The sequence below is a fragment of the Sinohyriopsis cumingii genome, chromosome 2 (assembly GCF_028554795.1).
Source record: "Sinohyriopsis cumingii isolate HCF-2022 chromosome 2, ASM2855479v2, whole genome shotgun sequence".
NCBI classification, from domain to species: domain Eukaryota; kingdom Metazoa; phylum Mollusca; class Bivalvia; order Unionida; family Unionidae; genus Sinohyriopsis; species Sinohyriopsis cumingii.
Window position 1 is genome coordinate 157,366,855 of NC_142962.1, and position 144,179 is coordinate 157,511,033.

The following is a 144,179-nucleotide window of genomic DNA, read 5'->3' on the forward strand; positions in this document are numbered from 1 at the left end:
AGGAAGGAGAGTAGTCCGTCGGCTGGTCTGAAGAGAATTTTCTAATGACCCCTCGCAAAGCTCTGACGAAACGTTCCATCTGGGTAGTCTCTTCCATCGTTGTGCTCAGCTTGAGAGTTAAATGAATAGTGAAAGGACAAGACACACACCCTTTTTATATACGCTGGTTTGCCAAGACTAGAAATTAGTCTGTGGTGTTTAAACTTGAGTCATTTGACGTTTTGCACTCAAGATGAAACGATCCCATTCATTCGAGAAGAAAGAAGAAGAAGAAAGTAAGAGGCAGAAACTTGATCTATCGCCTCGTACCAGGGCTGAAATCTTGGCACAAATTCATGCCAGTGATTTTGAAGAGGACATGAGTGAACCAGAATCCGAACCCTCTAAACCAAGTTCACCACCCTTAGTCAACCCTGAAAAGTACTATTCCATTCGAGAGACGGAAAAGCGCTCCTCTAGAAAATTTAGAACCACGGCTTACACCTACACGGTGAAGTTTAAAGATTTCAAGGCTGACGTACCCTTGGAGAAAGCAGAAGGGTTTATCACCGAGATGTGGGATTCTTTGCTCACCTCACTCAAGCGACAATGTCAACCCAAAGAAGACGATCGCTTGACACTATCCATAGATCACGACGGTTTGAAATCCCCTGTTTGGATCGAGTTTAGCAGACCTGCAGAACTAACCCCTTCCAAAGTCATGGACAAGATTCAACACGTACAACAATCTAATGACCAGTTTGACATCACCGATGGTAAAGCCACACTGAAAATGGTTCACGTCTCTCTTCCTCAAGGGACAGGACGCAAAAAGATGTTATTGGTGGACGACCTTCGCAACATTAAGCGTAGTCTTGTCCGAATTAACAACCCTCAAGACCAGATGTGCTTAGCCCGTGCCATCGTGGTGGGACGAACCTATGCCAACAAGAACGACACGGTAGAATGGAAAAGAACCTGGGAGAACATTCGAAAATCGAACCGAACCAAACAACGAAACGAAGCAGAACTCCTGTTGCAACAAGCTGGCCTGTCCAAAGACACACCCTGTGGCATTCCTGAGATGCAAAAATTGCAAGATGCCCTAGCTCCACGCTACACCTTGAAAGTGCACCCTCAAGAAATGCGCGGGTCTCTGTTGTTTCGAGGCCAAGACTTTAAGGACGGAAAATACATTCATGTCTATCATCACGATGACCATTTCGATACCATTACCAGTATCACTGGATTCCTGGGATACGGTTATTATTGTGAGAAATGTGATTATGGTTATAACAATCGAGAGCAACACAAGCATTGTGGATTGAAATGCCCAGGATGTTTGGCCTCTCCACCCTGTCTGAGCGAAGAACCAGTGCCTTGTTCAACTTGTCTGCGTACGTTTGTCAGCCCTGCCTGTTACCAGCAACATCTGAAGACGCAAGGTTCACAGCAGAAATGTGCTTGTCAACTCTTGAGATTGTGCCCTACCTGTGGACAAGGCATACTTACCAACAATGCCAAGGCACACGTATGTCGAGGAAAGAAAAAATGTCACATTTGTCACCACATCGTGGACTTGGAACACCAATGCTACGTGCAAAAATACCAACCCCCACCAGAGAAAGAGGACGGTCACAAGAAGAAAGGCAATTTCATCTTTTTCGATTTCGAATGCATGCAAGAGACTGGCATTCACATCCCTAATTTCTGCGTGGCTCATCGAGCGTGCGAGAAGTGCATTCAAGAACCTATCTTCAGTCATTGCCCTCACTGCAGCAAGATTCCTGGAGGGCGTGAAAAAATCTTTCGGGGACCAAACACGTTAGCCGATTTTGCCCAATGGGTCTTAGACCCCATCGACAAGACGTGGAGCCAAGAGGACATCGAACGTTACGGAGATTGTCATCGTCATGCCACGGTGATGGCTCACAATTTCTCCGGATACGATGGACAGTTTCTTTTGAGGTACTATACGGAACATGGCACCGAACGTCCTAAAGTGACTTTGAACGGAGCCAAAATCATTTTCATGCAAGTGGGACAAGTACAGTTTAAAGATTCGATGAGTTACTTGGCCATGCCTTTGAGCCGAATGCCTAAAACGTTTGGAATGACAGAAATGGCTAAAGGGTATTTTCCACACTTTTTCAATACGGAAGCCAATCAACATGCTGTTCTACCCCATTTGCCTGAAGCTCACTATTACGACCCCGACAACATGCGTACCGAACAACGAGAAGCTTTCTACGCTTGGTACCAGGCTCACGCCTCGGACCCTTTCGACTTTCAGGAAGAAATGTTAAAGTATTGTCGTTCCGACGTGGACATTTTACGGCGTTGCTGTGGAAAATTTCGAGAACTGTTCATGGAAGACGGAGGGGTCGATCCTTTGAAAGAAGCTTGCACCATTGCCAAAGCGTGTTCCTTAGTGTACCGCCAACGATTCATGCCTCAAAACACCGTGGCTGTCATCAGTCCTCAAACGACCCACTATGTCAAGCGTCAATACTCGGTCAAAGCCCTACGTTGGTTACATTACTTGTGCGACAAGGAAGACAAATGGATTCAGCATGCCCGCAACGGAGGAGGCGAAAAGACCATCGGAACGTATTCGGTAGATGGCTGGGACTTAGAAAACCCCAAGATCGTGTACGAGTTTAACGGTTGCTTATTTCACGGATGTCCCGTCTGTTACCCTGACCGTGGCACTAAAAATCAGTTTTTGCAACGAACCATGGAAGACTTGTACCAGGACACTTGTCAGCGACGCCTAAAGTTAGAACAGCAAGGATACCAAGTGGTGGAAATGTGGGAACACGAGTACGATCACCGTTTGAAAACCGATCCCGAGTTTAAACGCCTCGTGGAAAGTTACCAGTTCATGGACCCGCTGAACCCGAGGGATAGTTTGTACGGAGGAAGGACCAATGCCACCTGTTTGCTGTACCAAGCCGACGAAGAGAAAGGAGAAGAAATCAAATACTTGGACGTGTGTTCGCTGTATCCCTACGTGTGCAAATATTGTCGCTTTCCTGTAGGGCACCCGCAATTGTTCACGGAACACATCGACCTGAAAAACATTCGACAATACGAAGGCTTGATCAAGTGTAAAGTTTTGCCTCCCACGAACCTATACCATCCCGTCTTACCTCACCATTGTCAAGGCAAACTGATGTTTCCCTTGTGCCCTACTTGTGCCGAAACGTGCAACCAGGACCAACCTTGCCATCACAGCCAGGAAGAACGTGCCTTGAAGGGAACCTGGGTCAGCGTGGAATTGTTCAAAGCTCTGGACATGGGATACCAACTGTTAGAAGTGTACGAAATTTGCCACTTTCCCAAGACACAACAGTACCACAAGGGTGACCCTACTCAGAAAGGCATTTTCGCTGACTACGTGGATGCCTTTTTGAAACTGAAACAAGAAGCCAGCGGCTATCCTTCCTGGTGTCACACTCCCGAAGACCAAATACAATTCAAAGAGAAATACTACGCACAAGAAGGCATCTCCTTAGACCACATCGAAAAAAACGAAGGTAGGCGATCGTTTGCCAAAGTGATGTTAAATTGCTTGTGGGGTAAAATGGCACAACGACCGTGTTTACCCAAGACGGAATATTTGACAGAACCTTCCCGCTACTTCCAGATGATTCACGACAAAACCAAATACATGAAACACGTGGACGTCGTTCGAGAGGATTTGATCTTGGTCAATTACGAAGAAGATCTGGACTTTGTACAAGACGACCCTTTTGGAAACGTCATCATTGCGGCTTACGTGACAGCTCATGCTCGCTTAAAATTGTACGAAGCTTTAGAACTGTTAGAAGAACGCGTCCTGTACTTTGACACGGACAGTTGCATTTACATCCATCACCCGATTCAACAGCACCCAGACATCGAAGGAGACCGTTTAGGAGCCTGGACAGACGAGCATCCCGACGACAAGATTCTATGTTTCGTCAGTGGTGGTCCCAAAAATTACGGCTACGAATACCGGGACAAACAAGGAGAAGTGCACACGACGTGCAAAGTGAAAGGACTGACTCTGAATCATCGTACCAGTCGAGTGGTCAACTTTGGGGTATTGAAAGAAGCCTTGCAATCGGGAGAGGATGGAAACTTTAAAGTGACCACCTATCAACCGAACAAGATTGTACGTTTACCCACTCACCACATCGTCAGTCGGCCCTTGGAAAAAGTCTATCAAATTGTATACCAGAAGCGAGTGCGACTTCCCAATCACTTCACCTTACCGTACGGTCACGTTGGTATTGGTATGTATATGAAAAGGAACCCTAGGCAAGATCGATAGTTCATTGTTCATTGAAGTAACTTACCATGTCGTTGACGAAGAAGAAACCAGACTGGTTAGGAGTCAAATGTTGGACATCACCGAGACCAGGGTTTTGAGGCTTGGACACAAGAGGTGGCCCAGTATGCACGAGAGTTATTCAAGGAAAAAAGTTACTTTTCAACCTGTGTTAGTGACGGTGCCAGAAGAACCCGTCACCCAGGACAGGACTGTCGTGGACAGGCCTGAAAGACCCTTTCGGGAGGACACTTGTGTGACCTTACCCCTACTATAGAACTGGTTAGAACTTTACCCAAAACATGTTGTACAGACACTTGTGTTTATTCCACGTTCATGGTTATCATGTGCCTTTTATTCTTGAACTTAAGCCTTTGGCTTTTATGCATTTTTGTCTTTCGTATTCATGTTTGAAACATTCAATCAACGTGTTCTGAAAAAGTATATAAACTCTTGTCTTGTTTGTTTTTCGTGTCACAAGTGACATTTCTCACACCATGGCTACCTCTGCTGTCTCTGCTCCCTCTTCCTCTACTGTCAAAGTCATCGACGAACACTTAGATCGTGCCAGTTGGGAGGCTTTGTATCTTCGCCATCCCTTTAACATGCTCATTGCTGGACCTAGCGGTTCAGGCAAAACCGAATTCGTCAAACGTTTGATCGAACATAAACATCATTTGATCGATCGACCCCCTCAACGAATCGTGTGGTGTTACAAAGAGTGGCAATCGGCGTACAGCCTCTTGCGAGAAAGTCAAGGCGATTCCATCGTGTTTGTGGAAGGCATTCCTAAAGAAGACGATGGCATCGTCTCTGACTCCCGTCTAACCCATTTGGTCATTTTCGACGACATGTTAGGAAAAGACGAAGAAGAAATTAAACTGTGGTTCACGCGCAAAGGGCATCACCGTGATGCCAGTGTCGTTTACATCACCCAAAATTTGTTTCAACAAAGTAAAGCCCATCGCACCATCAGTCTCAATGCGCATTACGTGGTCTTGTTTAAAAGCCCTCGAGATAAATCGCAAGTGCAAGTCTTAGCCAAACAGTTAGGAACGCCTTGGCTGGCTCAGGCGTACGACGATGCCACTCAAACGCCACACGCCTATTTACTCGTCGATTTGAAACCTACGACTCCCGAGGATTTGCGATTTCGTACCCACTTGTTTCACCACTGGTGCCAAGACGGAGGGCCTGTCCTGTACACGTCTCCGTCCTCGACTTCATTTCACTCCCCATAAAAAAATCTATAAAAACCTCAGACCCTTTTTCGTCTCTCACTCTCAGTGCGAACATGACGTCCCTTCGGTCGCATCTTCCCGTCAAATTGATTCGTGCCTTGTATGGCATCAGTCGAGAAAAAGATCCACAAACATGAGCTCGTGTCTTAGAAGCTAGTCTCAAAGAAGTCTTACGATGGTTCACGGTGACGGCACGTCAATTACTCCAAGGAATCATTCAGATTCCTCATCAAACCAAACGCTTTTTCGATCGAAACAAAGTCGCTTTGGTCCAACTGGCCGATCCCCGCATCGACACTCAAACCAAAAAACAAATCATTTTGAAACCTGGAGGGAGCGGTACTCTAGGAGGGGTCATCATTCGCTCACTCTTAAGATGGGATCCTAATGCCCCCAAAGTTATCCCCAAGACAAAAGTCCAACGAAGCCCCAAGAAGGAAAAGACCAGGTCCCCAAGGAGAACTTCTCCAGTGGCAGGACCCTCCTCTGACCAGACACCACCACCACCCCGGAAAAAGAAAAGAAGCCCCCAGAAAAAGAAAAGTCCACAGAAAACTAGTCGCAAGAGAGGCACTTCGGCCAGGACGCAACCTTACACTCGCAAACCACGACCTGCCACAGCGGTGACTGCGTCTCCGGCAGTTTCACGTTTGTCCACTTCTCCGTTAATGACACCCAGAACTGAAGAGTACTTGGAGACGTTGATCACACCAAGAACATCTCCGTTGATGACTCCCAAAAGAACTTCCCCAGTGGCAGGACCTTCCAATTTAGTGGCAGTGGCTGCTGGTCACAAAGTACCTTCTCCCAAAATCAAAGTTCAAGAAAGATCGGGCATGTTACAAAGTTTACTGGATTTGTCCAAGCAAGAACTGGCTCGATTTAGTCCGTTACGTACCCCTGCACGACGTGTCATGCCTGTCCTCAAACTGATACGACGTAAAGACAATCAGTGGCGACGCGTTCCAGTATAAAAAAGGCCTGTGACCAAGTCGGGTATCAGTGTTTTTTTGGTGCTCCTGAAGACTCAAAGATGTCACCCTCCAGAAAACCCCAAGGAAAGAAAAGGAAAGGACTGCCACCACGTTTAGCCAAACATGGGGACATGTTATCTGTCCTGTCCAAAGCTTCTCCACCCCTACGAAAAAAACTCATTCAAACAGCCTCCAAAGAGGTCATCGATACCGTGTGCGAATGTTGTTTGAACGTTTTGAAAGGTACGATCCCTTTGTCCAAACACCAGAAACAATGCTTAGGCAAACATCGTCACGTTCTTCGCCAAATGGTTCAAAAGAAAATTCCCATTCGTCAAAAAAGGAAGATGTTAGTGCAACGTGGAGGTATTTTACCTCTCTTGTTAGGCCCCATGCTGAAAGGAGTCTTGGGAACCATGTTGGGAGGACTGGTGGGAGCAAGATAAAAAGGCCTCGGAAGTTCCAAGATCTCAGAATCGACCCCTGACAACCCCATGGAAGGACGAAAACTAGCTTTAGTGCCTTACAAACGATGGATGGAATACCATCGGTGGCAAGAACAACACACCCCGCATTTACCTCCCAATCCCCATTTGAGCGAGATGTCCCAGTTACAACACGAATTGCAGTCCTTGATGGATCGCCAAGATTTGTCCGAAACAGAAAAATCGCAAAAGTACGGTCAACTCTTGCAACGACTGCAACTCTTTCACCAGAAAGCTTTAGACGAAACAGCTCTACCCACTCTGAAAGATTTTAAGACCTTGATGAAAAGTCCAGCACCATCACCAGTACCAGTACCAGTACCAGTACCATAAGTACCCGTGACCAAGACAGAAAAAGGAGAAGAAGAAGAAGGGTTTCAAACTCCACCAGAAAAAGTACGCAAGTTAACAACACCACCTACCTCCAGAATTGGATGGATTAAAAAGATGATGGTCACCCCTTCTTCATCACAAGAGAAAAAGAAAGTGAAGACAGAAGTGAAGACAGAAGTGAAACAAGAACCGATATCCCCCGCTCAGACATCCTTCTCCTCTTCGACACCTATTGCTGGCCGCACACGCAAAGCATTGCAATCCAAGAAAATACCCCAAGAGAAAAAGAGTAGCATCCTCCAAGAGTGGGTGTCTTATTAACACACCAACCAACACAAAAAATGGAAAAAGTCTTAGCCAGCATTTACTACGATCCCTCCCATCCTGCAGGTTACGCAGGAGTTCAAAAATTGTATCGTGCTGCCAAAACGCGACTGAAAAGTCTCCGTTTACCTCAAGTGCAACGATGGTTACAAGAACAAGCTACCTACACTTTACACAAACCCATTCGACGCAAGTTTGCCAGAAGTCGCACCCGAGTGGAAGGCATCGATCATCAATGGCAAGCCGATTTAGCCGATGTCTCTCATTTGGTCAGCTACAAACGTGGCTACAAATATTTGTTTTGTGTCATCGACGTCTTTTCCAAATTTGCCTGGGTCGTACCCTTGACTTCCAAATCGAGCAGCGAGTTAGTGCGAGCCCTGCAACGGGTGTTGAAACAAAGCGGTCGTCACCCTCTTCGATGGCAAACGGACAAAGGCACCGAATTTCTGAACCAAGCTTTCCAAAAAGCATTAAAGAAACGTGACATTCATAATTTTTACCACCGAGAATCCCGAAACCAAAGCCAGCATCGTGGAACGTTTTCAACGCACTTTGAAAGAACGCATGTGGAAATATTTTACGCATCACCACACTCTGAAGTACATCGACATCTTACCGCACCTGGTGCAAGCGTACAACCAATCTTACCATCGAAGCATCGGACGTGCCCCGCAAGACGTGACTCCCGACAACGAAGTGTTGGTGTTTGAGCGCCTGTTTGGTACGTCCCCGACGAGGGCTGTCCCCGAGAAAAGTGGAATGTTGGCCGTATGAGATTGGGTGCGCATTGGCAAAACCAAACGCACTTTCGACAAAGGTTACTTACCTAACTGGACGACCGAATTGTTTCGTGTCACTGGACGAGTGCATGGCCGTCATCCTGCTGTCTATAAATTGGAAGACATGAACGGAGAAGTGCTCAAAGGAACGTTTTATTTGCCCGAGTTACAACGTGTCACCAAAAAAGAAGACGACGTGTACGACATCGAAAGCATTCTCGAACGCAGAACCCGTGAAGTGGGCAAACGACGTGTCAAAGAAGTCAAAGTACGTTGGAAAGGATATCCCCCCAGTTTCGATTCTTGGATGACGCTTCGCAAGTCATCGACTATAAAAAGAAGTGACCATCATGCCCTTTCACACAGCAGACGCAGCTACGTCGACCACTCCTCCTTCACCTAGTTCTTCTGTGCAAGATTTACATAAACAACCCTTGTGGGTGTGGTGTGGAGAACGTGTGCCTAAAACGCAAATCGTCTTTTTCTGCCAAATCTTCGTGGTGTACTGTGTCATCGGGGCAGCCATCGCCAATTTGAGTTTGCAAAAAGGAGACAAACAATTGTGGACCATTTTATTGAGCAGTTGCATCGGTTACCTGCTTCCTAATCCCTCCCTGAAATTCACCTCGAACGGGATCCCCGGGAACCTTGTGTCCAGTGCCAGTGCCAGTGCCAGTCACCACTTCAATCACAACCAGAACCCCATTTTAGACGGAGACACACCTCTGACGTCCAGTAACCCCTCGGACAGCCACAGAACTCTGGAATTATGAGTCACCAAAACCAATTTTACTTAACTTTACCCAGTGACAGTTCCATGGAGGTGTTTCCCAAGAACACGTTGTGCTGTTACACGGCCAAATTACCTCAGGCCATCCAGTTAGATCACGAAGCCCATTGGGATGTGGCTTTAGTAGAAATGATTCACCCGACCCAAGTCCTCAATGTCCTTCCCAATCAAAATTTTTTTGATGTGGAAGTTCATGACGAGCAAATGCAACAGTGGATGGATAGCAATGTCAAATATGACAAGAAAACCCGTACACAAAAGTACACCACCTATCACTTGTTCATTCCCCCAGGCTATTATTTTAGTGGTCAACATTTGGTCAGCACCATAACCTCCAGGTTTAATGTCGTGTTTCTGAAAGCTTTGGAGCATGTCAACAAAAATGTCACCATGGATTACCACAAAGCAGCTCGTCGCTTCTTGATGAAATTTGAACGGAGTAAAATCCTGTCCATTTTATTTTGTCCTGAATTGTATAACATGTTGGGCGGAGACATGGACATGAGAAAGACCATGATCAAGAAAAACGAATTACCCATCGTTTACGACAACGAGTCTTTTAGCAAGTTATTTCGTGCCCCGGTAGAACTGAACCAAGGACTGAATTTGATGTTCGTGTATTCCGATGTGGTGGAGTACAACGTGGTGGGACACACCTCCGTACCGTTACTGCGTGTCATTCCTTTCAAAGTGGATTCTGCCACAGATGCTGACGAGGAAGGTGGAAACACTTACCACGTCCACCGCTAATTTGTCCATCCTCACTATTTGCCTGTCAGCAAGTCGTATTTGGACACGGTCAACATTGCTATAAAAGGAGATCTGGGACAAAATATTCCATTCACCAAAGGAAAAGTCACGGTGAAACTCCATTTTCGAAAACGGTTCTTTCACGACTCTTAAGTCATGTATCCAGTGTACCGAGGGGTTGCTCGACAGCGAGGACACGGCTTAGGAGACATGTTAAAATCGGCCTTTCGTTCGGTGGCCCCGGTGTTGAAACCGATGGTGACACGCGGATTGCACGCGTTGAAAGATGCGGCACTGACACAAGGCAAAGAATTTCTCCAAAATGTCATCATCGACAAACAAAACCCCAAAGAAGCCTTCATGAGGGCAGGCAAAAATGTCTTGCTACAAACGGGCAAAGACATTTTAGGCCAACGAGAAACACCTATAAATGCCCTGCACGCTACCGAGTCAGGCATTCAGCAAGGACAAGGCAGAAAGAGACGACGAAGAAAACACCCTTTCACCAGACTTCAAGCGAGAAAGGTCAAGAAAAGAAGAACCGTTCGAGACTTAGACGTTTTCGATTATTGAGAAAAGAGACAAAAAAATGATGCACCGAGAATCTTGCGCTTGTTCCAAGACGGAACTGGATCTGTTTGCCATGCCCCCCACCATGATGACCATGCAAGAATCCCAGTGGGTGGAATTTCACCCCGTCTCCTCACTGACCGATTCCGCTCCCATCGAGTTTGAAATCAAAGGACAGCCCGAAGATTACATCGATCTGAATAGCAGTTACTTGTACCTGAAAGTCAAAATTCTAGATAAGACTGGAGGTGCTATAGACGATGAAGCAGTAGCTCCCGTCAACAATTTCATGCATTCCTTGTTCAGTGGAGTGGACTTGTACTTGAAGAACAAACTGGTCAGTAGCAGCATGGATACTTACCCTTCTCGTGCCTACCTGGAAAATCTCTTGACGTACGGAATAGATGCCAAGAACACTCATCTCAATGCCTGTGTGGTATGGGAAGCTGACGAACCTACCAAGTTTGAAATATTGGAAACTGATGAAAAAAAAGACAACAATGATGGATTTGTAGAACGAAGAAAGAGAATCACGGGAGCCAACACAAGTTTAGAACTGATGGATCGTTTGCATTTGGACATGTGGTTGCAAGAAAAGTATTTGCTGAACGGGGTGGATGTCCGCCTGAGACTGAATCGTAGCAGTGCCGCTTTCCATTTGATGGCTGATAGTGACGGTTACAAAACCAAAATCCTAGAAGCCAGACTCTACGTACGCCGTGTGGAAGTGTTACCTAAAGTGGGAAACGACATCAGTCAGACGTTGAGCAGAACGACCGCCAAGTATCCCATACGACGCGTGGAAGTGAAAACCTTCACCATTCCCAAGGGACAGCGATCCATGATCGAAGATCATCTGTTCCAAGGACAGTTACCCAAACGTTTGATCGTTGGTATCGTCGAGAATACAGCCTTCAACGGAGCTGCCGAAAAAAATCCTTTCTACTTTCAACACTTTGGCGTGTCCAAAATCGAAGTCAGTCGCGATGGCAAGACCTTGTGTACCCGACCTTTCGAACCTGACTTTACCAAGAAGAATTACTTGAGATCGTACTTGTCCCTGTACGAAGCCACCGGACAGTTAGGAACCAATACCAGTCACGGCATTACGTACGAGGATTATGCAGGAGGCTACGCTTTGTGGGCTTTCGATTTCACTGCAGACCAAGGCAGCGACGAGGGACATTTCCACCCTATAAAATCCGGCCAGATTCGTGTGGAAATTCAGTTTAAAGACCGAGACCCTGATGAAACGGTGAACGTCATCCTGTATGCAGAATTCGATAATACCATAGAAATCAACAGTTTGAGAGAAGTCATCCTAGATTACTAGAAACCATGGAAGACTGTTATCCCTCTTTACCTAGTGGAGAAACTTTAAAGATGGAATGTGATGAGACTGTAAAAAAAATGTTGTGTTTTGAAAAAAATTGTTTGATGTTATGATGTTGGATTATTGTTAAAAATGTTAGAGTTGTTGTTTAGTGTTAAGTGATTTTTGAATAAAAAATGTTGTGTTTTGAAAAAAATGCCTTTGTCTTTTGTTTAGCTATAAGAATGTTGGATTGATGCTCTTTCATTTCTTACTATCCCTCTCATGACACTCACTAAACGTTGCGACTCAAAAATCGTGTGGGGGATGTTTTCCTTCACGTCCGCGCTTTGACTTTAAGAACCGGGTTGTTTCCAGTCTAACCATCCATTGTCGACTCATCCTCCTAAGAAGATGTGCTCCAAACTAGGTAAACTCAACGAAGCCTACGTGAATTTGCATAGGGTCAGACACAGTCTGATACCGAAGCCGAAGAAATAGAGAATGTGAGAATGTTAAAAGTCACTGAAGACCTGATAGAAGAGCTCTTCAGAGAAGAAATGAACAGGGAGAAAGAAGAATGGACAGAGAAGTACAGACTTCAGAGACAGCAGCAACAGCAGCAACAACAACAACAACAGCAGCAGCAGCAGCAGCAGCAACCTGAACCTGACAGAGGCTTTGTCGATTGCCGTATCGACACCAAAGAGTTCTTCTTTTCTTTCCGAAGAAGCAGACCTATCGCCAGAAAGTCTATAATCAGAGGACATCGCATTCTTAGAAACTAAAAAAGAATGCCATAGCAAACAAAAAAACAGCCCTTTTCAGGGCTATCCCAATACTGTAGAAAAGAAATAACGATCGATTTGCCAATGTGTGTAGGTAGAGTAGTGTGAAAATAAACACTAACTCTTTTTTAAAAAATGTGAGGGTATGTGTTTGTTTGTTAGTAAGTGCTTAAGTAAGTTGGTATGAATAGTATATTAAAATCATGTTTTTTTGGTGTTTGAGGTGTATATTTGGAGTTAGATTGGATTGCTTTGCGTATGTGGATAGTCTAATGAAGTGATTTATAAAAAATTTTAAAATAGTGATGGGTAGCATAAAAAAGTGAGTGAGTGTTTCTTTTAGGTCCGCGCGTTGTTGTTTTTGGTCATGATGTAGGTAACATCAATTTTATGTTTTTTTAGGGGGATGTTTTCCTTCACGTCCGCGCTTTCACTATAAATTGAAACTCGCTGGGCAGTCTAGCTACCCTTGTTGATTGATCAACACCAAAAATGAACACGAGACTGTCTAAACTGTTGGAACTTCATGTGCATCTGGAATATGCCAGGCGCCTGTTGAATGAACTGGCCGCGGAAGCCATTGTGGAGGAGGGAAGGATAAGAGAGGAGGAGGAAAGAAGAAAAAAGAAGAGGAGGAGAGAAGATATAAAGAAGAAGAAGAGGAAAGAAGATACAAAGAGGGGGAGAGAAGAAACAAAGAAGAGGAGGAGGAGAAGGAAAAGAAGAGAAGAAGAATAAATTTCAGAATCCCAGAGAGCGAAAATTGGGATTCTGAAGCGACATATCCTGCCTCTGCTCTCTCCCCCAAAAAAGTAAAAAGTAACTGGCGGATAAGATGTGTATGTGGCGCCAGACCTGGAAGGTGCCACCATTAACCAGGTGTCCATGAAGTTCCAAAAACAACAGCCCTTTTCAGGGCTACCCAATACTCTAGAAAAGAAATAACCATCAATTTGCCAATGTGTAGGTAGAGTAGTGTGAATATAAACACTAACTCTTTTTTAAGATAGTGTGAGGGTATGTGTTTGTGTGTTTGCGTTTGTGTGTTTGTGTTTGTACCCGCTCACGTACGATTGTGTGGATAATAGATTATGGATTTGTTTATCGTTTCTTAGCGTATGTGTTTGTGTGTTTGTGTTTGTGTGTTTGTGTTTGTACCCGCTCACGTAAGATTGTGTGGATAGTAGATTATGGATTTGTTTATCGTTTCTTAGCGTATGTGTTTGTGTGTTTGTGTTTGTGTGTTTGTGTTTGTACCCGCTCACGTAAGATCGTGTGGATAGTAGATTATGGATTTGTTTATTGTTTCTTAGCGTATGTGTTTGTGTATTTGTGTTTATGTGTTTGTGTTTGTGTGTTTGTGTTTGTACCCGCTCACGTACAATTGTGTGGATAGTAGATTATGGATTTGTTTATTGTTTCTTAGCGTATGTGTTTGTGTATTTGTGTTTGTGTGTTTGTGTTTGTGTGTTTGTGTTTGTACCCGCTCACGTACGATTGTGTGGATAGTAGATTATGGATTTGTTTATTGTTTCTTAGCGTATGTGTTTGTGTATTTGTGTTTGTGTGTTTGTGTTTGTGTGTTTGTGTTTGTACCCGCTCATTGAGTCATCCACCCTTGTGTCTTCCATGATGTTTAGGATGGACATGCTCATGTATGTCAGGTCCAAGTGGATTGTTGTTGATAGGACAGATACTAGTCAATGGATGAGGAGAGTTTACATAGAAAGACAAGGATGTCTCAAGAGGGTACTTGTGTATGGACCGGTAGTTAGAAGGAGTTTAAGAAGAAGAAGAAGAAGAAGATGTGACAGATGCCATCTATGTTAATATTAATATTAACATAAACCCAAAGGCCCTTTTCAGGGCCAGCCATATTTCTCGAAAAGAGACAGCCTTTCCATTGCTTACCCCTTTTCTAAATTTAAATTTAAATTTAAATTTTAAAAAAACTTTAAAAAAAAATTCCATATTCAATTCCCTTTGTCCCTAGACAAACCCAAACTCTATTCCCATGTTAATTTCCCTTGTCCCTAGACAGACCCAAACTCTATGTTAAATTCCCATTGTCCCTAAAGTGACCCACGATTTTTCTCCATGTTAAATTTCCATTGTCCCTAAAGTGTCCCAGGGGTCTTTTTAATGCTAAGTCCCATTGTCCCTATAGTATCCCAATAACTACTATCATGCCCCTAACGTGTAGCATCGTATCCCACCCAGTCTCTTTATCACTACACCTGGCCGACCAGTCCTAACATTAACCCCATAATGCTGAGCGCCAAGCGCCATATAAGTCTTTGGTATGACTCGGCCGGGGTTCGAGGCAGATGCTCTAACCACTAGACAACCGGATCAGTATTAATCGAAATGTTAAAAAATGTTTGATCCTCCGACAGCAATTCCAGATGATTTTTGTAATCTATGAGAATTCTAAGTGAAAATATTGTATTCATGCTTCTCCTCAAGTGTCAGTGTATAGTCATGGCAGTAGTGAATGGGGACACCCTAGGGACAAGGGGACTTTAATGTTAAATAGGTGTATATCCACTCTGGGGACAATGGAAATTTAACATGGGAAGCAATATCCACTCTGGGACTTTTTGCCATATTACCGGTCGCAAGGGACAAATCTACTAATTATAAGACAGTTTTAGAATCTGTGTGCTACCTGTATTAAGTTCAGTCCTCTATAGTTTTTTTAATTTATTTGTCCATTAACACATGCATCACTGCAACAGTTTTGTGAAGAATATGTAGACTAGTTCATCTGAAAACTTTGCACGAATATTTGTGAACTTGGTAACTTTGATACACATATAACCTCAGAAAGAATGCAGTGAGTAATTTAAAACGTAACATTTCACTTAATCGGAATTAATATTATTGTGGTCTGCTGCGTGAAATAAATAATTTACATATACATCGTTATTTCTTGCAAGAGGATAATTGAAGTCCTCGTTGATGTCCCCCTCCTTCCTTTCCTTTTATCTTGGGCACATTAACTTGGAGTCTCAAGCCAAGAAGCAGACTTGTATTGTGCGATTTTATAGCCATCTTTTACTTTGACCAAAACACTAATCAGTTGCAAACAATCAAGCTTTTATTCTTACATTATGAAATATTATTTTAACTGGCTTTGCTCGTGAAAAATGGTACCAGCAAATGTATTATTATATCGGAATGATACTTGCTGTTTGCGTCAAGAACTTTTTTTTATTAGTTCATTTTGATATAGAATAATCAAGATCAGGTCAGGTTGGTTAACATGGTGTGGGCGATTATGGCGCGAATTTGAAGTTTTACACTACATTGTTGTAACCGCGAGGAACTTCTTGCTGTTAGACAAATCAGGAAATCCCATAAGAAATGGCTGACCGCGGTATAGATTTTTTTTCTCACCTGTGGCAGCAAATAATTATTCTTTACTCCAAAATATAATATAATTGGATTCAAACTGCAGTCATACACAATTGAATGTCTTCTTTACTTCTCAAACGAAACAAAGGTTTTGGATGAGTTGAGTACACTTTACTTACTTAATACACACATTCTACACTCTACCTACAAGAAAATTTCAGTGCAAATTTCATAGAGTAAAAGTATTTAAATACATTAAAATGTATTTAGAAATTTCTTTAATTTACAGTACTTTCAAACTTTTTATGTTTTCATTTAATACAAACAATTATTGATGATTGAACTTAAAGATGATAATGTAAGTATTTGTTTTAGGAAAATGAAGATTATGTTTCTTTCTAACATATGCTAGATTTTTAATATTAGGCTGAGTCGAGTATGAGCTTGTTCTCCAAACTCGAGTCTAGACATCATTTTTGAGTTTTTACTTCCTTTGAGATCTCGAAAAATTTGGAGTCAAGATTCTGGCTCAAAACTAGAGTTTGTGATTAAAAAATATCGAGTCTGGTTAGAAGTAAACTCTAGACTGAAACAAATATGGCAGCCATGAGTAGTGAATGGGGACACCCAAGGGACAAGGGGACTTTAATGTTAAATAGGGGTATATCCACTCTGGGGACAATGGAAATTTAACATGGGAAGCAATATCTACTCTGGGAACAATGGAAATTTAACATGGGAAAAAAAAGACATCCCCTCTGGGGACAAGGGAATTTAACATGGGAGAAAGGAAATATCCACTCTAGGGACAAATGCATTGGAACAATGGGAGAAAAAAATATCCATTCTAGGGACAAAGGCAATTGAAGATGGGATTTTTTTTTAAAAAAAAAATTAAAAAATAAAAAATAAAAAAAGGGGTAGGCAATGGAAAGTCAATCTCTTTTCGAGAAATGTGGGTGGCCCTGAAAAGGGCCTTTGGGTTTCTTCTTCTTCTTCTAACTCCTCCACTTCTTCCACCAAGTCCTCACTTTTTCCATTATTCCTTTCTTCTTCTTCTTTTCCTCCTCTGTTATCCAGTCAGGATGGCACGTCTCTCTGAATTTCTGTTGGATCTTCATTCAGTTGTTATTCAATTTTTCAAACTCTAATTTCTTCTTCTTATTCTCTTCTTCCTTTCTCTCTTTGCTCCATTTTTCTTTTATCTTCATCACTTCTACTTTCATTACCTCTCTAATTAGTTCTTCTGCTTTTATCAACTGGTTACAACCCCACTTTACGTACCACCAGTCAGTCCAATGAAAGCTATTTTCTAGGAAGCTCCTGACTTCTGTGATATGATCCAAGGCTTCCTTTAAAGTACCTACTCTCACGTAAAGTGGGTCAATGAATCCTCTGATTCTTTCTACTTCTTCCTCGATCATTCTCCCTATTTGATCTCTTGCTACTCCAAGATTCTTCACATTGTTCAGGCTACCTTCAAATCTTCCTTCCTTATTCAATCTTTCTACTACATAAGTTCCATCCATGATCCAAAAATAGCTATGTCTCAAATCGTTAAATAATTTTGTCACCTCCATCTTCTTTGTTTATTCCTTAGAATGGTTTGAACGAGGAATACTGTGGGTTCTTATAGTGAAAGCGCGGACGTGATGGAAAACATCCCCCTAAGAGATAAAATTGATATTACCTAAATCATCACCAAACAACGCGCGGACGTGAAGGAAAACATCCCCCTACTTTCTCATTTCATATAATATACTATCCACATAAGTGAAGCAACATTTAACAAACCCCAAATCTACTATTTACACACTCAAATCATTAAAACAAAATCTATAATTTACTATCCACACAATTGTACGTGAGCGGTTACAAAACCCAAACTATACTCTCCACATACGCTAAGAAACAATAAACAAACCCATAATCTACTATTCACACAAACGTACGTGAGCGCTTACAAACACAAACACACAAACACACAAACACATACCCTCACACTAGGAAAAAGAGTCAGTGTTTATATTCACACTACTCTACATACACACATTGGCAAATCGATTGTTATTTCTTTTCTAGAGTATTGGGTAGCCCTGAAAAGGGCTGTGTGTTTTTTAACTCCAGATGCACCTATCTAATGCTGGCTCCTTCCTGGTCTGGCGCTACACACACATCTTCTTCCCCAGTCTCCTTTTACCTTTTTTCTTGGGAGTGCAGAGGCGGGATAAGTGGCTTCAGAATCCCAATTTTCTGTCTCTGGGATTCTGAAATTTCTTCTCTCCTTTTTCTCCTCTTCTTTTTTTCTTCTTTCCTCCTCCTCTCTCATCCTTCCCTCTTCGACAATGGCCTCCGCGGCCAGTTCATTTAACAGGCGCCTGGCATATTCCAGGTGCATCTGGAGTTCTAGCAGTTCCACAATTCTGGTGTTCATTCTGGTGGTGTTGATCAATCAACAAGGGTAGCTAGACTGCCGAACGAGTTTCAATTTATAGTAAAAGCGCGGACGTGATGGAAAACATCCCCCTAAAAACATAAAATTGATCTTACCTAGATCATCACCAAACAACGCGCGGACCTAAAAGAAACACTCACTCACTTTTTTATACTACCCATTACTATTTTAAAAAATTTTCATTAATCACTTCAATATACTATTCACATACGCAAAGCAATCAAACCCCAAATATACTCTCCCCACACCTCTAACAGCAAAAAAAGACATGATCTTAATCTACTATCCACACCAACGTACGTGAGCACTTACAAACACACAATCCTATACACAAACACATACCCTCACGCTATAAAAAAGAGTCAGTGTTTATATTCACACTACTCTACATACACACATTGGCAAATCGATTGTTATTTCTTTTCTAGAGTATTGGGTAGCCCTGAAAAGGGCTGTTTTTTTTTTGTTTGCTATGGCAATCTTTTAGTTTCTAAGAATGCGACGTCCTCTGAGGATAGACTTTCTGACGATAGGTCTGCTTCTTCGGAAAGAGAAGAAGAACTCTTTGGTGTCGATACGACAATCGACAAAGCCTCTGTCAGGTTCAGGTTGCTGCTGCTGATGCTGTTGTTGTTGCTCTTGCTGCTGTCTCTGAAGTCTGTACTTCTCTGTCCATTCTTCTTTCTCCCTGTTCACTTCTTCTCTGAAGTGCTCTTCTATCAGGTCTTCAGTGACTTTTAACATTCTCACATTCTCTATCTCTTCAGCTTTCGGTATCAGACTGTGTCTGACCCTATGCAAATTCACGTAGGCTTCGTTTAGCTTAGCTAGTTTGGAGCACATCTTCGTAGGAGGATGAGTCGACAATGGATGGTTTGACTAGAAACTGCCCCGGTTCTTAAAGTCAAAGCGCGGACGTGTAGGAAAACATCCCTCCACGGTTTTCGAGCCGGAACGTTCAATGTATGTCATGAGAGGGATAGTAAGAAGTCAAAGAGCATGAATCAACATTCTTATAGCCAAACAAAAGACAAAGACATTTTTTCAAAACACAACATTTTTTATTCAAAATCACTTAACACTAACCAACAACTCTAACATTTTTAACAATAATCCAACAATATAACATCAAACATTTTTTTCAAATCTCAAACATTTTTTTTCAATTCACACTCTACTTTAAACAGGGCTGACAACGTTGTGAATGAAATTGTGATTTCAACTGTTGGAAGTCATTAGGCCATTGATGGACACTACGTTTCCTAGCTTGAGACAAAAGATAAGCATAATGGTCACAAAACCATCGATCTACTTTCACATCGTTTCTAGAAGAAGAACGAGGATCAAAATGAGTCACTAAATGTTCTAAGGAATAGCCCAGGCTGCGATGATGCAGAAAATACACACAGTACTGTCCACACACCAAGGAATATGTGCCTTGTAATTTCACATTATTGAATCGGGTGGTCTGAGCATTTCTTCTCATAAAGTCAATGATATCGTCTTCCAAAGGGGGCAATCCGTACGAATCGAAATATTCCACACATCCTTCTTGAGGAAAGTAGACGGCTACCCAGTGGGTTCCTGGGAGATGACTGTCGTCCGTGTTGATCACGTAAGCTAGATGGTCTTGAGGTTTGCGATGAGGGAGTTCATCTTTAGCACAGACGACAGGATTCCAAGAAGCCGTATACGAACTGTGGTTCAAAAGGTAATAAAGTTCCCAGGTATCCATTTTTATGTGGTTTTTCTTCTTCACAGGTAATAATAAGTCATCAATTCGATCCTGACTTTTTGCTTGAAAATGTCTGACAAATAACCGTTTCTTCGTTTCGTTTCCTCACTCTGATTCAGAAGAGCTTCGATACGATGGACCTCTTGAGTGGTTAATGGTGGACAAGAATGTTCACGCAAGTCTTTATACCACTGGTGCAACACGACTTCGTCCAAGATGAGACTCCAAGCTTCGTCCAGATACTCGTTAAATTTTTCTTCTTGACTCAGCATTAGGCATTTATCGTGTTGAATTTGACTGGGATGATTGTTTTGATATCCATAGCAATCTTTTTGGATCAATTCCGTCATTTTTTCGACCAAGTGTTTGGCAAAACAGGAGACTAAATGGGCTTCTTGTTCTGGCCATCTTGACTTCATCATAACTTGGTCGTCTTGGGATTCTTCTTCTTCCACGGTCTCCTCACATTCCATCTCCAAAGTTTCTCCACTAGGTAAAGAGGGATAACAGTCTTCCATAGCTTCTAATAGTCTAAAATGACTTCTCTCAAACTGTTGATATCTATGGTATTATCGAATTCTGCATACAGGATGACGTTCACTGTCTCTGGCAGAGGATTTGCAAACTGAAGTTCCACACGAATCTGGCCAGATTTTATAGGGTGGAAATGTCCCTCGTCGCTGCCCTGGTCAGGAGTGAAATCGAAGGCCCACAAAGCATAGCCTCCTGCGTAATCCTCGTACGTAATACCGTGACTGGTGTTGGTCCCTAATTGTCCGGTGGCTTCGTACAGGGACAAGTACGATCTCAAGTAATTCTTCTTGGTAAAGTCAGGTTCGAAAGGTCTGGTACACAAGGTCTTGCCATCGCGACTGACTTCGATTTTCTTCACGTCGAAGTGTTGAAAGTGGAAAGGATTTTCAGTGAAGGCTCCGTTGAAGGCTGAATTCTCGACCATACCAAGGATGAAACGCTTGGGTAACTGTCCTTGAAACAGACGATCTTCGATCATGGAATGATGGCTAGCGGGAATGGTGAACGTTTTCACTTCCACACGTCGTATGGGATACTTGGCGGTCGTTCTGCTCAACGTTTGACTGATGTCGTTACCCACTTTAGGTAACACTTCCACGCGTCGTACGTAGAGATTGGCCTCCTCGAGTTTGCTTTTGGGATTGACGCCAGCACTATTAGCCAACAAATGGAAAGCGGTACTGCTACGATTCAGTCTGAAGCGGACATTTACACCATTCAGCAAATATTTCTCTTGCAACCACATGTCCAAATGCAAACGATCCATCAGTTCCAGACTCTGTCCATTTAATATTTTGTCTCTTCGTTCTACAAATCCCTCATTGTGTGGTGTTTTGGATGCATCCGGTTCGAATTCGTTAAACTCGCCCGCATCGTCAGGTTCCCATAGCACGCAGGGATTGAGATGAATATTCTTGGCGTCTATTCCGTACGTCAAGAGATTTTCCAGGTAGGCACGGTAAGGGTAAGTATCCATGCTGCTGCTGACTAGTTTGTTATTCAAGTACAAGTCCACTGAGCTGAACAAGGAATGGATGAAATTGTTGACGGGAGCTACTTTCTCGTCTACTATAGTATCTCCTCCCTTATCTAGAACTTTGACTTTCAAGTACAAGTAACTGCTATTCAGATCGATGTAATCTTCGGGCTGTCCCTTGATTTCAAACTCGATGGGAGCGGAATCTGTCAATGAGGAGACGGGGTGAAATTCCACCCATTGGGATTCTTGCATCGTCATCATGGTAGGTGGCATGGCAAACAGATCCAGTTCCGACTTGGAACAGACGCAAGACTCTCGGTGCATCATTTTTGTTGTTGCTGTGTCTCAATAATCGAAAACGTCTAAGTCTCGAACGGTTCTTCTTTTCTTTGCCTTTCTAGCTTTAGACGTGTGAAGTCTGGTGAAAGGGTGTTTTCTTAGTCGTCTCTTTCTGCCTTGTCCTTGCTGAATGCCTGACTCGGTAGCGTGCAGGGCATTTATAGGTGTTTCTCGTCGGCCCAAAAGGTCTTTGCCCGTTTGCAGCAAGACATTTTTGCCTGCCCTCATGAAGGCTTCTTTAGGGTTTTGTTTGTCGATGATGACAATTTGGAGAAATTCTTTGCCTTGTGTCAGTGCCGCATCTTTCAAGGCGTGCAATCCGCGTGTCACCATCGGTTTCAACACCGGGGCCACCGAACGAAAGGCCGATTTTAACATATCTCCTAAACCGTGTCCTCGCTGTCGAGCAACCCCTCGGTACACTGGATACATGACTTACGAGTCGTGAGAGAACCGTTTTCGAAAATGGAGTTTCACCGTGACTTTTCCTTTGGTGAATGGAATATTTTGTCCCAAATCTCCTTTTATAGCAATGTTGACCGTGTCCAAATACGACTTGCTGACAGGCAAATAGTGAGGATGTACAAATTCGCGGTGGACGTGGTAAGTGTTTCCACTTTCCTCGTCAGTGGCCGTGGCAGAATTTACTTTGAAATAAATGACACACAGTAACGGCACGGAGGTGTGTCCCACCACGTTGTACTCCACCACATCGGAGTACACAAACATCAAATTCAGTCCCTGGTTCAGTGCTACCGGGAAACGAAAATACCTTGCAAAATGCCCGTTGTTGTCAATCTCTGTTTTCTCAATTTTTTTGGAGTGCTTATCCGTGACCAAATTGAGGTCTCCACCCAAAATGTCATACAATTCATGGCATAATTTAATACGTATACTTTTTTCCTCACTTTCAAATTTGATGAGTAGACGGTGAGACAGTTTGTAGTACTCAATGGTGACACGTTTCTTTAGTCCGGTCAGAACTTTGTCAAATGCTGCATAGAATTTGTCAGCGATGGCCTCCACCAGATGTTGACCACTAAAATAATGGCCTGAGTTAATTTTAAAGTGAGAAATGTAAAAAGGAGGAGAAGTGTCACTGCTGCTGCGGGGTATTGGGGTCTTGGGAAGTGATTTATGTTGAGAAGTGTGCATCATGGTTTGCTGCACTGTTGGGTCCAGAATTTCGACGTCAAAAGTGTTTTGAGTTTCAGTGATGTTTTTGATTTGTGTTGGGTGAATCATTTCTACCAAAGTCACTTCCCATTGGGCTTCGTGATCTAATGGGATGGCCTGAGGTAATTTGGCCGTGTAACAGCACAACGTGTTGTGGGGAAACACCTCCATGGAACTGTCACAGGGTAAGGTTAAGTAAAATTGGTTTTGGTGACTCATAATTCCAGAGTTCTGTGGCTGTCCGAGGGATTACTGGACGTCAGAGGCGTGTCTCCGCCCAAAATGGGGTTGTTGTTGTTGTTATTGGAGTCGTGACTGACACTGGCACTGGACACAAGGTTCCCGTGGTTCCGTTCGAGGAGAATTTCAGGGAGGGATTGGGAAGCAGGTAGCCGATGCAGCTGCTCAATAAAATGGTCCACAATTGTTTGTCTCCTTGTTGCAAACTCAAATTGGCGATGGCTGCCCCGATGACACAATACACCATGAAGATTTGGCAGGAAAAGACGATTTGCGTTTTAGGCACACGTTCTCCACACCACACCCACAAGGGTTGTTTTTGTAAATCTTGCAGAGAAGAACTGGGTGAAGAAGTGGTCGACGTAGCTGCGTCTGTGTGAAAGGGCATGATGGTCACTTCTTTTTATAGTCGATGACTTGCGATGCGTCGATCCAAGAATCAAAACTGGGTGGATATCCTTTCCAACGTACTTTGACTTCTTTGACACGTCGTTTGCCCACTTCACGGGTTCTGCGTTCGAGAATGCTTTTGATGTCGTACACGTCGTCTTCTTTTTTGGTGACACGTTGTAACTCGGGCAAATAAAACGTTCCTTTGAGCACTTCTCCGTTCATGTCTTCCAATTTGTAGACGGCAGGATGACGGCCATGCACTCGTCCAGTGACACGAAACAATTCGGTCGTCCAGTTAGGTAAGTAACCTTTGTCGAAAGTGCGCTTGGTTTTGCCAATGCGCACCCAATCTCCTACGGTCAACTCTCCACTTTTCTTGGGGACAGCCCTCGTCGGGACGTACCAAACAGGCGCTCAAACACCAGCACTTCGTTGTCGGGAGTCACTTCTTGCGGGGCACGTCCGATGCTTCGATGGTAAGATTGGTTGTACGCTTGCACCAGGTGCGGTAAGATGTCGATCTACTTCAGACTGTGGTGATGCGTAAAATATTTCCACATGCGTTCTTTCAAAGTGCGTTGGAAACGTTCCACGATGCTGGCTTTGGTTTCGGGATTCTCGGTGGTAAAAAAATGAATGTCACGTTTCTTTAATTCTTTTTGGAAAGCTTGGTTCAGAAATTCGGTACCTTTGTCCGTTTGCCATCGAAGAGGGTGACGACCGCTTTGTTTCAACACCCGTTGCAGGGCTCGCACTAACTCGCTGCTCGATTTGGAAGTCAAGGGTACGACCCAGGAAAATTTGGAAATGAGGTTGATGACACAAAACAAATATTTGTAGCCACGATTGTAGTTGGCCAAATGAGAGACATCGGCTAAATCGGCTTGCCATTGATGATCGATGCCTTCCACTCGGGTGCAACTTCTGGCAAACTTGCGTCGAATGGGTTTGTGTAAAGTGTAGGTAGCTTGTTCTTGTAACCATCGTTGCACTTGAGGTAAACGGAGACTTTTCAGTCGCGTTTTGGCAGCACGATACAATTTTTGAACTCCTGCGTAACCTGCAGGATGCGAGGGATCGTAGTAAATGCTGGCTAAGACTTTTTCCATTTTTTTGTGTTTGTTTGTGTGTTAATAAGGCACCCACTCTTGGAAGATGCTACTCTTTTTCTCTTGGGGCACTTTCTTGGATTGCAATGCTTTGCGTGTGCGACCGGCAATAGGTGTCGAGGAGGATGTCGGAACAGGGGATATTTTTTCTTGTTTCACTTCTGTCTTCACTTTCTTTTTCTCTTGTGATGAAGAAGGGGTGGTCATCATCTTTTTAATCCATCCAATTCTGGAGGTAGGTGGTGTTGTTAACTTGCGTACTTTTCTGGTGGAGTTTGAAACCCTACTTCTTCTTCTTCTCCTTCTTCTATCTTGGTCACTGGTAGTGGTGGTACTGGTACTGTTGATGGTGCTGGACTTTTCATCAAGGTCTTAAAATCTTTCAGAGTGGGTAGAGCTGTTTCGTCTAAAGCTTTCTGGTGAAAGAGTTGCAGTCGTTGCAAGAGTTGACCGTACTTTTGCGATTTTTCTGTTTCGGACAAATCTTGGCGATCCATCAAGGACTGCAATTCGTGTTGTAACTGGGACGTCTCGCTCAAATGGGGATTGGGAGGTAAATGCGGGGTGCGTTGTTCTTGCCAACGATGGTATTCCATCCATCGTTTGTAAGGCACTAAAGCTAGTTTTCATCCTTCCATGGGGTTGTCAGGGGTCAATTCTGAGATCTTGGGACTTCCGAGGGCCTTTTTATCTTGCTCCCACCAGTCCTCCCAACATGGTTCCGAAGACTCCTTTCAGTAAGGGACCTAACAAGAGGGGTAAAATGCCTCCACGTTGGACCAACATCTTCTTTTGACGAATGGGAATTTTCTTTTGAACCATTTGGCGTAGAACGTGACGATGTTTGCCTAAGCATTGTTTCTGGTTTTTGGACAAAGGGATCGTGCCTTTCAAGACGTTCAAACTTCATTCGCACACGGTATCGATGACCTCTTTGGAGGCTGATTGAATGAGTAATTTTCGTAGGGGTGGAGAAGCTTTGGACAGGACACGTAACATGTCCCCATGTTTGACTAAACGAGGAGGCAGACCTTTTCTTTTCTTTCCTTGGGGCTGTTTAGAAGAGGCATGTTTTCTGGAGGGTGACATCTTTGAGTCTTCAGCACCAAAAACACTGATACACCGACTTGGTCACAGGCCTTTTTTTATACTGGAACGCGTCGCCACTGATTGTCTTTACGTCGTATCAACTTCAGGACAGGCATGACACGTCATGCAGGGGTACGCAACGGACTAAATCGAGCCAGTTCTTGCTTGGACAAATCCAGTAAACTTTGTAACATGCCCGATCTTTCTTGGACTTTGATTTTGGGAGAAGGTACTTTGTGAGCAGCAGCCACTGCCACTAAAATGGAGGGTCCTGCCACTGGGGAAGTTCTTGGGGTCATCAACGGAGAAGTTCTTGGTGTGATCAACGTCTCCAAGTACTCTTCAGTTCTTGGTGTCATCAACGGAGAAGTGGATGAACGTGAGGCTGTCGGAGACGCAGTCACCGTCGTGGCAGGTCGTGGTTTGCGAGTGTGAGGTTGCGTCCTGGTCGAAGTGCCTCTCTTGCGACTAGTTTTCTTCTGTGGACTTTTCTTTTTCTGGGGACTTTTTCTCTTTTTCTTTTTCTGGGGGCTTCTTTTCTTTTTCCGGGTTGGTGTCTGGTAAGAGGAGGGTCCCGCCACTGGAGAAGTTCTCCTTGGGGACCTGGTCTTTTTCTTCTTCTTGGAGCTTCGTTTGACTTTTTTCTTGGGGAGAAGTTTGGGGACATTAGGATCCCATCTTAAGAGAGAGCGAATGATGACCCCTCCTAGAGTACCGCTCCCTCCAGGTTTCAAAATGATTTGTTTTTTGGTTTGAGTGTCGATGCGGGGATCGGCCAGTTGGGTCAAAGCAACTTTATTTCGATCAAAAAAGCGTTTGGTTTGATGAGGAATCTGAATGATTCCTTGGAGTAATCGACGTGCTGTCACCGTGAACCATCGTAAGACTTCTTTGAGACTAGCTTCTAAGACACGAGCTCGTATTTGTGGATTTTTTTCTCGAGTGATGCCATACAAGGCACGAATCAATTTGACGGGAAGATGCGACTGAAGGGACGTCATGTTGAAAATGTGTGTGAGACAGACGAAAAGTGTCTGAGATTTTTATAGATTTTTTTTGTGGAGTGAAATTAAGTCGAGGACGGAGACGTATACAGGACAGGCCCTCCGTCTTGGCACCAGTGGTGAAACAAGTGGGTACGAAATCGCAAATCATCGGGGGTCGTAGGTTTCAAATCGACAAGTAAATAGGCGTGTGGCGTTTGAGTGGCATCGTCGTACGCCTGAGTCAGTCAAGGCATTCCTAACTGTTTGGCTAAGACTTGCACTTGCGATTTATCTCGAGGGCTTTTAAAGACGACCACATAATGCGCATTGAGACTGATGGTGCGATGGGCTTTACTTTGTTGAAACAAATTTTGGGTGATGTAAACGACACTGGCATTACGGTGATGCCCTTTACGCGTGAACCACAGTTTAATTTCTTCTTCGTCTTCTCCTAACATGTCTTCAAAAATGACCAAATGGGTTTGACGGGAGTCAGAGACGATGCCGTCGTCTTCTTTAGGAATGCCTTCCACAAAGACGATGGAATCGCCTTGACTATCTCGCAAGAGGCTGTACGCCGCTTGCCACTCTTTGTAACACCACACGATCCGCTGAGGTGGTCGATCGATCAAATGATGTTTATGTTCGATCAAACGTTTGACGAATTCGGTTTTTCCTGAACCGCTATGTCCAGGAATGAGCATGTTAAAGGGATGGCGAAGATACAAAGCCTCCCAACTGGCACGATCTAAGTGTTCGTCGATGACTTTGACAGTGGAGGAAGAGGGAGCAGAGACAGCAGAGGTAGCCATAGTGTGAGGAATGTCACTTGTGACACGAAAACAAACAAGACAAGAGTTTATATACTTTTTTTTCAGAACACGTTTATTGAATGTTTTCAAACATGAATACGAAAGACAAAAATACATAAAAGCCAAAGGCTTAAGTACAAGGATAAAAGGCACATGATAACCATTAACGTGGAATAAACACAAGTGTCAATACAACATGTTTTGGGTAATGTTCTGACCAGTTCTATAAGGGGTAAGGTCACACAAGTGTCCTCCCGAAAGGGTCTTTCAGGCCTGTCCACGACAGTCCTGTCCTGGGTGACGGGTTCTTCTGGCACTGTCACTAACACAGGTTGAAAAGTAACTTTTTTCCTTGAACAACTCTCGTGCATACTGGGCCACTTCTTGGGTCCAAGCCTCAAAATCCCATTCTTTCCAGGCACGGACATCTGTCCAATGGGAATGTAAGTCACAAGCTACACACACATCGTCATACACGTCTTCGGTAGCTAAAAGTTGACGAATCTTTTTTTCCCGTAGACGTCGAGAAGTATCAGATGAAAACGTAAGGCTTCGAGCAAAAGGAGTCTCTCGTGAACATTTAAAGGCACCACTTTCATGTTGAATGGGTGGTAAATACTGTTCGTAAAGAGTCCACAAGGAATCGGCTGGTAAACGAAATCCTAGAAAACAAGTCACTAAGACACACACTATGCGTCGTCTCAAATAGAATGGATACAGTTCTTGTAATAATCGATGGTAATGATCCACGGTTTGAATATGGTCATTGAGTTCCTTCCACGGAATCTGTTGGATTACATACGACATAAGTCGTGGCATGGCAGCCTGTTTTTATAGTCTCTTTGTTTCGGAAACAATGCACGTACCTTTTAGTCAGACATCTTCGTTCTCCAGTGGGGAATCTAAATGTTGCATACTGTAACCGAAACGTCAGACTTCGTTTAGAAGTTTCCTCTTCCGCTAAGTAGATTCCACGTAAAATATGTCGGTAATCCTTTACCTTGTCTTTCTCAATTTGTTGCACTAGGTGAATCTTGAAGTAACCAAAATGATCAACACGTGGATCATCGGGGGCCTTGAAGTATTGAACAAGGTCTGACCACTGAAACAATTTCTGACGAATCAGTTCTGTTATACCATTCAGGTACCAGTGGTTAAAGATCTGGTGACGTAACGGATGCAATTGTTCTTTACGTTTGACTTGTATTTTGACCAGCTCTCGGTAAATGCGTTCTCTCAATTCCACAGGCAAAGCACGAATGTTCTCTTGTAAAGTATCCATGAATAAGTCAGTCCGTACAATTCACAATCTTCTCCTAGAGCAAAAGTAATCCACATAGTGAGTAATTTCTGACCACTGCCATTCAGGGTAACGTCCAAGAATGTCACTGAACTCTTTTGATGTAAACGGTCCAGAGAAATACAATAGGACGAATGCACACTTGACTCAAAGAAATCTAACACACTGGTTGACTTTTTTCACTTTCCTCTTGTGAATTTCTCGGCACAAACGTTCTACAGTCACCCATTGAGATTTCACTCTGGCAAGTCCCTGCCAAACTTCCTTGTAAATCTTCTCTTGCAGTTCTTTAGGTAATGATTCAATATCGTTTTTGAAATGAAGTTTAAATACTGGTCTCGGTGATGGCCAACATTTGACTCCTAGCCAAACTGGTTTCTTCTTCGTCAACGACATGGTAAGTTACTTTAATGTCTCGGTCCCACTAAGGGGAAGTAATGACAATTCGGTGACCATCGAGCATGTTCTACGTAGGCCGAATCTTGTGGTTCCCAGTGGTGAAGTGACACACCGCAACTAAAGCACTTGCTTTATCTCCTTCGCCCAAGTAGAACAATCCGGCTCTGGCTAATTCTTCGGGGGTCGGTCCTCCCAGATACTTAGGCCATTTTCCTTTGAACGATTGAAGACGATTTTCAAAGTCGCAGTATTCCGACAAACGCACAGGAAACGAATATTCGTTTTTCACAGGTTCGTTTCGATGAGGGTTGGGTGACATGGACAGGAGTTGGTTAGAGCTGGATGACATCCGTAGGGGGGTAGACGCGAAGGTGAACATTCCCCTTTAAAACGAAACCCAGTAAAATGTCCAAGACGACGAGCGGCATCGCTTTCGCATCCCTCAGGTTTGACACGCACAGCATCACTTTCCATGATAGGGGTAGTGAGAACAAAGTTCCCACGATGCTTTACGGCATCACTAAGGTCACAATGTACAGCATCGTACCCATCGCAAGGCTCACAATCGCATTCCACTTCCGAAGCCCCACACTTGAATTGTGCCTGTCTGAACTTGTTTTGTGTTTCTCTGAAAGTATTCATCTTGTTCGCTCGGTCTTGCTAGTCACAATGAACTATCGATCTTGCCTAGGGTTCCTTTTTATATACAGACCAATACCGATGTGACCGTACGGCAACGTAAAGTGATTGGGAAGTCTCACTCGCTTCTGGTACACGATTTGATAGACTTTTTCCAAGGGTCGACTGACGATGTGGTGAGTGGGTAAACGTACAATCTTGTTCGGTTGATAGGTTGTCACTTTAAAGTGTTGATCTTTACCAGACTGCAAGGCATCTTTCAATACCCCAAAGTTGACCACTCGACTGGTACGATAATTCAGAGTCAATCCTTTCACTTTGCACTGCGTGTGCACTTCTCCTTGTTTGTCCCGGTATTCGTAACCGTAATTTTTGGGACCACCACTGACGAAACATAGAATCTTGTCGTCGGGATGTTCGTCTGTCCAGGCTCCTAAACGGTCTCCTTCGATGTCAGGGTGCTGTTGACTCGGGTGATGGATGTAAATGCAACTGTCCGTGTCAAAGTACAGGACGCGTTCCCCTAACAGTTCTAAAGCTTCGTACAATTTTAAGCGAGCATGAGCTGTCACGTAAGCCGCAATGATGACATTTCCAAAAGGGTCGTCTTGTACAAAGTCCAAATCTTCTTCGTAATTGACCAAGATCAAATTCTCTCGAACGACGTCCACGTGTTTCATGTATTTGGTTTTGTCGTGAATCATCTGGAAGTAGCGGGAAGGTTCTGTCAAATATTCCGTCTTGGGTAAACACGGTCGTTGTGCCATTTTACCCCACAAGCAATTTAACATCACTTTGGCAAACGATCGCCTGCCTTCGTTTTTCTCGATATGGTCTAAAGAGATGCCTTCTTGTTCATAGTATTTCTCTTTGAATTGTATTTGGTCCTCGGGAGTGTGACACCAGGACGGATAGCCGCTGGCTTCTTGCTTCAGTTTCAAAAAGGCATCCACGTAGTCGGCGAAAATGCCTTTCTGCGTGGGGTCACCCTTGTGGTATTGTTGTGTCTTGGGAAAGTGGCAAATTTCGTACACTTCTAACAGTTGGTATCCCATGTCCAGAGCTTTGAACAATTCTACGCTGACCCAGGTTCCCGTCAAGGCCCGTTCTTCCTGGGTGTGCTGACAAGGTTGGTCTTGGTTGCACGTTTCGGCACAAGTACGGCACAAAGGAAACATCAGTTTGCCTTGGCAATAGTGAGGTAAGACGGGATGGTATAGGTTCGTGGGAGGCAAATCTTTAGACTTGATCAAACCTTCGTATTGTCGAATGTTTTTCAGGTCGATGTGTTCCGTGAACAATTGTGGGTGCCCTGCAGGAAAGCGACAATATTTGCACACGTAGGGATACAGCGAACACACGTCCAAGTATTTGATTTCTTCTCCTTTCTCTTCGTCGGTTTGGTACAACAAACAGGTGGCATTGGTCCTTCCTCCGTACAAACTATCCCTCGGGTTCAGGGGATCCATCAGCTTGTAACTTTCCACGACACGTTTAAACTCGGGATCGGTTTTCAAACGGTGATCGTACTCGTGTTCCCACATTTCCACCACTTGGTATCCTTGCTGTTCTAACTTTAGGCGCCCTGTCCTGGTACGGGTCTTCCATGGTTCGTTGTAAAAACTGATTTTTAGTGCCACGGTCAGGGTAACAGACCGGGAATCCGTGAAATAAGCAACCGTTAAACTCGTACACGATCTTGGGGTTTTCTAAGTCTCAGCCATCGACCGAATGCGTTCAGATGGTCTTTTCGCCTCCTCCGTTACGGGCATGCTGATTTCATTTGTCTTCCTTGTCGCACAAGTAATGTAACCAGCATAGGGCTTGAACCGAGTATTGACGTTTGACATAGTGGGTCGATTGAGGACTGATGACAGCCACGGTGTTTTCAGGCATGAATCGTTGTCGATACACTAAGGAACACGCTTTGGCAATGGTGCAAGCTTCTTTCAAAGGATCGACCCCTCCGTGTTCCATGAACAGTTTTCGAAATTTTTCACAGCAACGCCGTAAAATGTCCACGTCGGAACGACAATACTTTAACATTTCTTCCTGAAAGTCGAAGGGGTCGGAGGCATGAGCCTGGTACCAAGCGTAGAAAGCTTCTCATTGTTCGGTACGCATGTTGTCGGGGTCGTAATAGTGAGCCTCAGGTAAATGGGGTAGAACGGCGTGTTGATTGGCTTCCGTATTGAAAAAGTGTGGAAAGTACATTTTAGCCATTTCTGTCATTCCAAACATTTTAGGCATTCGACTCAAAGGCATGGCCAAGTAACTCATCGAATCTTTAAACTGCACTTGTCCCATTTGTCCCATTTGCTCCGTTCAAAGTGACTTTAGGACGTTCGGTGCCATGTTCCGTATAGTATCTGAGAAGAAACTGTCCATCGTATCCGGAGAAATTGTGAGCCATCACCGTGGCATGGCGATGACAATCTCCGTAACGTTCGATGTCCTCTTGACTCCACGTCTTGTCGATGGGGTCTAAGACCCATTGGGCAAAATCGGCTAGCGTATTCGGTCCTCGAAAGATTTTTTCACGTCCTCCAGGAATCTTGCTGCAGTGAGGGCAATGACTGAAGATAGGTTCATGAATGCACTTCTCGCACGCTCGATGAGCCACGCAAAAATTAGGAATGTGAATGCTGGTCTCTTGCATGCATTCGAAATCAAAAAAGATGAAATTGCCTTTCTTCTTGTGACCGTCCTCTTTCTCTGGTGGGGATTGGTATTTTTGCACGTAGCATTCGTGTTCCAAGTCCACGATGTGGTGACAAATGTGACATTTTTTCTTTCCTGAACATACGTGTGCCTTGGCACTATTGGTACGTAGGCCGTGTCCACACGTAGGGCACAATCTCAGGAGTTGACAAGCACATTTCTGCTGTGAACCTTGCGTCTTCAGATGTTGTTGGTAACAGGCAGGGCTGACAAACGTACGCAGACAAGCAGGACAATGTACTCTTTCTTGCCCTTCGCTGAGACAGGGTGGAGAGGCCAAACATCCTGGGCATTTCGATCCACAATGTTTGTGTTGCTCTCGATTATTATAACCACGGTCACATTTCTCACAGTAATATTTGTATCCCAGGAATCGAGTGATACTGGTAATGGTATCGAAATGGTCATCGTGATGATAAAGGTGAATGTATTTTCCGTCCTTAAAGTCTTTCCCTCGAAACAACAGAGACCCGCGCACTTCTTGAGGGTACACTTTCAAGGTGTAGCGTGGAGCTAGGGCATCTTGCAATTTTTCCATCTCAGGAATGCCACAGGGTTTGTCTTTGGGCAAGTCGGCTTGTCGTAACATGAGTTCTGCTTCACTTCGTTGTTTGGCTCGGTCCGATTTTCGAATAGCCTCCCAGGCTCTTTTCCATTCTACCGTGTCGTTTTTGTTGGCATAGGTTCGTCCCACCACGATGGCACGGGCTAAACACATCTGGTCTTGAGGGTTGTTAATTCGGACGAGACTTGTTTTGGTGTTGCGAAGGTCGTCCACCAATAAGACCTTTTTGCGTCTAATCCCTTGAGGAGGAGAGACGTGGGCCATTTTCAGTGTGGCTTTTCCATCGGTGATGTCAAACTGGTCATTAGATTGTTGTACGTGTTGAATCTTGTCCATGACTTTGGAAGGGGTTAGTTCTGCGGGTCTGCTAAACTCGATCCAAACGGGATTTCAAGCTGTCGTGATCTATGGATAGTGTCAAGCGATCGTCTTCTTTGGGTTGACATTGTCGCTTGAGTGCGGTGAGCAAAGAATCCCACATCTCGGTGATAAACCCTTCTGCTTTCTCCAATGGTACGTCGGACTTGAAATCTTGAAACTTCAGTGTGTAGGTGTAAGCCGTGGTTCTAAATTTTCTAGAGGAGCGCTTTTCCGTCTCTCGAATGGAATAGTACTTTTCAGGGTTGACTAAGGGTGGTGAACTTTGTTTAGAGGGTTCGGATTCTGGTTCACTCATGTCCTCTTCATAATCACTGTCATGAATTTGTGCCAAGACTTCAGCTCTGGTACGAGGCGATAGATCACGTTTCTGTCTGTTACTTTCTTCGTCTTTCTTCTGGAATGAATAGGATCGTTTCATCTTATGTGCAAAAGGTCAAATGACTCAAGTTTAAACACCATAGACTAATTTATAGTCATGGCAAACCAGAGTATATAAAAGGGTGTGTGTCTTGTCCTTTTACTATTCATTTCACTCTCAAACTGAGCACAACGATGGAAGAGACTAGCCAAATCGAACGTTTCATCAGAGCTTTGCGAGGGGTCATTAGAAAATTCTCTTCAGACCAGCCGACGGACTACTCTCCTTCCTTTCGAGATAAAAGTCAAGATACTTGCTATATCTGTCAGAAGAAAGGGCATTGGTCTTCAGAGTGTCCAGACCGTCAGAAAAGAACAAAAAGGGGCTAGAAAAGACAAAAGTCAAGATACCTGTTATTATTGTCAAGAAAAAGGACATTGGTCTCCAGATTGCCCAAAAAAAGAAACAAAAAGAGTCAGAAGAAGAGAGAGATTCTTCAGAGGAAGAAGAGAGGGATTCTTCAGAGGAAGAAGAGGAAGAAAGAAGACAATTCTATTTACAAGAGGCAAAGAAAAAGAAACAGGAGAAGAAAAGAAGAAGGGAAGAAAGTGAGGAGGAAGAAGAGGAAAAGCGTGTGACGGTGAAGAAATTGAAAAACCAGAGAGACTAAACAATGAGACAGAAGAAGTGTATGAACTTTTTACAATGCTCTGTTGCGAATTGTGAATTGGATTGTAACTATTCATAAAAGAATACATTAATTATATAAGGTAAGTGTCTTTGAGTTTTGATTTGAAATAAGAAGCTACACTCACGCACTCATATACACGTACTATAGGGGTAAAATGTTTTTTTTTTGTTGATTTTTGAGTTATTGGCAAATTGAAAGGCTATCTCTTTTCGAGAGACGTGGGTGGCCCTGAAAAGGGCCTTTTTTGGTGTAGGGGTGAGTTTAAGCAATCAACTTTAACTGCCTTAAGCCTTTGCCACGGCCAAGGCCTACTTCTGGACTGCGTACTGTTGATGATGATGATGATTTGGTTGAAATCACTAAGGGTGGTACGGTAGGCTTAGTCACAGGGTTGACGTGTTTAGCTCGGGAAGGTCGTATTCTCTTCGGTCGTAATAAAGAAGTCTGATACATTTGTTTCAGACTTCTTAACTCCGCTAAAATGTCCAACAGTACCGTGACCGTTTGATTTCACCCTCTTGTTTCTTTGCTGCTACTTCTTCTTCTTGTTGTTTTTTTCTTACCTCTTCTTCTTGCTGCTGTTGCTGTAGGAGAGAAGCTTGTTCCGCTTCCTTTTGTCGTTGTGTAAATTTCTCCAATCTTCTTTCTGTCTCTGTCTAAAATTCTCCAATTGCGTTAATGAAGGTGACGAAGTTTCCGGTACAAAGTCTTGCTAGGTAAGAAAATCCACTAAATCCCAATTTACCTCTTCTGAAAGTAAGTCCGGGTTCCCTTGGGCGGTCTCCCCTGCTGGTGCACCCCAATGAATCGTTTTCTGAGTTTCCGTCATGTTGAATCACTGTCGCATAGATTGACTGCACACAGGCGCTAGCGAATCTATATAGACCACGTGACGTCACAGACTGTTCTCTTCGGATTGAATGCGGACTGACTGAATTTTGTCACGGGTGTTTGGATTGGTGAATGAACTCAATCCATTTCAATCCTTCCTCTACCTATAAATAAGCGCAGTTCACTGCATTGATTCACCTGTTCTCGTCGCCTCAAGATGTGGACCACAGTCGACTCATTCACCCTTGTGTCTTCAGTGATGTTTAGGACGGACATGCTCATGTATGTCCGATCCAAGTGGACCGTTGTCCACAAGTCAGACACCAGTCTGTGGATACAAAGAGTGTACGTGGAGAGACAAGGTTGCCTCAAGAGGATACTGATTTATGGCCCTCGAGTAAGACGCAGCTTGAGGACAAGAAGATGCCGCAAATGCCCTTTATGTTAAGGGCATATTAACATAAATCCAAAGGCCCTTTTCAGGGCCACCCACATTTCTCGAAAAGAGATTGACTTTCCATTGCCTACCCCTTTTTTATTTTTTATTTTTTAATTTAAAAAAAAAAAAAATGCCATGTTCAATTGCCTTTGTCCCTAGAATGGATATTTTTTTCTCCCATTGTTCCAATGCATTTGTCCCTAGAGTGGATATTTCCTTTCTCCCAGGTTAAATTCTCTTGTCCCCAGAGGGGATGTCTTTTTTTTCCCATGTTAAATTTCCATTGTTCCCAGAGTAGATATTGCTTCCCATGTTAAATTTCCATTGTCCCCAGAGTGGATATACCCCTATTTAACATTAAAGTCCCCTTGTCCCTTGGGTGTCCCCATTCACTACTCATGGCTGCCATATTTGCTTCAGTCTAGAGTTTACTTCTAACCAGACTCGATATTTTTTAATCACAAACTCTAGTTTTGAGCCAGAATCTTGACTCCAAATTTTTCGAGATCTCAAAGGAAGTAAAAACTCAAAAATGATGTCTAGACTCGAGTTTGGAGAACAAGCTCATACTCGACTCAGCCTAATATTAAAAATCTAGCATATGTTAGAAAGAAACATAATCTTCATTTTCCTAAAACAAATACTTACATTATCATCTTTAAGTTCAATCATCAATAATTGTTTGCATTAAATGAAAACATAAAAAGTTTGAAAGTACTGTAAATTAAAGAAATTTCTAAATACATTTTAATGTATTTAAATACCTTTACTCTATGAAATTTGCACTGAAATTTTCTTGTAGGTAGAGTGTAGAATGTGTGTATTAAGTAAGTAGAGTGTACTCAACTCATCCAAAACCTTTGTTTCGTTTGAGAAGTAAAGAAGACATTCAATTGTGTATGACTGCAGCTTGAATCCAATTATATTATATTTTGGAGTAAAGAATAATTATTTGCTGCCACAGGTGAGAAAAAAAATCTATACCGCGGTCAGCCATTTCTTATGGGATTTCCTGATTTGTCTAACAGCAAGAAGTTCCTCGCGGTTACAACAATGTAGTGTAAAACTTCAAATTCGCGCCATAATCGCCCACACCATGTTAACCAACCTGACCTGATCTTGATTATTCTATATCAAAATGAACTAATAAAAAAAAGTTCTTGACGCAAACAGCAAGTATCATTCCGATATAATAATACATTTGCTGGTACCATTTTTCACGAGCAAAGCCAGTTAAAATAATATTTCATAATGTAAGAATAAAAGCTTGATTGTTTGCAACTGATTAGTGTTTTGGTCAAAGTAAAAGATGGCTATAAAATCGCACAATACAAGTCTGCTTCTTGGCTTGAGACTCCAAGTTAATGTGCCCAAGATAAAAGGAAAGGAAGGAGGGGGACATCAACGAGGACTTCAATTATCCTCTTGCAAGAAATAACGATGTATATGTAAATTATTTATTTCACGCAGCAGACCACAGTAATTTTAATTCCGATTAAGTGAAATGTTACGTTTTAAATTACTCACTGCATTCTTTCTGAGGTTATATGTGTATCAAAGTTACCAAGTTCACAAATATTCGTGCAAAGTTTTCAGATGAACTAGTCTACATATTCTTCACAAAACTGTTGCAGTGATGCATGTGTTAATGGACAAATAAATTAAAAAAACTATAGAGGACTGAACTTAATACAGGTAGCACAAAGATTCTAAAACTGTCTTATAATAGATAGATTTGTCCCTTGCGACCGGTAATATGGCAAAAAGTCGGAAATCATTGTAAATTCATTATAAAATATTAGCATTTTTTTTTTGCACAGCAAAGCATAGATTGATAGTGTAAAAGACACCAGATACAAACTAGAGGATATATCTTTACTGAACTAAATCTAACATGTTAACATGGTAAAGGCAAATCGTTACTACATTTACCTCCGAAAAGATTGGCTACATTGACTATTTGTCCAAAGTAATAATTTTTTATTAAATTAATAAATCACTTATATTTTAAAAATCATCATGACATGATGTACTCTATATCAGTTAGGATTTTTTTAATACAAAGACGGTCTCCTGTTATCCATCTCTGATCCGAACTGGCAAACAGCAATCTATAAAAACAGAAAATGAAGTGTGAAAATATATGGAATGCTGAAAACTAATGTTCACCATCACTCCTCGATTTAGCTGTGACTGGCTTGATTGATGTATCAGATCCATTCCATTTCTCGAAAGCCCGTCTTTTTTTATCATAACGAAAATATATTATTCAGAAATAGGGAATCCGTAAAAGAATTACAAATCTAAAATGTAGTAAAGCCTGCAAAAAAGTCAGCACAGCAGATCCAAACAGAAGGTAACTGCGGCAAAGATAACACTAATTATATCTACAAAAGGAACATATATTACACTGGTCTATAATTTTTTAGAAGTCGTCTGCTTCAGAGATAAAATGTGCTATTTATTATGGATTTTGGTGTCCTGAATTCAAATATGACAATTCAAACAACTGATTGACTACTCTTTCCAAGATATTTAAGTTTTAACATTTTATGTCTATGTATATTGTGTAGATAGTAGACTTTTAATCATAAATTGTAAACCAAGGTCTTTTCATGTGATCGTGGTTGCTTTACGTCATAATATTTCACTTGTCCTGTTTATGCACAATTTAAAAATCAGCAAAATTGTTATATAAATACAATTTATTATGACACAAACGGCAAAAACCTATTATGTATATATAATTATATAGTTTAGTTCTTATTCAGTTTCTACTGTTTGCTTTTTGGCTTGTCTCTTGAATTCATTAAATGGAACATCTCTTGTCACTGTCCAGCAATAAGCTCCGAGCACTGATGGGCTCCGTTTGCCCTGATAGCGTTTTTCCATTGTTGCAATGCCCTGGTGAAATCGCTCGCCGTGCTCGTCGCTCACTGTTCCCTAGTTCGGTGGAAAAAATTCAGATGAGAGTGCAAACATGTATCTTTAAGGACATGATACAACCAAGGCGTTTGTATGTATTGATGCGTTTTTCGACCAACTCCCTGCATTTGTCTGCCTTATTGTTTCCAAGAAAATGTGTTGCCACTAACTGGAAGGCGTTCTTTCCATGCCGTTTTTTCCTTGCCGTACAGTGCATGGTTCACGAATCTGAGGACCAACAAAGACACCTTCCTTTATCTTAGCTTCACTTAACTTAGGAAATTGACCATGGAGGTAATTGAAAACTGCTTGTGTTTTGTCCATGGCGTGACAAAGTTCTTCATCAGACCCACCTTGATGTGCAAGGGTGGTAACAAAATCTTCCTTGATTCAACAAATGGTGGATGCTGAACACTTTTCTTCCCAGGCTGTAATGACTGCCGGAGGGGCCTATCTCTCTTGATGAAGTGGGAATCTCTCACACGACTATCCAGTTCGCAGAGAAAACAGCAGTACTTTGTCTATCCAGTCTTAAGATCAAGAAAGTGAGCAAGAACCTTCAAATCGTCACAAAGCTGCCACTGATGTTATGGACTGCATGACCAACTGGAATTGATGGCAAAACACTGCCATTATGCAGCAAAACAGATTTAAGACTTGTCTTCGATGAATCAACGAACAGGCGCTACTCATCTGGATCATGAACGATGTTGAGAACTGCCGGCAGACCATCCATGTTGTTGCAGGCTAAAAGATCACCTTCCATGAATTAGAATGTGACAAGATCCTTTTGACGGTAACGGAACGTGGAAACCCCTAACATTACCTGCCAGGAGATTCAACTGATGTAGTCTGGAGCCCAACTGCTCTGCCTTACTCTTGGATAGTTCCAAATTACTGACTAGGTCATTCAGTTCACCTTGTGTTATGAGGTGTGGTTCAGAGGAGGATGGGAGAAAAAGTGGGTCATGTGACATTGATGGTTCAGGACTAGAAGTTTCATCCTCTTCCTCTTCCTCGTCTGACTCAAGCGAGAATGATTCTGGTGCATCAGTAACCGGCAGTCCTTCTCGGTTAGGTACTAAGCGTATAGCTGATGAAATGCTTGAATAATGCACAAAATATAAAATTCCAGGAAACTCAAAAGGAATGTTGTCCTTGCAAAAGCACACCTTTCTGTTCCATAAAGTGCACGTCAAACATTTTGACTGGCAGAGATAATGTAAGTCAAACTTCCAGATTTGAAGAAATGCGGCAGCCGTTTTGTATTCTATAACCTGCACACATGAATAATGTTTATATATTCGAACCACGGTATGTTACCGTAGAAACACATGATTCCATGCAAACATTTATATTAACTAAGACACACAACCAAGGAGAAGAAATATGATGTTTGGAAAATTCCCCTGTACAGACAGGATTAGCTTGATCAAGAAGACTGAAAACGAAGTAATAGAAGACAGTACGAAAGATACAATATTATGGAGCTAGACGCCTCTAATCGTATGGGAATAGACTTTAGGTAAATTGATATGAGAGAATGAACGGTTATTTCAAAAACTATTATACAAACACTGAATTATTATTGCTCTAGATGGTATAATTCCCAATCGATGCTTGCAGCACATTTAAACCACAGTGATAATTTTAATTAGTTGATGAAGGATGGATATGCATTCAATATAATGAAGGTATCGTTACTGGAAATTAACGTGGAGAGTGGAAGCATAAATATACGTTCATCATGGCGATCTTTAATTGAGTGCATGACTGCAATGCATGCTATCTGCATAACCAGAAATCGTTTCTAATGTCACTGATAGTGCTTAATTCAGAGAACTGTTGATATTAATCACAATTCAGTTGGGTCACTCAACATTTCCTTGCTGTGAATTGCATGGACTGCAGATACATTCAGTAGTGTATCATACTTTACCATTTTGTTAGTTTATATTCCTTATTCATTGTCCTTTTTCAGGTATCACATCACATACAGGACTTTTAAAACGATTATTTTAAGGGATTCTATGTATAATTGTATTCTGATTAATCTATACTTTACCTAAAGTGTTTCCTAAAAATGGGTTTAGTGTCTATTCACACAATAAATTGAAATGGATGTTCTTGGAAAGAGAAAGGTGATGTTTTGTATGAATATTTTCATGTAAAACATTGTTGGTGTCGAGTACCATAATACTAATTATATTTCAGTATCTTAAAGTTATCATCTGAAAGGAAGAAATCCAGTTTTCTTGCTTGCTAACATTTTTATATTTAAATGCTTAGTAATCCGATGAACTCTGCTATCCCAAATACCATGGAATAACCCACAGTTTCACACAAAACCACCAAATATAAAAGCCGTCTTTTTCCAATTATAAAAATGGGGGAAATAACAATAATAATACTATTCAGCCGCATCTGCATTGTTTTTTTAAATGTAGTTTACCTTTTCCCATTCACTAATTGTATGTTCCCCACAGCCATTCCTTCTATAGTCGCGACATTTAAATGGAAAATATACATTTTATGAAAACTTGCAAGACAATTGGGACATCTTATAAATAGGGCAGTTGGAAAATAATGTTTTAGCTAGAACTTCTAATGTTCATAGTTGTTATAAAAGCATATTTCGTGTTGATACAGCAATGTGTGTAGTTTTTACTTATATCATTTTATTAAAAAAATATACGTAAATTGGTTCTGTGTTTCTCATTTCTTTGTCGAGAATTACAGATAATTCTCAGTAATTTGAGATTGTTGTAACTCTTTTCATAATTACCACTGAGAGTCATGATATTTCAGTTACAGTAAATAACAGTGACCTTTATCTTGTGGTATTTTTGTAAAACCTCTTCCCACTTATTCTGCTTGGAAGGTTTTCTGAAACTAACCTATTGGCTAGATGATGTTTTGTAAAATTGCACATCCTAACTTGAGAATGTGTTCTTAAAGTTTCAGTTTACAGATTTAGGTTACATTCGATGTGCTCTTTGTAACTCTGAATTCGATTGAAGTAGCGGTATCAAAATTTGATTTCAAATATATGAAAGACAAAGATGTAAATAGGCCACTTTCATTGTTCTCATCTGAAGGTCATATGTGGACATTATTATATTTGATTGGAGATGCAACTGGCAAACCTTTAAACAAAGTAATATACATAAAACTTGGTACAGCTGTACACCATGACTTGTTGTCACTTGTCATTTCTCACTTTTCATGTCGGTATCATTTTTTGAGTTTCCAAACTGTCACCCAGAATAATAAATTGTTTTTCCCTGTAAAATCATAGCTTGATGGTGTATCATGTACCTATCATGTGTATCAATAGCATGGTCCTAAAAACAAGATCAAGGTCATGTGTGAAGTTTACTCATTTTGTATGTTAGGAGTGTAACTCTATAGTCAATCAAGGTAGTTTAATTAGGCTAATGTCTAAATCTGAATGGATCTTTTATTTGCATGGTATTTTCATCAAGGTGGTTTAATTAAGCTAATGTCTAAATCTGAATGGATCTTTTAATTTGCATGGTATTTTCATCAAGGTAGTTTAATTAGGCTAATGTCTAAATCTGAATGGATCTTTTATTTGCATGGTATTTTCATCAAGGTAGTTTAATTAGGCTAATGTCTAAATCTGAATGGATCTTTTATTTGCATGGTATTTTCATCAAGGTGGTTTAATTAAGCTAATGTCTAAATCTGAATGGATCTTTTATTTGCATGGTATTTTCATCAAAGTGGTTTAATTAAGCTAATGTCTAAAACTGAATGGATCTTTTATTTGGTATTTTCATCAAGGTGGTTTAATTTGGCTAATGTCTAAATCTGAATGGATCTTTTATTTGCATGGTATTTTCATCAAGATGGTTTAATTAAGCTAATGTCTAAATCTGAATGAATCTTTTATTTGCATGGTATTTTCATCAAGGTGGTTTAATTAAGCTAATGTCTAAATCTGAATGGATCTTTTATTTTGCATGGTATTTTCATCAAGGTAGTTTAATTAGGCTAATGTCTAAATCTGAATGGATCTTTTATTTGCATGGTATTTTCATCAAGGTAGTTTAATTAGGCTAATGTTTAAATCTGAATGAATCTTTTATTTGCATGGTATTTTCATCAAGGTGGTTTAATTAGGCTAATGTCTAAATCTGAATGGATCTTTTATTTGCATGGTATTTTCATCAAGGTGGTTTAATTAAGCTAATGTCTAAAACTGAATGGATCTTTTATTTGGTATTTTCATCAAGGTGGTTTAATTTGGCTAATGTCTAAATCTGAATGGATCTTTTATTTGCATGGTATTTTCATCAAGGTGGTTTAATTAAGCTAATGTCTAAATCTGAATGAATCTTTTATTTGCATGGTATTTTCATCAAGGTGGTTTAATTAAGCTAATGTCTAAATCTGAATGGATCTTTTATTTTGCATGGTATTTTCATCAAGGTAGTTTAATTAGGCTAATGTCTAAATCTGAATGAATCTTTTATTTGCATGGTATTTTCATCAAGGTGGTTTAATTAAGCTAATGTCTAAATCTGAATGGATCTTTTATTTTGCATGGTATTTTCATCAAGGTGGTTTAATTAGGCTAATGTCTAAATCTGAATGGATCTTTTATTTGCATGGTATTTTCATCAAGGTAGTTTAATTAGGCTAATGTCTAAATCTGAATGAATCTTTTATTTGCATGGTATTTTCATCAAGGTGGTTTAATTAGGCTAATGTCTAAATCTGAATGGATCTTTTATTTGCATGGTATTTTCATCAAGGTAGTTTAATTAAGCTAATGTCTAAATCTGAATGGATCTTTTATTTGCATGGTATTTTCATCAAGGTGGTTTAATTAAGCTAATGTCTTAATCTGAATGGATCTTTTATTTGGTATTTTCATCAAGGTGGTTTAATTTGGCTAATGTCTAAATCTGAATGGATCTTTTATTTGCATGGTATTTTCATCAAGGTGGTTTAATTAAGCTAGTGTCTAAATCTGAATGAATCTTTTATTTGCATGGTATTTTCATCAAGGTAGTTTAATTAGGCTAATGTCTAAATCTGAATGGATCTTTTATTTGCATGGTATTTTTATCAAGGATCAACATTATCTAGTTTTGTGTCAAGCCTTTAACTCGCATATTTCAAGGATAGTAAGATAAAATATTTTGTAGTCATGTTATCATGACCTAAGGTCATGTCACATAACACAGTTCCATGATTTTGACCTAAGGTCATGTCACATAACACAGTTCCATGATTCAAATTTCAGATATCAGTGTTAGTTTTTGTGTGTTGGCTGTAATTCAAAATCAGTTCAAGTAATGGAAAAAAATATTTTGGATGTCGTGTCTTGTATAACTATCAAGAAAATCCCAGTTAAGGTAATAGTCACCTCACAGTTACTTTCTTGCGATGTTTTGTCTGTAACATAAAGCCATTAAAAGTTATATTACCTAATTACTGTACCATTTTTCATATTGACATTTTGCGAAATTTATCATCTTAGCCACAAACGTGTGATCACATGCAAATATTCATGTATTTCTTGCTAAGTCTTGAACTAAAACCCCATATTTAGAAAACTAAAACTTACTATGCTTATATCTATAATAATATGACAAAGTTTTATATACCGCTTTCATAATTCTATCTTAAATGTTAAAATGTTCAATTGTTTTTATCATAGTTATTACTCTGAAGCTGTTACGATATTAGGAACAATGCATGTATGATACAGAGTGCATAACATACCATGCTCTATTTTTATCTATGTTATTACTCTGAAGGTGTTACGATATTAGGAACAATGAAATGTATGATACATAGAGCTTATAACATACCATGTTCTATTTTTATCTATGTTATTACTCTGAAGCTGTTACGATATTAGGAACAATGCATGTATGATACAGATATTGTGTTGCATGCTATGTTCTATGTCAGTTTGCAAGGTCAAGCCCAGAACACGTATGGTGCCATGTTACATTATTATATGACATAAGATGCATTTTGTTTTACAACCTTCTTAAATTATGCATATTGTGTTAACACATTATCATTTCATCCTTCTGTTGACATGTATGTGTGTAAAACATAGCTTAGTGATAACCTGAGAGATTTCATGTAACTCTGTCCATGTATGTATCATAACTAGATGTTGTGTTCCATACCATACACAGGTCCTGTGCCATTAGTTCACAACAAGGTAAAATAAAATTGTAGTTATGTGATTCTTTGCATATTCGGGATGATAGCTTTAAAGCTGATGAAGGTATTTTAATGAAACTTGAACCAGTTATATATCATAATTAGTGATAGCATAGCCATGACTTTAGTTGAAAACTTAACGTCACAGCTAGGGAAAGTATGTGTGTTCGTCCGTGGAGACGATAAGGGCTACTTTAGTCATCCAATATTTGAAGGGAGACGACAGGTCTGTTGGTGCGCAGGTGACTGAAACCCCTTGGACCCTGAAATGTTCTATGGCATTGTGGACAGGGCACGGCAGGAACGCAGACAGTGGGGTCATTGGTTCAGGCCTTCCTGGCCTGGCTCCGTTGTTCTGCTGGGACAGTCCTCGCTTCTCCGATGGAGAAGCGTCACAAGCCCAGGTCAAGAATAGTCTGCTCCAACGTGTCAGTGCTTATGCATATGCCGAAATCCTTAAATGACTTCTTCAATGTGTCCTTGCAGCGTTTCTCCTGGCCTCCTTTGGAGGATTTTCCTTGTTCTAGCTCGCCATAAAAGAGTCTGTTCGGAAGCCTACGGTCTGGCATGCGGGCTACATAGCCTATCCGTCACAATTGTGACTGCATCAGGACGTTGTGGAGATTGAGCCTGCCTGCTTGGGCAAGGACCGCAATATCGGGAATCCTGTCTTGCCATTTGATGTTGAGGAGTCGTCTGAGGCAAGCTGTGTGGATGTGATTCAGCTTCTTTGCATGTCGCGGGCTTTCGTGGGACTGCTATCGTTCTGTATACCTTCAGCTTCGTATGTAGACTAATGCATCTTCTGTTCCAGACATTGGCGTGTAGTCAGCCGAAGACTGCAATGGCCTTTGCAATCTTGGCATTAACTTTCGTTAAAGTATGTGATATATATTTTATAGAAAAAGCAGAGCTAGGGAGGAAAAGTGGTATTGTATGCTATTTTGTGACATTACTATTCCAAGATAGCTTTAAGCGTGCTAACACGGTGTAGTATAATTTAAGCGTGCTAACACGGTGTAGTATAATAGAGACAGACAGGCTACCGGCCATGACATAAGCGTTTTTGGTTTAATACTGGTAGAAATAAAGAAAGAAAAAACAGCCGAACTTGTTCTTTTCATGTTGGTGGCGGTGGTGGAAGGATAACCCGGGAAATCCCGGTAAGAACTACGACCCGCGGGACGATACTGGCAGCTTTCGCACATACCATCATTAACCAAGCCCGAGACTAGAACCGATGTGGAGAGAGGTGAGATGGCAGTGAACGGTAAAGGCGAGCGCTTTATGGTTATTGGGGCGTGTAATCAGTTCTGTTTATGCCCAGCTGACCATAAGTTAAAACCTATCGATCTGATCATTGTGTCAAAAAGATTCGATCTGCAAATGATTTGACAGGAATAATGTACTTAACTTTGCACTGAGTTAAACATAGCTCGAGTTCTTGGGTTTCTGCCATTGTTCACAATATTTCTCGAGTAAATTGAATAGATTATTTGGGTTATGTGTTGTTTCTGCCTCAATGGCTGTTTCATTGGCGTACAAAATTATTACGATTGACGAAGTTACTCCTCACTATATTCAGTTTTCAAATGATTTGTGTCAAGCGGTTTCATTGTGTGTATGATCTAGTATTTAAATGCTATAACATTAAATATGATCTCTTTTCGCCTACTGGAAAGACTCGCTTAATCTCAGACGTATAGTCTCGTCGAAGATGGCACAAAGATACAAGATAACATGGTGGAAATATCACCTGTACAAAAGACCAGCTACAAGTCCTCCAAGCAACGGACCCACCCACCACACAAAGAGGTCGTCAAATGAGTCGGTCATTACATCAAACGAAACTATAGCCGGACCCAGCGCTCTTGCGGGATTCATTGATGCTCCTGTAGTCAGACCCCTACGATTGGAAAAATTAAAACAACTTTTGTACAGATTTTACGAATAAGGATGTGACACAATTGAACCATGATTAGGAATTCTCAAAAATGGGTTTTACAGTTTTTTCTTCTTTTTGTAAAGAACTCGATAAGAAAATTGGTTACGAACGCACTGACCGCTGGAAGGAATCCACCATAGTCTCGAGTGAGGCTGGTTTGTCAACGAAAAATGACCTCGGGTATTTCAATAATCACAGTGTAGCTCTTTAGTTAACTTATTTGCCTCGCCCAAATTACTATGCTCTCCTTTGACTGTACTATAGATGACCATTTTCTAGAAAGTTTGATAAGCTTGTAGACGCGTTTGAAGAAAACATTTGATTGAAATGACCAATTGTTTCACCTTGACCTAAACCTCAGCTCTATAAGTTTATTCTCTTGAGTACTATTGCTATATCAGATGATCTAATACGAAGAAAAGAAGTTAATACACACCCAGATATAATATCCACAGCGACTGCGAACCCGATGGCAAGTGGTGCCAGGTTAGACTTGGTTCTCCTGTTGATGGTGCTCATAAGGAAGGTGAACACCAGTGCAGTAGTAAGAATTGTTTCCCCAAGGATAGCCTGGCTGGATGTCATATCAGGACCCAGATGATGATTACCGCCTTTAATATTCTTATAGACATAGGATGGTAACATTGCCTGAAAGTTTTTTTTTTGTTTTTTTTTAACAACTGAATATAAACAATAGGAACAATTCCATCCTGGAAAGTAATATCGCCGAAAGAGTAAAATTGTACCTGATGAAAAGAGATAACATTTGCTCCCCAGTATGTAACCACAGAGAATATGTACCTGATGAAAAGAGATAATATTTGCTCCCCTTTATGTAACCACAGGGAATATATAAATAGCCTAAAGCTGTATCTTTTTACCGACCATAGATAGAAACTCAAAGTTAGGTACACACACACACACACACACACAAACACACACACAAACAACAATCTAAATCATCTCAAGATTCAATGTAATAACTAACAATCAACGAAAAACAGTTAATTTGTCATATGCGGTGAAAGGAATAGTTGCTATGTAAACATTCATTTTACATATATTAGGAATTTCATGACGTCTGCTAGCATAATTTAAAAACCCACATTCAATTTAAGCTGGTCGTTATTTTATCAGCCCTCTGCTCTTTCGTTTTATAAAATAGACATTTTGTTCGGTCACCCTGGAATTCCTCTTACCCTTACTAACGTTGCACCAAGAAGACCTCCCAGCAATTGACCAATGCTGTAGCCTATAGCAAGTTCTGGATTGATGGCTCCCGCTAAGGTGACGCCCAGAGACACTGCCGGATTGAAATGGCCGCCACTGGAAAATATGAGACAGTTTAATCTTTATTAAAAATAAAATCTCTTATATTTCTTATATTTGTACTGCTATTGACCCTAATGAACAGGAAAAATTGATTCAGTGACAAAGTGGAAAGTCAGTTTTCACTATCTGGAACTTTAAATTTCATACATTTTATTTTCAGATTTTATGTTGTTTTCTTTTAGGAATGTTTCTGCTTTATTTTAAGAATCGGATAAAGGTTAAGACAAATGCTACCCTTAAATGAATTATACAGAAATTTTAGATGCAAGGTTGCGTGCGAGTTTTATAGGTAGTTATTTGAGAGAGACTTTATCATATCTATGCTAGGCTTCCCGGTACTGAATAGGTATTTTACAATAAGTCAATTGCAACGTTTGCCACGAAGAATTCTTTGCAATTTTTAATTCTCTTGGAAATATGCGACAACATATAAACATGTGGCTAAATACTCGTCTTAGTATTTGTAAGCATCTCAAAAGCATCGCCATTTAAAAGTGATAAGGGTCCCCTGGTAATCGACTGTTCAAAGGCGATCGCCTATACAGGTCACTCAGATATCTCCCCTCTCTGAGTTTGTCTCGTTCAGACCAACCTGGGTATGGCAGAAAGTTTTGAAGTTGCTTCCCTTGGGCCGGTCAATGGTTCTACCTGTCGTTTTCCCGGTTTCTTCCTAAACCAAATATACTGCCCGCTATTTATAGCTTATCATATGGTAATCTAAGGATTTAAATTCCACAAATCCTCTAAACCAATTTAAAGTGATAAATGCGTATGATCCCGTTTAAATGTGCATGTTAATTTGGTAATACTGGTTTAAAGTAATTTTGGATAATTGTCACCTTCTTAGTTTAGGAAACAAACATTTATACTTCTGTGGGGCGATTTTGGTTCTTTCCACTAATATATGTTTAGTTTGAGTAGATGTACGTGTGTGTGCATGCATGCATATTCCACTAATAAATACTAGTAGAGGATCAATGAATATGTAACCCTTGGCGGGGCCCAACGGTAACAATTCCAGAAACGCATGCATTTCAAGCGTGTCCATGGCATAATTTTAGTCATTTAACTGTATCGAAAACGTATAGGGACATGTTCCGGTGCTTTCTTGTTCATTTATCTTTCTTTTTTGGGATGGGTGGTGGGTTGCGTCGTTCTGGCTTGTCCCCTCCCCCGAATCTACTCCTATATCAGTCAGTGTGTATGTATGCAAGCCGTGCGTGGACGTGAGTTGTATATTTGCGTGAGGTGGTGCTTGTGCTCACGAAAGCGATTGTGCCCGCTTTTGTCCCTACTAACCTGATGCTTCCCAGCCCGATGATCAGCACTGCGATTGTCAGTCCATGAGCTAAGGCGACAGTTGTCTGTGAGTTGTCCTGTAATGACATGCAGCCTATAAAAACGAACAAGCACACTCCAACAAATTCCGCCAAAATTGGTCGTACAGTTGTCTCGTAATATCCCGTCGATGAATCCTTGGTCATAATTAAATTGTCTGTTTCGCTGTATGACATTATATCTATTTTCCTGACTGCAAGCTTAATAAAAATCACACCTATTTCGTGTACCACCTACAAGTGTTCATCCACAGATCATCATCGTACTTGTTAGGCACTGTTATACAGGCAAAGTATTGGCACTCCAAATCGAATACCTGATTAATCAGCCTATATGTACTGTGGTGGATAATGTACGTAAAGATTAAATAAAGTTTGCACAATAGATACTATGTGAAATATTTGGCAACTCTAAATGTATATCACCTGGTAAGAGCATTGGTCTTGAAAAAAAAATGAAATATGCAACATATCATTTTCCCGCAAAAATTAAAAGTGCGCGAACACACAGACATGCATGCGAGCGCACATACAAACACACAACTTATTAACTGGCAGCTTTAGTAACTGTCTAAAGCGCAGAATATAAATACTAATTTGAGGTGGAGAAATATGAATTTAAGAAACATGAAGAAAAAGAACTAAATTTTTATCCGTATTGAAAATGGAACTACAGTGGAAGTATCTTGCAGAAATTGTGATGCCAGAACATACCAGTGGAGACCAGATTGTCTGACATTACAGAGAAATTTATTTCCATCTCAGATCTATCTTGAGGCTGCACAATCTGTATACCGTGTTCAACCAACTCGCTTGTAAACAACTCGATCGCAATTACACTGGACAACAAATTTTTACAAAAGTCATGTTACTGAAATAAAATTAGTCAATTCTTATCAATTTTTATGTGCTGAACACGAATATGACAGTCAAATTGCAAAATTGGCTCTAGTTTTTTTGTAATCTGCAAGAAATTAATGTTTACATAACGAAATGCATTCCAATAGTAAAAGGTCAACTGTAATAGCCTACCTATAAAAAATCAAGTCATTGACTACATCTTAGATTTCTTCGCCTGTCTCTTGTACAGCTGTTCGGGAGCATCTCTGAGGAGTGTCCTGCAGTAGTCAGCCAGCATTGTAGTGGACCATTTTCCCTGGTATCTTTGTTCCATTGTTGCGATATCTTGATGAAAACGTTCGCCGTGTTCATCACTAACAATACCACAGTTGCTAGGAAAGAAATCCAAATGGGAATGAAGGAAGTGAATCTTTAGAGACATATTGCAGCCAAGTTTCTTATACTTCATCAACATGTCTTCTACTAGTTCCTTATAGTTTTCTGCCCTAACATTTCCGAGGAAGTTTGTAGAAACTAGGCGAAAAGCATTCCATGCTTGTTTCGCGTCACCTTCCAGCAAGTTGTTGAACCGGTCATCTTTGAAAAGCTCTCGAATCTGAGGACCCACAAAAACTCCCTCTTTAATCTTTGCTTCGCTGAGTCGAGGGAATTTTTCATGCAGGTATCGGAATGCTGGCAAAGTCCGGTCAATGGCTTTCACGAAGTTCTTCATCAAACCTAGTTTGATGTGAAGGGGTGGTAGCAAGATTTTCTGAGCCTCAACCAGAGCTGGGTGTTGGATATTCTTCTCTCCAATGGCTACATTCTGCCTGTGAGTCCATTCCTTCCTCATGTAGTGCATTTCCCTTGCTCGGCTATCCCACTCGCATAAGAAACACATGTATTTTGTATATCCTTGCTGCAGTCCCATTAAAAGGGCAACTACCTTCAAATCACCACAGAGGTGCCAGCTGTACTTGTTAATCTCAATGGAATTCAGTAGCTGCCTTAAGTTATCGTATGTCTCTTTCATGTGGACAGCATACGCTACTGGAATAGATGGAAGAATGTTTCCATTGTGCAAAAGCACAGCCTTGAGACTCAGTTTCGAAGAGTCCACAAATAGTCTCCATTCTTGTGGGTCATGAGTGATTTTTAAAGCATTCATGAGGCCCTCAATATCGGAACAGAATATCAGATTACTTTCCTTTCTGAAGAAAGGCTCCAATTGCTGGTGGCGCTTTCGATATGCAGTAATTGTGACATCTTCTTCTAGAAGATTCCATTGTTGGAGTCTTGATCCTAGCAATTCTGCCTTGTTCTTTGATAAGTCCAAATCACGAATCAGGTCATTTAGTTCTTCCTGTGTTATTCTGTGTGGGGTTGATGATGCACCACAGTGAAAATCTGGATCACTGCATGCTGATGGACCAGGAGAAGAACAGGTCGACTCACCTTTGTCTTCATCAGATGAATCAAGAGAATATTCTGCTGGAGGTTCTGGAATAGGAAGTCCCTCACCATGTGGAAGTGGTCTCAATGCAGACGGAATGTTTGGGTAGACTATTCTCGACTTCTTTCGCTTCGTTATTCCGCCGGAAAGAGGAGGAACCAAGCAGAAGTAACAGTCATTTAGGTGGTTGCTTGGCTCTCTCCACACCATTGGGACTGCAAACGGCATTGATGACCTTTTGCAATTCAACCACTGTGAAAGCTGTGTTGTACATGTAGCACAGCATATATGCGGAGCCCAAGGCTTGTCTTGGTCACCAACCTTGCATCCGAAGTAAAGATGATATGCCTTCTTCACTTGAGAATTGATACTTTTCTTCTGGTTGGCAAATGTCACTTCCCCACAAATATAGCAAAAATTGTCCGCGGTATTAACACACTTTCGAGGCATTACTGTTCTTTATTGTACGTAAATGGATAAAATAATAAGTTTTATGTAACAGTAGCTTGAACTGTCTCGCACAACGTCTAAAATATTTTAAATGCTGAACCTATCTGATTGGGCTTTATATAGTACACTGCTTACGTCAGCTTCAGCAGCCGCCTGGCATTAGTATAATAGGCCTACACATGTATAGTACACTGCTGACGTCAACTTACTTCAGCAGCCGCATGGCATTAGTATTGCATTGCATCAGAAAATGATGCAATCAACTGTGGATGATGTGAGCATGATGGTATTATGCAATGTTACATCATTATTCCGGATGTTGCTGCAGTCCTACTGGAGAAATTTACACAGTGAAACATAGAAAATGAGGTATATGAATATCTTCAAAACGAGAGCCAATACAAATTTTTCACGGTTATATTCGTGTTCGGCACACCAAAATACTACAGATTAGGGCCTTTTCAAGTCAGTAATGATTTCACTGTTGACCAGTGTTACCTATTTTTTATTTTTGTGGTATTTCGATTTGACCCACCTCTGATGTGACCGAACACCATCATCTAATCCTTCCTGCATTGTAATTCATATATCCGAGATGGACCTGCCCACTGTTTAAAAAGTTGTGAACTCTATATCAAACTGCTACGCATATCATCATTTTCGTATTCATCTAACTTTTTATCGGGTACATAACAATGGTCCTTTTGTTTACTTTCTTGTTTGCTTGGATAATAACGGTCTCCTTCTCCTTCAAGTCTACATTTTTAAAATTGACAATAGTGCCCGTATGATGCAGCATTGTGATAGGGAAAATCGAATTCCTTTCTAGTGGTCTATCGTACAACCGATCAAAGTCATTGTCCTTGCCCGTCTTAGCAACATCGTTCAGCTTATCAAAGTTGACCACATAACTGATTGGACAGTTGAGGACGAGTTCCCTCGCTTTCGTATCGACCTTTCCTTTCTTATCTTGGTACAGGTATCCGTACCGTGTCGGTCCGCCTCTGGCAAAGCTGAGATTCGTACCACCGGAACGTTTGAAGATCCACGTTTTTAAACGTTCGTCGTTGATATATGTGGGACACTTATCGATGTTAAAGAAAAGCACGTAGTCCCCTAAAGATTCTTAAACTCAGTACAATTTTATGGACGTTCACTGTAAAGTAAACAGTAATTATCACATTTCAAAAATCAAATTGTTTTGTATGATGTCGATGTGCTTTGATTAATTTTCCTTTATTGTATTTCAGCTGAAAGAATAGCTTGGAACCATAAAATGTGAATAGTGTAGGGGGGCGATATACGGACAATGTGACTTCTATGTTAAAAAGGGTCCCGGCACTATACGGACATAACAGGAATTTAACATTGTGGGTCACTATACGGACAAAGGAAAGGTAACCCAGGGAATGCACTTGACCTGTATACGAACAATAGGAACTGAGTATGGGTGACGTCACCATACTGGACACTGGAAACAATGTCGCAAGTGGCTGACCTCAATCAGGCGGAACAGTGTGGCAAGGAGCTGACATGAATACGCGCTACTCTAGGGACAAATGGAGACATGTATATATAGACGTGGTTAGAGACAGGGTTAGAGACATAGATACATAGACATACCTAGATTTATGGATATAAATCTATCACACAAACAACCGACTAAAAAAATTAAGGCAGTTGAGAATATACATCTTTTCGAGACAGTGGAAGGGCCCTGAAAATGGTTTTTGCTTTTTTTGTTAACACCATTCAGTTAACTTAGAGGACATCGCACGAATCTTCTTCGCTTCCTCAAACATCGTCTGACCTCTGGACTGTAGATTAAGACTCGCTTCAGACAGCCTTCTCTCTGTACATAGATACTTCGTTTCAAAAGGGCTGTCTCTGTGATCTTGGTAATTGCCCATGATGATTTGACATATATGAGATAGTCCGGGTGGAACAGCATCGACGATTGGAGGTTAGACTAGTCTACGTTAAATCAAATCTTGTGACGGGAACAGTGAATGCAACGAGGTGACCCACGGTTATTTATAGTGGAATAGCTGATCGAAACGGATCGAGTTCTTTCGCCAATCCTAAGACGTGTTACAAAATTCACAGTGTTGAGTCTGTCTTCGAATCCTAAGAATTACCTGTGACGCCAAATTCCCTATACAGGTGCGCTAGCGTCTGTGCACAGTGAATCAATGCGACATTGTTAGAACATGGCGGAAACTAAGAAGACAAAGAATTGGGGTGCGCCGGCCATGGAGACGAGAAGTGATAGCATAGCAGTGGTTACCAGAGCAAACAAAGCTCTACTTTCAGAAGAGAACGATTTTAACTGGGATTTTTTTTTTATTTTCTCTCTTCTTCACAAGAATTTGTTCCGGTACCACTACCTTCGCCGCCTTCTCCTTTTTACCGTACGTCGAGGATTTTAAACAGAGACAGAAAGAATTGGAGAAAATTTTACTACAGCAGAAAGAAGCAGAACAAGCCATTTTCATTCAACAGTGACAGCGAGAAGAAGAAGAGGCAAGACGAAACGACAGGAACAAGAAGCAGAGAAGAAACAAAGCCAAGTAGAGAAGGAGTACGGTGAAAGTCCAACGGTAACGGTACTCTTAGACGTTTTGGCAGAATTAAGGAGTCTGAAACAAATGTATCAGATTTCTGTTGTTGTTGTTGCTGTTGTGGGGTTTAACGCCATTTTTCAGCACACGATAGGCCATATATGGCGGCCAGTATTAATGGTGGAGGAAGAAACCGGGAAAACCCCGGAAAGAACCACCGACCCACGAGAAGCTACTGGCATGCTTTCTCACATATCCACATTGGCTGAATCTGAGACTCGAACCGGCGCAGACAGAGGTGAGATGGCAGTGATCCGTAACGGCGAACGCTTTAGACCACTCGGTCACTCGGGGCCCCTCAGATTTCTGTAAGAAGACCTTAGAGAAAAAGACCTTCCCGAGCCAAACACTCCAACCCCGTCAACACGCCTACTACGCCTGATATACCAACACCAGTGATTTCTACCAAATCATCGACAGTAGCAGTTCCGAAGTAGGCCTCGGCCGTGGCTAAGGAATTAGGTAGTTAAAGCTCATTACTTCCCGTTCCTGAGTATGTTTAAAAAAAAAAAAAAAAAAAAAAAAAACGGTCCTTTTCAGTGTCATCCATCTCTCTCGAAAGAGACTACTCAATGTTTTCCAAAATCAAGTCAAATTCAAATCCCTTTTTCCCCATGATGGAGTGTAGGTCCTTATTATTAAAATCAAAACCAAGGAACACGTACGTTGTTCTTTCTGGTATATTCTCTGGTACAAATTACAATCCAATTTTACAACACAACACTTTAAAAAGTTCATAGACTTCTTTTTGTCTTTTCACTCTCTCCGTTTTTTTAAATTTTTTCACTGACACGGGTGTTTCCTCTTCTTCATCACTTTCTTCTAGTCTTCTTTTCTTCTCTTTCTGGATGTATATGGGTTCTTCCATTCGGAGGGTACCTCTTCTTCCTGTTCGGTACCCCTCTCTACCTCCTGCTTCTGTTGTTTCATAGGGCAGTCTGAAGACCAATGTCCTTTCTCTTGACAATGATAACAGGCATCTTGACATTTGTCTCGTTTGATGCTTGTCTTACTTTGACATTGTGGACATCCACAAGACCAATGCCCTTCCTTCTGACAGATATAACAAGTATTTTGACTTTTATCTCGAATGAAGGGGCATAGTCCGTCGGCTTTTCTGAAGAAAACCTTCGTATGACACATCGCAAAGCTCTGATCAGAAGTTCGATATTTTCGGCTCTTCCATCTTTCTGGTAGGATTGAGAGTGAAATGAATACTTTGAGGGAAGACACTGACCCTTAGCTCCACGCTACACGTTGAAAGTTCACCCTCAAGAAGTGTGTGGAAAACTGTCGTTTCGAGGCAAAAGTTTCAAAGAAGGAAAATACATTCACGTCTATAATCACAATGAACATTTTGATACAATTACGACTATTACTAGATCCTGGGATAGAGTTATTACTGTGAGAAATATGACTTTGGGTATAACAATCGAGAGCAACACAAGCATTGTCGATCGAAATGTCCAAGATGTTTGGTCTCTAAACCCTGTCTTGACGAAGGACACGAATGGGTTCATTGCCCAGCTTGTCAACGCACTTTTGTAAGCCCTTTGTGTTGCGAACAACATCTGAACAGACAAGGTTCACAGCAGAAAAGTGCTTGCCAACTCTTAAGACTGTGCTCTACATGTGGACAAGGAATACGTACCAATAATGCCAAGGCACACGTTTGTCCAGGACAAAAACGGGGTCCCGAGTGGCCGAGTGGTCTAAAGCGCTCTCCGTTACGGACCACTGCCATCTCACCTCTGTCTGCGTGGGTTAGAGTCTCGGATTCATCCTATGTGTGGTATGTGAGAAAGGTTATCAGTAGCTTCTCGTGGATCGGTGGTTCTTTCCGGGGTTTTCCCGGGTTCTTCCTCCACTATTAATACTGGCCGCCATGTATAGCCTATCATGGCGTTAAACCCTACAACAACTACAACAACCAGGAAAAAAATGATGTCACATTTTGTCACCAAATCGTGAACTTAAAACACGAATTCTATATTCAAATAAACGAACCCTAACAGCAGAGGAAGACGATAACCGCAAGAAAGCTAATTTAATCTTTTTCGATTTCGAAGGCCTGCAAGAGATCGGCATTCACATTCCTGATTTCTGTATGGCACATCGAGCGTGCGAGAAGTGCATCCAAGAACCGATCTTTTTCCATTACCCACACTGTAGCAAGACTCCTGGCGGACGTGAAAAAATCTTTTGAGGGCCTAACACGCTGGCCGATTATGGCTATTCGGTTCAAGGGCATGACAAAGTAACTCGATGAGTTACTTTGTCATGCCGTTGAGACGAATGCTTAGAATGGTAGGAATGACAGATATGGCTGGCCGATTTTGCTCAATGAATCTTAGACTCTATCGGCGAGACGTGGAGCCAAGATGACGTCGAACCTTACGGAGATTGTCATCGCTCTGCCACGGTGATGGCTCACAATATCTCGGGAAACAATGGACAGTTTCTTCTGCAATACTATACGGAACAAACCACCGAACACCCTAAGGTCACCTTGAATGGAGCCAAACTCATCTCCATGCAAGTGGGACAAGTGCAGTTTAAAGACTCGACGAGTAAATTTATCATTCGCTTGAGCCGAACGCTTAAAATGTAGGAATGACAGAAATGGCTGACCGATTTCGCCAAATGGCTCTTAGACCCTATCGGCGAGACGTGGAGCCAAGAGGACGTCGAACCTTAAGGAGATTGTCATCGCTCTGCCACGGTGATGGCTCACAATTTCTCGGGATAAGATGGACAGTTTCGTCTGAAATATTATATGGAACAAAGCGCCAAACCCCCTAAAGTCACTTTGAATGGAACAAACTCATCTCCACGCAAGTGGGATAAGTGCAGTTTAAAGAGTCGATGAGTTACTTTGTCAAGCCCTTGAACCGAATGCCTAACATGTTTGGAATGACAGAAACGGCCAAAGGCTATTTTACGCACATGTTCAATACCAAAGACAATCAACATACCATTATGCCACATTGGAATGATGGTCACTACTACGACCCTGACAACATGCGCACCAAACAACGAGAAACTTTCTACGCTTCTACGTTCCGACGTGGATATTTTACGGCGATGCTGTAGAACTATTCATGGAGCACGGAGAGATTGGGATGGATCCTTTGAATAAAGCCTGCACCATTGCCAAAGCGTGTTCCTTAGTGTACGGCAAACGATTCATGCGAGTACGATACAGTGCCTTGCGATTACCGGGATGCCGTACGCAGTAACCCCAACGATTCAGTACCACATTATGGGAACTGTGATTATTATTATTATTACTACTACACCTACCATGTACGCATCAAACCTGACGGAAGCGAAAGCGATGCCACTCGTTATCGTGGACTCTTTACTGGTTTTCAATGTCATCCTCCAAGTGAAATCATGCGCCTACCAATCTACGGATGGCATCCATGCCTGAGTAAACTACTGAGGGTTTTATCGTTTCCTCGTTGAATGAACATGTGAAAGAAGAATATTTGTTCCCCGTGAGGTTGAATACTGCGACTTGAAAAGTCGATTCCAAACCTTCCAAGTAAAGTGGCCTGAATATCTGGAAGGACCCACCCTCGACGAATTAGCCGGAGCCGGATTTATCTACTTGCGCGAAGGTGATAAAGTCACGAGTTTCAGTTGCAGTGTGTCACGTCATCAGTGGGAGCAGAAAAATTCAGCTTACGGGAACATGATCGATGGTCTTCGCACTGTCACTGCCTAGCTTTAGTGGACGACCTTGGTAATCTTTCGATGGATATTTTACAAGAGAACTTTCGTGGTTTGCATGTGGAATTGAGAGAAAGCATTTACCGAGAGTTTCTCAAAATACAAGTCAAACGTAAAGAACAATTGCATCAGTTACGTTAGCAATGGTTTTATCAATGGTACCCGAATGCTATCCGAGGACTGAATCATTTAAAAGCGTTCCAATGGTCAGACAGTAATAAACTGACCAAGGGCCGGAAGACTTTGGTTGCTACTGATTCTACTTACATAGTGTCCATACTACAACGAATTCCAGACGACGACTTAGAGGATTACCAAAACTATTTTACACTTATTACTTCCGACGAAAGGGGATATACAAACTTGCTTCCATGCCACGACCTTTATCATTAGTAATACAACGATTGCCGTGGAAGGAAGTAAATGACACTATTCAGACTGTGGCTGATTACCGACACTTTTTACGAGAACTGTATGCAATGAATTTGCGTCGTCGTTTTGTGTGTATCTTAGTGACTCACTTTCTGGGATTTCGTTTACCAGCCGATTCCTTGTTGGCTCTTTACGAGCTGTTCTTTACGAGCTGTACCTCACAGTACCGCCAAAAACATGAGGTGGAACCTTTAAATGTCCACGAGAGACTCATTCTTTTAAAAGCCTTATCTACCTCTACGGGAAGAAAGATTCGTCAACTTTTAGTCACTGAAGATGTTTACGAAGATGTGTGTGAAGCTTGTGACTTACACCCTCACTGGCAAGTTGTACGTGACTGCAAAAGTTTTGGTTTGGAGACTTGGACAAAAGAAGTAGCAAACTGGGCCCAATATTTGTAATCATGAAGTCAAAAGTCCAGTGAAGAAAGTATCTGTTAAACCTGTGTTAACCACAATGTCAGAAAACCTCTCTATTCAGGACAGGAATACCATTGACATGAACACCCCCGAAAGGTCATTCCGGGAGGAACCCTGTGTGACCGTGCCAAGTGTAGAGAATCTAAGAACATCACAAACTGTCCCTTGGACACCACACCTTCGTCACAAAAATATTGTACAATCACTTGTTTATATTTCACTTTTATCGTTTTGATGTGTATTTTATCGATGTACTTAACCATTTGGCTTTTATGCATTTTTGTTTTCGCTTTCATTTTTTTAATATATAAATAATCGTGTCCTGAAAAAGTATAAAAATTCTTGTTTTGCCTGTGTTAGTTTTAAAAGTGACATTACCTGCACTATGGCTACCTCTGCTCTCTCTTGCTCTACTTTCAAAGTCATCGACGAAAACTTAGATCGTGCCAGTTGGGGGGCTTGGTATCTTCCCCATTCCTTTAACTTGTTAATTGCTGGACCGAATTTGCCAACCGTTTGATCGAACATAAAAATCATTTGATCGATCGTCCACCTCAACGTATCTTGGACATGTTAGGAGAAGATGAAGAAGAAATTAAACTGTGGTTCACTCGCAAAGGGAATCATCGTAATGCCAGTGTCATTTACATCACACCAAATTTGTTTCAACAAAGTAAAACCCATCGCACCATCAGTCTCAATGTTCATTACGTGGTCTTCTTTAAAAGATCTAGAGATACATCGTAAGTGCAACTATTAGCCGAACAGTTAGGAACTCTTTGGCTGACTCGGACGTATGCCGATGCCACTAAAACCCCTCACGCCTAGGGGAGGGCCTGTCGGAGGGCCTGTCGTGCACACGTCACCGTAAACTTTTAAAAACATCTATGAAAATTGTTTGACCTGTCTTACACAGCATCAACATGACGTCCCTTCTCAGTCGCGAAATAAATACACAAATATGTGCTCGTGTCTTTGAAGCCAGTGTCAAAGAAGTCTTATGATGGTTTACGGTGACAGCACGTCAATTACTTCAAGGCATCATTCACAAACCAAACGCTTTCTTGAGAGAAACAAAGTAACCCTGACGCAACTGGCAGATCACCGCATCGACACTCAAACCAAAAAGCAAATCATTTTGAAATCTGGAGGTAGCGGTTCTCTAGGAAGTGTCGTCATTCTCTCCCTCTTAAAATGGGATCTCTATGCCCCAAAAGCTATCCGCAAGAAAAGAGACACTTCCCGATCCAAACGTACCTAGAAGAAAGACAGCAGTAGTGTAAAAACCAGGTCACAACCCCGGAAAAAGAAAAGTCCCAAGAAAAGGCCCTAGAAATAGGCTTCTACCCGTACGAGAGCCACCACAGTCCGGGGACAACCTTACACTCCCCAGCCACGACTTACAGCGACAGTGACCGCATCTCCAGCAGCCTCAGGTTCTTCCACTTCCCTTTAGCTAGTGATGTTATCCAAGCCCAATTTGACACCCGTTCTTCCACATTTGATGAAAAAGGGGAAACCCGTCTTTCCAGGAACTTCTCCTCCAGCTGTGACACATTCCTTCTCTTTAGCGTCACCGGTAGCTGCTAACAAAGTACCCACCAAAAAAGTCAAAGTCCAAGAGAGATCAGGCATGCTACAGAGTTTACAGGATTTATCCAAGCAAGAACTGACACGATTTAGTCTGATACAAACCCCTCAACGACACGTGATGCCTGTATAAAGTTGATACGACGTGGAGACAATCAATGGCGAAGCATTCCACTATAAAACAGACCTGTGGTAAAAGATGGGTATCAGCTTGTTTGTGCTCATGAACAAAAACAGATGTCACCTACTAGAAGTCCACACCCCCACTATTGTCGTTCTCCTGTCTATAAAGGATAAGGAAAAAGAAAAGGACAGTCTCGTCGTTCAGTCCGGCATCCGAAAAAAACGCTTAGCCATGCATCAAAGTCTTACCCATAAAATACCCCATCGTCCAAAGAAAAAGAGGAGCAACCAAAGGGGTGGACTTTCTCTTTATGGCGATGGTGCGATAGTCAAAGAGGTCGTCAAACAAACTGGTCAAACACCCTAGCAACTCCTCCAAAAATACTAATTAAAAAACAATAAGATAAAAAGACTCGTGCCATGTTTTCTACGTCAGTATACTCTGTGTGTGCTCCAGAACAAACAAACGTGACCCCCCAGAAGCCATCCTTCTTCTACTACCAAAGGAAAGAAAAAGAAAAGACTTCCTCTTTGTTTAGCCAAGCATTGAAAATGTTGTCGGTCCTGTCCAAAGCCCATCCACCAATGCGAAAACAACTCATTCAAACATCCTCGAAAGTCATAGTCGATACCGTAGGCGAATGTTGCTTGAATGTCTTGAAAGGAACGATACCTTTGTTTCAACATTAGAAAGAATGCTTAGCCATGCATCGACACGTTCTCCAAATAGTCAAGAACAAAATAGAAGAAATCCGTTAAAAGAAAAAGATATGTGTGCAACGCGGAGGATTTGTGCACCTGTTGTTAGGACCCGTGCTAAAAGCCACATTGGGACCACTGATTACAGGACTCGTTGTAGCTGCTGCTGCACTGAGATAGGTTAAAGATAAAAATGGATCAAAAAGATAAAAGGGACCTCTGGGGTTAAAACGATCAGAATTGACCTTTAGAATCTGATGGAAGGACAAAAACTGACTAGAGCCTTACAAACGACAGATGCAATTGCATCCTTGGAAAGAACAACGCACCATGCATTTGCCTCTCATTCCTCATTTGACCGAGATGTCCAAGTTACAACACGAATTGCAATCGTTAATCAATTGCAGAGAATTGTCAGAAACGGAAAAATCTCAACGGTATGGTCAAGTGTTTCAGCGACTTCGACTCTTTCACAAGAAAGATTTAAACGAAACAGCTCGACCGACTCTGAAAGATATTAAGTCTCTGATGAGAAGTATATCACCGCCACCACCACCACCACCCCAGTGGCCAAGACAGACGCAGCTCCACGGATACCTAAGGAAAAATAGGTACGCGAAGTCTTTCAAATATCGTAAGCGGTCCCCATTCCTAGTAAGATTGCAGCGTCCTTGTTGACACCTTTCCCCACACCCAAACGATAAGAACTGAAAGTTTGTGTTAAAAAGATGATGTTAAGTCCTCCTTCGACAGAAGTGGAAAAGAAAGAAGGGAAAGCAGAAGTGAAAAATGAAAGGCAGACAAAAGCTATATCATTACCGCCATCACCACCACCAATACCCTCGACTTTTACTCCAGTGGCACGTCGAACACATAAACTTGTTTCCAAATCATTATCTCGCCCAGTCAGAGTAGGATCCGTGAAGAGTGGGTGGCATATTGAAGAGAGAGAGAGAGAGGAGTTCCGAAATGTGCTGTGCTGCCAAAACCCGACTCAAAATTGTCCGTTTATCTCAAGTACAACCATGGTCAGAAGAACCAGCCACGTACACCTTGCACAAATCCATTCGAAGAAAATTTTCCAGATGTTTCACCCGAGTCGAGGACATCGATCATCAATGGCAAGCCGATTTAGGCGATGTCTCTCATGTAGCCACCTACAATCGTGGCTACAAATATATGTTTTGTATTATCGACGTCTTGTCTAAATTTCCCAGGGTCGTGCCATTGACTTCCAAACTGATCACTGAGTTAGTACGCGCCCTAAAATTGGTGTAGAAACAATGTGGTCGTCACCGTCTTCGACGGCAAACCGACAAAGTGCACCAACAAGAATTAAAGGATCGAGTCAATAATTCTTCACCACCAAGAATACCGAAACCAAAGATACCATTGTGGAACGTTTTCAACGCACCTTGAAATAACGCATGTGGAAAGTTTTTACGCATCAGCACAATCTCTACTACATCGACGTCTTACCTCACCTGGTCAAAACATACAACCAATCTATCCATCGGAGCATCGGATGTGCCCCCGAAGAAGTGACTCTCGACAACGAAATGACCGTCTTTGAGCGTCATTTTGGTACGTCCCCGACTGTGTCTGTCCCCAAAAAAGATGGAATGTTGACTTCGGGAGACTGGGTACGCATTAGCAAAAACCAAACGCACTTTCGACAAAGGTTACTTACCCAAATGGACAACCGAATTGTTTCATGTCACTGGATGAGAGCGTGGCCGTCATCCTGCCGTCTATAAATTGGAACACATAACGGGGAAGTGTTAAAAAGAACTTCTTATTTGCCTGAGTTACAACGCGTGAGGAATAAATGACGAAGTGTATGACATCGAAAGCGTTCTCGATCGAAGAACCCGAAAAGTGGGAAAACGTCGTGTCAAAGAAGTCAAATTACATTGGAAAGGATATCCGCCGAGTTTTGACTATTGGATCAACCCTTCCCAAGTCATCGACTATAAAAATAAGTACCATCATGCCCTTCAACACTGCTTTAACCACCACAGTGACCACTCCTCCGAGTTCTTCTCTGCAAGGTCTAGAAAAGCAACCCTTGTGGTTGTGATGTGGAGAACTTGTGCCTAAAACGCATATCGTCTTTTTCTGCCGAATTTTTGTGGTGTATTGTCTCATCGGTATTACCATTGCTAATCTGAGTTTGCAATAAGGAGACAAACACTTGTGGACCATTTTACTGCGCAGCTGCATCGGTTACCTTCCCCCCCCCCAATCCTTCCCTGTAATACTCTAACGGTAACAACATCAGTCACCCTCCCAACAGTCACCCCAAAAACATCAACAACCCTCTCTTAGATATTCCTCTGACCTCCGGTGACTCCTAGGACAGCATAACTTTGGAATTATGAATAACCAATTTCATATAACGTTACCCAGTGACACATCCACTGATGTGTTTTCCCACAATACTTTGTGTTGTTTCACGGCCATATTACCTCAGGTCATCCAATTAGATCACGTAGCCCACTGGGATGTTTTGGTGGAAATCATTTACCCTACACTAATCAAAAACATCACTGAAACTCAAAACACTTTCGACGACGAAATTCTGAACGACCAAGTGCAACAAGCCATGAATGAAATCGGATTTTCAGGTATCAAAATTCAGCAAGCATTCCATCATTCACCATCTGGACTGTGAAATTTCCGGCAGGATATTATTTTAGCGGTCATAAATTGGTGGACACGATTGCTTCCAGGTTTGAAGAACTATTTGGCAAAACCCTAGACAAAGCCAAACGAAGTGTCATAATCGAGAACCACAAAGTGACTCGTCGCCTCCTGATGAATTTAAGGATGCCCAAAAGTCGTCCATTGGTTTTAATCGTAGTTTGTTTGAAAGTTTGGGTGGAGATACAAACATGGCACCAAACGTCAACCCAAAAATCAACAGCAATACGGAATTTTATAAGCATTTTCGATCCCCTGTAGAGTTGAAAGAAGGATTTGATTTGATGCTTGTGTACTCCGATGTGGTGGAGTACAACGTGGTGGGACACAGAGCCGCACAGCCGCACCGTTAATGAGAGTAACTCCTTTCAAAGTGGATGACGAGCAAGGTGGAAACACGTATCACGTTCACTGTGAGTTTGTACATCCTCATCATTTACCCGTCAGTAAATCATATCTCTATACTGTCCATATTGGTATAAAAGGAGATCTGGGACAAAATATTCCATTTTCCAAAGGGAAAGTCACGGTGAAACTCCATTTTCGAAAACGAATCACTAACGACTTGTAAGTCATGTATCCAGTGTACTGAGGAGTCGTTCGACAGCGAGGACATGGTTTAGGGGATATGTTGAAATCGGTCTTTCGTTCGGTGGGCCCCGTTTCGAAACCAATGGTGACACGAGGATTGGATGCATTGAAAGATGCCGCTTTGATGCAAGTCATAGAAGTTCTCCAAAATGTCATCATGGACAAACAAAACCCCAAAGAAGCCTTCTTAAGAGCAGGCAAAAATGTCTTGCTTTAAACTGGAAAAGACATTTTGGGCCGACGAGAAACTCCCATAAATGCCCTGGACGCTGCCGAGTCAGGCCTTCCTACTTCCCTAACAAGGCAGAAAGAGACGAGGAAGACACCTCTCCAGAAGAGTTCAAACACACAGGTACATAAAGACCAAGAAAGAATAACCGCCAGAGAATTCGACGTCTCTGATTATTAAGCAGAAACATGATGCACCGAGAGTCTTGCGAACGTTCCAAGTCGGAACTGGATGTGTTTGCCATGCCACCTACTATTATGACGACGCAAGAATCCCAATGGGTAGAATATCATCCCTTCTCTCTGTCAAGAACACAGAATCAGCCCCCATCGAATTTTAAATCAAAGAACAGCCCGAAGATAACATCAATCTGAATAGCAGTTACGTGTACTTGAAAGTCAAAGTACCCGACCAGGACGATCCCGAACTAGACGTCGATGAGGTAGTAGCCCCCGTCAACAATTTCATGCATCCCTTGTTCAGTTCAGTGGACTTGTACTTGAACACCAAACTAATCAGCAGTGGCATGGATACTTACCCTTATCGAGCGTACCTATACAATCTCTTAACGTATGGAAAAGAAGCCAACGAGACTTATCTGGATGCCTACGCGGCATGGAAACCTGATGAATCGACATTAAAAATGACTAATTATGACTGGCCAACAAAATTAAAAATTATAAGGTGGCTTAAATTACAGCCATCAGGGCCCGCTGAGCAATGCAGCAACAAATTACCATAAACTAACTAGAAAATTAGAGTAATGACCCAAAACTGGATCTATAAGGTGGCTAAAACCCAAAGCCATCAGGACTAGCCAGACAAGGTGGCACCCAATTATTTAATTAGGAATTATGTCCTTAAAATATTGATCTGTAAGGTGACTAAAAACAAAATCATCAGGCACCCAGCACAAGGCGGAAACATTTAATGTTTAGAATAGAAACACCAAATATCATTCGATTAAATAATTTTCCCCCTTAAATAGATTAGGAGATTCATCTTGCTATCTATATCTATATCTTTTTACAAACAGCATAAATGATTTTCCAAAATTATAAATATGGCAAACGACGCCATTTACTATTCGGAAATTGGGGAACAAAATCGGTACCGGATGTAGGGTGCATCCCTTCCACTGAGCTCGATTATCTTTGCTGCCTCCAGACATGTACTATCTAGGTGAGTGCGTGTGGACCATTTCCATTCGCCACTAGTCCCGTGAGACATAAATGTCTCGAAACCGGCTCAATCAAATAGCACTTTTTAAGTGCATTGATGCGTTGGGGGAAGCGGTACCATTCCTTCCCCCTCGAAAAAATCAATTATTCCCAAATGGGAAATAAACCGGTCGTACATGCCCGAAAGGGCGATAAACGACCTTAATTCAATCAGTCAGTCAGTCAGTCAGCCAGTTTGACCATTTAACACTTATAAGGTGGTCTAAACACCAAAGACCATCAGGACCGGCAGCACAAGGATACAATCAAAATATATTACACCAGATAATATGACCCCAAATTTAATTAAACAATAAAGCGATCTAAAACTCTAACGTCCATCAGGATCAGCTACACAATGTGTCATTCATCTCAGTAAAGCTGTCACCCTATATACATCTCTTCATCTCAACTCTCAAACAAAAACAGCAAAGTTTTTTCAAAACTGTGTAAGACGGTACATTTAGAATAAAAATATCACGGAGTCTAGAGGCACTGACCAGTTACCTTCGACCTGACCTTCCCGCCCTCTCGTCCCTTGCCACGGCCCGACATCAAAATCTATCAGCGTGCAGTGCACGCCCTTTGGGCTGCCTTCATACGTATGAGTGCGTGAGGGGTACATTCCCACTCATACACACCTTAGGCAATTCAATAGATGCGGACCAAAAAATTGAGTGTGTATTTGGTGTATTCCCACTCTCTTCAAAGCCCTACATTCAGACAGTTAGGGGCTAATCTTAGTCCCACTGCCAGACGGCTTCAATTAAAAAGTGCTCCCTGAGCACATAAAAATCACGGGAAGTGACTCGAATTCCTTTCCCCCTGGAGTAATTAAACATCCTGCTGTGCAGGCATAAAACAGTGGTACATGCACGGCTGTGCAAAAACCACTTTAATCCAAAGTAAGTAAGTAAGCAGTTTGACCATCATTCCATTCCACCTGCACGCATCAAGGCTACAGGTCTCATCAGTCAACGACATTTACCGCTCATAAGAAGTGGGCCTTGATACCATAGAGATGTTGCAAAAATAAGATCAACCATTGCATTATCCATTGGAACTGCACGTTTGACTGCTGAATCCGTACACGAGTATTTAACAACCCCGCCTCTCTTACCAGCCCGCCCAGCAGTTCTTTGTTCCTTGTTCCAGTCCGCTTAGCCGTCATCTTAACTCCACCACCTCACAAAGGAAAAATTGTTTAGACAAAGGAATTTTATTCAAAAAAGTATCGTACATTTACTAAGCCTACGGGTATTATAACTTTGTGATGTTTTATCCATTATATTATCGAAACAAATATAAAAGCTTTAAAATCTAAATAACATTGTAACAAATACTATAACCTTTGTTAACCAAATTTCCGCTTATCTCCTATACAGGTACTAGGAAACATACTAAATCATACCTGGATTGAATCCACACAAGTTATGTAGCACTTAATAACCCTCTGTGTGATTTTGCAATTATAGGGAATACATCACGGCAAATTTTACTCATTATTTAACCGCTTTTTAACATCTTTTAACTCTATTTTTCCCACTCACAACCTTCCTCAATTTAACATTCTTTGTCTTAATTATCTGGCGCCATTTCCTGAAAACAGATACTTGAAATCATACTAGTATACACCTGCGCAGAATCCTCACAAATTCTCAAGCACAAGAAAACCACTGTCAGATTTTCTGTTGAAGGAAAATTTCATTACACTGTACTAACTCTGATAACCACTAACATTCTATCTCACTCAATCATTTATTCCCTCACTCCATACAGAATTTATAACTAAAAACCACAACTTAACATAACCCAATACTAAATCACAACACTTTAAACCAACCCACCAAAGAATACCAAATTAGTCCCAAATGCTAAGAAAAATCAAGCAAGACAACTATACAAACTGGAGAACAAAATGGCTTCTCACAATGTTTCATTAACAAAATGGCACAAATCCCCCCCCCCTCCATCATTAACATGGGAGTACTGGACTTCAGAGCTAAATCTCAACATAAAGAACTAAGCGCCACACATTTAATATTTTCTGACAGAAACTATCTTATCCTAAAGTAAGCTCAAAACCTCAGTCCAAACTTGCCATTAACCTTCCCAAACATTAATCAAATTCACTAAACCGAGGAACTAGATGGTTGTCTACTCATATTGGATTTAGAATTACAATCACTTAATTGAGACAACCAAGTATTTCAGGAACAAATACCCACCCCCAGTCACTTAGAAATTGCAAAATCAGCGATTAAAAAACAAATCGCGGCAACCATTGTACCAACTAACAAACCAGAAGCAACAACTACAACCCCAGGGACATAAAAACATCAACCCTAACAATTGACAATGAGCAGGGGAAACTAACACAAAAAACAGTAGCGTCACTTAACACTCAAACCCAACCCCCAAAAGTCCAGTCAAACCGAACTAAAATAGGTATCATAACAGCAAAATCCCAGGACCCTCTATAATACTAACTGAAAGGGATATTCTAAAAAAGACACACAGCAAACAATTATAACTTGAGAAAATAACACACCAAGCAGGGAAACCACCCCACACGTATTAACAGTAATCAAACCAGTAGTAAAGGATATAAACCCATGAAAAGTATAAATGCTAAAGGAGCCAAAACAACAAACAAACAACAGCTGAAATAAGGAATCAGACCCCAAATAATAAACAACCAACCCCAACTAAACAAAATAATTCCAAACAAACCAAGTTTCGTTACTACTCAATAGAGTACACGTTATACATAAGAAGTAATTCTACCAAACTAATCAATCTAAGCATCAACAGCTTAACAGGGGCCCTACAAAGGGTCAACTAAGGCCAATTTACAGTATTTGGACCCAACACCAGCTACATAATTGTGCACTGCAGAACACTAAACCAAGTTGCCAAATTCCTTGAAATGGATTCAATTAACAACATTAAGATAAACGTGCAAAGACACCACAAAGTAGGCAAAACGAATCATCATCCCAAGCCCCAAAATAGGGCCAACACCGCACCTGGCCATAACAATCCACCAATAACTGTTAAATCACCCCCACCCCCAGTTGGAAACACCAGATTTAAAGTAGTTCTTAAATTAGAAGGCCCAAATCAAAGGATGGACAACCAAACTCTAACCCAAAAACTAAAGGAAAAATGGGGCGCCAATTGAAAAGGTTTACAGACTAAAGAATTATAAAGGACAGGTAACCAATACAGCAGTCATTGAGTCCATAACACTCCTTACGTCCATGGTATTAAGTTCGCCATCGCCTGGAACCATACGTAAATAAATCCAGGTTCTGTAGCAACTGCTAGCATTGGACATTGGGGGTAATATATGTCCAAATGCAAATTCAACACCCAATGCAATCAATGTGGGGGCCAACGTAAGGGACCTTGCAGAAGGTCAGCACCAAAATGCACTAAACGTAGAGGAGAACACAAACAAAACTCAATCCCCTGAATATCCTTATACAAATAGAGAAACTAGAACAATAGATCTCATGAAAGGCAAACAAATATCCTATTATGCAGCCAAAACAAATCACACAGTTAATTAACACGAACCTAAAACAAGGCAAGAAACACACTACTCAAACCAAAACAGTAAGCCGAAATTCAAACCAAAATAACCCAACTGAACAAGCAAATCAAAAACCAAGCCCACTAAAACCTAGGGAAAAAATAACAGTACCACCCAATCAGGAAAAATATAAACACCCACCCCACCCACCAGCAGTTAAAGAAAAATCAAACACAAATAAGGAAATTACAACAGCGCCCCCATTGAACAGATTATTCATGAAATAATTGCATTAACCATGAATAGCCTAACTCCATTTAAACAGAACAGAGCAATATCTAGGCAAAATCAAACGAATATTAGCCAAACTACCCTACCCCCCCCCCCCCCAACCTATATAACCAAACCAAATGACCACGCACCACTATGAATAATACAACCAAGAATAAATTAATAATATGGCAGTGAAACTGTAGGGGTATAACAAGGAATATCAATGAACTAAAAATCAAATTACAAGACCAAGTTCCAAAGCCAGATATGATTTGTATACAAGAAAGTAGGATCTCAGGAAAACTAAACAACTACTCAAACTCCCTGGTTACTCCCCAGGTCACTTTAAAAGTCGTAACATGGGACAGGGAGGGAGTCTAGTCATTTTTATATTAGAAAACCTATATAATATTACACCAGTTAATATAATTCACACTCCAGGTAGTAACGAAATATTTGAAATACAATCCCTAATAATCCATGCGGGGAGGGGAAGCCTTCAAATTGTTAACATATACGACCCGGTCGGAAACACCAACGTGGTTGAGTAGTCTAAAGCGCTCTCCGTTACGGATCACTGTCATCTCACCTCTGTCTGCGTGGGTTCGAGTCTCGGATTCAGCCAATGTGGGTATGTGAGAAAGCTTGCCAGTAGCTTCTCGAGGTCGGTGGTTCTTTCTGGGGATTTCCCGGGTTCTTCCTCCACCATTAATACTGGCCGCCATGTATAGCCTGTCGTGTGCTGAAAAATGGCGATAACCCTACAACAACAAAATTTGTTTTGTCGTAGAAGCAATATCAAATAACAAAGGTTTCAAACAAGTGGTATATTATTTATATCAGGGATAGACACATGCATGTCAGTCTCAGCAGATACTAATTTGGAGTAAAGAATACTTTAAAAAAAAACAACTATTGGCACTGTCGATCGTAGCAATAGTACACCGCGCCGTCAACATACCCCATAGGATGGACTAAACTGTTCAGAAACAGCACCGCAAGATAGCTCCTGATCGCGGTGGAGTGTCGATATTTAGATCAAAAGTGATGTTTCCTCCCGAGCTTAGTCTTTAAGATGACAAAATGCAAATATTTTTGGAACCGTGGAATTTTAAATTTGCGGAGATTAAAAGGACATATTTCAATGTTTCATCTTTCAACAAATTGATTAGCCGTCTCACCTTTACAAAAAAGGATTTGAAAATAAATAAATAAATAAATAAATAAATAAACTTTATTCAAAGAAGGAAGAAAGAAAAGAAAGACGATGAGATGAGAAGTGGGACGAACAAGGACAACAACAATTTTCCACAAATAAATAATGCGATTACCATGCATATGTAGAATATTTATTTTTACATAGCAGACAACCAAAAAAATATAAGTTCCCAGTAAGTTTTTGACTGTTTTTAAATTTACTGACTGCAAGGTCTCTTAAGTGTTCATTTATATAAAGTTATTAAGTTCACAAACCTTCCTAAGGCATGTTCAGATGAACCAGTCTGCGCGTCTATCAACGATAAGTAGTGGTGGTACATATGTTAAGTCCCACTCTTCCCTCAATAAATCAAAGAGATAAAGCACTGAATTAAGTATAAGTAGGACAAAGATTATAGAATTATTGCACGTAATGTGGTCGTTCGGTCGGTAAATGTCTCTGTTATTGTGGCCTATACTACGATATCAGTTCCATAAAACCGTTTCCAAGTTCCTTACAAAATATTAGAGAATAGATCTTGGAAATTGTTTTATTGTCGCACAATAAAGTATGGCTGAATAGTGTGAACCAAAATTAGATGTATAGAGGTGGATATGGTTCATTTGAACCTATTCTATTATGTCAAGGTCAAATCCTGACAACGTTTAACACCTGAAGCATTGGGATTACGTTAACTACTTATCTGATGTCATTCCCTTTGATAGATACACAAAACTATACACACGTTTTGCTTTGGGTCGACAGAAAGAAGGAGTTTGATATGACGTACGGATAAGTCGAGGCCGTCAGGCTGACACGTATACATAGACATTAACAATGTTCTTTCCCTGGAATCAAGAAGAAACACTGATAGAGTTTTGAATTTAGTACAAACCGCATTTCTACGCTTTTTGAAGTATTGTTAACTTTACTGTATAAATGAAATTTCAAAACAAAACTGGAATTTATAAAACGTTCGGTTCACCGATTCTAAAAATACAAACGAGCGGACAACAAACAAGACAATAAGTAGTTCCAATCTGGGCATGCAATACGGACAAATGGACTGAAAAGCTGTATAGAATATTAGATGAAGCATGTAAGATTAAACGGGTATGCAATACATGACGGCATGGATGATATTTAAGAATACAACACATGATAATGTACTTCAACACTGTAGACAGGTGCTTTTTGGTGTTTATGTTGCACATATAAACAAAACATGGAAAGCCAATCTGCTGACAATCATGCTGATATTTTACAATTCTTGGTCGGTCTCACAACCTGCTTTGTTGCATTCGCATCCACTCTCTCACATACACACACATAAAATACAACAAGCACACAAATATATTAAAGTTTCACGACCGTTCGGTACACATTTTCGGGTACTATTGTATATATCTAGTATAGACAGTATATACTAAATAATTGGTTTTCCCTTATGATGTCATTAAAAGCTTAATGTGCATTTGTGCAACGGATTATTTAGCAAAATATAAAAATTTTATAGTGTGCAAATTTAGACTTTTGTTTTAACCCAGCATGTTGTAGATTTATATTGGTGAACACTTTCGATGATCTCTTCACAAGAATCTAAAGGTTTTCTTTTTGCGGAGCAGTAACACAAAAGCACTGTCCAACAACAAACTATTCAACATGTAAATATCTTAACACAATGGCATAGTCACCATACCATGAATATACACGTGTATGTCAGTCTCAGCTAATGCTAAGTCTGAGTGAAGAATAGTTAATTTGATAATTGCTGGCACATATATGGAGGTAATACGATGCTCATCCATGACCCACTTATGGACTCACATGTCCAGCTACAAGATAGGTCCTGATCGTGGGTACGACGATGCAGAAAATTTGTGTAGATTAAAAGAGCACATTTTAATGTATCACACTTCACCCAATTAGCCGCTCGTGATACCTGAACAAACCGTATATAATGTTGATTCTTAAGCGTAAAAAGAAACTCCCGAAAAAATGACTCAGTCAGCAAATGTCGTTTCGATAAACCAGTATACATGTCGGTAAGAGTTTTCGACGCGTAAAACCAGGTAAAACATCTTTGAGATGTAAAAAAGGTGACTGTTGTCTCAGACAATGGTTGTGGCAACCGATTTATCTCCATCAAATCTAGTTTGGTTTCCTGGAAGACTACATTTGCAATTGGTCAAAGTATCATAGCAATACATGTCTTTATCCCGAATCTTGACTTGCGATAATTTAATATGCCAGAGAGAGAGAGAGAGAGAGAGAGAGAGAGAGAGTGCGTGTGTATGTGTTTTGGATTTTTAACGTAACTTTAACAATTTTCAGTCGCTATGATGTCTGCAGTGTGACAGTTTATAGTGATGACCAGCACTTGAGGCATCATTCCGCAGACTATGTAGCATCATGTCCCACTCAGCAACATTATTAGCAAATATCAAGAAAATACAGTACATATTTAAACTATTTATTTTATACAACACACACAACGTATTAATTTCAATTAAGTTAAAACTTTAAATTTTAAATTGCGAATTAGAGCTTTCTGAAATGTATATCAAAGTTACCAAGTTAAAAGATCTTCCTATGAAGTTTTCAGATGAACCAGTCTGCTTATTTATCATGTAAGATGAACCAGTCTGCATATTTATCATGTAAAATGAACCAGTCTGCATATTTATCATGTAAGATGAACCAGTCTGAATATTTATCATGTAAGATGAACCAGTCTGCATATTTATCATGTAAAATGAACCAGTCTGAATATTTATCACAGACTGCAAAATTAATGCACCCAATCTGATCATATGAATGGTTAATTTGCCTCATGCGATGAGAGCTACGGTAAAAAGTCCGAAACCACGATTTCAAATTCAAAATAAAAAATCAGATACTAGATCTGGAAAATCGTTTAATTTGATACTTCATGCAAAAGGTGGTCGTTGCTTGTTTGAACTAATTTTATTATGTCACTGTCAAATCGTGATAACATTTAACACCCGCCAAAGAGGGCTTGCGGTAACTATTTGTTCAGGGTCACTCTCTTTGACAAATTACCATATGGTTTATATTTAATAACAAATTATATGATGATGTGCTTTATAACTGTCAACAGCTGCATATATCTAACGTATATCGCACAGCATGGTAAGCCTTACGCATATAATTGAAAAAGCACGGATTTTCTTCCATAGAATAGACCTTCAAGGTTTGCAAATGCTATATGGACGGTCTCCTACTATGCATATCTGGTCCGAAGTGGCAAGCAGTTTTCTAAAAATAAACAAAGAAAATAGGTGTGAAACATGTGTATGCTCAAATATATTCCCCACCCACCCCTAACTCCTCTATCTAGCTATGACCAATTTAGATCTATGTCTGAGATACATAATCATGTTCCATTTTTCACCTACCCACCCCTTTATTCTATCCTGCCGAAGACGTTAGATTTAGAAAGGAGAAATTCATATCAGTGGAATCTAACATGCAGTATAGCCTGAAAACAGATGCAGTGAACGCCGAATGACTATGAAAGCAACAATGACAAAAACAGTTTTGAAAGTTATACGTCATGAATAAAATCCTCGATTTCGTTACTATTTTTAAAGCTGAGTAGAACTGGTTAAATCTCAAATATTATAATTCCGTAAATCTCTCAAAACTTTATTTTAGAACAAAAATATGTTTTAAGGCAAGAAAACAAGAGCATTTAGACAATGTTTTACTTCTACTTTAGCTAATGCATCAGTTGAGAACAATGACTGATCTGAACTATACCATTATATTAGTTTTCAATCCAAACATGCTTTATTTGAGCCTGATAAATTGAACATCCATTCCCTAAACAATTACCGTTTAGCTTCAGACAATGTCTACAAAAAGAATTAAAATGTGCAAGCATAAAATATAAAGGCATGTTTACTGAACCATGATGACCCCTATAACAAGTCTCCGTGTCATTTCAAAGAAGTTCAACATATAAATGACGATTCGTGTAGCTTTGTCCGAAACGCAATGATTTGGTTCGCATATGCGGATTAGAATTAGGAGTCTTTAAAGAAAATAATGCATATATTCATTTGTTGTAGGATTGCCATAGTAAGATGTTTCGTCTTGTGTATTGATAGTTAAATGTATTTTTCTAGTAGTATAATTTTCGCTGAATTTCCGGTCTCCCTATAAAAGGTTATTTTTATAGTAGTATATAATTTTCGCTGCATTCCTGGGTTCCCAATAAAGACTATTTTTGTAGTAGTATAATTGTCGCTGTTTTCTGAAGCCTGAAAACAGCATCAAAAATTTAAGCCACAAAATTACTAGTTATACAGACTTTAAGAAGTGCTTTTCAAACACTCGTTTCTATGGGTCTTAATCTGTTTGGCAACATCGTAAGCAGAGTAAACTATAATGCATGTGTTGATCCTCCCTGTCTCCCTTCCTCCCTCCCCCCCCCCTCTTTGAAATAAGTTTGAACTCACAATGATATTAATCATTACAACATTACATAGTTCTGTAGTGCTGATACGGAGCCATCCATCATATACTGTTGATCAATTGGTCAAGAAGAACATATGTGTCCTATAAAGCTCTACCAAACGTTGAAAATCTGATGTGATACGGCCGTTTTTAATCTGATCACATGCCCTATAATCACTTCCAGCTCATAAATACAATAATAAAAAAACAGCATCAACTCCAGCAGCAAATACTTTAGAGCTTTCCAGTGACAGACCCATTGAAATTAATTGCTCTGATACGAACGTTTGGGCTCATTTGGTTTCCTGTAAGCATGTCAGTAACATGTGTCCAATTCCTTATTAAATGAATATGATTATTGATAAATATACAGCATATTGGTCTATATCTTTTTTGCACCGTTCGTTTGAACCATTGCCCTATAAAATGTGACCAGAATGGGCAAAAATCACATATAGTCAAGTTGAAAAAATCTTCCAAATCCAGACATCATGGACAGAAATATTACAGCTGAACTCATTATGTTTTCAGTTTGCCAGTAAACGGCATGACGAATGGATAAAATGTTACGAATATTACTTCATTGTAAAATAAAGTTCTTTTATATTAGAGACAGACAATTAAAGTTGTCATGTTTCTACCAGTTTTAGATGGTACTAAAGTATTTTCAGGTTCAAAGAAACAAATCGGTAATAACGCAATATCCCTGGTATAATACTCAACTGGTTCTATTAAACATAAGCTCTTAAAGTCTGATGACAAACTAAATATGGTTCATAACAAAAGACAATAGACAAAGACATGAGATTAACCTAAAAGTCCCCCTGAATCATGAATGATGAATTTTACCCCCATATTTAACCTATACGCATAGAAAGACGTACATACACATGCTATTAGGCTAACATTTTACAAGTCATCGAAGCTATATATATTTTCCTATGACATGTTTGTTTTCTAGAACCTGTCAACAAATGTAATGCTGATCGATTGGAGAAAAAAAATATTCTAAAACTGAACTGCAGCTGTATGTGGAGAATGCTAAATACTTGCAGATATATGCGTGTGACGAAACATTTAAATGATAGTGACCTAAAATATCATACAGGCACAATTATGTTACCTGTACAAGAAACATACTGTAAAATCAGGACGCTTTAGGGTAATCATCTATCTTAGGCTCGACTTGCGTAAACTTATCTGATGCAATTCTCTGTTACATCCCACAGTATAGAGAGGGATTTATCGTTTTAAAAATGGTCGCGAATCTATGGAAGATATAATCCACGTCATGGAAGACCGTTGTCTGTGATTGTTGAGCGCTAAGTAGCTGCACTAAAATGGGCAATTAATGATGCTCGATACACAGTGGAGGATATTTATATTACCATGGTCATTAGTTCATAAGTTGTTAAAATACCGTAGAGCCTTTGGAAGACACATATAAAATATCAGGTTGACAACTTTGAAAGGTTCAAACTTCCTTGCCTTAACCTCAAAGCCTCACCTCGCTTAATAATCGGCCATGAGATGTTCATATATTTACAGCTGCAGAACACATAGTGCTCAGATTGGATTTAAACTGGATTTTAATCAAATATTACTTGTATTATGCAGAAGATTATTGTTCACTGAATATTAGAGACTAACAATATCAAGCACTTGTTTAAGGTTTTTTTGCACTAATAACAACTTCCACAAATACAGACGCCATTCATGTTGATGGATCCTCGTTAGTAGATATCTTATTGAAAGGAATGAACAGGCCACCATAACACTGACAGTTTGTATAAACTCAAAATGGCTTAGAGTCATGACCATAAAGGGAAAGCTTTATTGAAAACGTATGCAAACATTTTAATGCTCATAAGGATTCATGGAAACCAAACAACATGGCTTACTATCTCTATCGTCAAATTTGATAACAATCCATCGCAATGTTACTTAGTTCATAAAGAAAAAAAATTGAGAAATCAATAAATTTGTTACAAATACATGGCGGCCAGTATAAATGTTGGAAGAAGAACTAAGGACACCCCCCCCCCCAAATAAACACCAACCCACGAGAAGCTACTGGCAAGCTTTCTCACGTATCCACATTGGCCGAGCCTGAGACTCGAACCCACGCAGAAAGAAGTGAGAAAGCAGTGATCAGTAACGGTGTAACTGTAGACCACTCGGCCACTCGGGCCCCCCTTGACATTGTAGATGTTCATCGAGTTGAAAGAGCAATGCTTAATTATTCTATAGCACAAGTATATGTTGTAACATATATTCATACAAAGATTTGGGACATACGATCATGCAGAACACTACTATAAAGAGCTCAGCTATAGCATTCACAGCTGTTGAAATGATTGCCTTTGCTTTAGCTTGGGAAACAAAGCTAACAACGAATTATGCACATATTAAAAACTATATCATCATGTTAAAATGTATGATACATATTGTGTAGCAAAAGCCGAGGTAGGGAGGAGACGTAGTATTTATTGCACGGTATTCTATTCAGTGACCTAGCATGTAAATAAGGTCTACGAGACAAAGATGTACTACCGGCCGTAGCATAAGCCCTTCGGGTCTATCACCAGTAGAACTAAAATTCTCAGTTGTAGTCGTTCTGTTTATGTCCACTTTTCCACGATCTAAAATCTCACACGGATAAATAATATCGATTTGATCATTGCATCGAAAATATTTAATCGCAAATCGTTTGACAATAATAAACCACGTAGTTTTTACATTAATCTAAACATGCACTGGTTGCTTGGGTAACTCAGTAGCTCTCTTTGATAAAAAGGAGCCAGTTATAATGTCTAGAAACCGAGTTACTTCAATGCACTTTTTATTTTATAATGAATAGCCAATAAGAGAATAAAACTGCAAATCTTTTCAAGTGTTCCATCCGAAGAAAATATTAAAAATCTTAGTTTCATTTATATTTTCGGTCAACTGCTATTGCTCGGAATATTCCTTGATTATATTAATGTATTCTGTCTGTTGTGTGCTGTTTCTGCCAAAATAACCGTGTTATTGTCGTACAAAACGCGAATAATGTTCTCGCTTTGTCTGACATCCACATAAAATTAAACAACTGTAAATACACAACTTAATTTAAGCATCACTTAATAGTATTGAAATTATTGAACAAAACATGAAACATTTGCCGTTTATATTATTATTTAAACGTTGCTACCATCCTGCAGCCTTGCAAACAATGTCAAAATCCAATATATCAGCACAAACTTTCCACTACTGTATCCCATCTATTCAATAAGATCTTACATAATAAATCGATAATGTATTGTAGAGTAACCCTTGTGAAAGCCAGCTTGGCTGCATTTATTAAATTTGATCCTCGCGTTAAAATCCCAACTAGATATTTTATTAGGAATGTGTGAATAATTTTAGAAAACAATTATGGTTTCTTGTTGTTGTTACATTTGCGGAAGAATCAGATGATGACATTCAAGCTCGTTTTAGTAACTCATTTTACGACTATTAATTTTATCGACCCGTATTGTTTTGACGTTTTTTTTTCCTTCTGGATTTGATCTATGTTTCCTAAAGATGTGTTTATTAAGCCAGCTGAACATATCAAGTCAATGCTTAAGGATGTTGAGCGGTGAATCACAGCAAGCTATCATGCTGCTGTCATGTTATTATCAGCATCATTTTTATTATTGCTTAATAAAATATTTAATTGTAAATTTTGTAAACGTTGGCTTACTATTGGTTAACATTTTTAATTTACCTGATAATTTTCAAATGGTAAGTGTCATTGCTAAAGCAAACTTGCAAATGGTAAGTGTCATTGTTTAGGACAATTTGCAAATGGTAAGTCTCATTCTCTTTGAAGGGGTATATTATTTGTACAAAATTGTCGTAATGTTAACGTGTACATCTTTCACCCTGAATGGGAGTTTCACTTAATGTCGTTGAAGACTGCTCAAATATAACAAATAAGTTGATGGAAATATCACCTGTTCAGAAGACCAGACACAAGTCCTCCAAGGAGCGGTCCCACCCACCATACATAGTGACTGTCGAACGAGTCTGACACTACATCAGACGACACCAAAGCTGGACCCAGAGCTCTGGCGGGATTCATAGATGTTCCTGTAGTCGAACCCCTACGAGTGAAAGAATAAAGTCGAGTAAGGACGTGATACCGCAGAACTAGGATAGAAACAAACGTCTGTGATGAACTACTTTGTCTATGTGTATTTCAAAGTTGAGACAGTAGGGCTTCCCAAGTTTTGTATTACAGTTGTGTCTTTTATTTATAAAGAGATTGACAAGAAATCGGGGAGGGAGGAATGACCTTAAGTTCGAGTTAGGCCGATTTGTAGAACACAAATGGTCATTAAGAGTGTTTAATTAATGGTAGGACATTTCCATCATCAGAATGCAGATCATGCCTAAACATTTGTGTCATCACTGGATTAATGATGAAGATTTTCAAATATGTTTGATAAGCAATCAAACGTGTTAAAGAATATCGGTGTTTTGAAATGTCTGATTCCTGGATGATAACATAAACCTTAGTTCAGAAGGTATTTGCCTTATGAGTACTATCATTGTGACGTCATCCAAATACAACGAGTTCATACACACCCTGACATAATGCCCACAGCAACTGCGAACCCGATGGCAAGTGGTGACAGGTTGGTCTTAGTTTTCCGGTTGACGGCGCTCAAAAGGAAGGTGGACACAAGCAGAGTAGTCAGAACCGCTTCCGCAACGATAGCCCAGCCAGGCTCCACACTGGCAGCCAGAGAGTGACTACCGCCTTTAATGTTGTTATAGATATTGGGTGGCATCACTTGCTAAAAGTTTTTAAACGTTCGTTAATAACAGGAACAATTCCATCGTTTATGACAACACCGACCAACAACAGCCAATATACTCGATGAACGGATGTAACCTGACTTTATGGAAGCACAAATGCCCTAAAGCTTGATATTTATGCGATGTTATGTACAGTGTTACGTAAATAAATAGCTCTGCCTTGCTATATTGTTACTGAAAAAAGATTTGACCATGCAAAACCGAAAAGTCAAGTTCAGGCAATGGTAATAGGTCAGAGAACAAACATAATTATCTTAATAATCGATCTGATTTTGTTGTATGCAGTGATTAAAAGTTCCAAGTTATAAATATATAACTTCATAAAGTTTGCAAGTATAATTCAAAAATGCGTTCATTTTAAGCTGATCATTGTTTTAGCTTAAAAATATCCATTTGATTTGCTCACTCTAGAATTCCGTCTTACCCTGACTAATGCCGCACCAAGCAAACCCCCCAGCAACTGAGCAATGAAGTAGCACAGAGCAAGCGTTGGTTCGACGGCTCCAACTAAGGCGACGCCCAGAGTCACTGCCGGGTTGAAATGACCGCCACTGGAAAATGAAACTGAAGTTTAATCTTTATTAACGAGTCCTAAACCGTAATGCTATTTCGTGGAATAAGAAGTCACGTAAAAAGAAACATCACGCAAACCATTCGGGGTTAATATAATTAATGGGGCGAGCATTTGTTTCTTAAATATTTGTCGCCAAATATTAAATTCGTTACCACAAAAGATCTCTCGTTATAATGTCCGACTGGAATTGAGATATTTATGTGCCGTCTTCGTATTTAACTATATTTAGTAAAGCACTTAATTAAGGATCTTGTACATACAAAGCTCATGATAGTCCAAGCCTCCTGATTTTTTTCGTGATGATCACGAGAGCGGTGTATGGACTGTCCAATTCAATGCATTTAATGTGCACAGGGCAAGGAAACCAATTTCGTTGTTTACAGCAACAACTGATACATTAAACAAAGACCCTTTTCTTCCTAAGATGTATCCGAGTCCCCCTTATTGAGAAGACACTTTTCCTCCTAAGCTGTATTCGAGTCCCTCTTATTGAGATAAGGCAGTTATTAAGCAGTTAAATTTTCTCTCTGTCCGTACGTCCACAAACCAGGAAAATTATTCACCTGATTGTTTATATGTACAAGTAATAATCACCAACTTAGCACTGCATTTTAGCAGATATTGAGTTCTTAGAGCTTGCATATAGACCGTCTGTGCAAACGTGGGTGGGTGTATGACATACTGCCAAATATATAATGTTCTGACCAACACTCATTATCCTGTGGGGCATTATCTACATTAGTCAATGAAACTCACAATGGATACAATTGACATACACAATTACGTAGAAGCAGAACTCCTAACTTTTCTCATTAGCACCTTACGCTGTAATTAGTGAGACATAGCGATCCAGACATCATTCATCATTTCCTACCGTAGTGATAGGAACTATGTTTTAAAAAGTCATGCTATTTCTACAATCACCTGTACCTAAAGCTGAATGAGCTTATGGTGTGATCCTGCTTACGGCGTACACCTTTCAAACATTTATGAATGTATTTTAAACACCATAAACGGTGTCAGCTGTTACTATAAGACAGAAAACGTTTAAACACGTTTTCACAAAAACGCAACTGAAATGAACCAACACAGATCATTCTGGAATTAACATCCTTTGAATTTATTCAAGAAATACCAACATGCTTCTAAATAATGACACTGTTACTAAAACCAGACAAAAATTAAAATGACATTTCAGAAAACAAAAATCTTAAGAAACTTTGACTCGTCACAACAAAAAGCAAACCTTTATCAAACCTTTAAATTATCATTAAAATTACCGTTTTTCTGCGAACACTTTTAATGACTTTTGGAAACCACTTACTGGTATTTTATTACACAAGGCGAAGAATAGAAATTCCAATTATGGCCGCCAATAATAAAACGAAAAAGTCCCCCTCTACGTCACAATGGACTAACAAGAGTTAGATCAATACTGTATCAGAGTCTTTCAAAGTTTTACTAACGATGTGATCTGCTATCCAATATGGCCCTTGCTGCTACAAATAGGAACGCTTAGGTTTATTAAGGGCATCGTAGTCTTAATGCTTTGAATTGTCTATAATTGATGCCACTGAATCTCTCGATAATTACCAATGATATGACAGAAATCTATAAACAACTTCTCAAAAACCATCTAGGCTTTGATTAAATTTCCCACCGGGTGTCATTTCGCCAACTGTTCTAAATACATACTTTTAATGACTTTTAGAAAACACTTACTTTAAAACAAATTCCACCGTTAATTTAGATAACCTAATTCAAATCCCTATTAATTCGTCAACCTTTGTGTCAACTATCCTAGAGATACCTCTGCGTATTGCAATATTCAATGCCCATTCAGTAGGACCACCAGACAAGCGCACATAAATAGTTAATTTTATCAACGACCAGAATAATGACGTCTTTTTCCTGACAGAAACATAGCTTAAAACATCAGGCGATGAGCAAATTGTTTGCGGATCTAACACCCACTGGTTACTCCATCAAGTCGTTCCCCTGTAACTTGCAGGAGGTGGAATTGCTGTCATCACGAAGAACTCCATAATCAAACGTCTTAACCACATCACAACATTCAATTTCGACCACATCTCGTTTGAACTAGCCCAAACCACACTCACACTGGATCACAGGTCAATCCATTTTTTCTCCCTATACCGCCCTCCTCCTAGTAGAAAAAACAAGCTGACTGAATCTCTCTTTTTGGAGCAGTTTCCGAATCTCCAGGAGTATGGAAATTCGATAGGTGGCAACCTGATTATTCTTGGAGATTTCAACTTTCACACTGACTGTCCCGGAAACCCAAACACATAAAAGCTCATAGATTCCATTAATGTTTTCAACCTCAAACAGTCAGATAACCAACCCATAAACATGGTCACATTTTAGACTGGATTCTTCATAGACCTGATGATAACATTCTACGGTCCTCCCTGGTATCCCATGACCTTGCATCAGATCACCTCTGCATTATATGCCATCTTGATGTATCAGTCCCTAGCCCTCCACCTGTATCTGCTACTAAGAGAAACCTCCGTATGATAAATTGAAACAAACTAATGCATGACATCCAAGCAAACCTAAAAACTTGCTTACCTCCTACAGCAGAACAACTCGATAACTGCCTGCGTTCATTGTTCGACAAACATGCCCCAGCTACCAAGTGCAGATTATCAATTCAAAAGTGTTTTCCATGGTATAGCAGTGTTAGGGACCAACTTCGCACTGCTAAAAGAGACCGCCGTAAAGCTGCGAGGCTTTGGCTTTCCACCAGTCTCACTATTCATAAGTAAATTTATGAAGCCGCTAAGAAGAATGTCACAAATATAGTCCATGCAGCGAAATCAGCCCACTTCAGTACTAAGATTATGGAAAGTTCCAGCTGCAAAGAGCTCTTCAAGAATACTAACATGCTAATGTCAAGGAACAAATCTACACCACTTCCAACTACCTTCTCTCCAGTCGACCTTCCGGTCATTTTTGCAAATTTCTTCCGTGACAAAGTACAAACCATTAGAGATAAGCTTGACACCACAATTTCAATTGACTCGTCCTCAACATACAGTTGGGATAAAGAATATGAGCAGCAACCATTAGCAGCATTTGAGCCTGTCTCTGTGGATTTCGTACGTACAGTCGTGATGAAGAGTGCACCAAAGTCATGTGAACTTGATCCAATTCCAACATCACTGCTGCTTGAGTGCTTAGATCCCCAGTATTGCCTTCACTAACTGATGTTATTAATACCTCTCTCTCGTCTGGGGAATTCCCATAATTTTTCAAAACTGCCATTGTAAAGCCTCTGCTGAAGAAACCAACACTAGACCATAACGATTTAAAGAACTACCGTCCAGTTTCTAATCTCCCATTCATATCAAAAATCTTAGAAAATGTTGTTCTATCCCAGCTTGTATCTCATCTGAATTCAAATAGGCTTTTTAGCAATGTACAATCTGCATATCGCCCTTGCCACAGTACTGAAACTAATCTTCTAAAAGTAGTTAATGACATTCTCTCTGCGTTGGATAACGGAAAGATTACAGTCCTCACCCTCCTTGATTTGCCTGCAGCATTTGACACAATAGACCATGATATATTACTTCACCGTCTCCAGCATGTATTTGGCATTCATGATACAGCCTTACTGTGGTTCAAGTCCTACTTGGTCAACATTGCACACATTGTATCTGCAAATGGAATACACTCCAGCCCAGTTGATCTATGTTGTGCTGTTCCACAGGGGTCTGTTCTTGGACCTGTTCTCTTCATTCTATACACTCAGCCGCTTTCAAGTGTCATAGATCGTCATCCAGTGTCTCACCAATTGTACGCTGACGACACCCAAATATACAAATCTAGCCACCCAACTGAAGTTGATGCTACCATCCAAGGTGTAGAGAGGTGCATTTCTGATGTGAAGCCATGGATGACATGTAACAAGCTACAGATGAATGATGATAAAACTGAAGCCATTCTGATCAAAACACAAAGAATTTCTCATTTAGATCCTTTACCTCAGACAATAAATATTAGCAACACCAACATTAAATTCACACAATCAGTACGAAACCTAGGTGTTACTCTGGATAGTACTCTCACATTGCACCAACATGTCATGAACATATGCAAGGCTGCATATCTTGAGCTGAGACACATCAGCTCCATTCGCAAATATCTTTCAGTTGATGCCACTAAAACACTTGTGTGTTCATTAGTACTTTCAAGACTGGACTATTGTAACTCAATTCTGTCTGGTTCATCTCAATATCTGCTCCAGAAACTTCAAAAAGTTCAAAACACAGCTGCTCGGATCATACTTAGAGTACCACGATCAGAGCACACCTCCCCACTGCTCTTTACCCTACACTGGCTATCCATTCGATCCAGAATCTGTGCTACGTTTCACTGTCGGACTCTAGTCCAACATGCCTATCAGACGTCACCCATGTGTACACACCAGCAAGATACTTATGCTCCTCTTCTGACAATCGTATACTCAGTATTCCCACTATGAAAACAAATTCATATGGACAGCGTTCTTTTGCATACCAGGGCCCAGCCATGTGGAATGAATTGCCCACTGAACTTAGACACAAAGACACAGTGATCCAATTCAAAAGTGCTCTCAAAACTCACGTATTTCGGCTGCAAGAACAAACTTAAAGACCTAATAATGTTTCCTACCTTAAATATTCTCAGCATGTTTTTTATGTTTTCTAATTTCATGGTGTTTTTTCTTAATCATATCATTATATATGTTTTTTTTTGTCTTATAGGTGTTGTCTAATGTAAAGCGCTTAGAGCTTCTAAAGATTAAGCGCTATACAAAGTCCTCATTATCATTATTATTAATTATTATTATTATCATTATTATCATTATTATTATTATTATAATACTGGTAAAATGCACAGTTGCCGTTGACACCTATCTTCATTTAATTGGCTCAAAGCCAAGCTCAACTAAGTGAGCACTCCCATGCCCACCTTTGTCTCTTGTTATAACTGAATTCTACGAAAACAATAGCTCTGCAGCTAGTCTATGAAAAGTGTGTTTATGTGTGTGTTTGTGATTTGGATTTTTAACTTAGTTTTAAAAAATTTCAATCACATCACTATGATGTATACAGTGTGGCAGTTGATAGTGATGTCTAGCACTGAGGCATCATGTCACATACATGTATCATCATGTCCCACCTAGTCATATTATCTTGGCACCAGGCTGACCGGTTCTAACACTAACCTTGGCACCAGGCTGACCGGTCCTAACACTAACCTCTTCATGCTGAGCACCAAGCAAGACACCTGTTAGTACCATTTTATAAGTCTTTGGTATGATTCGGATGGGGATCCAACCCGCGACCTTCCGCATCCAAGGCGGACTCTCTAACCACTTAGGCCACAGGAGCGGTCTGTGAAAAGAGTCATTATGACTATAATTACTGCTCCAGTTAATAGAACGGTAGGATACTGAAGTTCTTCATGAGATGAAAAGGAACTTGGATATCATTAATGTCAATGTCCGTCTGGTACAGTAATCGTCATCACGTCCTTTAAGATGCCAAGTGCACGTGGGTAGTAATTTGTTGATTTAGTCTTAAAACAACAAACCACTACTCATGATGGTTGCAAAGTCAAACACCTCTCTCTCTCTCTCTGAGAATGATTTCCTTACGTGACTTGGGTAGTTCAGCAAAAACGTACATGTTTTTTACAATCCATTCCACTGTGCAAATGTCACCGTCTCGTTTACTTTATTACGATAGAGACGACCCATTTAATCTTCAAGGAGTGGGGTGGAGTGAGGGTGAATATTTCCTAACATATCTGTTTTTAATTTGGTCAGATAAGTAGGATAATGAATATTGTAACAATGGATCCCAGTAGCGGATCAAGGAGTAATGTTGGGGATGGGTGTGTAACCTACACAAGTAGGGAAGGACAAGAGGTCTGTGGAACGAAACACCTAGTAGTGTCCTGGAGGGCGAAATTTCCAGAAGCCCTTGCATTGTAAGCATTAGCATAGCATAAGTTTTGCCATCTACCTATAAAGAAAGCATACACTATAAGAGAAACGTTCTGGTTGTTTCACGGTCAGTTTTTCAATAAAGATGGGCTGCGGTTTCTCACCCCTCCCATCCTGTGATCCCGTGCCCCTCTATCGATCGGTGTGTGTGCATATGCATGGTGTGCGTGTCCATGAATTGTATATACGAAGGAGGTGGCACTTCTGTGCGCCCATGCGTGTGTGCAAGCGTATGTCCCTACCAACCTGATGGTTCCCAGCCCTATAATCAGCATAGTGATGGTCAATCCATGAGCTAAGGCGACAGCTGTCACAATGTTATTCTGTGATGCCATACAACCTATAAAGACGAACAGACAAACTCCAATAAATTCCGCCAAAATTGGTTGCACAATCCTCTTGCAACTCCATATCAAAGAACGTCTAGCATTAATTAAATTATCTATTTCGCTGTCTGACATTGTATTCCAATTAATATGTAATTTTTCCTGAAAGCCAGTTTAAGATAAATCACCTATTTTGTGTGTCAACTTCAAGTGCTCAGCTACAGATCAACATCGTAGCTGATAGATTAGACAATTCAAAGGAAAAGTGTACTCGCTCTTAACATCGAATACCTAACCTCTGTACAGTGTAGGACTGTGTACGCGAACAAAGATACGACGGGCACCATGGCGACTGTGGAATTGGTGGCTCCTCTTGAAATGCGTAGCAGTTCATCCGGGCATTGTCGATGTTTAAAGACAAATTAAAGCTGCTACATATCAACATAATTCCGCGAAAACTGAAAGCACTCACAGTAATGAAGGAAGTTGCATTATCTCTGATATCACACTGTTACCCGGCATGAATTGTCTAAAGCGCAGAAAATATTAAATACGAGTTTGGGGTGCAGAAAATGAATCTACGAAGACGTAGAAAAGATAGGAAAAAAAAAAGTTAGTATACATACTTTAGATGTATCACCAGCGGAATTATGTTGAGGAAATTGGCATTCCGATAATAGGCCTACCATATGGAGACCAGATTGTCTGACTTACAGAGAAATTTATTTCCATTGCAGAACCATCTTGAAGCTGCATAATTTGTGCAGAGAAGTGTTCAACCGACTCGCTAAGAAACAATTCGATCCCAAGTACCTAATTTTTCGGGCATTTCGATCTGACCCAATACCAATGCGACTGAACGTCATCATTCGAACCTTCCTGCCTATTCGAAGAACATGGACTAACCGTACGTAAGTTCCCTTCTCTAACAGACTGACAGATCTTCATGGTACATCACATCTTCAAGAAGGGGCTGGCATTTCAAAAATTGTGAACGCTATGCTAAATCTATTCAGCATCTTAAAAGTGTATCCAGAACATTTATTTAAAAAGTATTCAAGTACATGAGATTGCTTTATATTGAACAACTAGTGAGACACTGATGGCGTAAAATATGCTCCCGATTTGATACGTTTCTCAAACAAAGATTTGTAAACGTAAAATGTATGGTAGTAAGTTGGTTATTATCCCAAGTACTCTATAATTCTGCTATGAAAATAATCTTGTCATTGGAATTTAAGTTTCATGCCCAACTATTAAGAGTTAAACAGGTTGACCAGATGTGGTTGTTGGGGGAGGGAAGGGGTGGTTCCTTATCTTGTTGTTTTTTTTTTTTAGGTGGGTAGGTGGGTATGGCTTTATGATGTCGTGGAAATGGAAACTAAGTGCCCTTAAAGCAACAACAATGAGGCAGCAGACCTGGGCTGGTCTAGGAACTCTACCGAGTTACCGCAGCTCACGATTTGTTCGCATATCAAGGATATTTTCTTCTAATATTTCAGAAATGGCATTTTAGCTGATTTTCTTGACCCAAAGACCGTGGGCATAATTTAACAGAATAATACAAAGCTGGTGCACCTTTTAAGTTTTACGCTCAAAGATTTTATTTCATCGCATTAGATTATTTCAGTCCGGTTATATTACTGTCGTAAAATAGATATAATGATTTATAGAAGTTCCATTTTAACCAATGTTTAACTGGAATGACAGGCATAATCATTTAACATTGTCATAGGTAGCATAAGAACAAATGAGTTAAAGATTTTGTTTTACTTCAAGAGCGACACTAAAGGTTGTAGCCCATCAAAGCTGTAATCATGATCCAGTACAGTTTATACAGCAATTTTTTAATAACTGAAAATACTGTATCAGTCCCAGTCCATCAAGAGGACGCGTCGCTTTTTGATCGCTTTATTGGTATTATAGGTCAGTTATCCCCCCCCCTCCTCCATCTACCACACCATGGGAAGATGTTTGATCCAGAAATTACAAATTAGCGAATTACCCGAAATACATAAAGAAACATTCAGTGTCTGCATCCCAGAGAAATACGCCCCCACCACCACTGCCAAAAAAAAAAAAGAAGAGAAAGAAAACAACAGCAAAATAGCAGCATGAAATATTCATATTGCCAGGTATATTTCTAGCTGCAGTGACTTCCTGGAGTCAATATCTCTGTTTCTAGCCTGAAACAAATTTTGTTTCAGCTCGTGTCATCACAGCGTGTTAAATTTGCGGAAACTATGTCATTACTTTGGAGCTCTTTCCGTACATATGCCAAAAAATATTTTCGCTTTTTTATTTAAAAAAATATTTATTTAAAGGTAATATTCTGTTCTTTTTTACGAAATATTTGGCAAATGATTGGTTATACCCTGCAGAAGAAAGAGGAGTTAAATGTCTCTGCCAATGCCAAACCTACGACCCTTGGATTGCGAGTCTAAACCCTACAAACTGACTTACCGAGTCACCCATTCTTAAACGTACTTGATTGGGTAATTAATGAATAAATATATGTGCAGGGTTTCTTTTGCATTGAGTTTATTTTTAAGTTTACTACATGTATCATATAAAATTAAGTTAATGTCGATTCCATTGTATCGTTAAGGCTAACAATTCGTAACGACTTAATTAATATTGATTCCATTGTACAGTTAAGGCTTACAATTCGAATGAATTAATATTGATTCCATTGTACCGTTAAGGCTTACAATTCGAATGAATTAATTAATATTGATTCCATTGTACCGTTAAGGTGTACAATTCGAATGAATTAATATTGATTTCCACTGTACCGTTAAGGCTTACAATTCTAATGAATTAATTAATATTGATTCCATTGTACCGTTAAAGCTTACAATTCTAATGAATTAATTCATATTGATTCCATTGTACGGTTAAGGCTTACAATTCAAATGAATTATTATTGATTCCATTGTACGGTTAAGGTGTACAATTCGAATGAATTAATATTGATTCCTTTGTACCGTTAAGGCTTACAATTCGAATGAATTAATATTGATAACATTGTACTGTGAAACCTAGCCATGAAATGAATGTCTTCATTACGTGTATACACATGTCGTCAGGTCAGAGTACCTGACGTGACGTTCCCAGGATGACTTATCAAATAATTTGCTCATTTAAGAATTCTTTTCGAGATAACATGGTGTAAATAGGACACTGAGACTTTGTGATTGTGAGTAATGGTAACATGAAATAAAAATCCTAAGCAAAATATCATACATGTAAATTATGTAAACACGTCCATGTTTTTCTTTATGTGCTTTAAATTTGTGCATAGGGAGAGTAAAGTTAATACAACAACCACAGTTTCTAATTGCATATCATAATTTCTGCTGAACTTTTAACAAACCAGAAAGCGTATTAAATTGACTGATGTAGAACAGTATATTTGTCACGGCAGTAACTATATCACTCTTGCATGGCTTGAATACTTTATGGCAAAAAGAGAGAGGGGCGGGGGAGGGAGGGGGGCTTGGTTGGAGGGGAGCCGAAAGAACCATTTCAAATCTTGGCACAGCTTGTAAACAAAATCGCTTGAAGAATAGGCTGCACCAAGATTACCGTGAAAGGCACATTATAGGCTCTAGCCATGTTTGATAGCACTCTCTAGTATGACTGGTGATTGTCCAAAGTATGCGATCTTGTACTAAACTTAACGTGCAGAAAAAGTTTTCGGCTTCGTAGACATACCATGACCGTGACCTCTGACCTTCTGACTCTGCATCTTTGGTTTCTGTATTACGCTAATTGCCAACAGTACGCTAAGCTTGGAAAATGAACTTATAAAAGTGGTTGTGCAAAGTCAGTTTTCTTTGTACAACATTAACCATTGCCTAGGACCATTTGATCATTTGACCCCGAAATCAATAGGCATCATCCATACCTTATTTGTAAATATTCTATAAGCTTTAGTCAAAGTAAATAGTTTTGAACACATGATTTTATGCAAACATCAGTTTTTGTCACTCACAGTGACATTGGACTTGCATCGTTTGAGTCCCATGTTTCTTTCTCACCCAACGTTTGAGTCATCCACACATTTAGGTGAAGGAACACGGTCAGTAGCTGAAATGTTCTTAAGAACCCATTTTTATTTTTTCACAAAGAAATTGACCTTTGATATTATGAACCCCTCAAATGAAATGTTCTTTCTTTACACAAACTGCAAGCTATCTGCAAAGTTTGCAATGAATTCTACTGTCTGTATTAATTTTGGTTACAGTGACCATGACTTTTCGTCCTTTAATCCCAAATTATTAATAGTTCTTCCATACTCCAAGTGCAAGCCATCCGCAAAGTTTAGAAATTATAAATTATAGTGTACGAGAGTTATTGTGCTGAAACTTATTTTGTGCTGTGAATCACAGTGACCTTGACTATGACCTTTTGATCCAGAAATTTTACCGGTTTATTCCTTTCTACACATGGCAGCCATAGACAGAGTTTAAAAGTTGAATGTCGTGGACTTTTTATATGTATTGGGTACAAATGATATTTAAAACAGACTGACAGACATGAGTCTCCCCGCCGTATGGCGAGCGTATAATCAAGAGGTCATATACTGTAACTCAGAGACACGCGTTGTTAGGAGAATTATGAAAAAAATGCCATAGAACTTAAAAAGTTTAGTTTGTATCTAGATTATTTTGCTATTCCTGCTGTTTTCATTTCGATTTTCTTTCGATGCCAAATGTTTTCTTTAACGTCGAGCAAAGGTATGTTTGTTCTCGAAATTTGTCACTGGTACTATGCATTGTGATTAGTTCATGCGAAGATGCTGACCGATGCACTGACGTCAGCAAGTGCCTGACTAATATAATCCCCTAACCTTGATACTTTGGCTGAACTGTTGACCTTAAGAGATATATTATAATTTCTTGAACTATTCCGTCAATATACCAGTCATTTAAAGATTTGGATGAATTTAACGTAAATTTATAAAGATCAACCGGTCAGAAGGTAAGCCTGTTTGAATGACATGCATACACCTCGATTTATAAGTCTGAAATCTTGGAAAAATCATACTCAATGTCCCGTTTCACTTTCTTCACATTTATTTATTATGAAGAGCTTTAGTTCGGGGTTTGAGTTATATAAAACGTCGCTTATTTTGCAAGAAATGGCGATTTTCAATATTTTTCAGGTACTTCTTTAACCAGAAAAGTGTTGATTTGCCGAACCCCATACATTTTAACTCTGTCACTAAAGTAGTATGTTTTCATACTGTTTTGATACTACGTAGGGTATAGCAACGTTGTCCACTATGTCTTCTGATTACATTTAAATAATATGAAGGAAGGCAGTAGCATGAGCCTCTAGAGGTGTGGGTGGCCCTGAAAAGTCCCATGGGTCTTGGAGGTGGGTGTTCTTGGTTGTCTTGGATTGCTTATGTTTATTGACATCCAGGACAACTATACCTCTCATGAGGGGCTCTACAACAAGGGGGGGGGGATTTGTTCCATGTCTTCACCTGATCAGCAGACTGAGAAACTGAGCCTAAAGTCAAGCCCATTAGCTTCCTTTTCCCAATCCTCTTTCACAGTTCTCTTCCTCTTTACGTATCCCATCATTTTACATGCACTGGCTCATTTCTCCTTCACACTCATTCGGTGGTTTATTGAGGCGCGGGAAATAACTCTTCCTTTTCTCTCGCTCTTTTTACTATGTTCTCCTCCTATGTCCGCTTGATTTTCACCACTTCATCATCGATGCATTCTTTGATTGCTCTCTTCAATGAATTTATAGAGCTCATTTCCCTCTTTAAGTACCCGAGGCAGGGTAGATCTAAACCTTTCCTTTCGGTTTTCTATGCTTTTTTCTCCATCCAGTGTTGCATCCGGTTTTCTCTCCATCATGTTCATGTGCAGCATGGATTCAGTTAACGTCCTAGTACTTTCGTTCATTTTGTTATAAAGTGTGTGATTATCGATGGGTGGCAAGACTGATTAAACCATGCGAACGAAAACATGCCAGCTTTGCAAAGATCGATGGAGAATGGGAAAGATCATGTTCGAAATGAACACCCCCGAATACAACGTCTTTTTTATATCTAAATCAAAGAAGAAAAAAAAAGAAAAGAAAACCGCCACTGCAACATCAACCCTGAAGAGGTTGGATTAGGGCCCCAACTTCCTCTTCATTTGCAAATACCCAAAAAATTCAACATGAAAAATGTATTTTCAAGGCTGACAACGACGTGAAGTACGAGTAGACTTCCAATGATATAATACTGTGTCAGTTTGCCATTGATACGCATTACATATCTGAGGTACGAAATAGAGGACCATAATTGTCACAAAAACACTTTCGATGCAGAAGTTCATCTTTAACACATACCACTGGGTTCAAAGAATCTGTGTAAGAACTGTGAGTTAGCGGGTGACAGGCAATGATAAGTTATCAGTTATGAAAAGTAAGTCGATAAACGGACAGGTTCAGTACTCTGTTCCCAGATAGCTTCGATCCGTTCCCCACCCCCAACTCAAATATGTCAATGCATATAATAAATGGTTATGCCAGTCTTCATACCACTTTTTCAAACTCTTTTCTTCTGAGACGAAGGATCATGTATCTTCCAGCTTATCTTCCTAACTCATCATCAAATATCGCATAGTTTGCGACGTTCCAAACAATAGAGCCAATACCAACACTTTGGTTTCAAGTGTCATTATTTCTGCTACACATCCAATGCTACGTTGATGTGCAAAACATTTCCGGATTTATTTATTTTCATAGCTCTTTAAAAACGTTCCACACAGGCTTTCTTTTAAGAATGTTCAAATTCTCTTTGAAAAGCTCGGTTCAAATATTAAGTGTCTTTGTCAGTTTGTCATCGCAGAGGATATGAACCACTTTATTTTAAAACCGAGCTATAAAGCTCATATTAACTCTAAACATGGTTTAGAAGTAAAAGGAATATTTCAGAGCTGATTTTAAAAGTAAGCGAGTGGCACACTCCTAATATTTGTAACATCGACTATATCATGCAAAAATGAAAGACATCTGCTAAATCGGCTTATCATTGACGGTCGATGCCTGATACTTTCGTTGACTTCTTTGGTTGAAGTAACGTGTATGTCTACTGTTTTGCAATCATTTTCATGCATCTAACAGACATACAATGGTGAGTTCTATTTTTTAGAGGTTCGATATCATGTTTGAATTCCTTGGCAGACAGAAGCATGAGCACGAGTATAGTAAATGCTGGATAAAAGTGTCTACATCTGGATTGCTGAAGCTGCTAGAGCTTCTTCTCAATAAGTCACCTTAGGATGTTCGTGAGCTATTGTTTTTTTTATTTTTTTGGGGGGGGGATGGACGAGTAATAGGAGTAAGTGTAGTCATTGGTTATTTTGTTAAGTTTTTCCTTATTTCTTTTATCAATTACTTTTCTATTTTCTGCTGAAGAAGGTTTCGACTTCAGCTCTTTGACCCATAGTCTCATTTTGTATCGTCTGTGAGCAGGGTGACGTGTCAAAATGGACATTTTCGTACTATATGGTTTGGCAGACAAAACTGGACTACTTGTTTGATTGTAGCAGCAGCTGGAGCAGCTGAAGAACGCGATGTCGCCGGACAAGTAGATTTTCTTTTGGATAAGGGATTCTGTTTTGTTATTAAATTAGAAATCGATTGGTCTAAACTCAGATTTGGTATTCATCATCATGAACGAAGTATAAATAGCAGACGAAATTTCGTCCTGTAACGTTTTCTTGAGTACGTGGTGTTTTTGCACTCATATTGATCTTTCTTACAGAGGATGTTTGTTTTCTTTCTTGGAACCTTTCGTGCGGTTTTGTTTTGTCTTTCTTTTGTTGGAGTATGAGGTGCCGTAAGTTCATACTCCAACAAAAGAAAGACAAAAAATGGGCGTCCAATGCCGAATCTGAAAGAAGAAATCACCTTAAACACGTTAGACAAAAGAGAATAGATGTGGTGCCCATATCTCTTCTCTTTTGTCTAACGTGTTTGAGGTGATTTGGTCTATTCAGCTTCGGCATTGGACGCCCATTTTAAAAGTGAACTAATAATGGCATCTCATGAAGATTCATTACCACCAGGTTTAAAATGATGTGTCTTATGGCTTGCATATGGATTGTATAATCAGCGAGTTGTGAACAGTTTTTAAAAAAAAAATCTTTTTCCAAAAAAGCAAACACGTTTTGTTTGATTTGGTGTGTGAATGATGCATCGTGAGCCGGCTAGGTAAACCATCGTTAGATTTCTGTATGACTATCTTCTAACTCACTTGAACGTTCTTTGGCATTTGTTTTGCAACTGAAGGCATGCAGTACACAAATCAAATGGCACGAGAATAAGATTTCAAGAAACTCCCGTTGAAAAATGTTAGAATCTAATGAAGATAATGGTGTTTTATAGTTTTATAAGACAGACGACGAAAATGAAGCAAATGACATGTAAATGACTGACCCTCTTTGTTGACACCAATAATTGTAAAACACATTTGTACGTGATCATTGATAATAGTAGGTTTTAAAACTATGGGTAAATAAGAATGTATCATTTGAGTAGCATCATCATACGCACTGTTTGGCTCACATTTGCACGTGCGATTCGTCTCTTGGACATTTAAACAACACTACAATATGTGCATTGAAACGGATGGTGCATTGTGTTTTATTTGTTGAAATACAGTTTGAGGAATGTAAATAATACTGGCATGACGATGATGTCCTTTTCGCGTGAACCTAAATTTAATTTATACTTCGTCATGTTAAAGGAACACCAACGATACAATGCCACCCTTCTGAGTTTTTGTCCATCACCTTGAGAGGCAGCAATTACAATTGTGTTTAGAACTCGAATCTTTCACCAAAAGATACAAGCCATTTATACGTGGTATAAAGGTGTAAATATTTCCTTTCTGGGTAGTGTAACAACAGCAAAATATATTTACATTGTGACAACACTGAGACAAAGCTTCCCACCACTGCTGAAACGTCGTAATTGGTCAATTTCAGTAGACACGTCCGGCTCGGCAACAGATTTGGTACTAGCTCCTTCCAGTTATTTTACCCATTTCCTAATTAACAATTGGAATCGACATTGAAAGTCAGAAAAGCTAGATAAAGCGACGAGAGAGATGTGTCCCTCTTTGTTATTCCCGATGAAGTTTTTTGTGGTATCGGACGTGGTTGTGAGTGGAGTATGCATGAAATCCATAGATGGGCGCATGAACAGCATCGATTTCGATAGTAAAGTGGCAAGATTGTGCTGCATTGCTGATGTCATTTTGTGCGGCATGAATTTCGTTATACTCAAAATTGAACTTGAAGAACCCAATAGGCATAAAACTGTTTCTCTGTCGGATTCATCGTTCTGTGTTGATGTTTGTATTCACAATGAAAGTTCTGTCATGAAACTCACCACTTTTCACCCTGGTGATCAGAATATGCGTGAGGTAAAGCGTTATGGTCTGGAAGTCGCATTAAATTTTGGTACAAAATCTGATATAATTTTCCAAGAGTCGACTAACGATTTGGTGATTTGCAAATTAATTTCAAGCGAAGGTTTTTTTTCTCGTCTTGACTTTAAGGCCTCTTGTAAGACGTCAAAGTTGATCACTTGACTAGAACGATAGTTCAGAGTCTGTCCTTACACTTTACATTTAGTATGAAGTTCTCCTTTTTGGTCTTGGAACTGATATCAGTAATAATTTTGGTCAATCACTGGCACAACTTAGAATAGTTTCTTCCGGATGTTAATCGGTTTAATCACCTTAGTGTGGTGGAGTTCCAAATACCAAAATATCTTTTGCTTTTTCCCTGAGTGGAATCGGACAAAGGTCGACTTGGTGACATATTTTGCATTAAAATTTTTTGACAATGCCGTCATCAATTCTGGGTATTGAAAATGCATTTGTTTTAGTGACACTGCTCAGTTCTTTGTAGTTAGTGCACCTACGAAAAGTATTATCGGCGTTTGACACTAAAATACATGGCGAACACCAATTACTTTGACTTGGTTCAATAGAAGTATTTTGTATTGAATTTCCTTTTTCAAACATACATGCTTCTGAGTATTCATCCTTAATCTTCTGTTCCAACATCATGTTAGATTTTATTTGTTCGGGTTAGAACATCTGAAAACAAGTGCTTGCATTCATATAACAGCTGTTCCAATTCACTCCTCTCTCGTGGGTGCAGATATGAAAAGTTCTGGTCCAGATGCTCTAATATCTAAGCATTCTGATGAATGAGTAAACCAAAGTCGCTACAGTCCGATTGCATGCCATCGTTTAACTGCTCACTGTGTGGGTCAGGTACAACTAATTGAAGTTCGGGCTTTCTCTATCAACATAATCCTTCAATATATATGTTTCCGAATCCTAGGAGTGTTGAAATTAAAGTGACTCAATTACTTTTCAACTATATAATGAAATACAGTACTTAGCCTGTAGATGAGTTTGAGGTATGGGAAAGAGCTAGAACGTTATCACCTTTCTTTTGTATTTATGTCAAACCTTGATTTCAATGGACTGAGTAGAGTAAAGATTGGTTCATGCTATTTCACAAGCCTCTGACAACTTATATTTGAAACCAGAGACATAATCAGAAAGATTAATTTCTGAATCTTTGTTTGAAAGAACTTTCTTTTTAATAACCTCAATGGTCCCTGGATAGAATGTCTAAAAACTAGTTCAAAAGGACCAAAAACCTAATGATAGTTAAACTGATTCCTTAAAAGCAAGCAACAGTTGATTGGTAAAAACTCTCATTCCAGTCTTTTCCCGTATCAAAGCGAATCAAATTTTTAAAGTCTGATGATATCCTTCATATGTCCAATGACTCACAGACTGATGTGCAGAGGATTTACAATGTTGGATAGTTAATTCGTACCTAATTTCTTGGATGAACCCATACATTAAATTTGAACCTTGATCATAAGGGACGAAGATGGGAAGGCCAAAAGTATCTTCTAAAACAAACGCCATCAACATTTGTACTATGGTTTTAACCTTAATATTCCTTAAAGGAATTCCTTCTGGAAATCTTGTTGACACATCACTACGTATTTGTTACGGGACTTGATCTTAGGTAAGAAAGCGACACAGTCTACCAATGTTTTGATAATCGGTTTGTCAAATACAGGAATAGGTTTCCAGATTTGCGTTAGGTATCTTCTGATTGGGTTCTCCTACCATTTGACATGTGTGACAAGATCTACAGTGTTAACAAATATCATTTTTAATTTTCGGCAAATAAAACTGATTCAAGATCTTGTGATAAGTCTTATCGATCAGAATATAACCTACCAAACGTTTCGGGGGATGGGGGAGGGCTAAGAATTTACTGTCTCTATGACTTGGGGAAAAACAATCCGATAGCTCGCTGACCACTTGTCAACAGCGGGTACATCAGGTTGCCTCCATTTTCTCACAAAGACCCCATTTTTAACAAAATAACGAAGTTACTTTTGTGGCTTCATGTCCTCTAATAGCTCTCTGAGAGTAACAGATCTAAAACTTTGTGAGTCAAGGAATAATTTTCAGCTGAACGAGCAGCATTTTCTAAGGTTTCGACCTTTTGTTCATCGTTTTAGGTCTTAACGTAACTTTGGACTCAGTTCTTGAACCGGATTCGGCCAATGTGGGTATGTGAGAAAGCTTGCCAGTAGCTTCTCGAGGGTCGGTGGTCATTTCCGGGGATTTCCTGGGTTCTTCCTCCACCATTAATACTGTCCGCCATGTATAGCCTATCTTGTGCTGAAAAATGGCGTTAAACCGTACAACAACAACAACAACAGTTCTTGAACACTTTAACTAATACGAGTTGTTTGATGTTATCGGAGTCTTGACCAAACTTTTTGGCAAAGCAGCACCTTTCGAAGATTTGTTCTTTTTCTCCTGCAAATTCGATATGTGTCTGTCCAGTTTCTATTTTACAGTTCCAAAGCAAGTGTCGATACAGCTCAGGTACCGACTCATAATCCCCTCACGATATATTCCTTAACCACATTGTAATCAGCACTTTGTTTTATTGATAATGAAGTGTAGACTTCAGAACTTTGCCAAAAAGTACACTTTGTGATAAGTCTAATGCTGTGTTGGCCATTTCAGATTGTTATCAATGTTTTGAACACGAGGAAATATTTATCTACTTCGTTTTCTTTACAAGTTCGAACTAACCTGATATTTCTAGCAACATAAAAATTCTGTTTTTGGTGTAAAAGGGATGCTTTCCATAACGGAGATCGCTTTAGACCACTCGGCCACTCAGGGCCCCTGGTATAAAAGTAGAGAAGAGGTAAATGTTATTGGTATAATAGTAGAGATGAGGTAAATGTTATTGGTATAATGGTAGAAATGTGGAAACAAATAGTAAAAAATATATTTGTGCGTTGTTACAACTCTGCCTTTGGTCAGAAAGTGTGGGGTATACGTTACTTGGTTAGAAAGTGTGGGGTATACGTTGTTTGGTCAGAAAATGTGGGGTATACGTTGTTTGGTCAGAAAGTGTGGGGTATACTTTGTTTGGTCAGAAAGTGTTGGGTATACGTTACTTGGTTAGAAAGTGTGGGGTATACGTTGTTTGGTCAGAAAATGTGGTGTATACGTTGTTTGGTCAGAAAGTGTGGGGTATACGTTGTTTGGTCAGAAAGTGTGGGTATACGTTTTGCTTTAATATCTTAGATCTTATATATGGTGGTAAACATTTTCTATCGTCTCCCAAAACAAGTACAGATTTATTTTATTTGTGCAGCAATAACACAGAATCCACGTAAAAGAACTCAATTTAATTTTCCATGTGAATATCTCAGCACAATGGCATACTATTGTTACTTGGGTTAGACACGTTTTTGTAAGTCTCGGTAGGCACATTTGTTCAGGAAAGGAGACTAATTTTTGTTATTATTATTATTATTATTATTATTATTATTATCTTGTTTCTTAAATATCAAAACTGAAAATAAAAAAAGCAACATAAGAACCTTTAGTCAACCAACAAGTGTCATTCCAATATAATATTACATCTAACGTTGCCATTGTTCCACGCACAACGCCGAATGAAATCATATTTGATTATGTAAGAATAAAAGCGTGATTGTAGTCTCAAAGACTGACTTTGACAATCGATTCAGCACCATGAAATATGATTTCGGTTTCCAGGAAGTCTACATTTCCAACTGATAAGTCTTTTGGTCAAAGTGGAAGATGACTATAAAATCACCGCAATGCAAGTCTGCATCTTGGCTTGAGAATACAATTTAATATGCCCAAGATAAAAGGAAGTAAGGAAAAGAAAAAATACTGTTATTTTCTTGCAACAAATATGATGAAATAACTTTGTATTCGTAAAATTATTTATTTCACTTAGAGGACATTCAATATCTTCATCCCGATTAAGTTAAATATTACATTTTAAATTACTGATTTCATCCTTTCTGAGTTTTATACCAGTATTAAAGTTATCAAGTTCACAAATGTTCCTAAGAACTTTTCAGATGAACCTATGTGTATGTATGTATGTATGTATGTATGTATGTATGTATGTATGTATGTATGTATGTATGTATGTATGTATGTATGTGTGTGTGTGTGTATGTATGTATGTATGTATGTATGTATGTATGCATGTGTGTGTGTGTGTGTATGTATGTATGTATGTATGTATGCATGTGTGTGTGTGTGTGTGTGTGTATGTATGTATGTATGCATGTCACATACATGTAGTAGTGGAACATCTTTCAAGACATCGAATCGTTCCACAGATCAGAGAGACAGAACACTGAACTTGAAACATAGAGGACAAATATTGTCAGGGTAATGTCCCTAAACTGATGATATGATTCATAAAGGAAACGAATTATCACTTGTAACTAGCACTACGGTAACAAATCGAGACAAAGGTGCAAATTAATTATGAAATATTAGGGAATATATCTGCAAAATCTTTTTGTCTCGTTCAACAAAATATGGATGGATTGTGGAAATAGATATTAGATGACAAGAAATGAATATGGACTTGTGTGAACTAATTATCATATCAGGGTCAAAGCATGACTACATTTGACTCCCCATAGATATAGCTTAACATTAAGTAATTGTTCAAAGCCATTCCTTTTTTATAAATTACCAAGTCGTTTATATTTAAAAGCACATCACATAAGGTTATACTTTATAGTTGTCTGCAGGCGTCTATTACAACCACGGTCTCCTGTTATCCATCTCTGATCCACACTGGCAAATAACAACCTGAAAAAAAGCATGAAAACATCTTGCATTCTCGAAACGTGTTCACACTCCTCCTTCTTGTTTAATCAAATAACGGATTTGATATCAGATCTATAGTCGTGTTCCATTTATTCAGCATCCACTCAATTTCCCCCTGTTTGCAACCCTGCCGAAAACGTAATATTCAGAAAGTGGGGATGGGGAAAGGAATCTAACATGCAATAACACCTACTTAAACTAATGCAGCTAACCGAAACAAAACATAACTGCATCAAGGACAACAGCCTCCTAATGTACAGAAGTAATCTAATAGAAGGATGCATCTATTTTTTTGTTTGTGTTTTGTAATAATATCATTATATATGTTTTATAGTTTATAGGTGTTGTCTAATGTTGTAAAGCTCTTAGAGCTTCTAAAAATTAGGCGCTATACAAAGTCCTCATTATTATTATTATTATTATTATTATTATTCTCCATGGTGGAGAAAGGGTAAGGGTGTCCTCTTCACCAAGGTATGATTGGTATTTAAAAATGTTTTTTGAATATGAGTACGTTGTACAACAAAATCATTTAGCAGTGAACACTACCTCAATGCCTGCTCTCAAAATACTCCCCATCTACATCTATGTTCTTTCTCAGTCTGATGATACACTAGAAACTGCATTTCCATCCTTATAGCAGCTTTAGAATTGTCTGCAACTAGGTGTTAGAGTATTTTAATCGAGTCCGTTTTTGATTATCCATCAACAAATATGGGACTCGTCGTACACGCATCTTACTGAGTTTCAAATGATTCATCAATATATTCAAAGAGCTATTTATTTAATGCCCGTATTACTACAAGCATCTTCCAATATGTATCGCGCATCTCCAACAATCGAGCACTTCACATCAGCCACGTTCGGCTCACCAATCGAACGAAACTGTCTTCCAGAAAGTGTGTCATCTTTCGTAGATTCATGACCATATTTAAAACGATGAAACCACCTAGTAAGTGGAGGATATAACAGGGTATTGTATCCTCAAACCTTGTCCAAGTCAGCTGTGATATCGGCCATACAGTAGCCTAAGGACGCCAGGAGTTTTACAGTATGCATTTTGCACTGTTACAGAGTTGTTCTCCCTTCACGACATTTTTACGTTACCGTCACGTACCTATCTAGCGTCATATCTGCATGTGTCTGACGTACTGTATGTGGAAGTTGCCGATCATTATCTTAAACGTTATTTTGTCTATTTTTTAATTACCCTGACATTGGTCAGGTATAAAGAGTGTGGGGGTGGGGGGTGGGGGGTGAGACAGAACTAACAAAGAATCAAGTACCATTTGAACACTATAATGTCTTGTTAAATAAACTTTGATGCAATTTGTAGAGTAAAATCAGAAGCGGGATGAAAATTAGCATTGCATGGTATTGTTTTCAGCCATTTTGCTGTTTAAAGTTAGTTGAAACTTGTAAATTCAACGCAAGAGGCAGACAGACAATCGGCCATCACATAATTTGTCCTGGTATATGGCTAGTAGAAAAATCTCACATGTACTCGTTCTGTTTATGTCCGTTGGTCCTTAAACTGAAACCTTACACTCATGCAATAACATATATTTAATCAATGTGTTAAAAGGTTAAAATCTGTAAAGTATTTAACAAAAAATAAAGTACATAACATTTTTACTGAGCTCTAGTTCATGGGTAACTAAAGACTCCTTTGTTTTGTAACACGAAGCAGTTCTTGTGTATTGGGACCCACGTATTTAAAATACTTCTTTTTTCTAATGAAAATCTATTGCAAGAAAACTGCGAACCTTTTATATTTTTGCCCTAGAAAATTACAGAATAATTTTTAAACATCTTGGTCTGATATATATTTGCGATCAACTGCCTTTGAACTATTGATGTTCACAAGTATGCATTATATATGTCATGTGCTCTTTTTCACTGAGTGGTGGTTTAATAGGCGTACAAAAATACATCTATGGATATACAAAAGTAGAACGTTGGTAATACTTTATAATGACAGTAACACTCTAAACAATAAATTTCAAAGAAAAACTAAATTTAAAAATATTCTTGTCGTGTTTATTATCTACATTACATTTAAAAGTGTTAATACACAATCTAAATAGATGCAACACTTATATTATTGTACGCAGTAGGGAAAACATAACAATCTGCTGTTTATATTACTATTTACAACTTGAGGCATTATCCAGTCCTCCAAATATCTCGTTGAACATTTAAGAAAAATGACAAATGTTTCATTTTTACATTCCAACTATTCAATAAGATTACGGAGAATTAATAATCACAAAATAACTCTAACGAAAGACAGCCTGAGTTGACGTTATTAAATTTTATGCTTTCGTCAAAAACCTGACATCAATCTTTTTATTAGGCGTGACTTGTGAACGAATTTAGAATACAATGAGCCTATTGTTGTCGTTGTTGCTGCTGCTGCTACTGTTTTTTGCTGAAGAAATAAATGATGAAACAAGATATCTTAAAGGGTTATTCCACAACCAATAAAATATGTTATCTTTTTCTTCAGAAGTTACTTTATGGTTCTTATCGACTGGTTTTTAAACACCAATTGAACATATGCAGTCGTTGCTTGAGGATGTTGAGACATGATTAACTACAAGATGTCATGATGTGGTCACGTTATTATCAGTAATTATTTCCTTATTTGTTTTATAATAATATTTATTTATTAGTGTTTAACATTACTCCTTACTATATTCCGTGTTCAAATTATATCTTTTATGTGGTTTGACTGTGTTTAAAATATTATTTTAAGATGTTACTATATTAATTTCGACCATTTTCAGCCTGTATTGAAGGTTTGTTTGTTTAAAAATGTATGGTCTCCTTGAAGATGTCGAAATGGCTATACGTAATCAGTTGATGGAAATATCACCTGTACAAAACACCAGCCACAAGTCCTCCAAGCAGAGGCCCAAACCACCACACATAGTGGTGGTCGAACGAGTCGGACACTTCAGCAGCCATTATAGCCGGACCCAGAGCTCTAGCGGGATTCATGGATGCTCCTGTAGTCAGACCCCTACAAGTGGAAACCTTCTGTAAAAATTTTACGAATAAGGCCATACCACTATTAAGCCATGATAACATGAACGATTATTATGAACTAATAATTATATGCAAATTTTGAAGAAGACAAAGTAGGGAATCCTCAAAATATGATTTACAATTTTGTTCTCGGTTATAAAGAATATGCTTATCGTTACTGACGCACTGAAGGAGGGAGGAATACATTAGTCTCGAATTAGTCTGACTTGTCTAGGAAACATTGTTATTATCAAGAAGGGTGTTTAATCAATGGCTTTGTGGCTTTTCCATTATCACAACGAAATCTTTCTTTAACGTACTGGCCTAGCCCAACGCATTTTGCTACATTCAACTGTATTTTGAATCAACATTATCAAATATGTCTGAAAAGCAAGAACCCGTGTTGAAATGTCCTATTCCTTCATGGAGACATAACAAGATTCCAATCAAAAGATTTTCTTCGTGTGCCTACTATCACTGTACCAGAAGATATAATATAAAATAGTTTTATACACACGCTGACATAATGTCCACAGCTACTGCAAACCCTATCGCAAGTGGAGCGAGACTTGACTTGGTTTTCCTGTTCACAGAACTCATAAGGACGGTGAGGACGAGTAAAGTTGTTAGAACTGCTTCCCCGAGGATAGCCCAGCCGGGCTCCATATCAGAACCCAGAGAGTAACTACCGCCTTTAATATTTTGATAGATATAGGATGGCATCATTGCCTGAAAAGTATTTTAACAAATGTTTGTTAACATTAGGAACAATTTCATGCTGGATGGCAACATAGCCCGAGGAGCTCAAATGTACCTGATGCATACATGTCGTCTTGGTTCACCTGTATGGAACGACAGCGAATATTCATGTACCCTAAAGATTGTTAATTTTATTGTGTAAATATATATATATATATATATATATATATATATATATATATATATATATATATATATATATATATATATATATATATAGGAGGTTCGTCGGTCGCGTAGCAGGTCCCATCTTAGGAACACCAATATTTGTATCATCATATATATGACAGGCAAATAAACCTCAACCGTTTTCCAATGCGACATATTTGCGATTAAGTAATAAAGGAACCTACCTTTGCCTCCCTGCAATGTAAACTTCTAAATGTTGAGAAAATTACAGATGCAGAAAAATCACTAAGTATGAAAGAATCAAAACAGTATATATATATATATATATATATATATATATATATATATATATATATATATATATATATATATATATATATATATATATATATCTTGATATATATTGTATATCTATATTATGTGTATTTGTTTATAATAATAATTTTGTAAGGATGGTCTGTACCTCTAAAGATTAGTTGCTTAAATTGATTCTTTCTTGGGCTTCATTACTGAGTAGTACTATCCTATCCACTCAAACATCACGTGACCTTATGCTTGATTAGCTAGTGTAAACCACGTAACGTTGTGTACTTGTAAATTAATTTGGAAATGCCAAAATAATTTATTGGAAGAGTCGTAATGCATTCTCTCTACTGAGCACTATAATTCTATATAATATAACTATTTAGTAGAATTAGGAATTCTTGGTAGTACAATCAGTCTTAAAAGAGTATACTGAGAAGACTGATTCAATTCTTTAATTTAATCATTCGTTGGAATTAAAGTGCCCTAACGTTCACTTAAACATTCTTTTATATTTAATAGCGGTGCCGTGAATTCCGTAAAGACATTTTGGTATTATATCACTGTGATATATTCTGTAGTGCTGAGACATCATAACATTACTATCATTAGGAATAAGGTTGGAACTCATTCAGATTACTGGAAACCTTTGGAATCGATAGAAAATTTAGGATGTTTGTACATCCTGTAAGCTATCCTTAATTCTTTCACTTTGTATCTGAGGAAAATAAATTAATATTTTCAACTATACAAACCTGTTGGTTTTGTTCCTTCTTGTTACTTATCTTAAACCATAGAGTCATAAGAAAGAAAATGGGCTCGTCCTGGATCTGAGTTTCTTTTCAATATTTCTGAAATTTGAATTTATTTAAATATTGCAGAGATTTAATATTTCAGACATTTGAATATTTCAAAGAGATTATAACTGTCGTGAAATGTGAAGTTTTCTTTGGTGTGAGATTTTCTTTGTCTCTGGTATTTTAATTTAGCATATTTGGGAAAATCATGCTGAGACCAACAAGTCTTCACCATAGTAGGGAACTTTGCTGCAGATACTACTTAGGGGAGAGTCCTTAAAAAGAGACGAGATACTTGAGCTTGTGAAACAGTTTGATCTTTCTGAAGCGAATGCTTCTTTAAAGAAGCAATATATAAAGAATATTTTGATAGATTATTTGGCGAACAAGCGTAGGTTTTACAAATGTGTTTTCGGTTTGATTAGGAAGTCTTCACCCTATTCAGACAGAAAATTAAGGAAATTGGGTTACGAAGGCTTCAGCTTCAGCAAGTCGCAGTGCAAATGCAAAAATATAAATACGCAGTACAAATTATAATGAAAATGCACAGAGAGATGCAAATACAAATGCAGTAGAAAGCAAGAGAAATGCAAATGCAAAAAATTTAAAGCAAAATCAAATCAAAATGAAGAGAGGAAAATAACATTTAAATTAAAGGATTTAGAACTGAGAAGTAGGGTACACACATCTCTTGTACATAAAAGTTGAAATTTTAATGCTATCAAACATATTAGGTTCTTACACTCTTTTATAGAGAAGGAGGTAAAGATATTTTTTTTTCGTATGGAGAAAATTGATGAAAATTTAAAATATCCAAGATAGCATTGGACAAAGTATATTTACTGGCGAAATTTTTGAAATCTACTTTTCATTCTCATCAGAACAGAGCGGTGTTTATGGTGTGGTCAGGAAGTGTATCTTGACGGGATATGAGTTTGTGCTTGCGGCATATTTCAAAGGTGTAGAAATTGTAGAAAAGAAATTACTCAGGGCCATGTTAAATTTGCATGGGAAAAATTTGCATGGGAAAACTAACAACTGTTTAATAGATGATGTACAGCCAAGAAGGTTAACTAATATTATGATAACCTCATTAAACCCATATTGATTGAAGAGTTCAACAAAAGTGTCAATTGAACCTACATTGATCAAAAAAGGTTGGAACGTTAAATAAGTCTTCATCTCAGTATGAGTTTGCAACAAACCATTTCAGTCTCACGCGAGTACTTCCAAACTCAATCTGGCAAAACTATTATTAATCAAATTTCTGATAAAACTGATTAGAAATCCTTATATCTTATTAAGTGCATTTACTCTAATATGAGAGGGCACGTTATTTCTGATTGCTATTGGTTGAAATTTAGACAACAGAATAACGATAGAGTTATATACTGTTAACACATCAGCACATTACCGACTTTCATTCGGAGTACCTTTGGAACTCAATCGGATTACTGCAAACCTTTGGAATTGATAGAACATCGAGAATTTTAGAAATTCATTTACCATACTGGAAGTTATTTTTAACTCTTTCACTTTTCATTTTAAACAAATAATTTAACGTTTCAATTATACAAAACTTGTTGGTTTTGCTCTTTCTTGTTATCTCACACTACTATAAAAGAATATCAAATAATTAATATAAGCCAATTGAGGACAAAACTAAGAAACGTAAATCTATCCGAACATCTCGACTTTAAAGTGTTATGAAAATAAATAACACTGCCTTCCTGCATTGCTACCGGAGAAAATGTTGACTATACATACAATAAGCATCAGATTCAGACGACGGTAATCAGTCGAGGAACAAACAAATTCTTCTGAAGACTCGTTGTAATAGCTAGCCAGCAATGGAAGGCAACTGATTTTGTCATATGCAGTGGAAAGAATAGTTTCACATATTGGAACATTCGAATAGTTTGCCTGTTCAGCAGCAATGTATTCAATTTAAGCTGGCCCTTATTTTAGCTGCTCTCTGATATTTCTTTCGAAAACAAATATCCATTTTGCTTGGTCTTTTTGGAATTTTCTCTTACTCTTGCGAATGCCGCACCAACCAGACCTCCCAGCAATTGAGCAATGAAGTAGTACCAAGCAAGCGCTGGTTTAATGGCTCCAGCTACGAAGACGCCCAGAGTCACTGCCGGATTGAAATGACCGCCACTGGAAAATATAACACAGTTTAGTGTTCATCAAAAACAAAGCTCCATGGGATGAAGGAGTGATAAAAGTAAAGTCGTTCATTCGCAGGTCATAAAATAATATTTGGGCGAGCACGTATTTCTGAAATATTTTGTCACCATTTCAAAGTTAGACATCGCAAAAGAAACATTATAGCAGTGTTCTGGTTTTATTAGGGTATATCACGTCTTTGCTAAAATGATTGTGATTTAGATATTTAACAATGCTCCTTTCCTGATTAATGTAAGACCTAAAGTCAAACACTAAATCTTGTACATGAAACTCTCATTGAAGTTCGAATCTCCCGTCCTTCTAGTATTTCCCACTAAGTATGAAATATCTCAATTCAGTGCATTAATTTGCATAAGGGTGGGGTGGATCCATTACTGTCATGCCGTGACAAACTGCAAAAAGCGTACAAAACTTTCGATCAACACACAATGTGTCCATTCTGTACGGTACATTATCTATATTTATCAATTAAAACCAGACAGACTATCTATCCAATAGTACAATTGGCACACATAAGAATGCTGAAGCAGTATTCCTCATTTGTCTCAACAGCGATTAATATTTTTAATAAGTGAGACATAATGATCTCAATATCATTCTTTGTCTCTAATCCGTAGTGATAGGAACAATAGTTTTCAAATAACAACCAGGGACATAAACATTATATTGGTGCTGCTTTTGAGCTAATGCATGGGAAAGAGTTTATTCAATGACAAGCTGTGCAGTCCTTTTCTCAAAATATGGAATACTCATTCAGAAGATTTTTTCCGAATGTATTTAGCCTTGTTCGAAAGATTTATGAAGTATCTGATAATTTTATCCCTTAAAAGAATTATAAAGAAATAGCCTAAGTGGCAAGGCTTGGTGAGAGTTTTATAGGCAATTGATTGAAAGAGACACTTTACGTTATGTGGACGTTTCCTAGGTTAGTGGTACTGAATACACATTTTGCAGCGAATCAATTGCAAATTTTCCCAGGAAGAATTATTTGCGATATTTAATTCTCATAGAAAAAATGCATCATCATGAATAGAATCTGCCGACACACTTCCCTGTGTATTTGTAAGCATAAAAATCATCGCAATTAAAAATGATAAAGCACCACGGATGGCCAAGTGATCTATGGCATTCGCCATTATAGACCACTCGCAAAGCTCACCTTTGTGGGTTCGACTCTCGGCTTGGACAACAAGGGTATGTGATAAAGCTTGCCAATAGCTTCCCTTGGCTCAGCGGTTCTACCTGGAATATTCCCTGGTTCTTCTGCTACCAATGTACTGCCCACTATGTATAGCCTATAACGTGCTGAAATATGGAATTAAATCACAGACAAAAACGATCCTAAAAGTGATAAATGTGTATGATCCATTATAAATGCACAAGTTTTTTCTTTTGTAATATTTTTGTAATTTTTGATACATATTGGATAGGGATGATCTGTGTGTATTTATAGGAATGGTCTGCGTGTATTTCATGCGCATTACAAGCTGCTTTATCCGTGTTTCTACCTGCTGTCACAAGAAATGTTATTAATTTCTCACTGACTGAGCAGTGTAAGGTAATTCTTCTTGTTATAGTCCGCTACGATTAAGGATCATCCGTCAGTATGTACAATGTCTCCACAAAGACTATGTATCATGTTTGTATTCTACGCTAACAGCGTACTTTGCGTTTTGCACTTTTAATTTAAGTTTCCAGCAGCAGATGAAACAATGACAGTTTTCCTTTAGCTGCAGACATTATCATCCAGCAATCAAATTTACAGGTCAATCTATCGAAAAATCCTCCTTTGATACTGAGTGCTTTTCTGTTCAAAGTCCATAGCTGTAGCAATATCTGCATTTCCCACATGATTGTGCATCTGAAAGGATTTAAGCTCTGGATAAGTTATCGTGTTGGATTTTGTACATCTGAAAGGATTTAAGCTCTGGATAAGTTACCGTGTTGGATATTTTACATCTGAAAGGATTTAAGCTCTGGATAAGTTACCGTGTTGGATATTGTACATCTGAAAAGGATTTAAGCTCTAGATAAGTTACCGTGTTGGATATTTTACATCTGAAAGGATTTAAGCTCTGGATAAGTTACCGTGTTGGATATTGTACATCTGAAAGGATTTAAGCTCTGGATAAGTTACCGTGTTGGATATTGTACATCTGAAAGGATTTAAGCTCTGGATAAGTTGGATATTTTACATCTGAAAGGATTTAAGCTCTGGATAAGTTACCGTGTTGGATATTGTACATCTGAAAGGATTTAAGCTCTGGATAAGTTGGATATTTTACATCTGAAAGGATTTAAGCTCTGGATAAGTTACCGTGTTGGATATTTTACATCTGAAAGGATTTAAGCTCTGGATAAGTTACCGTGTTGGATATTTTACATCTGAAAGGATTTAAGCTCTGGATAAGTTACCGTGTTGGATATTGTACATCTGAAAAGGATTTAAGCTCTGGATAAGTTACCGTGTTGGATATTGTACATCTGAAAGGATTTAAGCTCTGGATAAGTTACCGTGTTGGATATTGTACATCTGAAAGGATTTAAGCTCCGGATAAGTTGGATATTTTACATCTGAAAGGATTTAAGCTCTGGATAAGTTACCGTGTTGGATATTGTACATCTGAAAGGATTTAAGCTCTGGATAAGTTGGACATTTTACATCTGAAAGGATTTAAGCTCTGGATAAGTTACCGTGTTGGATATTTTACATCTGAAAGGATTTAATCTCTGGATAAGTTACCGTGTTGGATATTGTACATCTGAAAGGATTTAAGCTCTGGATAAGTTACCGTGTTGAATACTGTACATCTGAAAAATGCACTGTGTCATTGATTTTGCAAGGATGAATCGTTATCATCAGTTTGTGTTGCATTTTGTACACATAGCGAATTTATCAGACGATAAATTTATCGAAAATTATCTTCTTCATATCCATCGTAATAATTACTTTTCTTTTCCAGTCTTTATAAAAACTAAAATTTGGCGAGGGGAATAAAAATGCCACAGTAGCAATTTTGAGTGTGATAATCTTTCGTACAGCTTCACATCTTTTCAAGTTTAACAAAAGCAATGCCAAAAAAAGAACAAACAAAACCTATTTGTTTGGGCAGATAGGTAGATAGATGTCAGTGTGTGTATGCATGCATATTTTACTGAAGAATCCTAGGAGCAGAACCAGGAATATCTTGGCGGTGCTGGTGACAATTAAACAAGTAGAAACGGGCAATGGTTCTGAGGAATTGAACCCCTACTGGTCTAAAAGCATCTTCATTTTAACCGTTTCTATGGCATACATTTAGCGATCTAACTGATACAAAAGGTTACACTCTATGAGCAAACGTTCATTGGGGGTGGGGGTACCAGCCTGAAACTGCCCATGTATACGTCTGTGTGTGACTATGCAAGGCTTGCGTGTGCGTTAGTTGTATATTTGAGGGAGGTGGTATTTGTGTGCCCGAAAGCGCGTGTGTATATTTATTATGTGTGTATGTGTGTTTATATATATATATATATATATATATATATATATATATATATATATATATATATATATATGTGTGTGTGTGTGTGTGTGTGTGTGTGTGTGTGTGCGTGCGTGCGTGCGTGTGTGTGTGTGTGTACCAACCTGATGGCCCCCAACCCGATGATCAGCAAAGCGATGGTCAGTCCTTGAGCTAAGGCGAGAGTCAATAATTGGTTCTGTGATGCCATGCATCCTATAAAGACGAACAAACAAACTCCAACAAATTCTGCCAATATTGGTTGTACAGTTGTGTCATACGGCCCTGTGGTAATTAAATTTTCTTTTCCGCTGTCTGACATTGTTTTTGTAAATTTCCAGAATGCAAGTTTTAAAATAACTCACTCTATTTTGTTTATCTTCTAATGGTGTTCAGATAGAGATCCACACCGTAGCTGATAGGCAGATTATACAGGCAAAGTGTATTCTTCCTCAATATCGAATATCCGTTTACAGAACCTATATACACAGTGTTGGATGGTGTACGGACAATTTGCATCACACTTGCAGAATAAATACTATGTGCGCATATACTCACAAAAAGGAACTTGCATTTCCTTTAATATCACTCAATTACCTGGGAGTTTGATTAATTGCACTGGTCAACAGTGAAATCATTACTGACTTGAAAAGGCCCTAATCTGTAGTATTTTGGTGTGCCGAACACGAATATAACCGTGAAAAATTTGTATTGGCTCTCGTTTTGAAGATATTCATATACCTCATTTTCTATGTTTCACTGTGTAAATTTCTCCAGTAGGACTGCAGCAACATCCGGAATAATGATGTAACATTGCATAATACCATCATGCTCACATCATCCACAGTTGATTGCATCATTTTCTGATGCAATGCAATACTAATGCCATGCGGCTGCTGAAGTAAGTTGACGTCAGCAGTGTACTATACATGTGTAGGCCTATTATACTAATGCCAGGCGGCTGCTGAAGCTGACGTAAGCAGTGTACTATATAAAGCCCAATCAGATAGGTTCAGCATTTAAAATATTTTAGACGTTGTGCGAGACAGTTCAAGCTACTGTTACATAAAACTTATTATTTTATCCATTTACGTACAATAAAGAACAGTAATGCCTCGAAAGTGTGTTAATACCGCGGACAATTTTTGCTATATTTGTGGGGAAGTGACGTTTGCCAACCAGAAGAAAAGTATCAATTCTCAAGTGAAGAAGGCATATCATCTTTACTTCGGATGCAAGGTTGGTGACCAAGACAAGCCTTGGGCTCCGCATATATGCTGTGCTACATGTACAACACAGCTTTCACAGTGGTTGAATTGCAAAAGGTCATCAATGCCGTTTGCAGTCCCAATGGTGTGGAGAGAGCCAAGCAACCACCTAAATGACTGTTACTTCTGCTTGGTTCCTCCTCTTTCCGGCGGAATAACGAAGCGAAAGAAGTCGAGAATAGTCTACCCAAACATTCCGTCTGCATTGAGACCAGTTCCACATGGTGAGGGACTTCCTATTCCAGAACCTCCAGCAGAATATTCTCTTGATTCATCTGACGAAGACAAAGGTGAGTCGACCTGTTCTTCTCCTGGTCCATCAGCATGCAGTGATCCAGATTTTCACTGTGGTGCATCATCAACCCCACACAGAATAACACAGGAAGAACTAAATGACCTGATTCGTGATTTGGACTTATCAAAGAACAAGGCAGAATTGCTAGGATCAAGACTCCAACAATGGAATCTTCTAGAAGAAGATGTCACAATTACTGCATATCGAAAGCGCCACCAGCAATTGGAGCCTTTCTTCAGAAAGGAAAGTAATCTGATATTCTGTTCCGATATTGAGGGCCTCATGAATGCTTTAAAAATCACTCATGACCCACAAGAATGGAGACTATTTGTGGACTCTTCGAAACTGAGTCTCAAGGCTGTGCTTTTGCGCAATGGAAACATTCTTCCATCTATTCCAGTAGCGTATGCTGTCCACATGAAAGAGACATACGATAACTTAAGGCAGCTACTGAATTCCATTGAGTATAACAAGTACAGCTGGCACCTCTGTGGTGATTTGAAGGTAGTTGCCCTTTTAATGGGACTGCAGCAAGGATATACAAAATACATGTGTTTCTTATGCGAGTGGGATAGCCGAGCAAGGGAAATGCACTACATGAGGAAGGAATGGACTCACAGGCAGAATGTAGCCATTGGAGAGAAGAATATCCAACACCCAGCTCTGGTTGTGGCTCAGAAAATCTTGCTACCACCCCTTCACATCAAACTAGGTTTGATGAAGAACTTCGTGAAAGCCATTGACCGGACTTTGCCAGCATTCCGATACCTGCATGAAAAATTCCCTCGACTCAGCGAAGCAAAGATTAAAGAGGGAGGTTTTGTGGGTCCTCAGATTCGAGAGCTTTTCAAAGATGACCGGTTCAACAACTTGCTGGAAGGTGACGCGAAACAAGCATGGAATGCTTTTCGCCTAGTTTCTACAAACTTCCTCGGAAATGTTAGGGCAGAAAACTATAAGGAACTAGTAGAAGACATGTTGATGAAGTATAAGAAACTTGGCTGCAATATGTCTCTAAAGATTCACTTCCTTCATTCCCATTTGGATTTCTTTCCTAGCAACTGTGGTATTGTTAGTGATGAACACGGCGAACGTTTTCATCAAGATATCGCAACAATGGAACAAAGATACCAGGGAAAATGGTCCACTACAATGCTGGCTGACTACTGCTGGACACTCCTCAGAGATGCTCCCGAACAGCTGTACAAGAGACAGGCGAAGAAATCTAAGATGTAGTCAATGACTTGATTTTTTATAGGTAGGCTATTACAGTTGACCTTTTACTATTGGAATGCATTTCGTTATGTAAACATTAATTTCTTGCAGATTACAAAAAAACTAGAGCCAATTTTGCAATTTGACTGTCATATTCGTGTTCAGCACATAAAAATTGATAAGAATTGACTAATTTTATTTCAGTAACATGACTTTTGTAAAAATTTGTTGTCCAGTGTTGTCTAAAGCGCAGAAACATTAAATGTTAATTTGTAGTGCAGAAATATGAATTTAAGAAAATTGAAGAAAAGGTCCCAAAGGAAGATGATATATATTTTAGATATATCACCCGCGGGAGTATCTTGCATAAGCTGTCATTCCAATACATGCCATATTTTCTCACATTACAGAGAAATCTATTCTGATGCGATCGAACGCAAGGGTAGGCCTATATTCCAAAAACAATCAAGAAGACCCAAAGATTCGATGTGTACGAAGTAGCAGTCTTCGACGATGCGTATAAAGAGAATTAGCGAATCTACTTTACTTTGAGCTGAATGAACTCGCGATGAAACTGCATTTTAAAAAGTCGACTTACATAAGTAGTAGTAACATTTCAAATAGCATTACGGTAGGGCTATAGCTGTCGAGGAGGTAAATAGCATTACGGTAGGGCTATAGCTGTCGAAGAGGTAAATAGCATGGCAGTAGGATATAGCCTGTTGAGGAAGTAAATATCATGACAGTGGGATATAGTTGTCGAGGAGGTAAATAGCATGACAGTGGGATAGAGCTGTTGATGAAGTAAATAACATGGCAGTAGGATGTAGCCTGTTGAGGAGGTAAATAGCGTAACAGTACGATATAGCTGTTGATGAGGTAAATAGCATGACAGTGGGATATAACTGTTGAGGAGGCAAATAGCATGACTGTAGGATATAGATGTTAAGGAGGTAAATACCGAGAGCTGAATAATGTAGTCATCGATTTAAACAAAGCGTGCAGGCAATTTCTGTTAAGAACAATGACCCGATTCAGCTGAACCCAAATCGGCCTCTGGAGTTGAAACAACAACGTTCTAAAAACGGTTGAACTGACCATGTGTTTTTGTCTTGCGACTAATATCGTTATTATTTTCAGTTACTCATCCTCTTCAGATTAAAAGTAATATGATAACGCTTCATTCTTTCATTGGATCGTTTCTTTCATCTTAAAGCAAATTTCCAATGGCACTTTCGATGAGCAGGATAAATTTGTAGCAGTTTCTCAATGAATGCTTTTACGTCACTTGTTTAGGCTCGAATAAACAGTAACACAAGAAAGAGTGAAAGCAACAAGCTTTCAAAAAATACAATAATTTATTTCCCTGGAAAAATTCTGTAAAAATGGAGAAAAAAATATGAACTTACGCTTTTATAGAATCAAATCCAAAAATGATCCAAAATAATCAGAGAATAAACATTTAGTAGTCTAATAACAAAATTTTCTACTGATTTCACGTTCGAATCCCGACGAAGAATCCAAGCTGGAAGACGATGACGTATGCTACAATCTGTAGTGTTGAAGTCTACAGTTCCTTGTAGAAAAAGAATTATCACTCCGGTTTCTTATAGCTGAATAATTTTTTTTATAAAAAGCTGTCCTCGTTCCACAATATTACACGAGCACACGTATTTTCCAGAAATATAACAGAATTAATCATTTTGAATCCATGTAAGTTGAAATAACTCCAAACCAAGTAATTTGAAATAACTCCAAACAGAACAAAATACAACGACCAGTTTAACAGCCCAACTTCTACTGATTAATTCTCCAAAACATGGGTTTTATGGGCTTCCTAAAACGTAAACAAGGGTCACGCGATCATCTTCTAGAAATTTACAAATTTATAGAAGCAAGTACTTGTTACAGCTCACGTTTACCTAGTGTGACCCTGACGAAAACCAATCATTTTTACCATAAGAAATAGAAAACAAACAAATTTTATTTATATCTTAAAGACAAGGTCCCATCATGACCTTGGAAACAACCAACCATTTTAAAATAAAATAGAACTTGTTTACGAAGGTTGCTACAAATTCTGAAACAAGGTCAGGATTTAGATCAACACCTGGTGTTTTAAACTAATAGTCAAGGTCAAACTATTTTCTAAAAAAAAAGTATCATCTCTAGTGAATAAATTTACATTACAATATCATGTAATGAAAAATATTTTTATTTTTATTTTCTGACAATTAAATTGAAATAAATATATATTAAATCAGATATAATTAAATAAAATATACATAACAGTGCATATGTATATCAACGGTTTTGCTCCATACTTATGAGTTTTTCAGTAAGAACTCGATTTTTATTTTGTAAATGAAATTCTTTTCTTCATTTATCTTAGTTTAATTTTTATATATGTGTGGACGCCGAAGCATTGTCAACTAACAAACGTGACAAGCAAGTGAATATGTTGGTACAATGGTATGTTGTTGTTGTTGTTGTTGTAGGGTTTAACGCCATTTTTCAGCACAAGATAGGCTATACATGGCGGCCAGTATAATTGGTGGAGGAAGAACCCTGGAAAACCCCGGGAAGAACCACCGACCCACGAGAAGCTACTGGCAGGCTTTCTCACGTACCAACGTTAGCCGAACCTGAGACTCGAACTCACGCAGACAGAGGTAAGATGGCAGTGATCCGTAACGGCGAGCGCTTTAGACCACTCGGCCACTCGGGGCCCGTACAATGGTATATTCTCAAAATCATTAACAGATACGTGTACATAAGTCATAGTAGATACTAGTTCTGAGTAATGAATAATTAACTTCAGAACTCATTGTACTGTTCATCGCGGGAATACAATGGCGCGAGGTCAACCATATCCCATAGGACATAAACTGTCCAAAACCAGCACCGTAAGAGAGCTGTCACCGGCAAAGTAATCCATCAAAAGGGACTTTTCCTCCATATTTCAGTAATTACGACGGTGCACTGTAAACACTGTTGGTTCCATCGAATTCAGATTTGCGCTGATTAAAAGAATACGTTTCAATGAATCATATTTCGGCCAATTACCCAGCCTCTCACCTGAAGAAACCTCATTCAACTCGATTCTTACATACAAAAAGGAGCTACAAATAAATAAATAAATAAATAAATAAATAAATAAATAAGCCAACACACATTATTCAAATTAGGACTTACGATTCTGAGATCGAATAAATTTTACATTACAACCAGATAAAGTATATCTGAACGTTTGTTTGTTGTTTCACCCACTAACTTTGACAATCCATTCAGCGCCGTCTAATATTGTCTGGTTTCCAGAAAGTCTGCATTTGAAATTGGTTATTCTTTAGGTCAAAGTAAGGATGGTGGTTAAATCATAGAAACACTAGTCTGATTATTCACTTGATTCTACAATCTAATATGCTAAGCAAGAAAGAAGGAAGGAAGGAAGAAAAGAAAGAAACGGGATGAGAAGTGGGATGAAGAAGGACAGCATCTGTTTTCTTGCAAAAGTCAAGAATTAACAATATATATGTAGAATATTGTTTTTCATAAGACATACATCAAGAAATGTTGATTACCAGTTAGTAATACATTACATTTTAATTTATTGGTTGCAACATCTATTAAATGCAAATTTGTGTAAAATTATCATGTTCACTAGTCTTCCTAAGACATTTACAGATGAACCAGTGTACATGTTTATCACGAACATGTAGTGGTGATACATATGTTAAGTCCCACTATTCCATCAAGAAATCAGAGAGATAAAGCACAGAACTGAACAGATGTAGGGCTATGAATGTAAATGTAATCGGATCATCTGATTGGTACCTGTCTCAACTGCGACCCATTATACGGTACATGTGCTAAAACCCATTTCCATGCTCCTTATAAAATATTAGAGAATAGAACCGGAAGCTTGTTTACTCTCGTACATCAATGTATGGACTAATGGCGTGAACTAAAATTAGATGTACGGAGGTGCATATGGCTTGTTTGAACTGATTATATCATGTCAAGGTCAAATCTTGCTACATGTAGCTCCTCAAATTAACATCAAGAGCAACTCTTAACTATATTTAGGTCCTCAAGGAGAGGACTTTCATTAAATACTTATACAAAGTCATTCCCTTCGACAGATACACAGAACTACATACGTTTTTTGTTCGTAGTCAGCGGAAAGAACGAGTTTGATATCGCTGGCGTTAGGAATTGACGAGGTCGTCAGGCCGACACGTACTCATTAGTCATTTCATACTCGTTATTTCCCCCGACTAAGAACAACACGTGTATGCAGTTTTGTACTTATTACAAACCTTCTCTTTTATGCCCTTGAATTAAGTTTTAGCTTTGCTTGATGAATGAAATTTTATTAGAATTGGTATAGATTAAAGTTCGAGCATTGCATTGAGAATTATCAAAGAGGACGTCAAAGAAGACATAACATTTTATGGATGTGTAATTGGTAATCATATCGTTTATATTTAATAATACATCAGATAATGTTTTACTTCACAACTATCAAGATGTGTTCTTTTTAGTTTATACTGTACATTGAATCACAACAAGGAAAGCATCACGTATATAAGAAAGAACACGGATGTATTTCCTATAAGAGCCATTCAAGCTATGCGAATGATTGATTGATTGATTAGTTGGATTATAGTGGTGTGCGCACGTTGTGCATGTACCACTGTTAATGATCGCACAGCGACCTGATAATTAATCCTGGGGGAAGGAAAAAGAGCCTCATCCCCCAGGCGTTTGTGTGTACAAGGTACATTGGTAATTATAGCCTTCAGCTGCGAGTCCTTTTGGTTCCAATTGCGGTCTGATTGAAGGGCTGTTTCATGAGTGGGAATGGACCCACGCACTCATGATACTAAAATAAATTTTCTGTTTACCAATCACTGTGGTGTCGACCAATGCAGTTGTAACGTCAGTCGCTATTGGTTGGTGACAATGACGTCACACTGGGATACCAATTTTAGGCGGGTGGAAATCGTTCCACATCTCCGCCCTTTGTACGAATGTCCGGACGTGGGAAGTGGAGGGGAGTTCTGGCATCAGACAACCCGCCATTACATAGCCAAATTATGTCCAGTTGTTTGTAAATGGACCGTAACAACCAATATTGTGTTAGCCACCTGTGCAATCGAGTCAAATTCAAATGAGTCTGATAATGTTCCTAACTCCTAACAATTGAAATAGTACTAGTACATAGTGAGATGCCCAAACAATTTGCTTTTCTAATTGTCTAAGCGACAATTAAAAGTTTAGCCACTGTTAGGTAATTGGTTTAAATTTTGATGTAGGCAACCGAAACGATCAAGTCAGTTTTGTGTGGTTTTATCGAATTGGGAAACTAAGCCAAACTGGTCCCCTTAGATAAATGGCAATTTGTAGCCCTAAGACGGAATGTTATTTCTCCCTAGGCGGGAAGGTGCCTCTGCTAACTTCTTCCTCGCATATTGCTTCCGCTGTCCGTGTTTCCCTTCGTTTTATGGCTGGAAAACCTTCGAATCCATGGAACCCACTTAAAACTTCGGCTGCTTCAGTGTATTCACGGGATGTTGAGTGTAGGCAACGTTGAACCTTTTCTTGAGGATATGACGTCCTGTGTGCCACTGCTGCGACGTAGGTTTTCTTCTCCTTAATTGACCTCCAGGCTATAAATATGGTTGCTTTCATAAAATCGTGCGCTAACCTGATGTTAGCTGGAGCCATTTGAAATCCCAGTGCATTTAGTCGTTTTATGTTTGAGTCCCTTTAATCCTGTGTTGCTGCTACCTCTGTTTCTTGTACGGTGACTTTGAAGGTTTTTTCTGGTGGTGGGTCTAATGTGACCTGTGGTGACAGCAGGATTTCTCTGATATCAGCCAGAATTTGTTCTTGTAGCACCTGTTGCATTCTAGAAACTGCAATTGGAGTGCCTTGTTCTAGGAGTGGTCCTGCTCTTCACTGGCGGAGGTGATTGTGGTGGTGGTGGTGGAGGTTTAGAGACAATGTTGGCAAATGTCTCTTTACCTTTCTTTTTTCTTTTTTTTTTTTTTTTCTTTTTTTTTTTGCGGGGCTGGAGCGTGGTCCGTTTTCTTCTGGGCAGCCTTAGATTTAGTCCTATCCCTTGTTGCTGGTAGTGGTGGTCTATCAGGCTGCTGTAGTTTATTCACTTTAGTGAGTGTAGTGGGTTGGGTGCTAGCTGGCTGAGTCTGCATATATGTATTACGCTCTCTCTGCTGCTGCGTTCTTCCACGGCGACCTGATAATTGCTCCTGGGAGAAGGAATGAGAGCCTCATCCCCGACGCGTTTACGTGCACACGGTGCACTGATAATTTTGGCCTTCAGCCGCGGGACCTTTTTTGAACCCATTGCGGTCTGACTGGAGAGCTGATTCATGAGAGGGAATGGATCCACGCACTCATGATACTACTAAAATATTTCTGCTTACCTGTTTGGTTGAGTGGGAATTTACCTGCACTCACTCAGTTTTATGTTAATATACCGGAAATTTATTTTTGGTGTCCGGACGTGGCAAGGGAGGAAAAGCGTAGGGAGCCTATCATCTGCTGTCCTTGGCGGTGTCCACTGGATCCAGGTTGATGATTGCGTCGAATTTTCAATTTTGATAATTATTGTTGCCAGAGATGGAATGTATAATATCCTGTGCTGTTTTTTTTAAAATTAATAATCAGGAGAGATATATAATGGGGTTAAGAGATTGTGAATTAGAGAATTTTATTATTATTATTTTTATTTTTATTTTATTTTTTATTTATTTATTTATTTATTTATTTATTTATTTATTTATTTTCTTCTTCCTAAATTTGAATTTTATTTTTGGTGGGTTTTTATACTAGATTGTTTTGAGTGGGCGATTTCAATGAACCCATGTGAAGTGGAATACTCTTCAATGAACCCATGTGAAGAGCAGTGTCCATATGATGTGAACGGCTGTGTCGGTCTGTGAACCCACGAGACCTAGTCGGCCGTCATAATTATTTACCATTTCTGATCCAAACTGGTATAAAGTCTGAAGAAATAAAATAATATCTGGTACGCACAAACAAAAAAACCCCACAAACAAATGAAAAACATGTCCACGTTCATACTCTTTGATTTAATTATGGCTGATCAAATATATATAAAAGATCTGTAGGGATGTTTTAATTTTCTTCAACCCCTCAAAACCCCCTTTGTTTTGCTGCGTTGCTGAAGACGTAAGCTGCAAAGAGCAGAACAGTATTAATCGTTGAATTTAATACTAACATTGAGTAATGCCAAGCAAAATCAATGCAGCGGTCCCAGTATAAATCATGGCTCTAAGAAGGATATTGTATCTGTGTATATTACATACGCATACATTACATCTGTAATTATTGCATCCGTGTATATTACATCTGTGTACAGTACATCTGTTTATATTACATATGTGTATCAAATCTGTGTATATTACATATGTGTATATTACATCTGTGTACATTACATATGTGTATATTACATGTGTGTATATTACATACGTTTGTATTAAATCTGTGTGTATTAAATATGTGTTGTTGTTGTTGTAGGGTTTAACGGCATTTTGCAGCAGCACACGATAGGCTATACATGGCTGCCAGTATTAATGGTGGAGGAAGAACCCGGGAAAACCCCGGAAAGAACCACCGACCCACGAGAAGCTACTGGCAAGCTTTCTCACATACCCACATTGGCTGAATCCGAGACTCGAACCCACGCAGTTAAATATGTGTATATTGCAATGTATATCTGTGTATATTACATTTGTACATATTACCTACGTGTATATTACATCTGTGTACATTACATCTGTTTATATTACATCAATGTGTGTTAAATCTGTGTATATTACATATGTGTATAATACATCTGTTTGTATTAAATATGTGTACATTACATGTGTATATTACATCTGTGTACATTACATATGTGTATTGCATTTGTGTGTATTAAATCTCTGTATATTACATCTGTAGATTACATCTATGTACATTACATCTGTGTTTATTACATCTGTGTGTATTACATCTGTGTATATTACATCTGAGTACATTACATCTGTGTATATATAACATTAGATAGGAGGAAATATATATTCTCGATGACGGAAAAAAGGAAAGCACTTCCTCGGCAAGAATGTTAACCTTGATCTCCCGTATTGTTTCAGGAATTATGAATGTGGTGTTTTACTGAACAGCAACACAACTGTGGAAAAGGGTATTCTTTTTTGTGTTTATAATATAGCTTGAGTGTGAATATGTATGATTTTACACCAACCGCATGTCCTTTCCAGCAATAATGCAATACATGTATCTTTTAGATGACGAATTTGTTGGCATAACTTGCAGTAACGACAATAATTGTGACAAATATTGAAACATGTCGGTAAATTGTTATGGCGCGAAAGTACGAAAGCGATATCGGCTGTAGTTAATGGATTTTAACTTGACAACTGATTCAAGTTATTCTTGATATTGTTTCTGTATGGTAAAGTACTCTTCTAGTAAAGCCTGGTGTACTCTTACAGTGATGACAGCAACATATAGTTCATCTTGTCAGAACTAAATAGATATGAGGATGTTCACACTTTCACGTCAACAATATTGACAGTTTTGTTATGAACAAAGACCCGATTTCCAAGCTCACATATATTGGGTTCGATAAGTGTTTGGAAAATATTGCCCCCGTAACTTCAATACAGCTTGACCTTTTTTGTGAAATACTGTGGAATTCTAAAATATGGTTTGCACAAACAAAATAAGACGATTCTTCTATACAAATTTGCATATTTCTTGTTACTCACTTTAGGCGTACTTCTAAACTTTTGATATTCAACTAAAGAACTTTCAACTGCCTGGAGGACAGTGTCAACGCAAAAGTAAATGGCAGGAGTTAGTTTTAAGTCGTATTCAAAATTAAAAATAAAGCAATGATGCAATCGCGTCCATATTCATACGAATTATAGTTTGGACGTATCGCTAAAAAGTCATTTTGAATACACCCCTACATGTCAACAAATTTATAACGCTAGATCATTGGTTACTCATACATGTCAAAAGCGTAAAGATCGCGATGGTTGTATTTAATGATCTTAGTTCAGTTAGGTTAGAGATTTAACGTGGAGAAAGATCGTCTAAAAACTATGTCATGATTCCTTTAAAATAAATAATACGTTTTTGTATGGGTAGCCACTGTAGACGTAAAAACAATAACTTTGAACGAGTCGTAATAGGAAGTTTTAGAATTACTTGGGCAGCTATTTTCTGGCGTTTGTCAATTCTGGATATATTTTGATTGGATGTTTTCCTCATATTGTACAGCCGTAGTCTATCAGTGGTAGTATATGTCCCGGAAAATAAAGTTCAGGTGACTGGGAAAGTAGAAATTTTGACAGTAATTTTAAGAGAGTTATTCTTTTGACTATCATTGCACATGCGTGATCGAAGTTATATTCCAGCTGAGATGCTGGTCAATGTAGATACCAAAAATTAATTTTCAATTTTTATTACAACTTGAAAAAAATTACACACGCGTACATGATATCAGACATCTTCATCTGTCACTCACTCCCACTCTCTGACGAACAGAAGATACAACTCTGGTAAGCAGATAGATAAATCATACATGATACAAAACCATAGGATGTTTTCCATCACGTCCGCGTGATGGAAGATTTCAATCCGTGTTTTTTTTTTTATACTAAGGTCAACCACATATTGTAATAACCTGAACCCAACCAATTAAGATTTAAACACTAACATAAATACACAAGTGCTAAGGCACAACATAAACATTACATGCACAATTGTTATAATAACAATATATTATGGATGCTCGCAAATAACAAGATCCTGGTCACAAGAAACCAACACACTAACAATATACATCCACAATAATTTGACAAAACTACAATGTGCTAAGGCATAACCCAATAAAACCAAAACATCTGGATGCTCCCCACATTATCTATAATGAGAGAGAACTCCAATACCACGAATGTGAACACATTATGTGCTATGGCACAATCAATCTAAAACTTAAAACATGTAGGATGTTTTCCATCACGTCAGCGTGATGGATGATTTCAATACGATACGATACGATAATAAATTTAGGTCGCCTGAGCAGCTAGTGCTTGCGCGACCGGTTAAGTCCTGAAGGTCAGGATTCTTAATTAGTCGGGTCTGTGGGTATTGTGCCACCACAGCCCCGTTTTTATGTGCAATGTCGCACTCCTTAATTTTGAGATTTTGGACATGTCTAGGCGAGGCAAAGAGGAAAGAGACCCCTGTGACGCTGTGAGCCATTGGATGCTGGAACGCTGAGACTCGTACGATCAAATTTTCGTCCAGTTTTACTATTGGACACTTACTTTCCCAATAATGTGTGAGCCACCTATGCAATTTTCCAAATTGTTCGAGTTGTATAATTTTCTTTATTATTTTTAACAAAAGATTGGAATTTTGTGCACATGGTGTACCTTTATTTTTCGAAAAGGTGCCAATCAGCTGGGTATCAGGTACCCTCTATACTTTTTGTATCCTGTTAGTTTATTTTTGGTTTTGAATTTTGATGGTGGTAATCAAAGGCTCAGATTAGGATTTTGTGGATAGAGCTTTTGTCAAAAGAGGACTTCATAAACCAAAGGAAGAACCTCGTTAATAGAAGGCAATTTGAAAGTCGATGTCGGTCTTCTTTTTCTTCCTTCTCTGTCTTCTTTCTGCTTTCTGTTGTTGAGGTGGGATGTTTTTCGTTCCGACTCAACTTTCAATTTTGTAGTCCGGTATGATGTTTGCGACTGGTCTCTCTGGTTATTAGGCCGTTGTTCTCATTTATTTGATGGAGTTTTGGAATTACACTGTGCCTCTAAGTGTTATTAGTTTTGTGAAAATGTCAGACTTATGTAATGTGGGGCTTAAAATGTTGTGTTTTAGAGAGCTTGATGACTGAGATTTGTCACCTTGTATTCTGATTTCTTATTGGGCCCTATGGTTAAATGATGGTTTGTTTGAGTATTGCCAATCTTTGTCGCCTTGTGCGACCGGACCTGATGGCAGGGATTTGGCCACCTCATATATTCCTATTTCCTTGGGTTGGAATTGGTTCTTACAGACCTATGTGTTTATTATTATGATTTCAATCCATTTTTGTACAACATGAGTATCCAAAGCCCACCCTGTATGCTAAGGCATATATTTTCTACAGACACACAACACACACGCATATACAAAACAAACAGGTAGACACCTTATTATTTTATAAAGTTTTTTTTTTTTAAAAATAAGGATAAATAAGGACTAAAACTCTCATGAATTTGACCTAAAATGCTGTCCAAACACAAACATATACAACAACAACAAAAGCACCAAATATTTACACACATGGACGTATGACTCTGGCCAAGTCACTGAATACAACAACAAACTATAGGGAAAGGGAAGGAAATTATTCCATAGCCGTACCTAGCTCATGGAGTATAGTACAACCCAGGGCCGGCGCTACCATATAGGCAAACTAGGCAGCCGCCTAGGGCGCTGATGTCAGGGGGCGCATTTTTTTAAAAAATGTATTGTTTATAAAGTTTGAAATTGATATTTTCGGGGGGGGGGCGCCAGAATCTAACCTTGCCTAGGGCGCCAGATAGTCTGGCCGGGTCTGGCGCCGGCCCTGGTACAACCCTAAATCTAAGCTACTAGGATGGAAATCAGGCCCAATGTAAGCACTGACACAGGGAAGATAGTACATCATGTAGCTATATGGGCTAAGAAAACTGAATACATTGATAGATAAAAAAATAAAGCAACACTGCAAAATTTTTACCGCATTATTGTTTTTACACAATAATACTTACACACAAACGGGAGGACAGGGGAAACCCACACCAAAAACACTTTTTGAAAAACAGGGTGTCACTTCTATGTTCTAACCAGCCATATATGCTGGGATGGAGCTAAGAGGTGTCAACACCAAGAACGTTTTGATTTTTAACACTAGTCACGTGCAAGCCATTTGGAGTTAAGTAGATCCATAATAAAGATTTATCTCTCAATGGAAGTGTGACATTTGGTCCCAGGGCTCAGCAAAAATAATGCTGTCATTCTTTGGTCTCAAATATAAAGACCAAAAGTAGGTCACAATTTACGAAATTAGACCACAATCCTGTTGTTCATACAGCTGATGTTTGTAAATATTCATGTATATGCAAAGAAAACATTACACTTTTTCACTCAGTTTTGTAAAATTACTGTAACGCAGTAAATATTAAAACCTTAGGAAGTATTTTGCTATGCGTCCAACTGGTTATTTGAAACACGTTTACTGATTACATTTGAAAAGAATATATCCTAAACAGTATATAAACCTATTAATATGATCATAATTATGACAAGTTTGAAACGTGAGTCATTGAAACCAGAAAAAAGTTGCCTGTAACTATTGCAATCTCAACTTTGTATACTAATAATAATGACTTATCTCTCAAAAGTTCATTTTAGAACAAATATCTTATTTTTAGTTAAAAAACAAAAATTAATGAAAATTAACTTTTTATCATCGACATTTGTTTAAACTATAAAAGAATTTAATTGTTGAGATTGTCTATGGGGACGTCCATTAATTATGTCAACAATTTTTAGGCAACTTTTTACCCCCCTCCCCCTTGTCAACAACTGTCAAACTTTCAGTGACACCCCCAATAAAATTTTACCCCCCCCCCCCACCCTTTACAAACTAACAATATTTTATACGGCTGGCTTTTATGCTAAAAATATGCTAAAAATAGAATTATGGAATGTAAAAGGTCTACAAATAAATTTTAATACATTTTTTTTACTTGTTTAACAGATTTCAAATTGACTATAACACTTTGAATTCATGAAAAAATCGAGAGTTTATATTCTAGCTTCTACCATCTTCCAATAGGGAAGCCAAATGTTCCTCAATTGTTATAATGGGCATAGTGGCTGATTTTTTTTGTAAAAAATAGCATTGTTGACGTCAATTTATCTTGAACTCCCCCCTCCCCCATGTCAACAATTGTCAAACTTCTTCAAACCCCCTCCCCCCATTTTGTTGATATAATTAATGGACGACCCCTTAGATATATGCACGATTCATCCAACTGAAACATCATCTTTGTTTCCTATTGAAGCGCCCATTAATAATCGTCCTTAATGGTGTAAGCTGAGTCAAAATAGGCATTTGGTCGACCCAAACCTACCTTTCATGCCATTTGAGTGCTATAAAAGAAAAAATCCATTTGAAAAATAATTATTGTGAAAGTTCGGATTACTCAGAGTCTTTAGTTGTACACACGTTGGAAAAACTCAGTCGCTTATTTCCACGGCAAATCAGTCATTACACTATATCCTCTTTTTATGTTTTTCAAATAATTGACAAGTTTAAATTTATGTTGCTTCTAATGGGAATCCTTTTGTATGTATGCTAATTAGAATTATGTGCTGTCTTAGAAGAACTTCTTACATGTGGATTTCAATACAGTTGTTCTGTTTTATTTATTGGTTGCTCCATGGTCTTAGGATGATAAGACTAGGTTTTATAAACTAGATATTGTGTTTACTGAACGGTAGCACCTAGAAGATTGTGTTCTGTAGTTCTTACTACGGTATAAATGGCAATTTGTACGTTACTATAATTTCCACTGCTTTGTGAAATTTGAAAGAAATACCTAAACTTAAATCGACACTAATATGTTATACATTATTAAGAAGCGTTTATCTAGATCTCATTTTCCATGGGCGATATAATTTGTTCATAATACGACACCAAGGAATAGCATTATAACTGTACATTAAGAAGCATTTACCTATATCTCGTTTGCTAAGGGCAACAGAACACGTGGGCAGTACGAGACTATGGAATAGCATTGTACCTGCATAGCTTTGCTTAGTTTCGTATACTGGCCCCTACATTTCTGAACTTAAGGGTATGGTGTGACTGTTTGAGCTATTATTGTATAATAATTAAAGATATGTATATATTTATGAATTTGGTCTTTCCAGCTTGTGTTGTTCTTGAGATTGATGTGAGTCATCTATACCTCGTGTAGTCATTGCACAGTATGTAGCCAGTGAAATACCAATAGTCGGCGAGGAAGCAGAGCTAGCTTCTTATAGCAGTAGACACATTGGTTCAAGCAAGTAGAATATCTCAAAAACTGATTGGATGACATCTATTTTGAATAGCATCAAACTATTACGTACACAATGTTTTTCAAAATTATCACGAAGGGAAAGGGCTTGTGTTTACAATGTGAGCATCACATGTTCTCAAACATGGCCTTCGGACAAAAAATGCATGTATGAATTTAGGGTTGGGTGCATCAACATTTTATTCTGTGAATTTCCATTGATTTGTCATTTCAAGTGAATGATAGTCTTATGTGTTGCTTTATTATACCTCTCCAAAAATATGGATCTTTTTGAACTCATTCATGTATTTCATTTTTTAATGAATTTTTATAGTAGGCCGGTGTATCTAACATTAAATTTAGGCAAAAAAAGTACCCCTTGCACCCTTGCTTCTCGCTTCCTTTCCGACTGGCTTAAAAAATAAAAATGTCATAACCTTTTATCCCATATAATATAACATTGCTTTGTATTGCGAGTCACGAACCTCAGTCCTTTGAAGATAAGCTAGTGAAGAACATCTGAGTCCCAGAAAGCTCTGTTATGAGCTGATGAAACGTTGAAAGCCCCCGATAGGTATCAGTCATGTGATGGCATATTCTGATGGCATTTTGCTTCTGAACTACCCACGTCTTTCTAAAATCCCTTCCCGCTAATACATAAAGATCAACAACATCAGCAAGTAGAAATGATTAGATGTATAATGACAGAAACTTCTTAATCAAATAATCTGTCAAGAACGATTGTCCAATTTTGGTTTCGTATCAGGCATGTTGTATTCGATGTGTCCAGTTCACTGTTCAGCTGAATATCATTAATGTTAACAATAAACTGCTTTTTTTATCCATCATCCGAACCAATGCCTTTTTAACTATTAAAAGTAAAGGTAGAAAATCAAATAGGTTCTTCTTACGGATGACAACATTACTGCGAACTGCAACTTTTCATCTAGGATGTGGGCGCTTTCTCTGTAGAAGGCACGTAAACACTACAAAGACTTGTACAAAATGTTAACTTATTAATCTGTTGAATGTATAAAGTTCTTCCCATATTGATTAAATATAGAAGCAAATGTTATCCTTCTTGTTACAAGGGGACTTTTAGGTGTGTATGGTTTTTTCTTCTTATGAATCCTATTTAGAAGAGTTTGTGATCAGCTTATGGGACCTTAGAAAAAATACTGGTATAAGCTGTATATGGCATGTGCGCTGCAACTTAAATGGCTATATATTTATAGATTTTCAGTTTTAAAGTAGACGAAAACCCAATGTCAATCTGATCAAAATATCAATAGGAATACTGATAACAGGATTTACAACATGACCGCCATGTTGTAGGTCTCAACTGGATTGTTTACATTCAAAACCAAATAGAAGTCGAAGCCTCTTAGTAAACTCACAATGTCTATGCGCGCGTCTGTTCAGAAGAAATAATGATAAAAATATTTTCAAAATGCCTACCATTGCGGCTATTTTGGGTGTGTCAGCATTTTGTTTAGAATAAATTACATCCTAAAACGTCCTCAAATGAAAATGTTTACCCGTTTAGAAGTAAGAATAACATGATTTCAAGATGGCCGCTGTTGCAACTGTGTTTGGTGTCAGACCGGTAACGTCTAAACTTAATATTTAAGTGAAAACGCCATGTCATGAGGTATAGCGATAACAAGATGGCTGCTATGACCAACATGATGGTGTTCAGGTCATTGCCATTTTAATTTAGGACCAACTAAATATCATACGAAGTATTTTTTGTTAAACTCTTGTTGCTACGAGTAATAACGAAACGATAACAAGATTTCCGCCCTGAGAACATTGCGGCCATGTTGAGCAACTGATTGGTACTGTTTGCATTAATAATAAACCATACATCATAAGTAGTCCTCAAGGAAAAATCCCATGTCCTGCACGTTCTGGAAATATAGCGATAACAGGTTTGAGAACCATATTTGAAATCAGATCAGCCTCGTTTTAGAATAGGACCAGCTACACACAATAAGGAGTCTTCGTATGATAAATTCATATCGCTACATACAATAAGGCGTCTTCATATGATAAAATCATATCGCTACGTACAATAAAGAGTCTTCTGATGATAAAATCATATCGCTACATACAATAAGGAGTCTTTATATGATAAAATCGTATCGTTACATACAATAAGGAGTCTTCTGATGATAAAATCATATCGCTACATACAATAAGGAGTCTTCATATGATAAAATCATATCGCTACATACAATAAGGAGTCTTCTGATGATAAAATCGTATCGTTACATACAATAAGGAGTCTTCTGATGATAAAATCATATCGCTACATACAATAAGGAGTCTTCATATGATAAAATCATATCGCTACGTACAATAAGGAGTCTTCTGATGATAAAATCATATCGTTACATACAATAAGGAGTCTTCATATGATAAAATCATATCGCTACATACAATAAGGAGTCTTCTGATGATAAAATCATATCGTTACATACAATAAGGAGTCTTCTGATGATAAAATCATATCGCTACATACAATAAGGAGTCTTCTTATGATAAAATCATATCGCTACATACAATAAGGCGTCTTCATATGATAAAATCATATCGCTACATACAATAAGGAGTCTTCATATGATAAAATCATATCGTTACATTCAATAAGGAGTCTTCTGATGATAAAATCATATCGCTACATGCAGTAAGGAGTCTTCATATGATACAATCATATCGCTACGGACAAACAATTAGAAGAAGAGATAACAAGATCTTCAGAATGACCACCGTGTTGGCCACAATTTTCATACCAAGCTGTATTTTAAGTCCGATTTGTAGTACTTGCATTAATGGCCATGACGACCGTGTGTGTGTGTGTGTGTGTGTGTGTGTGTGTGTGTGTGTGTGTGTGTGTTTGTGTGTGTGTGTGTAAGGTTATATAGCGATCCCCCCCATGGTACAGGAGGAATAGCAATAGTAAACGTGTGCTAAATGACGGATCACAGACCACTGCATAAGCTCTTCCTGTCTCTGGTAGGCAGAGACATGTAGTGGAAATAATAACCTCGGGATTCAAAAGCTATGTATACTGGAAATTAAAAGATATTAGACTTGAAATGGTCCTTTTTCACCGCTCTGTGCCATGATGTAGCCCAAAGGAAGTGTGGCTTTGATGGCTCTAACTAGGGTGACGTTCAGAGTCATGCCGGTTGAAATTGTTGCCACAGGAGAGGACAACATAGTTCAACCTGCATGAAGAACAACACCCCCAGGCACACAGGCTTTTATATACAGTAATGCTATATTCATTTGTAAGCAAACTAGCAGACCCCTGGAAAGGTGGCCCGAGCTAAGTTATAATGGAGCTGGCGTGTGTTTCTTAAATATTTCGTAGTTAGATGTCAAATCAGCACAAAATGTCTCTTAATGCTGTGTTCTGATTTACCTGGGGTATACATTTTACTTTGTGTGAACAGTTGGGGTTTAGGTATTTATCCGTTTCGTCTACTTTTTTTAAACTATGAACCTTAAGTTAAACACTGAATAATTCCATTTTTTATAAATTGACTACGTTTTCTACGCTTTGATTGGATGTAACCGGTCACGTGATACTGATCTGGAATTTTTTACACATCGATATATTCTGCGGACTACTTTTGGTTCCTTGTGACCAGATCAATGGATATGAAGTTTTATCTATATCAACGCCTTATACCCTTCCCACCCACCCACTCCTGTGTTTTCCGATCAAAAATGACAAGCCACAGCTTAAAATCGACCATTAGAAGTTGAAACTATGTAATTGCACAGACATTCCTACACTCGAACACTCACCCCTTTTGCCGAAGATTGCATATGGCAGGCTTTAGGAGCCAATCTTCGGAAATTATTACATTTCACCTCGACAACATGTTACTGCAGCGGTTATTAAAGGTCAGGGTCATATGTCAACCAAGGGATGTCACTAAAAATGGACACGATTTTGCTTTTGAAAGGTCGAAATGCGTAGAAAGTAACAAAGACGTTGCTATAACAACACGTGTCATACGCAAGCGTAATTTTAAAAAAAGGGAATATTCTTAGTTTTACCGCAACAACCATTTTTTATATATTAAAATAATGATCATAACATTATATCACTGGCATGACCCATTATGACATTCTACCCAGTATCACTGTATAAAAGAATCGATGAATCTTGGCTAGCGAATATAGGGCTATGTATTATATCGCAGTTAAGAGGCTAATGAAAGAAAACTTCGATGTACATAAAAAAGAATATTTGTTTGGTTAAATCTGCTGATATGATGTTAGAAAGTAAGTAATTTGTAATTATAATGATTAAATGATCATGGTTGGGTATTTATCGATGTGTAAATGTTACCTAATCACTCACAAAGTTTACATAAAGTTCTTCGGACTTTATTTGCTTTCTGAGTGATTAGGTCAAATTTACACATCGATAAATACCCAACCATGATCATTTATAATGACGACTCTTGTACACCTAGTCTCATAGTTCAAACCTCTTGTTTTTTCTCGTGTTCATCATAAAGGTTATGTGTAAGTTATGTAGACAGTTTGTTCAAATTCAAGGTCATGTGTAAGTTATGTAGACAGTTTGTTCAAATTCAAAGTTATGTGTAAGTTATGAAGACAGTTTGTTCAAAGCGACTTCACTTTATTGGGATGTTAGCTTGGTTTACTGGTTTTAAATAACAACATGACATTATGTATTTTGCAACGAGTCAATGGTAAACGTTTTCAGTTTGAATTTTTTGCAATATTCAATTCTTAATGGTCATCTTCCTTTAGAGACAGTATACCATACACATCCATGGATACATTTTTCCGTTTGATATTTTTTGTATCAATAGTTTATTTCCCTCAGTGGTCACTGAATATCCATATATTTTCTTTCTCAAGGGTCCCTGCTCTGATTTTCTCTTACCATCATACATTTGTCATATTTATAATGTTGTTGTTCAATTTTTTAAATTACCTTTCGTTGTGGTAGAAGTTAGGTCAAAAGAAAATCATGAAACTAACTAATTATCAATTAAATGCACTGCTGTTAGAAGTACTTATCGTATCTTATCTGTTTTCTAAACGTTTCATACTCATATGCAGTCAGTCCTGTTTTGAGAGATAGGGAAACAGACAAGAATCCTGACCAAACAAAAAAGGGTGCTCTGTTCATCGAGGTCAATTTCAGTTCAATTGCGCTGAATGGGACCTTAAAAAATGGGGTCTCTTAAAACAAGTATCTATTAATTTAACATAACTGTACGAAATTGTACCTACCGCAAATATCTACTGCCGGTACATTACGAAAGAAAGAAGAAACACTCACAAGCAACGATACAAAACCGGCATTTAATATACAGAAAAACTGACACAAACAGTGCAACACTGGTGTGAATTCTAATACAAGGTGTTAACAGAATCGCAAATACAAACAAGTGTTTACCTATTAAAATGCATTGTCAGACCAGCCCATTTTGCAAAATTTAAGATAAATGTATTCAAAAATGTACAACACATTGATCGTGTTTGAGCCGATTCCCTGACAATAATTTAAAAACAATGCAAACATATGTGCACTTACGCACAAACGGGGCTAATAGACCAACTAGAACTTAAAATATATAAATTTAGCTTCTATTAGTTTTTTTTTATTTCTTCTTGCATTAAAAAAATTAAAGGGGAAGGGGATGAGTAGGAAGGAAGGAAGGAAGGTAGTCGATGCTGGAGTTATTGAACACTAGGCATAGAGACATGATGCATTCTGAATCTGACACTCTACCTACTGAGCTACGACAGCCAGAAAGTAGAGGACTGAACCGAATAAAGTAAATAAAAACTATTAAATTAAATACCAACTCCAGTCAAAATTACATTTTATTTTTTAAGGTTAAGCCAGTACATCTTTTAAGTCTGGGAGGAACAGTAAACAACAGGCATCAAACCGAAATCATTTTGGAAACACTGGTGGGAGGATTTCGGAAGCAGTCACCATATGCAGGCGAGATATCCACACAAAAAGGGCTTAACCTAACCAGTTAAAACATTAATATTCCAGTACCTTTTGATTTACACCAAGACAGAGTTTGAATGTAAGAGAGACGAGTAGCTCATTGCGTCGTGTGGTTAACTCCTACACAAGAGTACAAGATTCTATTCCCTGATCGTTTTGTGTTCATAGGCATGAAACTCGTCACATTACCCAAGAAAGCTGAATATGGCACAACACCTTCACGAGGGCTTGGCCCAATCAGAGCAAAAATAATGGTGTGTGTATTTGATGTACATCAGTAGAGTGTATGCGCATTAACTTGGATTTTGTTCTAAATTTGGTATTACTATCTGCATTCCACGTTAGAACACACAGAGACAAGTTTGACTTGATAACCTGCATTCCATGTTAGAACACACAGAGACATGTTTGACTTGATAACCAACCATTCTTGGATAAATTAAGCAGTCCAACAGGCGCTATAAATAGGAGTATGAGAAAAAAAAAATAACAAAGTAAGAAATCGCTAAAGATAAAAATTCATAATGTTATATAAAACGATATGCAACATTACCGAGCTAACATGATTTAAAAATCTTACTCTTAAATCCTATACGATGTTGAACGAAAACGGTATTTGGCTATCACAAATTAATGATAAATAACCTAATTTCTAAAATTTACACGTATCATTGTATGTATTTCTACTCATATCATTACATATTGTATATATTCTACTCATATCATTACATATTGTATATATTCCACTCATATCATTACATATTGTATATATTCTACTCATATCATTACATATTGTATATATTCTACTCATATCATTACATATTGTATATATTCTACTCATCATTTATAATGTTTGAATCGGACAGCAATGAATATAATTTATCAAATGGAAGGTAATGCTGTTTTATTGAACTTGTCAAATAAATCGATAGTTTATTTTGGAAGAAATTTACTCCAAAGACTTTCAAAATATTTGGTTATCTGAAAGAACGTTTTTGTCGTCTAAATTTGCAGATAGTTGCTGACGGGATTTCCCCAGATGCCAACCGCTATCTACAAATCTTATCGTTTGTTTTCTTCGGGAACGTTCTTTTTGTACTACGTCAACCACAAAGTCTCGGCATAATGAATTTCTCAGCCATGGTTTGAATACTGTTTACCGTGTTGTTCGGATCTTGTCTGGCCAGCTTCTTCATAAACAGACGTGTCCTGACAAATTATAAATGAAAAGTGGAATAATTCATTACAAATTTAAAGTAAGTAGTTTTTTTTCTAAAATCTTTTTACTGCAAATTAGATAAAAATTATTTGAATTGAATCTGCTTCTTTGAGTATCATATGTTTTGTATTCTCTGATCTCAGTCCATCCAATGCAAGTTTCGTCATCGTTCCTAACAAATCGTAATATACTTGAATACAACCAGTCCGTAAACAATTATCGGAGTGTAAATTTTGCGAATTGACTTTATGTACATGCAAATTCTATTTTACAATTTTTCAGTCGAACATTGTTGAGTCTCGAATATGCACTGATTATGAACGTTTTCGAATATTTGCAAAAGATTGTTCGTCTGACATAAAATCAACAATGGTTCCTTTGTTGGAGCATAGTCATTGTGTTCATATAATATTTGGACTGTTTAGAAGTGGTTGTTAAATTCCTCGCATAAGAACTTGTCTCCTTAATCTGTTTTCCTCCGCCATATATAATATGTATTGCAAACGTAATGATTGTTGTAGATTCGAGCGAAAATGATCATTATACCACTGTGTTGATCCCTGCTCTTTTCTGTTTCTGTATTGCATTTAATTTATTTGTCTTTTTAGCTATTACGCGCATTTATAGATATATAATATGTTTCATAAATTTGCTTATTTCGTCACCTTGCGCAGAGCATTTATCAAACTAATGAAGTGTTTTTTCCAGTTTGTAGTTTGGGTGCCTCTGAGGGGCTTCGCTGGAGTGTTTCAAGTTGATTTGATTGCTTGGAAAAAAAAACATTTTGACGTCTATGATTTGAACCTTGATACACACTTTTTACATACCCTTTCATTTAGCTATGTTATATGCTCCACCATTTCTAGATTAAATTGATCATTGCTGAGCGAAGGAAATCGATTTTGTTTTCAAACTACCGCTCAGTAGACACATCTAATTTTGTATTTTCTATAACCCGATTGTTTGTTAAATGCATTACCCCATCAAAACATTTGGTTTTCGTTGTTCAACAAATAACAGACTTCTATTCAAAGGACGGATTTATTAACAAGGGGTACACCACAGAGATACTGTGATAGAAATAAAAATGTTCTATAGAGTGTTGGATTTATTACGAAGCAATATAATTTCTTCAAATAATTATTTTGATAATAATAATTCTCAATGTCCACGCAGTTTAGTGCTTTTTCGAATGCATCAAAGTTACCTAACAAGTACCCACTGTATCATAAAGTTTGAAATATAAAAAGGCCATTTCTATAAAAATTTAATTCAGAATTATGGAACGTTACAATATCATAGAGAGAGGGCAGTCTTCTATATGATGTACATCAGAAGTAAGGTCTAGCTTCGCAAAACCAAATCGACCCCATCACTGAGATCTCAAAATATATAAATGTGTACGGTCTTTAAACCTAGCATAGGATATAAACATTTCTCTTTTTTTATTTTTATAACAAGGATTACCAGTAGGAAAATTGTGAAAAATACCTTCATTTCTCAAAAAAAAAAACATATCCCTGAGCAGAAATGCGAAATTCAAGAGTGGAAGGCTTAGCGAGAAATCTGGGTTAAATTCTGGATACTCCAATAGATCAAAGCGTTCGATACAGTGACCTGCAAAAAATGCGCAAAATTGCTGTATATTTAGTTTCTGTATGATTTTGTGCAGCTATATCATTGTTTTTGACTCAGTCGAAATGGATTTTAAGTCATGTGACTCAAGCGTCTCTGTATTGGTTATATGTATGTCACACTAATCTCTCTTCATATGACAATTATCGCAAATCAACAACGCGTTAAATTACATAATGGACGTATTACATGATAGTGTTTTGAGCAATGTGGTTAAAATATAAACTTAATCCGTCGTTTTTGTATTTCTGGATCACATAAAAGTATCTGAATATTTTTTTTAAATTTCTCCGAATAAAGTTAAGTTGGTGGCCCATTTCAAAAATTGTTTGTAGATTTTTTGCTATATACCCTATTTTGTTCCGAATGTATCAACAATATGATTGATCCATGTGTTCTATCCGTTTTCTTCTTTGATTGTTTCAAAACTAAGTCACGTATATTGATATGTGACACTTTATTTCATTCCTAAAAAAATACTGGCAAATCGTCAACCTATTGTATGGTTTGAGTTAAAGTCTTTAGATTATTATAGTTTTTAAGCATTTCCACTATGGAAGCTTCTTTGTCTGAGTAAGCTGAAAAATATTTAATATTCATCTTTTGCAAGAAATGATTCCATGTTGTCAAATATTTTCCTTGATCAAATTTAATCTTTTGACTCTCTCTCTCTCTCTCTCTCTCTCTCTCGATTTCTCTTTACATTTGGTGTTATGTCATCTCCTTTGTTTTGTGTAATCTCCCTTGTGTTTGCTTTCACAGTTGTACACAAACACAGTTTGAGAAATTATCTATTACTTTTAAAGTGTATTTGTGTCCGTCATTAGTCTCGTTTTCTTAAGCGATCATGTCAAGAATAATTATCACTGGTCATCCACGTAGACCACTTTTCGTTTTCTTGTGCAATCTGTATGAAACGTACTTAGTTCCATTATTGGAACTCATTTTATTTTATATTTTTGCCCATTTTATGTTTTTACCTATTTTATATGTGTCCCTATTTTATATATGTCCACATTTTATTGACATTTGCATTATTATTTATATATATATATATATATATATATATATATATATATATATATATATATATATATATATATATAGGTTTTGTAATTTATTTTCATGATTGTTAATTGTACTGATTATCGATTGTGCAAACGTGTTTTATGTTGTATTTAGATATTTTTTATAGGAAAAATTTGTTTGGGTTGTTCAGTGGAAATAGAAAGTGCTCATTGGACTATAATTATTCTAGAACTATTGTGAATTATTCAAAGGAGTTCAAAACATTGTCATTTTAACAACGTCACGATCTTTGGCGGACCAATACATTTCCGGTTCTGAAATGTCTTCATTCTCTTGGACTTTAATAGAACTTTGTCAGGATTATTTTGGATTCACTTCACTGTAAGTTCCTCTCAGATTTCCATTTACAACGTCAAGAATTTAATTATTTATGAAGTTTGAAAAAAAATTGGTTTTGGTTCTTTCTGGTACTTGGTTTATAACCATAGAGTCGTAACAGTATAACCAGCTGGACATTCAGATTCGTTTCCAAGATGTGGTCAATCTCTTTTCTTTGTCGATCATTTAAAACGGAATAAAAATTCATCAAATAAAGTGTAATTTTATTTTCAACAATTTGCAACGTTTCTTCAGTCCTTTGAAATATGTAAAATATTTCATATTTATGTGCATCATTGTTGGACGTAGCCATGCATCAAATGACCCTGTTTCATTGCACATTTGTCCTAGAATATTAAATGTCGAGGACTTTAGTGGTGGAAGCAATATACAAACATTTCAATCCGATTCTTTCAGGCCCATTCAGAGTTTGTAATTAAGAATTTTTTTTTTCTTTTTCTGCCTAAGGTTGTGGCACCTATTATCCCACAAGCAAAGCGTGCACGCAACTTTGATGCGGATGATGTTTATATTAAGAAGGTATTATACTGAGGCTTTATGTTAAGAAGGTATTATACTGAGGTTTTATGTTAAGAAGGTGCTATACTGAGGCTTTTATGTTAAGAAGGTATTATATTGAGGCTTTATGTTAAGAAGGTATTATACTGAGGCTTTATGTTAAGAAGGTAATATACTGAAGTTTTATGTTAAAAAGGTATTATACTGAAGCTTTTATGTTAAGAATGTATTATTCTGAGGTTTTATGTTAAGAATTCATTATACTGAGGCTTTATGTTAGGAAGATATTATACTGAAGTTTTATGTTAAGAAGGTATTATACTGAGGCTTTTATGTTAAGAAGGTATTATACTGAGGTTTTATGTTAAGAATTTATTTTATACTGAGGCTTTATGTTTGGAAGGTATTATACTGAGGCTTTATGTTAAGAAGGTATTATACTGAGGCTTTATGTTATGAAGGTATTATACTGAGGCTTTATGTTAAGAAGATATTATACTGAGGCTTTATGTTAAGCAGATAATATACTGAGGTGTTATGTTAAGAAGGTATTATACTGAGGCTTGAGCAAGAGACAGTGTGCTACAAACCATCTGATCTCCTAACACGAGTGTAAGGTGAAAATTCATAAAACATTCTAGCTATGTCGCCTTGAAGTAACTATCAGCAATGAAGGGAATTGCTATTAACTGTTCTTGCCTTAGCGTCCCTGTGTATAGAACAACATAGGAATACAAAAATGCAAATTACAACAACACATCCAAGTATTTTCCAGTTTAACGTCTTTTGGATTATGATCACAGGGTCACTGCTCTGCAGTGATGGAAGTAAAAAAGGCGGGGGGTGGGAGATAGCAGAATATATTATTTAATGGGTTTTGGATTATGCAGTAGTGATCCATTGCAGTATATATTGATTTTCTCTTTTCCAAATGTGTCCAGAAAGTTTTATGTTTATTGCATACTTGTGAAAAGAGTACAATCATTTGCTAGACATAGGTCAGATCGAGGAGAAAATCTACAATAACCCACTATAATGGACAATGGAAAGATGGCATCGATAAATTGAAACGATTAATGGTCCGCCCCTGGTAATGACCATGATGTGGCTCAGCATATATGATTCAGACGCTTAGTTGTATGAAAACGGTACTTCTTAACAACAAGCCTGCGCTTTTGAGCTCAATGCACAGATCAGTTTCTTTGTTACTGTTTAATTTACAAATGAAGTCGTACGATTTGTTTTTCACATTATCAATAACAACGTATATCCTATTATAAATTAATACCATGTGGGTATGTAATACCTTTTCAAGTCTCAAGGTAAGGACTTGTGGAAGCAAAATAGACAATTATGATAGCACAGGTAAGCCACATCAGACCAAGCTGTGTAGGGGACTGTAATACCATCTGGACGTCTGATATCAATGAACGGTGCAACCTCAGTGACTCACTTGACTGCTCCTATGCTCACAGCAGTTCAGGTAATTCATTCTGGTACAACAGCTGTAACGAGGATCAGAGGTGAGTACGGCGAAGCCTGTTTAAGACAGCAACCTGTCCACCTCTGGTGTTGCTTTAATCTAGCTATAATACTGAACTCGTCTTTTGATGGAGGTCAATTGCATATGGACTGTATCACTTCTCTTCATTGCGGCTGTCTTCTAAAAATGACCGCCAGACCAGAAAATTTATTTTGTATCCTTGCAATTTTCGCTGCTAACTAATCAATGAAACAGTTGAAACTTGGTTTCGTTATATGTTAAACGTACTTAATCCCAAAGAAGTAAATATTATGATGGAGATCTTGATGAAATGATTAGTTATAATTGCACCAAAGCTGAAGTTTGTCGGAGTTTATTGTTAGTTTAATCAATTCGAAATTTTAAAGATAAAAGAGAACTATAATTTTCTGTTGAATTTATGTTACATGACTCGTTATGAGGTAGGAAGTATTAGTATATATTTTCTTTTTCCTTTTATGACATGAAGACAGCACCATATAATAAATGCCTCTTATCTTCAGGCATTTTCATTGCAGCATTGGGATTTCTTTGTTGTGAACATTTCCTGACACTGGCCACTCATATACCTGTACAAAACACTTTTTCCACCTGCAAGATGTAGTTTTGATTTATTTTCCTTATTACAGTTTTGTTAACGTTCATCAAAATAAGTTTTAGTACATAACATTCTTGGATCTGAAAAGGCAAATGTAAAGGTTTGCCCACTGTCTGCTTTGCAATAGAACAATCCTTTAACATAATCATTATCCCTGTATGTTCTCAAATGTTGCTGAAATGTAAACCTAACAAGCAAAATCTGTATCCCTGTAATGTTCTCAAATGTTACTGAAACGTAAACCTAACAAGCAAAGGCCTTGCACATAGCTTTCCCGTCCTGACAAAACTAAACCTCGAACTATTAATCCAATTGGTGAATAAAAACTCTAATGGAAAAATGGCGATAGTTGTTTTGTTTTTTACTTTATCGATAAAAGTGAATTGATCTTTGAATTGCTCAACTGAGGTATTTGACGTAAAGTGCTGTGCTACTGTTTGCGAGAAAGAGTTATTTCGAAACAAGATATTTACTACAAATATTATGACGAAAAATATGCAAGGATTAGCTACATTGCCTAAAGAGAGTTCTGAGCCAGGAAGTCTGAGTTTATATTAGCATTTACCACAATATATGATATACTTAAATAGCTATATTGGATTGGTGACACTTTTAACAGTGATCATGGTTAAACATTTTTTTTCAGTTTCAAATGATTAAATCGGACTTCAAAATAAAAATTGCCAAAAGATATCGCTAATAACTGCATAGTCTTTTCTTTCCTAGTAAGTCAAAATGCAATAGCTTGATGTAATTCCAAGAAAAAAGTGAGTTCACAGTGTCTGATGTGTAAGGGAAAACTGCATGAATCAAGGCAAGATCTATCTTGGCACTCTTCAAAATATAATATAAACGACGTCAATGAAAATTTTCGCACTTCTTCAATATATAAAATCAGATGAAGGGCGGTGTTACGTGTTAAGGCTCAAATAAACAGTAAAACAAGAAAGAGTAAAAACAAACTTCGAAAAAATATAATAAATAATTTATTTCCTTGGAAAATTGAAAGCAAACAACTTACTGTTTCCAGAATCAAATTCAAAAATAA

The 144,179-nt window shown here is 38.7% G+C and overlaps 3 protein-coding genes across 5 annotated transcripts; all 3 read right to left on the bottom strand.

The window, feature by feature from the left end:
* Positions 1-37,717: 37,717 nt before the first annotated feature.
* LOC149806173 (aquaporin-8-like) lies at positions 37,718-50,231 on the bottom strand. 2 transcript variants are annotated; one of them, XM_089937425.1, is made up of 5 exons: positions 49,886-50,231; positions 48,454-48,580; positions 47,691-47,902; positions 47,066-47,215; positions 37,721-38,282 (listed from the first exon to the last, which is right to left on the bottom strand). In XM_089937425.1, the coding sequence occupies exons 1-5, from the start codon at positions 50,098-50,100 to the stop codon at positions 38,189-38,191; spliced, it is 798 nt and encodes a 265-aa protein (XP_089793551.1). In that variant the 5' UTR covers positions 50,101-50,231; the 3' UTR covers positions 37,721-38,188. The 2 variants fall into 2 exon arrangements, with proteins under 2 accessions (XP_089793560.1, XP_089793551.1); XM_089937434.1 differs by lacking the exon at positions 47,066-47,215 and having other exon boundaries at positions 37,718-38,282.
* A 24,265-nt stretch (positions 50,232-74,496) lies between these two features.
* LOC149806174 (aquaporin-8-like) lies at positions 74,497-88,510 on the bottom strand. The gene is made up of 6 exons (XM_089937446.1): positions 88,478-88,510; positions 88,210-88,303; positions 81,792-81,918; positions 81,134-81,345; positions 80,500-80,649; positions 74,497-75,316 (listed from the first exon to the last, which is right to left on the bottom strand). The coding sequence occupies exons 2-6, from the start codon at positions 88,296-88,298 to the stop codon at positions 75,247-75,249; spliced, it is 648 nt and encodes a 215-aa protein (XP_089793572.1). The 5' UTR covers positions 88,299-88,303; positions 88,478-88,510; the 3' UTR covers positions 74,497-75,246.
* Positions 88,511-101,957: 13,447 nt separating this feature from the next.
* LOC149806175 (aquaporin-8-like) lies at positions 101,958-113,690 on the bottom strand. Of its 2 annotated transcripts, XM_089937455.1 has the most exons (5): positions 113,389-113,690; positions 109,604-109,730; positions 106,097-106,308; positions 105,428-105,574; positions 101,958-102,531 (listed from the first exon to the last, which is right to left on the bottom strand). In XM_089937455.1, the coding sequence occupies exons 1-5, from the start codon at positions 113,583-113,585 to the stop codon at positions 102,438-102,440; spliced, it is 777 nt and encodes a 258-aa protein (XP_089793581.1). In that variant the 5' UTR covers positions 113,586-113,690; the 3' UTR covers positions 101,958-102,437. The 2 variants fall into 2 exon arrangements, with proteins under 2 accessions (XP_089793581.1, XP_089793590.1); XM_089937464.1 differs by lacking the exon at positions 101,958-102,531 and having other exon boundaries at positions 105,424-105,574.
* Between the last annotated feature and the right edge of the window lie 30,489 nt (positions 113,691-144,179).

What these genes read in the sequence shown, in the direction of transcription:
- LOC149806173 (XM_089937425.1), bottom strand. Translation starts at nt 50,100, where the DNA reads ATGTCATACAGCGAAACAGACAATTTAATTATGACCAAGGATTCATCG. An exon ending in ATCGGGCTGGGAAGCATCAG is followed by an intron (nt 48,581 to 49,885) that starts GTTAGTAGGGAC and finishes CATATTTTCCAG; the next exon opens with TGGCGGCCATTTCAATCCGG. An exon ending in GCTGTGGATATTATATCTGG is followed by an intron (nt 47,216 to 47,690) that starts GTGTGTATTAAC and finishes TTCCAATCGTAG; the next exon opens with GGGTCTGACTACAGGAGCAT.
- LOC149806174 (XM_089937446.1), bottom strand. Translation starts at nt 88,298, where the DNA reads ATGGCATCACAGAATAACATTGTGACAGCTGTCGCCTTAGCTCATGGA. An exon ending in TTGGTGCGGCATTAGTCAGG is followed by an intron (nt 81,346 to 81,791) that starts GTAAGACGGAAT and finishes AAAAACTTTTAG; the next exon opens with CAAGTGATGCCACCCAATAT. An exon ending in GTGTCTGGTCTTCTGAACAG is followed by an intron (nt 75,317 to 80,499) that starts GTGATATTTCCA and finishes GTTTATTTTTAG; the next exon opens with AAAACTGCTTGCCACTTCGG.
- LOC149806175 (XM_089937455.1), bottom strand. Translation starts at nt 113,585, where the DNA reads ATGTCAGACAGCGGAAAAGAAAATTTAATTACCACAGGGCCGTATGAC. An exon ending in ATCGGGTTGGGGGCCATCAG is followed by an intron (nt 109,731 to 113,388) that starts GTTGGTACACAC and finishes TATATTTTCCAG; the next exon opens with TGGCGGTCATTTCAATCCGG. An exon ending in GCTGTGGACATTATGTCAGC is followed by an intron (nt 105,575 to 106,096) that starts GTGTGTATAAAA and finishes TTCCACTTGTAG; the next exon opens with GGGTCTGACTACAGGAGCAT.